Here is a 144,179-nt window from a genome sequence, read left to right on the forward strand (position 1 = left end):
CTGGGTACACATATTTTGTTCCTTCTGGCACAAATTCGCTGGCCTTCACAAAATCTCTTATTTCTTCATCAGTCAGGTCTCTGGGCTTCCATCCGGGTTTGACATCGATCATGATCTTTATCCCAATGGCTTTCTTCGCACTTTTCTGGCATTGTGTGATGTTTGTCTTGATAACACAAAACCCTAATAGTATCATCAATAGTAAGGCTCCCAGAAACTTAAATACATCTGTCATCCATTGTGGGACCAATGAGAATAGTGTTCCAAACCAGCTGTCATCATCTATCTCATCATTTTTATAGATCATCTGGTTCTGTAGGTTTATCAGCATACCTATGGCTTCTGTTAAGGTTCCATTTTCTTCATCATGCAAGGGTATAAATGTGCAACTTGATTCTTTGATTTTTGCACAAACACCTCCATCCATCGCTGTTATCATGTCAAGTACATATCTGTTCTGGAGAGTCATCAATCAAATTGCTCTTAGTTCCTCTTTAATCGCTTTGAATCATTGGTATTACTAAAATTGGTAGGTTAATGGTCTGCAATAAATCCCATCTGGTTATCTGCAAACATTTAGTGTTTGCTCCAACCTGGAATCTTGGCATGAGGATTGTTGCGAACACTGGTGAGGTAAGACTAAACAGCCTGTGTTTGTATGGGATTGTATGAAATGCTTCTTCTGATTTGGCAGAAAAGTAATTCTCTCTCTTTATTCAGGATACCAGTTCCACAGATCTCCTTTTCCTCAGGTGAGCATCTGCTTTCGGGAAACTGTCGATATTCAGGTCACTCTTCGGGATCACTAGTGGAGGAACGTGGACGTTCACTATTGTGCATATGCCACCCCATTTTTTCGGCAGTCTTATGTATGCTTTGGATCCACTCGCCCAGTAATGATCCATAATTACTGCAGTTCCGTGAGTCATTGCTGGAGCTTCAAAGATTTGTCCGCAGTTCTGATTCTCTCCCATCTTCCTCGTGCCATTGTTCCTGAAGCACAATTTCGGACTTTCCAGCGGCACTATCTGCAAGGGTCCTCCTCTGTCTGCGACCCATGTCAGTAATCTTCTGAGTTTTGGCCATAAAGATTTGCGCAAACTCTGTGAGTTCTCTATTGCTTCCTTATAGGCTCCATAGACCATCCATGCTCGGCCGATCACCACTCCTTCTTCCCATCCGTTTGGTGAAAACACTGTTCCCCAAATCTGCATTTGGCCTCTGTTCTTCCAATTGTTTGCCTCTTCTAGAGTGTTTCCTTGGACATTTGACTCTGGGTTCACTTCCCATCTGATTTCTGTTCCTTTAACTCCAGGCTTCTCGTACCTGATCACATGATTCCTTGTATGGGCTCTATTTCTCGTCTTAATGTCCTGTATATAATCATCTTCATCGGGGTAATTTGTCTCGGTTGCCCATATCAATGAGGCATCTCTTCCCATGAACTGTCCTCTGGTGTTGCACATTGCTACGTGTGAAAGACGGTGTGCTGTCGGGACGTCAATTTCTACAGCCACGAAGATCTTGGATTTCCCCATGCGGTACGGTAGAAGTGCACAAATGAAGCATTCTCCTTCTGATTTTCTTCTTCCAACTTCTTTCATGTGCTGGTACCAAATGTTGTTTCCTAGATGTGCTGTGCTGTCTAGGTAGTCATGATTTAGGTGAGAGATCCCTATTACACATTAGACAGTAGGTATGTTGCAGGATACCAGGTCCACTTGCATTTGTTTTAATCTAGATGTGCTGAGCTGTCTAGGTAGTCATGATTTAGGTGAGAGATCCCTATTACACATTAGACAGTAGGTATGTTGCAGGACACCAGGTCCACTTGCATTTTTTTTAATCTTCATGCAGGCTTCTCTTGATTCTTAGTGTCTTCCTGTAGTTCGCCATAACTACATCTCTAAACATGTCTGTGTGGCTTTTCCTTGCTGGGGGATTCTCGGGCATTCTGGTTGATGGAGCAGATTTCCTTCTCTGCATCAATGTGGTAGGTGGAGGTTTTGCAATTCTCTCCTTCTCTTCTTGCATCCTTTTCCTGCCCTCTATAAGTGTCTTTATTTGCCACCAACCTGTCACCGGCCCTGTGTATGGCTGCATCATGGGCCTGGTACTTGTTCCTTGTGTTGGAACTTGTGTGATTGTCAGTATAATCTCTGTGGGTTTATTTTTCAGTTCCACATGTAGTTTCTTCACTCTAGCTATGAACGGGAATAAATGATCTATCAACATTTGTGTCCTTGCAGTGAATCCCCTCGTAGCCGCTTCTGTCTTCTCGACGGCTTTTGCTATGTCTGCATTAGTCGGCCTTCCATTAGATTCCTTTCGGTCTCTCTACTTGTTTTCTGAGGCTGATTGTTCGGTAGGCAGTCTCCTGCTCTCTGCTGCCTTTGCTTGAGGTTCTGCAGCCACTGACACATGCTCTAGTTCATGTGCATTCGGTGTATGGGTGTGTGTAATAGTTAGTGCTATGTTTTCATTCATTCCGTGCTGACCCTGTCTCCCGCTTTTCTCTTCATTTGTTACCTCACGTGTGTGTGTATTACTGCTAATTACATTCAATTTTAGTTCATTTACCTTACCTTTAGATTTTCTTGGGACTGGAATGACTATATAGGGTCTGGGTGCCTTTGTGGGACTCATGCGTACATCATCAGGTGGATGCACTGCAATTGGACCATTTTGTGCACTAATAACGAATGCAGTTCTGATTGTTAATGACAGAAAGACAATGATAAATAATCGCGCAGTATGGAAGGTGGCAGCATTTCCTTCCAGTGAAGCGGGGGCACCCCTCTACTTGTGGGATGACCAGGTTACTGTTCTGGGCCCCCATTTCAATCATCACAAAATGTCAATGTTTATTCTTTTTTTTCCCCAATTCACTTGTTCTCAAACAGTTTGTATTGTAAAGTGTCTGGTGCTTCACAAGTGCCCCCCCTCTTGCGGGTGACGATTGTCTCTTGATACAGGATTCAGTATTCTTGCTAGATTATGGAAAATAGATTAGACTAACACTTAGATAAGTCACTTTTACTGTATATATTAAACATATGTTAGCTCCCATTCCACCCCCCGAATCTGCTTCAGTCCCGAGGACATGCCAGAACCTGTTCAATGTGAAAAAATAGAAAACATGGAGAAATCAAAAATTAAAGATTAAATATCAAAAATAATAAAAGGTGAAGTTCTAGTCTCTGCTGCCTAGATCTGTCCCTTGGCGGAAGGTTTCACTGGAATCTCCTCATGTAATCTCTCTGAAAGTTGGACAGCTTCACTTGAAGCATGATGTCGTGGAGGAGCGTTCCCATCTGTACGACGTTAGCTGGCTCTCTGATGAAAGTGAGGACGTCAACCTCGACAGGTCTCCCCACCCTTTCCAGAAAGTCAGATACTAGGCGGAAGAGGACGTTGTGAGCCAGTCGGTTGTCCTCAGGTGATAGGGACATTTGTCCTGCCTTGCTGCGTTCAGGATCATAGGCTCTTCCCTTGACGTGAACAGTCCTTGCACTTTCCTGCTGCGTGGATTGTGACCAAGTAGTTCAGCTTAGTCCACAGTTGACTCAAATGTTCGGAGTTTGCTGGATCTCTAATAAAAGTTAATGTGTCTGCGGTTCTTCCAACAATTGCTGTGCACTTTTCTATGATGCGAAAGAAGAGTGTATTGATGAGTTCATCTATAATTGCCTGTGGTGGAAGCATTTGTGTCCTTATAACTGTATTCAGGCAGTCCAATGAAGGCTTCCGCGATGACGGTAAGTAGTTGCCAGATTGCTTTCTTGTTGGCAGAATCTTGGATAAAGTCTGTGATACTGATGACTCTCCCTACAAGTGACGGATATGTCTCTAGTACTAATTGGAAACAGGACAGCACATCTCTTGTGATATTTCTGCTAGGTGACACTATAAATGCTGCAAAGCAATGTTTTGCTCTTTGATGAGTCAGGATGCTGTGTTTAGCTCTTTAGGCAAAGTCTTTGATCACAATCTATTTGAGTCTTGTTTTCACTGACGCTTCAGTGTGATTGATTTACAATTTTGTGTCAACAAACGTGTTGTGGCTTAGATGCGCAATTGTCTTCTTCACCCTACAACTGAGATGCATAGAGTGTCCGTTTTGTCCTTATCCCATTTTTTGCTTAGAGGAACTGTCCAGTTTAAGCCACAACTTGCAAAATGGTTCTTTGCCTTGGCTTTGCTGCTCATGCATCCTTCTTCCTATCATGGATCTCGTCTGTACGTGCTGAGGTTCTTCCCCGTTGTCTGTAGTTTCTTCGTGGTGGGGTGCAGCTAGAGGGTTTTCTCTGATGTAGGGCTTAATGTCATTGAGAAAAATCCATGCTCTCCTGTGCTGCAATTTTACTGCTGATGGAGTGCAGTCTTTTACGATGAAAGGACCATTGAATCTCGGCTCGTCCCACCTTTTCCTCGTGTGGTTCTTGATTAGGACTGCGTCTCCAGGGAAAACGAGTGGAATACAAAGACCTTGAGCTGGGTCTGTTGCAGAGTCTTCTGCAGTACTTTGTGCTGCACCCTTTTCGTCGCCCTTGCACCTGGTCTGAAATTACAGTAAGTCTGGATGTCATACAGTTCAGGTACTTTGACAATTCGGTTCCCAGGATTGGCTGGGCATCACATCTAGCTCTATCTCGTGGTGTAAGGGGGTATTCATTCTCCTTCCTGTGACTATCTCGTGCGGCGTAAGATGATGGTCGGTGCCTGGTTGGTTCCGAAGAGCATACAATGCCAATGGAAGGCAGTGCAACCATCCCCTCTTTAGAGTAAGCGTCAACTTGGCTATCCTTTCCTTTAACAAGCCGTTGAGCCTCTTGCAAATACCATTACCTTACGGGTGATACGCAGACAAGAACTTGTGCTTTATACCAAGCAACAAGCTGATCTACTCAAAGACTGAGTTAACAAAATGAGCCCCGTTGTCTGATCTCATCACCTCACACACCCCCCATCTAGAGAACACTTCCCTCACCAGGAATTTAGCCGCACAGGTTGAGTCTGGGTGTGTACAAGGACCTGCTTCTATCCATCTAGAGAATGGACACACCACTACAAGTAAGTACCTGTACCCGTTACACACTTGGATCATGTCGACATAGTCAACATGTAAGTGCTGAAAAGGCCCCTTTGGCCGGATGAAGACTCCTCTTACTACTTTTTAATGTGTGCCCAGTGGTGAATTGCTGGCGGATTATGCAGTTCACTATAAAAAATGCAACATGCTCAGCTAAATTCGGTATAAACCAGTCTTCCACGAGCGTTGCAGCTAAATTCTCTTTTGACTTATGTAATGGGTAATGCAATTGCTCCAATGCTACAGACATGACTGGTTTACCAGTGCTGTCTTGCTGCCACAATCCGTCAGAGGGGTTTAAAGAACACCCTCGACGTTTCCAAAGGTTCTTTTCATCATGCGGTGTCTCCCCTTGAAGTTCCATTAGTTGTGTCTGCCCCATATTGCCATAGGCTTCTTGTGTGGTTTGTGCTACCATCATTCTTTATGGGTGCATGCCACTTCCACTTCCAGGATTGTCTCACTCTTGGATGCCATATGCTTGGCTTCCGTGTCTGCTGCATGATTTCCGCACGACACAAAATCTGTCCCGTGAGTATGGGCGGCGCATTTTATGACCGCTATGCCCACTGGGAGCTGCAGTGCCTTAATCAGCCTGTCCAATAAGGCTGCTTGCTGCATTGGCATGCCGTCTACTCGGAGGTAGCCCCTCCTTTTCCAGCGCGCTAGGCCTGCGTGCACTGTGTACGTCACATAGGCGGAGTCACTGTACACCGTTACTTCCTGGTCTGCGTGATTCTCAATGGCGGGTATCAACGCCAATAACTCTGCAGCCTGTGCTGAATAATGAGATGGTATTCGCGCACTGACGAGTACTCGAAATTCTCCGTTTGCTATGTGTTTCATTACGGCTATGCCTGTGTATCTGTGTCCGTCTTCTTGGTCCATTCTCGAAGAACCATCAATGAAAACGATCTCTCCTTCTGCTCTTTTACCCTGGGGATTTCATCATAGAATTCTTCATAGTTTGCACAGTAATGTATTGGTTCTCCTTCAGTGGCTGGCTCGGCTATGAACGCAGCTGGGTTTACTGTTTTACATCGAACTATTTTATTAGATATAATGACCTCGTAGGCAGAAGCTCTATCAGATGTCAGCGTACCCTTTAGTTTCTCTAAAATGGCAAATAATGAGTGCTCGACGTATAACGTTGTGGAACATCCCATTACAATGGTTGTTGCATTCTCTATGGCGAATGCTGCGGCAGCTAAGCTTTGCTCGCATGGGAATTGGCCTCTCATTACTGGGTTCAGATTCCCACTGTAATAAGCCAGGGGCTTGTACCCCAAAGAGGTTCTTTGAGTGAGTACTGCCGTCATAACGCTGCCATCTGTGTGTGAGAACAGGTAGAATTCCTCTGCATAATTAGGAATTCCAAGACCTGGAGCCGTACAAATCGCTCTCTTGAGTTCTCTAAACCCCTTTTCCATTGTCTCAGTCCATTCAATCTTTTCCTTTGTCATCCGGGCCTTCTTTAGGGCCTGGAGCAAGGGCTTTGTGTATGAGCTTTAATCGAATACCCATGCTCTAACATAATTGCACAGGCCTAAAAAGCTCTGCATTTGCTTTACCGTGAGTGGCTTTGCCGTGTTCATGATAGCTTCATCCCTTTCTGGGGTTACCTTTTTCCCCCCATGCGGAATTAACTGGCCTATGTACAGCACCTCCTGTTGACAATATTGTAGTTTTTCCTTGTCAGCCTTATAGCCTTTCTCAGCCAGTATAGTCAGTAGCTGAACTGAATCGCGCCTGCATTGTTCTTCTGATGTGCTGCAGATTAGAATGTCATCCACATACTGCAAGACAACGCTTTCTACTGCAATATTGCTCAGGTCCATCTGGAGGACTCTGTTAAAGATCGATGGGACTCACAGTACCCCTGTGGCAACCTCGTACTTTTCAGATGCATTTGTCTGAATGTAAACAACGTCAGATTCTGTGAATCGCAGTACAACAGGATTGAGAAAAAGGCATTTTTCAAGTCAATCACCATGAAATACTTTGCCTCGACTGGTATATTACATAAAATTGTAGATGGATTAGGGACTAGAGGGAACTCGGCTTCAACAATATCTTTTAATGCTCTTAAATCTTGGATTAGACGCCAAGACCCTCCCTTTGATTTCTTGACAGGATAAATCACTGTATTACATGGTGACTCTGACGTCTGTTCCATCATGGCGGAAATAGTCTTCGCGATCCCTTCATCCGCCTATCTGGACATGGGATATTGTCGTGCTCTTATTAAAAATGCTCCTGGCTTCAATTTAATTTTCACTTCTCCCATCTCCTTCAGGAGGCCTACGTCATAAGGTCCTGTTGTCCATACTGAGACAGGCACATGGGCCATGTCATCATCAAAGTATTCAGGACGTACCGGTGCCAACATCATTCTCTGAGGCACTTCTCTTTTAATCATATTTATGCAAAATACAAGACTCACTTCCACCCTTTTCTCCTCTGAGTCTGGTTGTTCTTCAAACAGATCGTCATCGGTGATGTCAGTCACTCGATACCCTTCTTCAATGGCGATAATCGCACACCATTGTCTGCCTTCATCATCGTAGCCTTCAACTAATGCTATCCTGCCTCGCACTGCTGAAGCATGTATTGTCAAGGGAAATATTTGTCCCTCCTATTCATGCATTGGTATTCTTGGCCTGAATAGAAATTCGTCAGGGGTTCTCCTGACCTTGTCTGCAAGGCCTGGTAATCCTGCCATAAGTACACGTATGCCATATGCAAAAACCTCATGTTCCAGTGGTATAGCTCTCATGGCTCTGTGTCCTGAATAGGCTCTGATCATATTGCACATGTTCGGAAAATACATTCCCGGAGCAGAGCATACTATGCCCTCCTCTGTAAACGAGATGGTCATATTCAATTTTGTCATTAAATCTAGACCCAAAATGTTTACTGGGGTCTGACGCGAATACAACAAAGGTACATTCATTTTGCATTCCCCTATGGAGACTGGGAGTGCGTCTGTAAAGGGAACTCGACTGTGAGCTCCTGTAGAACTCTAAGACTCTATAGCCTTGCCAAACAAGGAAAACTTGCCTTCTCGTATGCAAGAATGTGTTGCCCCCGTGTCAACTAAGAACGAATATTCTTTACACCCTATGGCGACATTCACTCTAGGTTCCCTATTAGGGTCTGGTGTCACTGATAGGATAGAGCACTTCAGGGTTCTCAGTGAGCTGTCCTAGTTCATATATAAGTTCGGTCCACTTTACACTTGTGGATTCTCTCCATTTCCAGGGTTGCCTCCCCTTCTGGAGTTTGTGCCCTGAGACATTTGCAGTGGTGCCTGTTGGAATTGCCCTTGCGGAAAGTTCCCCATGCTCGGGGATTGAACCCCCCCTGCTGCAAACCCTGCTGCATGCCTGGTGCTTGCTGCTGCACTGAGTGATTCTGTGCACCGCACTGTTGGGAGATTGCAGGCGGATTCACTGTGCCTGCTCCCATTCCTTGGATATTTTGCCATGCGGCTAGGCTACTGCACGAGCCCGCCAGATGCCCCGTCATTCCACACAGCCAGCACACCAGCGGTAGTCGGGCTATTTGTCCATTCGCCATATCTGTGTTGCCCATTTGCACATTTTGAAAACCTCCTTGATTCTCTTGGAAACCTCCCTGATTACTCTGCCATACTCTTCCTCTAAATCCCCTTCCCCTTGGGTATTGTCCTATGATACCCTGGGTGTCCTGCTGTGGGATAGCCATCTGTTGTGCGTTCTGTTCATCTGGGCTAGTTAGCATGGCTCCTTCGAGAGCGTACTTGGATAATTTCTTGTGCACTAGCTTTGCTTCCTCAACTTTTCGAGTTGCCTCCTTTTTCTGATTCTTTTCTTGCAACAATCTACACTAATGTGCAATAGTCAACTGTATTTCAGCCCAAGGTTTGGCCTCAACTCCTACCAATTTCTTGAGTTGTTTCTGCACTGGTTCTGGCAACCCTTGGCATAAAATCTGGTAAAACACAGGTATGGATTTTGTCCAAGGTTCATGCTTTTCGAGCACCCACACATCTTGGAAATTCTGGATATAAATTAACGGATCTCCTGACTCTTTCATTTTGTGAGTCATTATAGCTCCCATATTGGAAGTGTCTGGGTAAAGCACTCGTAGCGCTTTCCATACTGCTGCTCTACAATTGTTGAATGCTGCTCCGTCGTGGGCAGTGTTAATTATGGTGACACCAGGGTACCCAGCCCGTGCCCATACATTGTCTGCTCTCTCACCGAGTATGGCAATCAGGAGACCTTTAATGTCCCCGATAGCTAACGTGACACCCCCTGTCATCTTTTCTAAGTCGTGTATCCACTTCCCAGCTCCCGATGTCAGCATTGGAAGTTTGTTTTTCAAGTTCTCTCGATCCATATGTGGCCATGGTATATATTGCGGTCCCCCTTTTTCTAACAGTGGAAATTGGAATGTGCAGCCTTCTTTCTCTTCCCCCATAGCTCTCCTGTCTATCGCTGGGGTAACATTCCTGCATCGCTGTCTGCCTGGTAATGTCCTCAACCTGTCCACATAGGCGGGCACTGACACCCCCCTCTGACCATGGGGTGTTCCTTTGTATCGGTCAGACTGTGATGTAGATTCTGATGACCTTGGTGCAGACTGGCTAATGTCTGACCATCTCACTCCCTTGTCCCTTGGGAGCTGCTTTTCACGCCATCTCCCTTCTTCATTTGTCTCGCACTGCATCTCCTCTCCTGAGTCGGACAATGATTGTTCCCAATTCACGCGACTCCTTGCGTCATCGTCGTTCTTACTGATTTCTAGCCTATCCAGGGACAGTCTCCTGCTCCCACTACTTCGGGTTACATCCTCAGTGTCATACAGCTGAGTGCTTTCCAAGCGCTCGTCTTCCCCTTGGGATATTGGTTATAACCCCATTTCATCATATATTCTATCGATCGTTTCCCCGATGCTTCTGGTGTCGAAGTCATCCTCAATATTCGTCCCACTATTGCCTGGTACTGAATCGTACGCAGGGAAAAATTATTCAACGTCTTCCCATTCTACAATAGGATTGGGTTTTTTAACTCCCCGCTCCAGATATTTGAGATCACGTGCCCTCTGTCTACACTTACGTTCAATATCATCATGAAATTCTTTAGGCTTCCTCGCTTCTTCTCTGACCTTATCTTCCCTTCTCCTTTCATTCCTACGTTCACTTGCCCTTCTTCCTCATCCTTTCGCCTCTTTATCCTTTTTTCACATGCTCTCTGCTCTTCTTCCATTTTTCCAGGTTCTGCCTGTACTGGACATAGGCTGCGCTCTGTTTGCGACTGAGCTTCTTTCTTTGCTCTTCGCAATATAGCTGTTCTCTCCGTAGCCTATCTTCCTTCTTATTCTTTCATCCCTTATTTCCCTTTCCTTCTCCTTCACCCTTCTCTGTGTCTCATCAGACTTTTCTCTCGGTCTCCCATCATCACTTCCTTTACCATCGAGTTTTAAGAATATCTGTCCTCCCATCCATTCGTCTTTCGCGAATGCTATCTCATCACTTCTGTCTTCATTTCCTTTCCATTTTGTTCACTCTCTCTCCTTATCGAGAGGTGCACTTGTCTATGCCTGATCCTTCCTCTCATCATTGCATCTATCCTTGTCCCTCGGGACTGCGGAGGTAATATTTTTATCCTGATCCTTCCCCTTAATTTCGTCACTACTGTGCGTAGGTGATTCATATGCAGGGTTGCTGTACCCCATAGCTGCCTTGAGCTCTCTTAATGGGTAGAGTCCCTCTGACTTACTTCCCTCGGTTTCTGTTTCAGGCAGGGCAGGTGGCACGGTAGACTTCTCACCCCCCTCCGTGCATACATTTAATATCCAGTCTGCAGGTGGCTCTTCATCCTTCCACTGTTCGAACATTTTCCAAAATTATAGAACGGCAAGGCGTTTTTCTAGTTTCTTGCCTGTATTTGTGGCATGCAAATAAGTCATCATATGTTGTAAAACGGCTTTAGATAAGGACCCGTTCTATGCCCACGGCATGAACATCTTTTGGACGGTACCCTTAACCCACTCAGTAGTGTATTTCTTAAGCTTGGGTGCATGTTTAGGCAATTGTTTACATAGGTGTGCTAGCAGAGTAATATCTTCCATGCTTAAATCTGTTCTAGCAATACTTTCATGCAACTTCACCACACCGAACAATATGAGCGAGCACCAAATATCACAAGCTCCAATCCAATCTTTTCCCGCAAAATGTTATATCACCAATGTTCTCAAGAACATCAATTCATGTGCGATTCTCTCTCAACTATAGAATCGCATAAAATCCCTTGATCAATTTCAAACAACAAGGAGACACATCAACAGAACATGTATGATAAACGTTAAACAGACTAGACAGACACCAGCTGGACACAGATATCTCTAATCAATACCCCGACATGGAGTTTAAACAAACTTCTTTTACAACGTCTTTAATCGTCGTATGTAAGCAATATTCAATCAGCACTACAGCTAAATCAATGCCTAGTCTGGGATGCTGAGGAAAACCCTTATTGATGTATTTTTACATCCAGTTCAGTACTCTGGATGACAACCCTTGTATAACACTCCCCTCTTAGAATCCCCCTGACCCCACTGAGCCAAGAAGTAGGTTTGTTTTGCAAATTAAAAGGTTTATTTGGACAATTCAACAATATATATCTATCACTCTTTATATATCAATTGATAACTGATATCACACGTCAGAATATGAGCAGTAGTCCGCAAGAGGTAACTTATGAATAGGAACAGAAGAATAAGGTGGGAAAGAATGCTTTATATGGTTCAAGGAAACGCAAGGTGGAATAAAATGCAGTACAGAAATAACTTGTTATGATTTTAGCAAAAGGTAATATGATCACTTTTTCTTTTGACAATTCACTCCCCCCTATGCAATACAAGAAATGGAAAGAGAGCACACAGTCTTCAAGAATCCCAACAAATCACACTTTATAATGCAACACACAGTTCCAGTTCTCCCAGCAAGCTTAGAGAAAACAGGGATGAGTTTTAAACACAGGCGAATTCCTTTAATGTGGTTTGCAAGGAAGTAAAAAAGGTGCTAAAATTGCTTTTAATTCCCTCTAGAGGTTCAGGATAGGTGATGGCTACTTTATATTAGTTCAGGCTCACTTTAACAATACTCTATGAATGATTAGCAGATTGCAAACGAATTTTAGCAAAGAGAAGCAAAAAGCTGCTGATTTCTACAGATGAAGAAATCGGGCCAAATCGCAAATCAGAGTAAATTTCGTGAGTGCGTGTCTCGCGATTACGGGAAAAGTATAGGGAGTAGGAAGTCGGTTCTAGGTTCGTTGGAAAGCCATAAATTTCGTTCCTAGCGGTTCCAGAGATACGGACGATTAAATAAAGGTAGTTTTTCGTATTTAAAGTAAACTCAAAATGACAGGTGACAGCTTGCAGCTGCAGAATTGACAGGTGACAGTTGTGCAGCTTTAAAAATGACAGATGACACGATTTCTAGGAGGCAGTTCTACTTAGGTTAAAATAGTTTGGATTAGATTATTTTAACTAAGAGATTGGTTCTGCACAGTTCAGCTAGGTACTCACAATATAAATATGAACTAGGCCTCGTCACGGATCTGTTCAACACGTCCGGCTGCGGTTCTGTCTGCTCGGTGGGTCAATCAGGCACCGGTTCTGCTCACAGCGATCTGGGTCAGCTCTGCTCTGCTGGTCTAGCCTCATTGGATTCTGGATGTAACACTGCTTTCTGGGTACTGCTACAGGTTCTTGCAAAAATTCTCGGCAAAACTTCAAACAGCTCGCCCGGCTGTTGAATAGTTTGGTTAGTTTTGAGGCCTGCTGAAGAGGATTCAGCTGGTGGATTCAGGCCTCTCTGCTACAAATTCTGGAGTTAGTTTCTGCTACAGGTTCTGGAGATTGATTGATTTGAAGTCTGGATCTCTGGATGTGAAGTCGTCGGTCAGCATGCTCCGCAGCAAATGGAATTGAATGTCTCTACCTGTCCCAGCAGTCTCTTTTTATGTGTTTTGAAAATGGGTGAAAATGGGTGTGTGCCTGGGCACACCCAGTTTCAATGGGTGTGTGCCTGGGCCTAGCTAAGCCTGCCCCTCTCTACTTGTAATTGGCCTAATTCTCCCATCTCCCATGATTGGGGAAAGAAATGGATTGTCATCATGATGAGGTCTGTTTATGGGTCAGAGGATCCTCCCCTGGTCAGTTTACACACAAATCTATATTTGATTGAAATACATATTGCCAGATACAAAAGTGGTTGACATTACATGTACACATTATATATTCCTTATGGTCCATGCTTGTCCGCCTCTGATCTTCCTGGGGGCTTGCATTCAAAAATGACAACATTTTGCGCTTTTTAACTGGTTTTGCAATATCGGACATTTACCCAAAATTACACACATGTGCGCAAGGAGTATGGACATTAATTGATGAAGTGTCAGATTTTTAACATGCAGACATTTGGAGTAAGACCCTATTTTCCGCTAGCAACCTCCCAAATACACCACAGGGTCCTAACGCCTCTTAAAATGTGCACCGAAAAATCACAAGAATAATGGTATTACTTATATAATTCTGACAAGTCCGTACTATGAATTATCCATCTTTTTCTAAATTATGCCCTGGTCAAAAAGGGGTGTGGCTTCCCACATCACATGGTGGAATAACTGGTTTACCCACTTCCCCCAAGCCAGCTTGTTCACAGAGGCACAGCTGCCCCCCAGTTTCTCCCAAGAGGAAGCTATTTTACGACGCCCCCAATATAACATTTGCCTGAGTCAAGGAAGTTGCATTGTTTGGTCCCTTCCAGTTCCCAGGTGCTCCACCCCTAATCTAATCAGAGAGGTGAACTCCTTTTGGCAAGGGGGAGCAGGATGAAGCTAGGCCTGGGAAGAGTGGCTGTTGATCCAGTTTCAACTCCTGTCGGGGGTAGTTGTCAGGCAGAATCCAGTTTCATTAAGCCAGGTTTCAGCTAAATGTCACTTTAGTTCCCAGTTTAAATCAAAACTTACAATTTTTACATGTACATTAAATAATTACTTCCTTCAAGTCATTTCAGAATATAGTTTTACATTGTATCCACCTCTTAGCAAGTTTTTCCTTGGCCTGGTTTTGGTTCCTCTGTTCAGTTTTACACAAAAGTCTGGTGGTTTTAAAATGCCGGCTTTCTGATAGTGGTGAGGACCGGTATTGCAACCATTTTTGGGATTAAGAAAATGAATTCACCACAGTTCTGGGTTGCTTTTGGCAACCAGCATTGCCATTCCCAATGGTGTCAGGCTACTGTGTGTGTAGCCCAATGGTGGTTTTAGGCAGTGCCCTCCTGTGCTCACAACATAGGCAAAAATGGGTGGCAGTCTATTCTTCATGTTTTCCCTGTGCACTCTCTGGGGAGTTCTGGCCATCATGATGTTTTCCATGCCAGTACTGCACAGTTTTATGGTAGGGCTTAGATGCATGGGTAAAAACATCCCACAAGCCCCCCCTCTTGCGATGGCCATTCTGTCCTTTCGCTGATGGAACTCGCAAGATCTGGGATGTACGCCTCCTCTTCTTCCAATTCCATGGATGGCACAGTTCAGCATCTTTTCCTCCCTCCAGTCGATCAATCAGTTCTCCTTGCTGGTCCTGATGGGAGGATTGGGCGGTACCCCAGCCCCCTCGGGTCTCTGTTCCCGTTCCCCGGTCATCCTCCTTGGTCAGTCTCCATGGTTTCATCTCTCCTAGGATGATAAAGCAAAGCAGCAATACCTATTCGTAGACATTTCTTCACCACTATTAATGGTGTGGCGAACATATACATTTTATGAATCAGAAGATATGAACATATAAATTTTCTTTTTTAAATTAGGAGACAAGAACATATATATATATATACAAGGATCACAGAATTTTATATGCTATATGTGGAATATTTTAGGGTTGGAACTGAATTACTCTGGAGCCACCCCTTCTGGGATTCCAGTGGATTCCTCCAGTTGTTGCAGAGTGTGCCTGGGATGGCAACACTTTAGCTGATTTATATGTACCCACTTGTCTTCCCCTTCCGCCAGACTGCCTTTGGGGATGCAGATCTTATAGGCAACAGGGGAGATCTTGTCTATAATTTCAAATGGTCCCTTCCATGTAGGCAAACATTTTCTCTGTTTGGCCTGGTTTCTTTGGAAATTGTAGAGATAGACCCGATCACCCACCTTATATTCCTTCCGGGTGGTCTTCAGGTCGTAGTGGGTCTTCATGCTCTCGGCTGATCTTTCTAGATTCCGCTGAGCATAGGCAAAAGCATGCTGAAGGTGTTTCCTTAAATTCTCCACATACTCATGAGTTGTGGAGGCATTCATCAGTGTCTGCTCTAGGGTCCTGTAGAGCAAATGCTGGGGAAGCACCATCTTGCGTCCCGTCATCAACTCAAATGGTGACATTTTGGTTGCAGATGAAGGGATAGATCTGATGGCCATTAGGACCAGAGGTAATTGGATATCCCAACTTGGCCCAGAATCTGCCACAAACTTTTTTAAGATGCTCACAATTGTCCGGTTGTAGCGTTCTACTGCTCCAGAAGAAGCAGGCCTGTAAGCGATGTGTAGCTTCCTTTTAACCCCCAGTATCTCCCACATCTTTGTCATTACTTCACTGGTGAAGTGGCTACCCCTGTCTGACTCAATCCTTTGAGCTAGACCAAAACGGGAAAAGATGTGGTTAATCATCAGGGCAGCTGCAGTTTCTGCCTTGCAATTTGGGGCTGGGAGACATTCCACCCACTTGGTAAACAAGCATGTGATGGTCAACATGTACTTATTTCCCCTAGCGGAGCGAATCACGGGGCCTACAAAGTCGATTTGTAAATCTAACCATGGGAGTGTCATTCGCCTCTTTTGGAGAGGCGCCTGGTGTGTGAGGGATGTTGGCTGAAATTGTGCACACACAAGACAACCCTTCAAATATTGGTTGAGGTCCTGGCCTATGTGTGGCCAGTATGCAACCTCTCTTAAGATTTCAAGTGTTATATGAAACCCCCTATGACCGGCGGTGGCCGCATCATGGGCGTGACTTAACATCAGGCTTCGGAATGAGGTAGGAACCACCCACTGATCATGGCCAGTTTGGGATTTCCTTACCAACAACCCGTCTTGGATCCGGAACATCTTTGGATATTTCATCAACATTCTAAGATCCTCTTTCCCAATGTAATCGGTATCCGTCAAGGGAAAGTTCTCAGGGTCCACAATGTGTTGGTAAAACTTACCAATTATTGGATCCCCCTTCTGAGCTGTAATTAAATCAGCATCAGGGGTCTCCTTACTCCATTGTGCATTTGAAAGATCATTGTGAGCATTTGTCTGGGACCTAGTGATAGCAGTGACCTGGATTTCCCCCAACAGGGACTCAATCTCAATTAGATCCCCTTGGATGGCCCCGGTTTTGGCCAGCTGATCAGCTAAGTCATTTCCAGTTTTGTCTGGTCCCTCAACTTTGGAATGACCCTTGATCTTTTTCCAATAGATGGTCATCCCATTCGAGGTGACCAGATCATCAATGTTTTGAATTAACTTCCCATGTTTCAAGGGTTTGTTATTAGCACATAACATGCCTCTGGTTTTCCAATTAACCAGGTGTTCCACGAACCCGTTCCGTACATAATCCGAATCTGTGATTATGACCAGTTTGTGGAGTTGGTGTTGGACAGCAGTGAGGATGGCTTGATGCACAGCCATCAATTCTGCCACCTGACTACTTCGGGGACCAATTTTGTATCCAGCGGAGGGTTCTGGGGACTCATTCACCCATGCATTCCCCACGCCGGCCACCAGTTCTTTCTCCCCGTTGTTGTCAACATGGTAAGAGCATCCGTCCACATAGACAGTGGGCATTCCCTCACACTTGTCTTCTTCAAATACTTTGTGTGGGGAATTAAGGTATGCCTCAGTGTTGTCCTTGATTTTTAGACTTTCGTCCTCGAGACAGTTTTCTCTGGCACAATCATTCAAGTCAGCCAGACCTTGCGCGAGGGGACTCTTCTTGTTTTGGGCATATCTGACCTCCACAGGAAAGCCTTGCATTGACAGAATCCAGGAAGTAATTCGGGAATTACTCACATTTCCGGCCCGGTTTCTGTCACTTTGGCGATATTGCAGAGGCTGGTGTGGAGTCTCCACTATGATGTGTTCCCCATGGATAAATGGGCGGTAATTCTTCAGTGCCCACACTGTTGCCAGGAGTGCCTTCTCACAATCGTTGAATTTTTCCTCCACAGAGGATAAAGTTTTGCTCGCATAGGAGATTACTTTATTGACCTTGTCATGCTTTTGATATAATACTGCCGTCAAGCACGTATTAGAGAACCCTGTCTCCAGGAAGAACTCCTTGTTTCTGACAGGGTAAGCTAGGCAGGGCGCTTGAGAGAGGCTTCTTTTGAGTTGTCTTACTGCCTCGGCCTGTTCTGGACCCCATTCCCACTTGACCCCCCCCTTCAGGAGATGAATCAGGGGTCTAGTGATCTCTGCGTAGCCCTCAATGAACTTTCTGCTGTAATTAGTCAGTCCAAGGAGGCTCCTTAGTTCCCGCAGAGTTGTGGGATCCTTCAGTTTCTGGAGTGCTTCCACTTTCTTTTCTTGGGGACAGAGACCCTGAGGAGTAATCTCATGCCCCAAGAAATTAACACGGGTTCTACACCACTGTGCTTTCTGGAAGGAAAGTTTTGCTCCGGCGGCCCTCAACTGCGTCAGAACGTAACGGATCTCCGCTATGTGTTCTTCCACAGATGAACTTTTGATGAGGACATCACCTACATAAGCCAGGTTACCCCTCGCACCCAGGTCGGGCATGGCCTTATGTAGGAAAATGTTGAATTCATTGCCGGAGTTGAGGTATCCGAAGGGAGTCCAGGTCCATGTGTATTGCTGGCCCCCAAAGGTAAAAGCCAGTTTGTACTGGTCCTCCCTACTGACAGGCACGGTCCAGTATCCATTGGTCAGGTCTATTGCTGTGAATACCTGTGACCCCTGAATCTGGGCCAGCCCTTGGTCAATGTAGGGCAGAGACCATCGGGAAGTATGGACCCGTTTGTTGAGCTCCCTAAGGTCGGCGCAGAGTCTCCACTGGCCGTTTGGCTTCAATATTCCCAGCACCGGATTATTGAAGGTGCTGCGTACTGGACGAACTATTCCCCGGGACTCAAGGGTCTTTATTATATCAGTAAGAGACTCCATGGATGCGAGAGGCAAGCGATATTGCTTCACAAACACTGGAGTCATTCCAGGGTCCGTGGGAATTGTTGTGGTGTGGATGTCGGTGCGACCACAGTCATATGAGTCTACCGCAAAGAGATCTTGGAAATCCAAGAAAACTTGTTTCAACTTTTGCTTCTGTTCCAGAGACACACAGGCATCAGCTAGGTTGACTCTCTCTTCCACCATCTGCCTGAAGCCTGGAAAGACTTCTGGTTTGGCTATCTCAGCGGCCTCCTCCAGCTGGGTGGAGAAGTCCCTGGTCAGAGTGCTTATTTGGACTGGAGGCTTCAGGTGGGAAAGGCAGCCCTCATGGACCTGGAAAATCACCTCATCCCTCCTGAAGTCACAAGTCACATCTTCCTTACCCTAAGGGCAAGAAGTGTACACCAGGAAGTTCCCCCCATGCCGGGTGAAAATCCTGTCTGGTGTTGTATTGTCCTCACTGTCACTGTCAAAACAGTCCTTGGGGATTGGTCCTATACAGTTCATTTCCAAAATCAATGGAGAAATGTCGGTCATCAATCGCCATTCCAATAATGGTGCCTGCGGCTAGAGTAATACTCTTTAAGTCGCTGTTATCCACCTCTATTGGAGTGGTGTCATGTTCTATGTTGACTAATGGTTTTGGGTTCACCCCTAACCCTTGCTGTTGGAGAGAAGCATTTAGATGGATATAAGCATCAGGGTTTTTCAATTTTTGTCCTCTTTTAACTTTCACTCCCAGGGAGAATTGTCGGGTCCTTTCTGGGATGGTGACTTCTTCTTTAATCTGAATTTCAACTGCATAAGGTAGCAATTGAGCTGACCTAAATGCTTTTTCTGAATCATCAAAGACCATGGGATTATCCGCTAATCGGGCACCAAGCTTTGAAGTTTATTAGTTCAAAACTAATGGCAAAGCGATTGAGAATGTCACTGCCTAAGTAAAAGGCGGCAGTGACGTCTCGCACGACCCAACAATTATGGACTATGCTCTTGTTGACAGTGGAGATTTTGAGCATACACCTGCTTGGCAGGAGATTTTTGGAATTAGGTGCTTCCAGGTCCATTTCCCATTTGTCTATCAGTTTGAATGTGGGAATGGCTGGATCTTTTGGGAGTTGGCGGAACATGGCTTCGCTGATGAAGCTCTTACCATTGATCAAACACACTCGAGCGATAACAGAGTCCTTCCCATCATTTAACTGAACAGGGATGAACAACTGATCTCCAATTTGCTGAATATCAGCCAGGCTCTGAGCTTATTTCACATCTTTCTGGACTATAGGAGTGGGAGTGTCTGATTGTGGATTGGTAAAGAATTTCAGAGTGTTTCCTTCCAGTGTGGAATACCACCTTAAACTGGAAGGAAGGTTGATTTTCAGAAATAGAGAGGACCCCCATCACCATTCTGTTGTCCTACTGCTATTACTGTCACGTCTGGAATCTGGTTGTTCTGGAAGTGAAATTCTACTTGGTCAGATTTTTGTTCAACCATGTGGCAGGTGCCGTTTAAACTAACATGGTTGACACTCTGTTTTAATTTTATTGGTCGGCTAGTCTGGGTCCAGAGGACCTTGTTTACGTAATCTATTAGGGGTGACAACCTTCTCAGGAGGTCATTCCCTAGTAAACAAGGAGTGCCCTCTGGAGTCACTACTATGACCGGTTGTTTCACCTTGTGTCACCCAATTTTGATGTCCAAATCTGCAGTCCCCTCGACAGGAATTTCCTTCCCGTCAAAGTTCTGCAGTTGTCCAGGAAAAGAGGTGAGAGGAATACGGTAATTCTCCCCCTTCATGCATTTAGTTCCTCAAAGGCCCTTTTGGACAGAAGGGTAGCTTGGGATCCAGTGTCCACCAGTGCCAAAATAGTACCCTGCCCCTGTACTTGTACCGGGGCATAGTATCTTCCCTCCTTCTCCTCAAGGGGGCACAGATAATGCACATTTTTGGACAACTGGTGGGCTAACCTTCTGGTTTTGGACATTGCTAGCGAAGAGATTTGGGCAGAATTCTGTGGAGAGCCTTGGGAATCTGAAAGAAAAAGTTGGCAACTGGAGATCAGAGCCATTGTGGGTTCCCCTGGTTCCGGTTCTGGGCCGCCCCGCCCTTTTTGGAGGCAGTCATCAGGATGGGTTTGACCCTTGGGATTTTGGTATTGTCGGTTCTGGGATGAGATGATGGGCGGCGGTAGCTCAGTCTCCACATCTCCCCAGTCTGGATTGGAATCCCTTGGGACCCAATTTTCCTTGGGAGGAGTTCCCTCATCTCTGAAGGAGAAGATCCTTTTCCCAGGATCTTCTGAGGATCCCTCTCCCTCAAATTGGAAGACCTGTACCTCCTCCACAAAGTGGGTCTGTTTGGGTCCTTTGTTTCTCCTACCCCCCCTCTGCTCCTTGGGAGGCAGGCTTTCAGGGGCAGGAGATTTTGTTTCCGGTTCCTGGTTTTCCAGGGGCTGTTTACAAGTTGGGAAGGAAGCTTCCTCCAAGGCTTTACACCCCCCTTCCACTTGTGCCTCCTCCCTGGGAACCGGTGGGTTATCGGGGTGCTGCACCCGTCATTGTTCTGGAGCACCAGGTACAAAGTTTGGGGCATTCTGCGGTGGCATGCTCATCTGAGGGTTCTGTTGAGCCCTCAGTATGTGACCCAGATCTCGTGCCATATTTTGGACCTGGCGCTCAAGTTGTGAAACCCGCTCAGGCTGATACGGGGCTCTATTTTCTCCCCTGGGCTGATCCCGGGAAGGGTAACTATCCCTTCTCTGGTAGTACCCCTGGTTGGGAAGATTTTGGTACCCCTCCACCCTTGGCCTCCCCTCTCCCGGATTAGGTTGTCTGGGCTCAGGGAATTGGGGAAAGAAGGATGGATGATTTTGGGGCTGGAAATTGGGTGGATACCTGGGGAAAAAGTTCTGCCCAGGATTTGGTGAATTTCTGCCCTCCTGGGGGAAGTTAGGAGGGAAGTTCCCCGGGTCAGGTGCTTGGCTGGATCCCCCCCCTTGGGCTGGAGGAGTCCACACATAACCCAGGATTGGTCGGTTTCCCTTGTAGCGGGGACTTACATAGTCAGGGGGGCGGGGGACCCCATTTGTGGGACTACCTCCTCGACTCCCTGTCTGTGACTGGCCCGAGGGCCTTCTGAGCTGTGAATTATTTGGTGCAGGCAGGTTTTTAGGCCCCCCATCTCCAAATCTAAAACGGGGACAACCTTTACCTCTGCCACCTTGGCAGCAGCAGGGGTGCTGTTGGTTTTGGGGTTTTTATTTTCGATAGGCTTCTGCACCTCATAGATCCGGGTAGCCTGTTCAATGACCCAGTCTAAAGATCTTTCCTCATGAAAATCTCTCACGAGCTGGGTCATTATGTATTTGGGTAAGGCATGGAAAAACGTATTGATAAATTCTCTGCTATCCATGCGCACCCTTTTGGTGGTCTGCGCAAAAGCACGCTTTAATTCTTGCACAAACTCTTGTGGGGCCTGATCCTCCCCACATTGCAAATTGTAGGCTGTCTTGCGAGCCTCTTGAGGATTTCTGTGCACAGAAAAATGTTTCAAGATGGCCGCCCTGTATGTGGACCACCTTGAATGGTTTTGATCCTCCAGCCCCGCAAAGAAACTGGAGTATTCTGGTGAGAAGGTCCACTTTACATATTGAATACAGCTTTGGCTGTCCTTCAAATGGAAAATCTCCATCATTTGTTCATAGAGCTCCAAGTGTTCCCAAACAGAATACTTGGCGTTCTTATGATAAGGCGTGATGACACTCCTTATTGCCTTTATTTGTTTCAATGGGTCCTTAAGCAAGGCCCTTTTTGCCTTATTGGCCTTTTTGGTTCGGGTAACCCTGGTCCATTCATCCTCCAACTCAGAAGCGCTGCTCCCAGAGGTGCCCGTCTGATCTTCCAGGTTTTCCCGGATTCTGCGAGCCTGGGAATGGCTGGCAGAATGTGGGGACCTGGTCTCCTGTGTCCTGTAATGCTCAGAGGAGTCTTCAGACCCCTCCTTGCTGCTAGGATTTGATGGGTACCCTCCCCACTGACCTAACTGGGCAGAGGTTTTCAGGATGCCCTTAATGGGCCTACTCTCCTGGGGTTCCCCACTAAATTGCACTGTGCTTGGGTGCCCATACCCGGATGCCCGCCCATCCATTCCTGGGAGGTACTGCCCTATGAGCCCCATATTTCTAGCTGGATAGTAATCTGCCATCTCCATGGCCCTGGGCTCATGTGCGTGAGGGGACATGGGGCTTGCAGAGTCCAGGGACTGGGAGAGATGAAGGCCTCTGGTACCAGGGCTCCTGAGGTTATGCTCAGGTGTTTCCCTTTCCCAGCGCACCTCGTCTCTATCAGCCCCTGCTCCCTGTTGCAATGCAAGAGCCTGCGCTTTCAGTTCCTCAGTTAAGGCCTTACTAGACTCTATCAGTCTCTCCTGCATCGCTACCTGTTGCTGGAGCCTATCATTGTGCTGACAGAGAGCCTCATTTTCTCTCTGTGCCTCCTGATCGGTCCTGGAGTACTGGGCCAGTCTCTGCTGCAGGAGGGTTACCTCCTGAGCTGTGTCCCTATTGGCCTGCTCCTTTCTTGCCAGAGCATCCTCCACCCTCCTGGTGTGCTCTAACAAGTTCTGGTGTTCTTTTTAGAGGTCACCCAGTCCCTGGAGGGCCAGGTGATTTTCTTCCATTTTCCTTTTTAAGTGGCAGACTTCCTGGCCTAAGGTATCCCTTTCCTGACTAAGAGCCTGCATCTGTGCCGCCAGGTCGTCCCTTTGCCTTTGCAAGGCACCAGCTTTCTGACGCTCCTGGTCAAACTCTGCCTAGGTATCCAGGTCTTTCAAAATCAGTTTATTGCTCTCTGCCTTCTCCCTATCTAGGTGGCTTTGCAGGGTGACTACCTGCTCAGCACATGCCCTATTGAAATCTAATTGTTGCTCCAGCTTTTTCTGGCTCTGCAGTAGGGAGTCCAAACCTTCTTGGTACTCCTTCTGCAAGGCCAGAAATCTGGTATCCTGGTCCGCCTTTTCCTGTTGCAGCACATCCATATCCTCCTTTATTTTAGTGATGTACTGTCTGCTGTCCTTTTCTGACTCCTGGCTCCTGAGCAGCCTCTGCTCAGAAGAGTCCAGATCAGATTGGGCCTTCTCTAACGCCATCTGTTGCCTATTTGCCAGATCTTGGCCTTCAGCACATTTGTCCTGCATGGCTCCCATATATAGATACAAATATGCCGCTATCCTGGCAATCTTATTATTTTCATCTTTGGCTTTAGGGGCCATATATAGTTCACTCAGGGCCACATGTAGGGGACCCTGATCTCCCCATATATCTGACCCTGTTTCAGTGACCTGTTGCGCGATTGCCTGCAACCAGACCGTTTGGTCCTGATGAGTCCACTCACCTCTCACAAATAGCTTATGTAAGAAGTGCTCTCTGGCTATTTTCATATCTACCAAGGTCGTCATTCTGGAATTTGAGTTCCTTCCTGACTTATAGAAGTTTGTATTTTATTTTGCAAAACAGACCGTTTCCTTAGAGCATTCCTTTGAGGGATGCTTTCACAGTAAAAACCAGCGTGGTGATCTAACCGGATATGTGTATCTGGTCAGTTGGCACACTGTATTAATCTGCACAAGTGGTAAATCTAACCCAGAATATCCCGGACGAGCCCCCACTTTTGTAAGCGATATTCAATCAACACTACAGCTAAGTCAATGCCTAGTCTGGGATGCTGAGGAAAACCCTTATTGATGTATTTTTATATCCAGTTCAGTACTCTGGATGACAACCCTTGTATAACACCCCCCTCTTAGAATCCCCCCGACCTCACTGAGCCAAGAAGTAGGCTTGTTTTGCAAATTAAAAGGTTTATTTGGACAATTCAACAATATATATCTATTACACTTTATAAATCAATTGATAACTGATATCACACTTCAGAATATGAGCAGTAGTCCGCAAGAGGTAACTTATGAATAGGAACAGAAGAATAAGGTGGGAAAGAATGCTTTATATGGTTCAAGGAAACGCAAGGTGGAATAAAATGCAGTACAGAAATAACTTGTTATGATTTTAGAAAAAGGTAATATGATCACTTTTTCTTTTGACAATTCACTCCCCCCCTATGCAATACAAGAAATGGAAAGAGAGCACACAGTCTTCAAGAATCCCAACAAATCACACTTTATAATGCAATACACAGTTCCAGTTCTCCCAGCAAGCTTAGAGAAAACAGGGATGAGTTTTAAACACAGGCGAATTCCTTTAATGTGGTTTGCAAGGAAGTGAAAAGGTGCTAAAATTGCTTTTAATTCCCTCTAGAGGTTCAGGATAGGTGATGGCTACTTTATATTAGTTCAGGCTCACTTTAACAATACTCTATGAATGATTAGCAGATTGCAAACGAATTTTAGCAAAGGGAAGCAAAAAGCTGCTGATTTCTACAGATAAAGAAATCGGGCCAAATCGCAAATCGCAGTAAATTTCGTGAGTGCGTGTCTTGCGATTACGGGAAAAGTATAGGGAGTAGGAAGTCGGTTCTAGGTTCATCGGAAAGCCTAGATTCTAAGCTTTCAGATGAAAGTTAAATTTCATTCCTAGCGGTTCCAGAGATACAGACGATTAAATAAAGGTAGTTTTTCGGATTTAAAGTAAACTCAAAATGACAGGTGACAGCTTGCAGCTGCAGAATTGACAGGTGACAGTTGTGCAGCTTTAAAAATGACAGATGACACCATTTCTAGGAGGCAGTTCTACTTAGGTTAAAATAGTTTGGATTAGATTATTTTAACTAAGAGATTGGTTCTGCACAGTTCTGCTAGGTACTCACAATATAAATTTGAACTAGGCCTCGTCACAGATCTGGTCAACACGTCCGGCTGCGGTTCTGTCTGCTCGGCGGGTCAATCAGGCACCGGTTCTGCTCACAGCGATCTGGGTCAGCTCTGCTCTGCTGGTCTAGCCTCTCTGGATTCTGGATGTAACACTGCTTTCTGGGTACTGCTACAGGTTCTTGCAAAAATTCTTGGCAAAACTTCAAACAGCTCGCCCGGCTGTTGAATAGTTTGGTTAGTTTTGAGGCCTGCTGAAGAGGATTCAGCTGGTGGATTCAGGCCTCTCTGCTACAAATTCTGGAGTTAATTTCTGCTACAGGTTCTGGAGATTGATGGATTTGAAGTCAGGATCTCTGGATGTGAAGTCGTCGGTCAGCATGCTCTGCAGCAAATGGAATTGAATGTCTCTACCTGTCCCAGCAGTCTCTCTTTATGTGTTTTGAAAATAAATGGGTGTGTGCCTGGGCCTAGCTAAGCCTGCCCCTCTCTACTTGTCATTGGCCCAATTCTCCCCTCTCCCATGATTGGGGGAAGGAAATAGATTGTCATCATGATGAGGTCTATTTATGGGTCAGAGGATCCTCCCCTGGTCAGTTTACACACAAATCTATATTTGATTCAAATACATATTCCCAGATACACAAGTGGTTGACATTACATGTACACATTATATATTCCTTATGGTCCATGCTTGTCCGCCTCTGATCTTCCTGGGGGCTTGCATTCAAAAATGACAACATTTTGCGCTTTTTAACTGGTTTTGCAATATCGGACATTTACCCAAAATTACACACATGTGCGCAAGGAGTATGGACATTAATTGATGAAGTGTCAGATTTTTAACATGCAGGCATTTGGAGTAAGACCCTATTTTCCGCTAGCAACCCCCAGAATACACCACAGGGTCCTAACGCCTCTTAAAATGTGCACCGAAAAATCACACGAATAATGGTATTACTTATATAATTCTGACAAGTCCGTACTATGAATTATCCATCTTTTTTTAAATTATGCCCTGGTCAAAAAGGGGTGTGGCTTCCCACATCACATGGTGGAATAACTGGTTTATCCACTTCCCCCAAGCCAGCTTGTTCACAGAGGCACAGCTGCCCCCCAGTTTCTCCCAAGAGGAAGCTATTTTACGACGCCCCCAATATAACATTTGCCTGAGTCAAGGAAGTTGCATTGTTCGGTCCCTTCCAGTTCCCAGGTGCTCCACCCCTAATCTAATCAGAGAGGTGAACTCCTTTTTGCAAGGGGCAGCAGGATGCAGCTAGGCCTGGGAAGAGTGGCTGTTGATCCAGTTTCAACTCCTGTCGGGGGTAGTTGTCAGGCAGAATCCAGTTTCATTAAGCCAGGTTTCAGCTAAATGTCACTTTAGTTCCCAGTTTAAATCAAAACTTACAATTTTTACATGTACATTAAATAATTACTTCCTTCAAGTCATTTCAGAATATAGTTTTACATTGTATCCACCTCTTAGTAAGTTTTTCCTTGGCCTGGTTTTGGTTCCTCTGTTCAGTTTTACACAAAAGTCTGGTGGTTTTAAAACGCCACTGTCTGATAGTGGTGAGTACCGGTATTGCAACCATTTTTGGGATTAAGAAAATGAATTCCCCACAGTTCTGGGTTGCTTTTGGCAATCAGCATTGCCATTCCCAATGGTTTCAGGCTACTGTGTGTGTGTAGCCCAATGGTGGTTTTAGGCAGTGCTCTCCTGTGCTCACAACATAGGCAAAAATGGGTGGCAGTCTATTCTTCATGTTTTCCCTGTGCACTCTCTGGGGAGTTCTGGCCATCATGATGTTTTCCACGCCAGTACTGCACAGTTTTATGGTAGGGCTTGGATGCATGGGTAAAACATCCCACAAGCCGTAGCCTAATCTTTCCCTATTATGTGGGTCTATGAGTTCACGTTTCTTCTGAACGCTATATTAAAGCGCAGGAACCAGGCCTATCCTTTACCTCGGGTGTCCTTCCCGGTATCCTCTCTCTTTATCTCAGGTGTCCTCCCCGGTATCCTCTCTCTTTATCTCGTGTGTCCTCCCCAGTATCCTCTCTCTTTATTCAGTTATTCTCGAGTCATTATACTCATATATATATATATATATATATATATATATATATATATATATATATATACAGTCTTCTCTATTTCTGACTATTTTGTTTTCCTCCACCTCCCTCTGTTACCTTTCCCCTTACTTGTTCTATTGCTTAAGGACATTTGCAAAAGCATCAATTTTAATTTCACTCACCGCTCGCATCGTTCCTCTCTGTGTCTTCGGGATCACCGCCTCCTTTACTGCCTTCTTTTGGTCTTTCGTCTGATTCACTGCCCGTAGGAATGGAAGGGTTTATGTTTTTAAAACGGGTGCCTTCAATGCACTGCAGTTTTTTTAACAGTATTACGCTATCATTGTCCACGGGAAGCTTCACAGTCTACTCGGCCAAAATGGCAAAGGACTTGTGATATTGCCGAAGACCTAGAGTTACTTCGTGTCGACGGTCAATAGGTGTCTTATCAATAATCAAAATTCAATTGTTGAGGGTCACAACCATCCTCACCGCTACCAATTGTACAGGAGGGCGAAGCAACCTCTGAACGGGCCCATGAGATTCAGAGCTCGCCCTCCGGCACCTTAAGTCGAGATAGCTGCGCCTTGAGGAGGATGGGTGCAGGATTCTCTTAATCCAACACTAATCAATAAGGACAAGTCAATGGTTTGGCAAAGGGAAGTCCGTTTAATGACAAGTACAAAAACGGGGAAACAAATGGAAATCATCAGAGCTGCGATCGCCTGTCTCACTTCAACTTCCAAATTCTTCATGCAAACAGTAACTTTTATAACAAATTCTCATCATCATTGACGTGTAAAACTCATAAGTTTGACATGCAATTCTATTGGTTGGAAAAGGTAACTTAAGTGTAGGTACCATATCTGTATATGGTAACAGAGTGTGGGTATTGGATAACTCTTATCGGGTGGGCGTCTATGCCCATCCCTCTACATCACTCGTGATAGACATTACTAAAAGTACGACGTCTTATTGGTTCTACTCGCTATAGGACCCTAGATTATTTGGTCCATTGTGATTGGTTCGGTTACATCCCTAGACATAAATCTCCACTTTAATTAGCAGCATGCAGAATGGTCACCCAGGTGCGGGATGGCCCAAGATTCACCCTGCCTCCCTTCCATCAATCACTACCCTCAGGCCCATGTGTCAATTAGTTGGCTGAGGATGGCCTTGAAACTTTAGCTTCTTATCGGGGAAAGTTATGGCATCCTCCGGTTTTGGGGGACATCAGACGTTGGTACCTCTTCGCGCTTGGCTGGTCACGTGTCAGTACACTGCGAAGCTGCTCATTTTCCATCTATTTGCGTATTTGATTCTTTGTTCAGCCTCGTCACCTGCCTGGGCCTCCTTATCTCAACCTTCACGGGGCAGACTTCTCTGCTCTTAGCTTTCAATTCTTCGGAGTTGCTGCTCTCCTCCCTTCCTTGGGTTGACCTTGAATTCCTAGCTATGAGCTACTTCTTGCTAAGTTTCGATTCCGCTCTTTCGTCCGACTTTTTGCTGGCACATGAATCCTGGCCTGTTAGGCCCCTACCATCCTGGGCTTAGTTCTGCTTTCGTAAAATGAAGTCACACTTCTATAATGTGCTTCTTGAGGTAGACATATAGTTGGCGCTTGCCGTTCTATCCTCCTACTAAGCATTGCAAGCAGTACCGTTTCCTTCACTTCTTGCGTTCCAAGCCTATTTACAAGAATTTGGCCTGGTACACATTTCCATCCTGCTCTCAATGGTTATGTTTCTTTAAAGTTCAGCATTGTTTCTTCTTCTATGTCCATTACATCATGGTTCGCAACATTTTGTCTTTGTTTGTCCGGGCCATTGTGTCATCACCATTCACCTCCAATTAGAACCCTTTGGGTATCTTCAGGGACAGTTTATAAGTGGTCTTCATTTCGGTCAGCTGCTGGTACGGTTGTCTTAATGGGTACTGTGCAGTCCATGGTTGTCTGGTTATCGGCGCTTTAATAGGTATACAAGTCCTTCTGATGGGTACTGTACAGAGCCCCACTGTGGCTCTCTGTTGGTTCATTTGCTCTTTATACGTCACATATCTTGGCGAGTATGCTTCTGGTATCTCAGAATGGGTGGCTGGAGTGCAGGCCATATTTTGGACCTCATCTACAGCAGGGGGTCTGAAATCCCAAATTCCTAAATCATCCCAATTTTTCTGTCCGTTTTTTCCAACGCAGAGCAAAGTAGGGGGGGTCTGAAACCTCACTGTTAAATCACCCTGTGTTTATTTTCTGCTACACTTTTAGGTTTGCTGGAAAACCAAAATTGCATAACATTGCAAATGTAAAGTGATGCTATTCAGGGACCAGTGTTGATGATCGTTTCTTTTGAAATTGTAAAAAATAAAATATTGCGATTTGAGTTTTCATTACCAAATTGTGTGAGTTATTTATGTAGAAAGAAGTGTATTGTGTTGTGCCATGGATAAAGTGATGTGTGACTGTCTATACAAAGGTGAGAAAAAGATTACCCCTCTCTACGCTGGTTAGGGTCAGGATTGGTGATGTTTTTATACTATTACCATATTAGCTCATATACCTTTTGATCAGCAATTAAGTTAAATCATTATACCACAAAGCTTAGACAACACTCTTATATCATTATACCACATATCTTATGACCACTCTTATTTTTGAGTGAAATACAATTTTATTTTAGTGTAAAAATACATATTTGAATAAAAACCTATACAAAATGTTACTAAACACATTTTTTTTAAAACACAAACATTGTTAGTGAAGGGGTCACTAGAACCCTGCAGAAAGGCAGCAGGTGGTTTGTTGAACTTTCTGAATGCTAGTTCATTGGGAGTAGGCAGGAGGCGAGGAGAGGGCTTGGAGGATTTAACCTGTTCCCAGTATGAGTGCATGGAGCTAGGTTTCACATTTCTCTTAGTGATCATTTGTTGTGGTGATTGTGGCTGGAGGTGGGGAGTGTAGCAGCAGGGCCGGTTTTACAACAGATTGCACCCCAGACGGGAAGCATCGTTGACGCCTCCCCCCCCCCCCACCTGTGATCTCATGCATGTGATGGCTGAGCAGCGGGAGTGGGGACTATGAGTTAACAAAATTGTCAATGCTGGCATCTGCTGAATTTCATGAACCTCAGAAAACAGCAATAAGTGGGTCAAACCCGAACAGGCCTGGTTATGTTAGTCTGCTTTTGCTCTTCATTTTTAGTAACAATGACCAGTTTGCTGCTGTGACTCAGGTCAGAGAATCAACAATTTCAGATCTACACTAATTTCATTCGTATGACCTCAAACATTTAGCTACTCTTAAAAGGTAATGCACTGGTCTTGAACAGTGTTAGTCAAACCTCCAAGAACAAGCACCAGCAACATACCCACCGATAGCTGTACAAGCCTGTCTATCTCAGCATTAAAATACATGCATTTATGCAATATGTATTGCATCAAATATTTCACGGGAAGTTAAATATATTTAGGAGGGCCACATATTAACAATATCACTACTCCATGTGAGTGGTAAAGTCTACTTTAAACATATGCAGAGAGTTAACATGCATGTACAATTCAACATAGCTCCCAATGTTAATGTTGGAGAGGTGGTGTTCGTGAATTATGACATGACAATGTGGACTTTACATTGGAACACACTGCAGTGCATTACTGCGGCAGGGAAATGGCAGTTCGAGTGTTGGGGATTGTTTCGCTCATACTTGTGAACTCTCAAAATTCTTAAATGTTTCCTTCATGATCACTCATTTTAGCTCCCGACAGCACCATGAAACTGTAAGATCGCAAAGAATCATGCTGTCTACCATCCCAACATAAAAACAAAAGCAATCAAATTCTTAAAGGGTGGAAGATGACCTTTTCTCGGGGATCGTTAAATTTACTTTTTGCAAATTACTAGTCGCGTGCTGCTTGAATAACAGCGGCCCATGCAAGTTGTGCAGTGTATAGACAAATTTCATTTCAAGGGACTTGGAGTACTGCGGCTATCAGGGAAAGCATCTCCAGTGTTCCCCAAGCGTAGTGCACTTTGCCCTCCACCCTCGCCCCCCAGCCTTGCAGCCCTGCCATTTTTCACATTCTCTAATATGGTAAAGAACATTGTCCCGAGCTTGGGAGAGAAATGGACTATGCAGAAGGAGCTGCCTCCCCAGGGTGTGTTTAGCTGCTGGTGTATCAAATGCAGAAATGGGTGGCATCAAGAACCCCCACGCTCTGAACCATCTTTTGCGCACTGGTTGGTCACACGACAGAAAGTGTGAGCAGGTGATTCCCCAACACTTGAACCATTCTTTAGAGACCTGGCTTTCATTAATGTGGCGTTAGCTAGTCATGGCCATTTCCCAGCGTTTGTGTTAAAGGAGATCGGAAGCTGCACTGTGCAGGGTATTTTAAAGGCCATGAATTGATGCTACAGCATGTCGCCCCAATGGAACAAAGAAAGTGAAGCATGCATCCTACAAGTCTGGGTATTTGCATTATATGGAAGACGGGCCAACCGTCCACAGACACGGTTTCTACTGTAGTTGCTAAGTCGCTTTCCCAAGCCAGCTGCTGTGCAGACTTCGCTCAGCTTTTGGTCCAGCGCCTGCATCCATCCTTCACACCATCATTCATAAGGCGTGTTCGTGTAGGTGTTTGTTTATCTCGTTAGACTAAGGTGATTGCTATTCCAAACAAAAGAAGCACAACGACAAAGAAGAGTATAAGACAAGTCTGAGCGAACAGTGAAATGTATGAAACTCTTGCACTAAAATAAAGTCAGCAGTGCATGCCCAGGAAAGAGGGAACGACGAACAATACGCTCGGGAGCGGGAACTAGGGGGGCGTAGTAACTCCCAAACCAACTCAAGCATGGTACCGGCCCCCAGGGCCTCGCCCTCGAAGTGATTTTGGCCCGGCTAACAGACCGACCAATCCAACCCTGCTGGAATGTGCAACTGTCTAAGATCTGCTGACGGTGACACTCTGCCCAGGTCTTCCAGAACCGGCCTTTTGATCTCCTGAGGAGAGTCCACCACCAGTGCTCGCTTCCTTTTTCATGACTACTTGCACCTTGACAAAAGTGTCTAGCTTTGTGGCCTCCCGAGACTGTTCTTGGATGGCCCAGTCATCTCCGCAATACCATTTTAAAATAAATAAAATGCCTATGCAGCAATAGTCCTCACCTGCGAGGACGGGAGCAGGAGGAAAGAAGTGTGCTTGCCTCGGCAGGCTGTAGTTACTGCCGGGTTTCCTGAAACAAGGCCCAATCAGCGAGGACAGGATGCAGCAACTGTTTGTATTTGCTGATGCTTGGCAGTGTGTGGTTGTGATGGGAACAGTGACCCACTCGCTCCTCTTTTCTGTAATGGCCGGGGCCGACAACACCAGCCAGCTCCAATCGATCCACACTTCAGTGTCAGTGCGCACCCATAGCCTGGAGGATGGCACACTGCACGTGCGCCCATGGGCCTGGCTGGCGCCAGCAGCGCCGGTACCACCCGGGGGAAGGTAATAAAGCAACAAATGTTGCTAATTTATTTGCCAATTGCCCTGCCCTGCCTGAGGGCCGAGGCCAGGCCCGTTTCTTGCCCCAGACGAGGCGGGCAACTGCCCAGGGCGCAATAGCCCTGGAGGACGCAATTGCCCCGGTCCCTAGAACTTCTGGAGGGGATGGAATTCCCCAGTTTGTGGGGCGGCACATTGACGTGGGGAATGTTCCGCAGGTCAGGTGCTGGCACTGCCCCTTCCGACTGTAATGTCACGTAGTATAAAAGTACTACGTGACATTACAGGAGTAAGAGGCTCCCTCTGACTACTTTTGTGCCACTTGGGGTGGGGGGCATAAGCACACCAATAAAAACACTTTAGGTCCCCCTGCAGCTAAGACCAGCCCCTTCCATCACAATGCCGGTAGGAAACTGCTAATTGTGGCCCATTAGTCACTAAATGGTTTTGTGCTGGCACTGAGATGGGAGGGGAGGTGCAGTGGGCTGTAGGGAGTGTGCATGCCTTGCAGGGATGCACCGTGGGCCCCGACACGTTTGGGCCCATGGTGCGTCCCTGCAAGCCCAGAAAATGGCCAAAATAATAGTTTAAAGCAGCGCTATTTCTTTCATGCCACTTCTTTTCCAAACTATATATCAATTACACTTTAAACCACTTCCATGGTAATGGTGATGAGTTACTTCACTATGCGGATAATAGTTTTGACCAGTGTTGCCGAGTAAATATTCTTTAAGCTACGAACCGGTTTATTTATTTATGCAATGTTTGTCGTGTACATGGAGACGGATAATTTATTTATTTATGCAATGTTTGTTGGATACCTGTATCTGACACACATTGCATAAATAAATAAATATGCAGGTACCCGACAAACATTGCATGAATAAATAAATAATCCTGTTCCATGTATCCTTACAACAGTCAAGACTTTATTGTATCAAAGCATAACCCTTGATTCCCATTCAAAGAATGTTAAAGTGATTGTTTATTGGGTTCAGGTGTCCCCTTGTCATTGCCCTTTTGGCTTAGGTTGCCTCCAAACCCCCTTCAGCATCTTGTGTTCTTTGTTGGTTGTATGTACTGTATCCTGTGCCATGTTCATGGTCTCTTGGTTGGTGTGCCCCTTACTCATTATCTGCAGCATAAGTGGGACTAGGGCATAAAATTGTCTTGGGCACCAGTAAAAAAAAAAGTGGCCCACCGTTGCAAATGGCAATTCATTCCTTGTGTGACGGACTGTTTGACTTTGGGTAGGAGTTCCTTAATGGTGTAGTTTAGGAATGGCGCGCAGGGTGCAGTGGGAGTGGTGCGTGGGGTGCGGTGGGAGTGCTGCGCGGGGTGCGGCGGGAGTGGCGCATGGGATGGGGGCATGGGGGCGCATTCCTAGTGTTTCGCCGTGGGCACCAAATGGACTAGAAACTGCCCTGGCCGAGGCCACAGCCTGCAGCAGTGCCAGTGGTAGAATACACGTGTAACACGTTAGTTTCCTAACATTATCAAAATGAAAAGGCACATTCACTGTTACACGTGTATTCTAGCACTGCCCTGCCTGAGGGCTGAGGCTGCAGCCTGCAGCAGTGCCAGTGGCAGAATACACGTGTAACACGTTAGTTTCCTAACATTATAAAAATGAACAGGCACATTCATTTTTATAATGTTAGGAAACAAACATGTTACACGTGTATTCTAGCACTGTGGACTGCTGGTGCAGCGCCCCCTAGAGGCTGACTGACGTCAGGCAGCCGCCTGGGCTGCCTGACGCAAAGACTGGTCCTGTGCAGCAGTATGGGGAAATGCACGAGTAAGTGGTCAGGGTGATAGGGTGAATAGAGAGGGCAGAGGGGCTGAGGAAGAAGGATAGCAAAATGAGGTCAAGGGAACTTTCTCGTAGTCGGTGGGAAGGTTATGTTGGGTAATGAGAGAGTGATCACAGAGAGAGGAGTCGAGTTGTAAATACTGATTTTTGTGATGGTGAGAGGTTAAGGTCTTATGTTAAAACCGGGAGGACATACGATGTGAAAAACTCAAGTAGTAGATCCAGATTAGCGAAAGAGAGGTTAAGGGATGCCAGGTGGATGATAAAAGAGGTGGCCGTGTAGAGGGGTCGGAGTAAGAAGTTGGACAGATATATGGTCAAATAGATTGGACAGAGGCATGGGGTGAGGTCAGTACAATGCAAAGTGGGTGGGCGTGTGGGTGTGGGTGGGGGAGAGGCTGAGTGATGGCAGCCAGTATAGATCAGGTTAGGATGGGTAGTGTCTGGTGTAGATGGGTGGCCATGGTGTCATCTGGCGGGTGAGTAGAAGGTATGAATGTGAGGTGGCTTTGAGGAACAAAGGAGCAGAGTAGGGTGGTATGCAGAAGCCGTATACAATGGGTAGAGAGAGAAGATTTGTGTAGTGAATACAGTCACAGTTCAGAGTGTGCAGGCCTGTAGGCAACTAAATGCAGGCATAGTTCAACCGGGGCACAGAGGGCCATAGGCAAGCAAAATGCATACACACATAAATCAGGATGTGCAGGGCCGATGCGACCACCATGCATACACCGCTCATTAGAGGGGACTCAGGAGGGCTTAGCAACAACAGGGGTGAGGCAGAGTGGCAGGCCCAGACCCTAAGAGGCCTGAACAGGGCAAAATAGATCTAGCCCAGGAGCCCTTAGCTTTGGGAGGCACGGTGTGGGACGCCTAGGGTGTGCAACTAAGAGATGGATAGAAGGGGGCCCACATGAGCGAGGGCACCAGCCACCAGCAGAGGCCAGACGGTTGGCTGAGGTAATGGTCACCTTGCTCCTGCAACGCCAACCAAGTGTAGTGGAGAGAGGGTGGAGGGATCCCATATTCGTCAAGTGGAATGGCACTTCAGCTATGCGATACTGCATAGGCCGTGTGTATTCATAGTTTGTTTAACACACCTAAATATATCACCATCCCCTCCAAGTGATGTTTCAAAGCGTAGGCAACGTTTCATTTAACACTGTTTCAAAGTGAAAGAAGTTAGGCTCTTAGTATATTATATCATTTTCCAAGTTCAACGGCTTATGTCTCAGTCTCAAGGTTAGGGAGGACATTGGGTAGGGCCTGCTCTTGAATGGCTGAGTGAGAGGCCCGTGCTCTTCGGTGCTAGGCCCCAGTGACAGATTTACTGCTTGCCCTGGAGTTGCTGCTGCATGATGGAAGAGGCAGGTGCTGCTCGCCACAAGGCGGATTCCTGCCTTCGCCAGTCGCCTTTGATTCTATGCACATGTATGAGTGAGAGCAGCTGGGCTGCCCTGTTTACACCGGCAGATGCAATAGGCCACGTCGTGCTCATTTCATAAAGCAAGCCGGGCCAGTGGTTTCCCATAACTGCGCAGTAGTCTTTCCTGACAGGCAGGGCCGGAGAAGCAAAACAATCAATTTATACAAAAACAGAGTAGGCCTCAAGAGGTGACAAAAGGCCTCGGTTCAGGTCCCACGTGCTGCACGTTTTGCTGTGCGTGGGCATCGGCGCCCAACGACTTTGCTGACATAGAAACAATGCCGCTTTCTCCATTTATTCTGGTTGACCAGGAAGCCTGTTGAGTTGTCACTTTTCTTTGGTTTGCCTATTTGTGTTATACACAAACCTCAATCCATTCGGTAATTAAAAAAAGTAAGACATATATTTCTGCCACTATCATATCCTAAATAATTCAGTATACATGTAATTAATTTAAATCGCATACCGACCAGTCCTTCCCAAGACATGAGGTTCTTCTTCTCTTTCACAAAGTTTACAATACGTCATTCAAATTCACCGAAGCATAACATAGTAAAAAGCCTCATCCAATTTCCAACGGCTTTATTTTATAATTCTCAAGAATTTCATACAGCTGGACAAAATATTATTAATTGAGGAAGTCGTCAGTTATTTGATAGCCTACTAAGCCTCATCAGCGCTGTGCTTGCAGTCAGCAGCATAGAGCAGTGTGTGAAGCACAGGTTTCAGGCAACTGAGGTCAATCTATAAGGCCACTTGCGAATATTGGTCCAACCGTCTAGTGCGGGGTGAGCATATTCGCCCAGTAGCCGAATTTCACAAGTTGTTCTGTCCAAGAAACTTTTCTGGAGGTTAGTCCTGGGAAGTTCAAGGTTCCAAGGTCAATGTCGCTTAGGGGTACGAATTAGGACCCTTCAAGGAAGGGCAGACTGCTACCCTTCCACAAAGGAACCTATAACATTCCCCACTACCCACTCTGCCCTATAAGCCACCTGCAGGGCATTGGGGTTTGTTAAACCATTGTTTAGTGGGTTTAATGGGTTCTTCCCCAGAACAACATTTTTTTAAATAGAGTGTCCAATTGTTGCATTTTGTAGCACACTGCATGTACAAAATTGGTTAAAAAGTCAAATGGTTTGTAATCTGTTGTGTAGGTTAATACACGAAACAATTCAATAGATGGAAGTCACCAACAATACAAAGGAGCATTTTCCAACTCATTTTCATGCCTACTTTGCCCACAATATATGCTAACATCAAAATGTTGTCATCCTGGCTGCGCCGATACATGGCCATGCAAGCGTCAAACGAATATACCAGTATGAACATATAAAAACATACTCCTCTTCACTTTGCCAATAAAAATGGTGACACCTCTATAAGACAATCTGTCCAGACTGGCTGGACCAATGTCGGCCAGTATGTCTGTGTAAAAAAATCATCATGTTGGCTTTACCCCTGATGCAACTACAAAATGCTATGGGCCTCATTCCGAGTTGGGCGGTAAGGGATTACTGGCACCGGTAAGGAGACCGGTGCCGGTAATCCCTTACCGCCCAATTCCGAGGTCCCTTACAGGTCCCGCTAAGGGACCAGGGCGCTAATAACAGGCTTGCTAGTCGCAAGCCCATTATTAGCGTCCTCCCCATTCCCATTGAGCCCTATGGGGGCTCAAATGGGAATGGGTGATGGTTTGTTCAATGGGGACTTACCGGTCCCTCCAGGGTTGGAATGGACCGGTAAGTCCCCATTGAATAAGACCGGACTCGGACACGTTATGGGAGGCAGACATGGTGCTTATAGCACCATGGCTACCACCCATCTCGTAATGACCCCCTATATTACAGTAATAAGAACTATCGAGACCTGCTGCACCAATGTAGGACAATCTAGCTACATAATAACATTTAGCATGCTTGACCCTTGATAAAAGAACAATATATAATGCCACATTAAGAAAATATGTCCATACTGCATGTCACTGGACAAATGTAATGCCCAATTCCTACCAAATCAGAGGCCTGCTCTATGGCACACATGCAAGTACATGTTTTCATACAGAATTCATAGACATAAACTAGTGCACCAATACAGCATTCATACATTCCCTTTCACCTGCAAAGCCAAACAGCATTCAAACTCTCTCTTTACCCCACACACTCATACGGCATACACCGTCTCATTCACCCATACAACATACACTCTTTCATTCATACATGCACTCACACAACATACATTCATTCACACATGACCACGCACGCATACACACATGGGCACATGCATATATTGTTTTCCTTACCTGCAACCCAGGTCCAGAAATTCTGTTCCACCTCAGGCTCCCACGATAGCCCTTCAGCTCTACGCAGGCCCTCTTAATGTGTTGGGTGCACATGAGTGCCCCTTATCCACATTCAGACCCACATTACCTCAGCTTGCATCCTCAATGGACCATGCAAGGCTGGGGAAGCAAAATGCCCCCCGCCTTGCATGACCCAGTAGGCGTGCATGCTGGGGAACTTAAAACTGTCAAAGGGAAACAATGTTCCTGGGCTAGCTTTAATTAATTGTCAAAGGGAAATGTTTCCCTTTGACAATTAATTAAAGCTAGCCCAGGAACGCTTGAAGCTGAGGGAGTGCTCATTGTGTTCACTGTGCTGGCTTGGCTTGTCCATAATTGGTTGCAGGCCAGCTCCACATTGACCCTTATGGATGACCCACCCCAGTTCCTGCGTGCAGGAGGGAGGGTTGAGAAAGGCCGTGCAGAGCAGTGTTTAGAGAAAGGGGATATAAGGTGCTTTCAGAAGGTGCACAAGGCCAGTTTGCAACCCCAAAAGTGCTGGATAAATTTAGGGACGTCATCCAGTCTTGGGGTGACTCAGCACTATAGGGTTCCAACGTCTTCTCGTTGACTACTGCTAACACTTCCGTGTGGGAGGATTCCGGAATGAGGTGCTGCATAACAAAGGAATGGCATAATAATACTGGGCCTGGCCCCCAGTATGCACCTCTTCCCACAGTGTGATTTCACTTGTGAGAATGAAATATAATAATGCGTCAGTACTGATGTTGCGCAATCTACGCAGTTTTGCGCCATTACTGATGTTGCGCAATCTACGCAGTTTTATTTCAGGAGGATTGTTTCCTGGCACATTTCAGGTCCACAGAAGGGAGTAAAAGTAAAAGATCATGAATGATCTCGTGTTTTGGAACTATGGTGATTCCATCCGAAGAAAGGCACACCCACCACGGGTACCGCTTTGTTGGAGGAGGTGGGACCACGTCGTGAGTTTCCCACCCACCCCTTTTAAAAGGAAGTAGGAGGAGAACAAGGAATGCAGGGTAGCAGGCTCGGTAGCCGGCAAATAAGTCGTAGGCAGCAGTGGCACGTGTCTAGGAGAGGATGCCAATTGGATCGAGATACTTGCCAGAGGAAGCGTGGCATCACTCACCTTGGACACGGTGTGCCCAAAAGCACACCTGTTTTTTATCATTTTGGTTTGTTTCAGCGCTGTATGTGTGTCCTTCACTGAATGGATTTAGGACATCCCCAGGCAGTGCGCTGTTTAAATAAGTAGTGATGGTCTTCTGCCTTGTTTTCGAGCAGGATTGACTTTCTTATGTCGCCTTTACATGTTTTAAGTTGCGTGCACGTGCACTACACTCCCTTTGGATCCCAACACCATGAGAGAAACTGGCTTCAATGTTTGCAAAGAAATTGAAACAAAACATCTGTGAGAATGTCCATTAATTTTCCTTAAAATTCGAGATAGGCCTGGCAATCCTTAGAGTGGCTGGAGTGTAGCATTAGATCTGTCCTTATGAAGGCCTTGGAATGGCCATTACAGGCCTAGCTCTGCCTGATCCCAATAAAGGCACATTAGTGCCGGCATGCGTCCCAAGCTGCCCTTTCTAGAGAGGCCCTTGACTTTTGGTAAATTAATCCCTTCACCAAACGTCGGCCCTACCTGAATCCTAGGCAGAACTCTCCCTACATTAGCACCTAGTAAAGGATAACTTGAAAGGCATCACAATATGTAGAGAAGTCCTGCAAGAGATGCCATGAGTTGCAACATCTTTCAAGCCATGAAAAAAATGAAGGGCCAAACCTACTAAAATGAATGTAATCATTATTAATGAAGAAAGTTAAATAAAGTAAAAATATTGAAATTCGACTTAAATTTACATTTTAAAAATACATTTGTGTATAAAGCATTATGTTTGATAACAAAAAAGTGAAACTATCGAATGGAAACATTCATGTTAAACCAGTGGAACCACCATGCCCACCGCGCTCTGAAGCTGTGCTGCAATGAACACAGTCAAACTATGTAGTGTGACTGTGAAAGGGAGCTCCTCTTATCCCTCAATGTCCTCCATGAGATCCACGTTGCAGAATTGCCCATTCCAATGTTTTCTCTCTTTTTTGAAATTATACCGAGTGCTCCTCTTTTAAACTGACCCCTTTATCTTGTCTCCGGATAAGTAAGCCCACGTCTTTGCCTTGTTGCCTGTTCGTGGTACATGTTCTCAGCACTTATTCACATGCCAAATTGAAAATGTTGTGATGTATGACCTCTAACATTATTTTTTTACTTCATTAAATCACATATAATCAATGCCAAAGCTGCAGTGTTCATTTTTATTTATTTTGTTATATTCAAATCTTTCGTTTACGTATTTGTAAAGGATTATTCCAAATGTAAATGTATAATAATATTTAATACCAGAGTGCGTTTAGACCATACCATTTCTGAAAATGAATACTCCTTCATGTTGGATACAGAAAATTCAACCAATTGAACCATTCTTTCATATTTATTCTTCTTAACAATTATATGAATTAGTTCAGACTGCTTGCATAGATTATTCTAATTCACAATACGGAAATCATTATCCAGATGGCGCTTCTGTATCAAACACGGTGATATACTTCTATGCCCCTGATAGGCTTTTATGGCTGAAACTACTGTCTTTTTTTAATAACATTTTTTGCTGGTCTAATACTTTTTCTTTGCTATTTATTTCTGTAATGTGTGCCATTTGGCATTGCAGACTCTTTGTCCTGTCCAAAAGCAAAATCGACCTCAAATGATTCCAACAGAAAGAACGTCTACCTACATAAGTGACACATTCCTGAGAACATAACAGGGTCTGAAAGACCACTGAGATAGTAAAAAACGACAATATAAAGCAACATTAAACTTTAATATGAGAAGCTGCTCAGTGATTACCTTGAACACTTCCCAGTAGCTTGCATCTAACTACAAGTGTGTCAATATATTGTACTTGCTGTGAGTCTAAAACCAAATTGAATCACATCACTTTGAGACCAAGATCAAATGTAATCAAATGTTCCTTAGACAGAAACATATGTCCGTATTGTTCAGTACCCTCAAGTGAGTGGCTCGAGGTTAAGAAGATTGCTTTACCTTGGTTATCCAATTCATAACCGACCCTTCCCAGGATGCAATGCTCCTAATGTGGGCGGGAATAGCATCACATCCTCGTCAAATATCTGGCTACCACACCTGCACCCTTCTGTGCAAGTAGGGCTCACTCGCCCTTATTTAATGACTGATGCAGCTTTTGAAGAGGTCAGAGGTAGGCTATGGCCATGCTCATCCTCTCTTATTTCCAGGACAGCTTTTACGGAAGTTACGGTTGCTTCGTGGCTTCCAAAGACATATGCGTCAGCGCCCTTTTTCATCTTTTTCATATTACAGTGCTAGCTGTCACAGCCTTCCCTGCATATCACTTAAATCCTTTTTTAATGTTTATTTTTCACTCAACATATTACAGTCAAGCAGATCATATAATATGACATAAAAGGACAAATGCACATGAGTACACTTAATAGAAATAGGGAGTGGAGAAAGAAACAACAAAAACAGGTTTTATTTTTTCCTTCCTTAACAAATAAGAAACCATGGTCTTAGCCATCAGTCTCCTTACTTCAGTTTACGTCACTGTGAGAAAATGACATTTTTGTATATACTTGTCTTCATAGACTTCCTTGATTAAAGATTTGTTTTACTGGTGAGATTTGTATTTCCCTTTGTTTAGACATCAATCTTCTTTGTGGAAGGATCCTTTCCTCAATCAAAACATCCAGCCATTTCATTGCCCCACTGATTGGCTGAAGGAGTGTTACTGTATTTGCCAGTATCCGCCAAGCAATGGATTTTGCTATTGATATAAAGTGCAAATATGGTCTCTGATATTCCAAGATCTTTGGACAGCTGGGCGAATAGCAAACATATGGGTCGGATCTGCCTCCTTCCTTTGACATTGATAGCAGTTTGATGGAGCCATTGGTTGCTTTGAACCATTTTAAGTGGAATGATTTAAGATTTCCTGGTTTTAGGTTATTATCATTTAGATTATAAAGTAATGTAAGTCAACTGTATTGGTTTCTTCTCGCAATCCTGTCCCGCTCTGGGAGGTCATATTGATATCCTGTGATAGAGTGTTCCTTAGACGTACATGGTACAGGGATGCAAGCATGATATTCAATAATATTTCAGCCATTGGATATGGTGTCACCTTAGCCCTGATTGAAATATATTGTGAAATTCTTTCTTGTACCTGTATACATTCAAGAAATTGATATCCTAAATTTAATGTGTACCTTCTAGAGCAGGTGTCTGAAATCCGGGTGTCTCTGAGTGTTTTGGATTGCGACTCTCATGATCCCCCGCCATTGCCTATGCTGGCCAGGGCTGATGGGAGTTGCAATCCCAAAAATGTGGGGAGGCAAAAGATGCAGACCCTTGTCTCAGAATGCCATGGTGTGCTCCCCAATAAAGAATTTGCTCATTGTTGTTAACTCTTTCTTATCCCGTTGCATTGTACTCTCAATTACTTTTAAAAATAATTGTCACTATCCCACATTGGAGTGTAAATGGGCATTTTGGTATCTTAAATTGTGTTGCTATTCCACTCCATAGGTGCATTTATTAAACATCATTGCATCAGTGTGGCTTGCATGACACATGGATTTTTGAAATGTGGATAAATGATTAAGGCCTGCGCAGTTGTCTCTTTTCTTGAATTTGATATCAGGAAATAGATAGTTAATAGAGACAAAATGTCTGTGACCCATGCTGCCCAGATGCATGTTCATATAGCCGGCAGTGCAACACCGAACTGAGACACTAGAACACAAAGATATTTGTTTTTATGCATCGCTTAACACTTTTCTTTATTGCATTGGCCACTGGGAAATGATGTATCATTTAAATGTCTTTATCTGAGGTGGCTCCTATATTTGTGTTCATACACATGTTTTTAATTTCTTCCTTTATCGGTCAGCACTGGCCCCCTCTCTACACCAAGATAGGGGTCTGCATTCTTTGACTCTCCAAATGTTTTGGACTACACCTCCCATCAGGCCTTGACAGCATAGTCAATGTTGAGGGATCCCGGGCGTTGAAGTCCAAAACATCTGGATAGCCACAGAATGAAAACTCCTGATTTAGATAAACAGAAAATATGGAAGCATAACATGTTTTGACCAATGATGATAACTATTTAAATCCTTTGTGGGTTGTGGAAATAAGTTGGTGTGGGTGGGAAATGCTCACTTATATTTTGTATTGTTTTTCCTTTCTTGTCAATAACAATATTTAAACATTTTAAAATAAAGGTTTTTGGTAAGATAGTGCATTTAGGCCCAGTGAGATCTGTGTTTAATTTTCAACTGACAGGTTCTGAAATGTCCACAGAGAACTCAGACCTTAATCATTGAGAGAGCAATACAACACCTGTTTTTTCTGTAGCTATATAATGAAAAAACGGTAGTTGCAAATGCTGTATAAACACGTGCTTATTATTAAATGTGTTAAAAAGGGACTGAAAGCAAACCTAATCCAATTTTTTTTGCAAAGATAATTTGGTAATATACACAATTGGGGAGCATGGCTTGCGACAGATTAACATATGAGAATAACTAGTCCCCCCACCCCCCCACCCCGCATTCCGTTGACTCCATCTATGTTGATTTATGCAGCGCATAAGAAGAACACACTAAACTGTGGGCTTTATCATGCTTTGTATCGAATATGCATGCTTGTTGTGGGTTTCAAGCTGGAATTCCTTTTCATGTTGTGCTTCATCGCTCTATCTGGCTGTGATATAAGGGATGCTCCCAGGCTCTGCTCGTTGCATTGCCAGTAGTTCAGTTGCAATACTGAACCTTGTGATAATGGTCATTAAATACAATAGTTATTGCCACAATGGGTAAGGGGATGTGGAAGGGGAGGAGCGAGCGGTATGGAGATCTTCCCCTTCCCGTGACATGTCCTAAGTAGACAGATGGGGGATCCGTTATATCATAAGTGTGTACGCTCTCTGCGTGCTCTGGCTTGTGGAAAAATAAGGCCTGATGATTGGGTTGGACTTGTCATCTGCAGCTTTTCACATCTGTGCGTCTTGGAGAAAACATGGTCCTATCACCACAAAATGGCTGATTGTGTACTGTGCTCCCTGGCCTGTCACTTTCCTTACTCCCATCATCGGGCAGGAATCTAAAGGTCTTCAAGATACATCTCCATTTCTTCCAAGTACATTGGTTCCCCCTTACCTTCTTTCTCCATAACTGGCTTTGAAGCACTTGCTCCTCCGGTATTCTATCCAGGCTCTGCAAGGGGGGGCGGCGGGGGAATCTAGATATTTTGGTGGGCATGTCGGTTTTAAGGAATGGGACAGAGAAAAGCAAGACTTAGAATAACAAAGCTCTGCTGTGATCTATTGCAGCATGGGCCCTGCAAGTCACTCCCTCCTCTTAGTCCTTGCTGCTGTAAATCAATACTGAAGCAGACCAATCGCGACCCACAGAAAAGACAAGTCAGCAAGTGCTGGATAATAATAACATGATATCATGATTTGAATATCACGCTTCATGCTCGCTTGCTCTGACGTCTAAGTGCTGTAATCTTTACCCAATGTAATGGTACTCGATGTGTGGACCTCAGAAAGATGAAGGGCTGAAAGTGCCTTGCCAGTATTTGAAATTGAAGTGCAAGCTGGTTCCATCTCAGAGACGAGTTCTTAACTCACAAGCTATCCTCCCAAACATCTCATGTATCAAAAACATGCTTTCGTGATGAAAAATCAATTAGTATAGGCACAGAGCAATAACGCACACCAAATGAAGGGACCATATCACCTCTCGACCATAATGTGCAATTGCATTTATTTTATTTATTTGGGGATTTCTAAGGCTCCCCATTTATACACAATACTCGATAGTGAGTGAGACTAACAGAAAGAAGAAGGACAGGTAAAAAGGAGAGCACGAGGAAGAGGTAGGGAATGAGCTCAAATGCTTTATAAAGCATGCCATCATTGTGACATTACAAGTGCTTCCTTAGTAGCCCACTACCATATAGGTGGCATGTCTTTGCTTCTCTGTGAGTGCAACAGGGGACTTTACAGCGCCCCCTTGCATTTCGGCAAAGAACCATTCAGCGTGGAGATGTGAGGGGAGGGTGTGACTGGTAACGTGGGGAGGTGGGTGGGAAGTGTGCATTAAGGGACGCAGGGTATGAAGGAATAGCATAGGAGCAGAAGCGGACACAAGGGACAAGATTGAGGTAAGTGCGTATGACAATTGCAGGGGGTGGGGGTGGCATAGTGAGAGCTTGTGATAGGGGGCGTGGGGTGAAATGGAGGATCCCCCTCTAAGGAAGTGGGTCGGGGTGGCACCGGGCAGGGAGGGAATGAGCTTCAATGAATTTGCTGTGCAGGAAAGAACCATGCAAGCTAGAAACATGGAAGGAATGAATGATTAATGGCAAGACAAAAGCTGAGAGGAAGAGGAGGGATTCCAGAGTCGTAAGCCTGTTTAATGACGTCCTTCATTAAGAGTAAAGTCTTAAGTACCTTCCTGAATTTAATACGGATATGTTCTTGTCGCAGGTGCAAGAGAAGGTGTAAAGACTGGAGGAGGTGTCTGTGGTACTACCTACTATATGGTTGGGATAGTGGCACTGAGGCACCCCAGCCAAGGCTCTCAAGGGGTAGCGATGGATGAGCAGCCAAGGCTGAGACTCAAGGCAGGTGATACAGGCTGGTTCTTGAGTAGGGTGAATCTCCAAGCCCCCAACAATGGATTGCCCACACACTATGTTATCTGCTAACACAGTTCTTTTATTAGATATAATTAGGTTTAGGTGTATATAGACACATAAATAAGACTCACTTTGTATTTAGGACACACTACACCAACAGTCAGCACAATATGTACAGTACTAAGTGGTACCACAGTTATTCTTAGCTTCAGCAGTAATGCATCAACTGGTAATTATAATAAAATACACCAAAATTACTAAGCATTGTTTAACTTCAATACCACAGTTGTAGAAATATAGGAAGATACTTTAGAACACTGGCAGAATACTTTTCAGAGTCAAAATGCAACTCTGTACTGAGATCCCCCACCTGGGCAGCCTTCAATAAAAGGCAAGTCAGACCTTCCAGGATTTTGCGCATGAAATGGCAAATTTTGCGGCATGAAATGGCAAATTTTGCGGCAAAAACCTTTATTTATTGTGCCATTTTTGCTGGACATTTTGTATTAACTGGAGGGTGTAAGATTGCCACATTGCAGGAAATAGGCAGAGTGCAAGGCTACAAGAGAGCCAGGGTATCATTTAATATTAATTTAAGGGTATTCATTTAATAGGAAGAGTCCCAGATCTGTCTGGCTTGGCAGAACAGTGTTTGATTTGGCTACATTTCTAGTTTAATGTTCATGCCTTTTTAATACTATTAACTAAATTGATCATTATCAGTTGTAATGCTGAAAATATTCCCCTTCTATGTTCTCCAATCCCCCACACACCCACACCTCTCTCACCAACACACATCTCACCAGCTCTCCATCACAACTTGCATTCCTTAACCTCTCACTCTGTCATACAAATACTCACGTGCCACGCTGTCAAGTCACAATTTGCACTGCCCAGCCCCTGCCACACTCCAAATCATACTCCCAACTCACACCTTACACTCTACAATTCCTCCCGCAATATACAGTCCTTCATTCTTTTTTGCTGCTTCTTCATCTTGCATCCTTACCCCCATTCTATCGCACTCTTCCCTCATCCTTTTTCCCAATCTGCAGCTCACTGCCTCTTTCTGGCCAACCGCTTCCTCTCTGCTTTCTGGCTCACTGACCACATGCTCCCTCTACTTTCTGTACCTCTGCTCGCGCTCAGATTTCTGGGCCGCCACATCACTGCTTCCTCTGCTCTCTTGTGCAGCGCTTCCTCCTCTGACCCACTGCTCTCCCTCTGCTTTCTTGCCTATCACTTCACATCTCACCCATCACTCTCCCTCTCTCTCATAGTGTAACCATTTTTTCATTTTTTTTAAATATAGATTTTGACCCAGTTCCTCAAAAAATGGGGCAGTTAAAAAAAGAATGGAAATGAGCATGTCACCTTATTCTCAAAGGTGACCGGCGCATTTCCACAGGCTTGAGCTGTAGCGCAAATTGTGCGCTGGCCAGCTGCCTTGAATGGTGTTCTGGGTTGTTTGGCCGAAGTGTAATTATTTGCAGAGGAATTGACCGTAGTCAATTTCGCTGCGAATTAATTTGCACTTCAGCCAAACAACCCAAAATGTACCTATCACCACCATCCCCTCCCCTACTTAACTGCTTGGTCGCTGCCGCTTCCCCTGCAACCCTGCGGTTCCAGATCCGTCCCTCTAACGCGAGTCAGATCCGACTCTGCAGGGTCGCTTTTTCGTTATTTTCTTTTTTTTCTGTCCCAGCCTCCAATTTTGAGAAAAAAGGGGAAACCATTTTTGCGACCACCCTAGACCAAAAATACTGAACATGGGGAGCAGGTGACACCCCCGCAACACATGTTCAGTATTTATAAAAATCAATCGAATAGTACTGGACAAAATAGGTCAAATTGTAACATTCGATTGATTTTTGTCATCAAAATGGGCAGTACTTTGAATAGAATCGCTCTCCCGAAAGTGTTCTGCAAGCTCCCAGCGCCTTTCACAGGGATAGGCCCTCCAGGTGCCTGCCTCTGTAAAATGCGACCCAAAAAATGCATTTTTATCCTGTTTGAGGAACAGAAATGCAAGCGACACAGCAGCGGTTCATACCTTAAAAGAAATGCATGACAGGGTCAGGAAAGACCCTGTCATGCAGTTGCAGCCCCACATCCTGTGGGCATAGGGTTGCCTACAATTTCTGCACATTTAAAAGTGCATCTTGCTTGGAAATGAGGGATGATTTTTAAATTGACAGAAACGCCACTTGATCAAGGAGGTGAAAAAGGCCATCTGAATGGGTGCTCATATAAAATGTGCCCATTCATGTGTCCCTTGTGGATTGGGCTGCACTTTTTTGGGGCGCAAGTGATGAGATGTGTTAGCGCATTTCATTTCTTGTGTAAAAAAAAAAGTTGAGAACCTGCACCCTGAGTATTATTTTTTTAAAAGATGCTATTTTTGCACAAAATGGCCGTTTTTGCCAATTCATTTCTTATGTAGTGCTACACACCCATAGGTATCAGAGTGCTGAAATAACAGAAGACAATATTATACCACAGAGTGGTACACAGTTTATCGGTTCCACGTGACGTTACCGAAATGTATTTCAACGAATGAAATATTACCAAAATGAAATATATATATGGAATTTTATATTTTGGGGTCTCCCTCCCCAAATCCCCTGTTTCCCCATGCTTGTAACCCCACACCTTGTAACCCTTTAACCCCACACCCTGTATATTTATTTTTCGGTATTTTTTCAGTAATATTTCATTTGTTATCTACATTTCAGTAACATCACTGGATACCAATTTATCAACCTCAAATGGATGAAACACAGATATCAGAGGTGAGTGCTTTGCTCACTGTGCTATCTGATCGGCTAAGAAGGCTGTGAACATTGTATGAGGCTTATTGTAAGTTGTCGTGAAGGAAACTGCTGGTTATGGAGTGAGTTCCTAATGTCCTTTACCTTTGATGTGAAAAAGGTAAACATGTTGCCCAATAGGTCTTGGGTGGGTTCAGGGGGAACAGATATTTGGGGAAGACTGAACAGTTCTTTATAAATGAAAATACATTTTCTTTAATTTGTCTGGTAAATTCAGGTTGCATGTTTTGGAATGCTGCCTGGATGGAGTGTCCGTAATTTTCTAGTGTGCTGGAGATGTTTCTTTGCATCTCTGCAGTTATAATACTCACTGCCCATGCTCTGTTCAAAGTTTGTTTCGTCAGCCAGCCAATCAGGGATGGTCAGCCAAACTACACTTTTGCGGGCACACACACAGGGATGTGGATTGAGGATTGAGGTGTCCATGAATGACCCGCATACAGCCTATGCTGGATTCAGTTCATCCAGAGGAACCTGCAAATAAAGGCAGCAGAGGATGGTGGAGTAAAACCAGCTAGACATGCTATGTGCACAGAGCCACTAGAGGTGGAAAGAATATGAGATCAGGTGTGGAGTGCAGACACGCAACCCAGAGGTTGCATGAAAAATCTCCTCGGACCATAGGAGCAAAGACCGGCCGATGAAGTACAGCAGGGGCAAAACGGGAAAATCATTGTATAGTTTGCACCAACATCGCCAGTAAGGAGTAGCAAAATAACTCTGCAGGTGGAACAGAAGCACAGCCAATAATTACCGGAGTAAGAGAAGCAGAAGAGACCAAGATATGGCCCATGCTACCAACTGTGAGTCTGCAGTGGCCCTTTAGAAAAGGCAGGAGACAAACGTTGATACATGTGGACAATACAGAGAGGCAATAGTCGTTCAGGAGATAAAGGGGAGAAACAGTGGTCCAGGAGCTGAAACTGTTTCAAGTTGAATTGCATTGTTTGACAAGGCAAAGGGTAAGTTAAACCTGTTTGGAAAGGAACCAGAGGGGCCTGGATGGAGAGATAGAACTTTTGCAAGAGGAAGTGCAATAGGAGAGCAAGGAGACAAGCAACGATTAGAAGGAATAACCGTTGCAAGATAACATAGCATAGTAACGAATGAGAAGATGGAGGGACCCGTCTGGGAGGAAAGCAAAACTCTGTGACCCTTAAATAGGTTGTGAGTAAATTATAAAGTGCACAAGGAGGGTATTATAATTATTTATCAACTTTTCTTATGTTTTACAAAAGGAACAGAAGAACACAACATTTAAACACAAAGATATAAAACCCCAGGGGAGATCAGAATTTAAAAAAAAGGTATCGACAATAGCTTCCCATAAAGGCAATAGGAACACGTTAATCAACATAGTACAGTTTACTGAAAAGAAATCGTAACCTTATTACTTTTGTAGATATTCATATAACAACGCTTAGAGCTTATTCACAGCGTCATCAAGACAGAGGGGTAGTTAACAGTGGATAAAGGCCGTCTCGTACACTCACTCTAGATCTAGTCATGTCAGCTACAGCCGGCGACCACCTGATGACACCCTGTAACCACAGTGCAAAAGGCGGAGCATGAGGGCCCTGGCAGTGCAGGGCCAGCCTCTTCTTCACCAGCACAAGGCCCAACCCAGGAAATGGAAATGTAGGTCTGGTCTGTTGTCTCATGTGTGTGCTACACAGTAAGAAACCCAAGGAAGAAAGCTGGTCAACCCAACCAGTAATACCAGATCACATAGCAAAAAAAGGTTATGGGAGAGCGACATCTAGGATAATCCCTGTCAACATCGTGTGCGTAAAGCAGCGGAGTATGATATGATAGGTTATGTATAATGTGCAGAGGCTTCTAAGCAGGTATCCGGGGATCAAACCTGTGTTGCTCCGTGTAGTTTTGCTTCCAAGGCGAGCACGTTGCCCCTGAGCTATCCTCCCGAGACTTCCCTCCATGAGCTATCCTCCCATGAAATATATTTTACGCAGGAACCTATAATGTATTAGTTGAAGCCTCGCCAGCTTTGATACATTTATATTATGCAAGTCGACAGCTTTCCAGAAAGAAGCATCAAGAGCAAAGCTAAAATCCTTCCAATTTGTGTTTCCCCCCTCAAATTAAGTCAACGTCAACACTTGTGATTTATAAATGGTGTTAATCTTTTTCCCACCATGATATCACATTTTAAAGCTTCCGCTACAGGGTTCACTGCAGGAACCTGACCATGCCCCACGCATGACCGTCAATGTAGCATCAAATGTACTGTGTTAGATGCAAGATAACCCATTATCAGACACAGTGAGTATCGCCTTTGCTAACGTCAGGGGAAAGCACATATATACCCAATGACACTTAGTCGTACCCTAATGGGGACACTTGATATGAGAGTACAAAAACACTCTATTACAAATTGATTAAAAACTGTTTGACATAAACATGGAATGTGACTGACAAGGTATATGCACTAAAACATGACAGGCAATAAAGAAAAATACAAACATGATATGCAATAAAGTGCGAACAATCTGTGCAAAGTCAAACAAGTGAGGTGCAAAGCTATAATGATCTCATAAAGTACCCTTCAATGCAATAAATACGTGTGCATAATGTTGAACCATGTTTACAACTTTCTTTAGGTCCTGTGAATACTTGTGCATTCCAATAGTCTCAATTGTGGACCCACCGTGCACACCCCAGGTCCTACCTGTTTCAATCCCTTATATGATGTGTTGGGATTTTGTCCAGGGGCTGAGGATCTTGTTCATGGTGCAGGGTACCTGGAAACATAGCAACTAAACTAGGAAGGAAGGGGACCAACGACTGTGTGATATTTCTATATATCTGTGCACAGCTAAGACCGAAATGCCAACTCTTACCCACAACCGGCACTTGGCAGCCTTCAGGTACTAAGGGATAGCACCAGCTAATTTGTGAATGATTTCATCATTGGGTGGGTGCCGCTGGACACATTGATGAGAAGGTCCTGTCCTAAAATCAAACATACATAAATGTATGTCAATCTGCTCATGGCAAAGGAGTGTTGAACATGAATAATATAGCCACGTTGTTGTCGAATTTAATGAACTGACTCATGACAATGCTCCACCACTCGCAGGAAGCAACGAAGGCGAGTGAGGTTGTGATAACTATATAAGAGAACTGCTCCTGAAGCATGCTGGAACTTGTAGTAAATCCATACACCCATTGTAATGGAGAAAAGTGACTATTGCCATGCGGGCCATTGCAGTCAGCCAAACTATCAGCTAACCAAGAGACAGGGCATAGAATACTGCACACTGGATATTGTAATGAACATTAGCACCCTGCCGGGGGGTCGAGGGGGTGGGTGCCAGCCAGTCAGGTGGCTAGGATCGTAGGCTTGCACCACATGTGCAAGCCTGCGTTCCATCCCACCTGACGGCCGGCTCCCCCTGCCGCCATGTTTTCCCACTCCCTCCATTTCCCACCCTCACTTACCTGTTTTGTTGCGGCAGTGCAGGCCGCCGCCGCAGCAACTTCCCCACTTCTTTGGCCACCATGGAAAGGGAAAAGGGGCTCCAAAGAGCATCCCATTCAATGAATTCAATCGCTCTGCTCAGGCTTTTAACTTGGGCCGCCGGGCCGTTAACACCCGTTCCAGCCCCTGGAACTGGTGCTTAACACCACAATACTGCTAGCTGACTGAGAGACAGAGATAAATGCATGCTGGTCATTCTAGAGAACAACACTACCAATGGTCTGAGAGGTAGAGTCTTTGGAATGGCATACAGTGTAGTGAACATAATTGCATCACAGTAACAAGCAGCGAGAAACCTACAATAAGGAGCAATAGAACATAAAACTAGTGCTCAATTTTAATTTTGAGGTTGCAACACTAAACTACTAATTCAATCTCCTTGCCAAAGTTGCACAGAGCAAAGAAGCCAAACATATTGGCTCTGCCAATACATGTTTGACTAGTGCATCCAGCTATTGGCTAGGATTTGAGATGTTTCACAATTGTGAATTGTGATTTGTTTGCTGTCTGCATTCAGGATGTTTCCACCAATGGGGACCTTCGTAATTGGTGGCTGCATACTCTTTGCACATGGCGCTTACGTGTATCCATTAAAGTGGCAATTTGATCATGCCATGAAAAGTAAATGCAGTAAGCATTGGACACCAAACGCCTAACCCTTTTCTGTAATTAATATTCTACACTATGTGAGAGCAGCTCAGAAAGATTTAGCATCGAGGCACTCTCGCCAAGTTTCTGAGTAACGTCAGGGTTGTCCCACAGCACAGCAAAATGGCTGACTTGAGTGGCAAGCTACACAAAGGAAAGCCCTACAATCCATCACGTCGTTGTGTTGACAATGTGTTTCGAGGGAAGTGCTCATTAATGGATTTGCCCGGATAATACGTCAAGCTGAGGATTCGTTCCATCGTGGCAATCTATAACAAGCATTGCACCTGCTTTATGGGGAACAGCCACTGGTTGATATTTTAATTCCCTTAATATATTGCTGGAATTATTTTTTTCGTAGTGAAACCCAGAATGTGCATAAGTTGATGTCTTTGAAATTCAAGCACCAATGGATCTGCAGGGATTTCCCTGAGTAAACCCTATTCATTACAAATTAAGGGCTTGTATGCAGAGGCGTTGCTGGGGGGCGGGAGGCGGCTGAGCGGTTATAGCCCCGGGTTTTTTGGTTGTAGCCCCGGATAAAAGCTCAGGGGCTACAACCAAAATGCTAAATAGCCCCGAGTCCCGACAGTCCCGACATTAGCGTAGCCCCAGATCTAGCAACACCTCTGTTTGTATGTATTTTGGTGGATTTACATAAATCTGCCTTGATGTTTCAGAGGATCTACATTTATTTAGGAATAGTTGAGTTTTTCCTAACCTGATGTGTCTAGGAAGTGTGATTTTTGTCTCTTTTATGCATTCATGTCTGCTTTTTGGGCAAGTTTGAGTTTCGTTCCGTGAAAACGTATATAGAGCATCCTTGACGGAGGATTATTTTGCATTGAATGAAATTAATCTCCACGTGGCATCTGTATGATGGAAAGCACAAAGCCAAAAAGTGTTCATCATTTATTTTAATTTGCATACCCACAATATATTGCTGCCAGGCTCTGACTTGGTGGTGAACTTCTGGTGGTAGCTAGAAGGTGGCGCTGTGACATGTATGGCATGTAGACTGAACTGGTCTATTCTGCTCAAACTTTGCAAAGTCATTCTAAATCACTGTGAAGAGGGAGACCCAAGTGTGGCCCTCGTGACCCCCACCTGACTCACAGCCCGAACGCAGAGAGATGAGAGATGCGCATCACTCTTGGGCCCTTCCTGGCCATTGTTGATGTATCTCAGATGTGAGAAATGCTATTCGCTCAGACAGCCATTCAAACCATACCCGACTGACAATATGGGGGAGATAGAGTTTCCTCGATCTAACAAGTTGACTATAACCGCGAAGAAGCTGATGACGTCACCTCTGACATCATGACATAGATGCGTTGGACATGAAGCATATAGGCATCCATTCACGAAGCTACAAAGACATTTTAGTTTATTGCAGATAGACGCAATACAAATGCTTATGACTCACATAGAGGACTGACACACAAGTATATCCTTTACAAAGTGGAACCAGCAAAATGCCATCAATAAGTCCAATTAGCTTGCACATGCTAAATTGCGACTTATATGGACGGCCATGAAGCAAAGATGGAAGCCATAGATGGACTGAAGTGAATGAGGAAGGAAAGACAAACTTCAGAATAAAAGGAGAGGCTGATAGCCTAATGCAGCTGAAGGCAGCCAGACACAGCTTCCAGTGAAGACACAGTGCACATCCTCGTCAAGGACTTGCACAGACGGAAAGTTTCCAGTTCACCAAGGTGATAAGACACCGGCAAGCAATATAGCTTGAAATACTCATAATTACAAGCAGGAGAGCTTCATTTCGCGGTCCCTACACACGTGACCTGAAATCACAGGACAGACCCTATTCATTTGAGGTGGATAGGGAAAGCTGTTTCCATCAAACTAGAGGTGGAAAAGATACAACTATTATACAGGTTCAAAGCTGAATGTTCTGTCGCAGGGCTTAGGCAATCAGAGATGGCAACTTGCTGGGAACACGCAGCACCTTCGAGATTGTTCCCAACCTTGTAGAGTTTCACTTTGCCTGGTAGCTGTCCAAGGTCCCAAGGCTAAGTAGACCTGTTCTGCCCAATCCCTGATTGCCTTTCACATTAAGCACACTATGTTGCATGAGCCATTTACCTTCAGGGTAACCTGCAACTTTGTATCGCTGACAATTAGAGGTGGTCCTAGGACGAGCCACCAGATATGGCGATCCAATAACCAGACTAACTTCTGTGGATTATATATAATCGGTTTCCTTGACTAACCAATTCCCTTCCCCGATAGGTTTTTTGGGATGCAACTTGTTTTTGTGAAGTTACTAGCAGTTAAAATGGAGTGACACACATTTCAAGGATGAAAATATGTGGAACGATGTGCTGCTCTAGTGTGATCCCTGTCATTTTCATTGATATTAAAGACAGTAAACCTTGTGTGATGAATCAACTTCTGGGGCACCAGACCAGTGGTCCAGGGATGAATATCAGTTTGTAAACCATTAATCAACCCCACATCTCTATTACACCAGAAGGCATCTGAACAGATTGGAATACAAGAGAATTAGAAGACATCCTTGTCCAATTTTGGCAACATGGACAGAACGGGAGGCTTATCTCTGCAAGGTCGTGGATCTTTGTTTAGTTGCAACACAGCAAACATACAATTATTACCCAATGATAAAAGGGATTGTCCAGTCACGGTTGCATAAAAATATCTACTTCATTATTACTACAACAGACAGTTCTAGCACACTACAAATACGGCCCACCCTGCAAAGGAACACAGAGGACAGAAAGTTTCACGAAGGAAAGGGATGCACTATGGATACTGACAGGAGGGTAGTTGGTAAAGTAATTAGTCTTACAGTTCAAGGTTATTCAGTTCCAGCACTGAGGGGGCAAAGGGTCATACCTTCTCTAGGGACCTTCGGAGAAGGATCAGGGGGGCAGAACCACAATGTACCAGGTGCTGAAGAAGTTCTTGCTGCTCGAAAGCGTTGAGGAGGTTCCAGGATGCTTTGCAGTCCTTGAGACAGAATTAGTGGTGGGAGACAGCTGCGGGTGCCAGGCAGCAGGCTGTTCGGCAAGCGAGGCTGGACGGATGTCCTCAGGTTGTCTGATATGGCTGCTCAGGGCCAAGAATTGTCTCTGTGCTGTTTGGCCGATCTGGAATGCTGGTCCAGGAGGCTCCGACTGCTCTAGTGACTGCGGTGTGACAACAATCAGCGGTGCAGCCAGATGCAGTTTGAGGGCTCGATTGTCTTGAAAATGTCCTTAAAAGATGGACGACAGATGATGCTTGTGTAGCACTCATCCTAGCTTCTTCGCAGGGCTTATGTCCTTTCAAGGCAGATGGCCCAAAGCTAAGTAGAGTGATTTGCAGGCAACAGTCTTGACCTTTGTCCCGAGACTCTCTGGCACTTCGCAACTAGGAATCTTACTGGCAGAACCTACCAGGGCACGCTGTGTGCTGGCTGGGTACCAGTTCTGGAGCAGCTGGATGTGTCCTCTGAGTCTGGTATATCTCTCTGTTCCCTGGGAGATGCTTAGAGGAGGGATCTTGCTTCTCTCTTGGAACTTCTGGCCTTCTTTCACTGGCAGAAGATGTAAGGTAAACTGTACATTCAGCTCAGGTCCAAATGAGTCATTCTTCCTACTCCTTTCAAAGTCTTCAGATGATCTGCTAAGTGAGGGGCTCAGCCCTCTTTTAAAGCCAACCGGGCCCCATTGATTGGTGCAGGCTAAGCTTACCTTAATGAACAAATCTCCACCAACAATCTTCTGTTACGCATGAGGTCAGGCCCAGAGTGCTTTGAAACAGGACAGACAAGGGGGTGACAACACATAAGTTCCACCCATCTCCCTGTCTGTTGTAGATAAGGTGTCTCTCTGGTTAATCGAGCCCTCTGTGACTCTGAATTAAAGCACAGGGTTCCCTTGAAGTGTATGCTGGGAGCAGACATCTTGTCTTCCCCAAAGCACATACTTCTCCCCTCTGAAAGGGGCCAGCTCTGCAGGGGTTTGCCTACGGTACATAGTGCACCCAGGCATGCATTTCACTGCCTTTCATACAGAGGGGTGGGAACTAGCTTCAAGTTGAGACATTGCATACCAAAGGGTTGTTGGCCCCACCTTTCCTCTTGTCTTTCCAGCATCCAGGCTCCTCCAGGCTTGCTTCAATTATCTCTGATTAATATGCACTGCCACCAGCTGGAGGACAAAAGGAAAGCAGATCCATGGGGCCTTTGATATTTAAATTAGGCTGCCCATGATGGAGGAAGGTGTGCCTTCCGTCTCCTTGAGATGCTTTGATGTACCTTGGGCTGTCACATTCCAGCTGAATATGACAGGGGAAGACGGCGCCTGTAGGCTCTGTCTTCCCAGAGTACATGTGACTATGTGTTTTGTGCAAGAAGCAGATGGACTGTGTGCAGAATGGCCTCACATAGTCCTCGGAGGTTGATCTACCATCATTCATTTTCATTTATCAAAAAATCAAAAAGCCCAGGCGAGCGCACTCTCCGCGTGCGGATGTTTGCATTTCTCACACATGTTTGCGTCTTCTTTTCTTGCGGCAGGGATTTTGATGGGTCCCAACGACCCTCTAGCTGGTAATCGGGGTAGCTACTAAGAGTGTCTCTGCCATTCCTTTCCAATTGGGCCAGGAAATATACATAAAATAGATCCAAGAAAGACCAGGGAAGTTCAGCACTCATTGCGTTATAGGAATTTCACAATCAATTCTACAGGATTCCAGACACCTTGGTGAATGCTGCAACTGGAGAAAGACATGTTTTGCTTCATTAAAGTCAGGCCTCACACCGCTATCTAAAGTGCCTCAAACATACAGAACATAATTATGCCCCAATATAATCACTGATCCAGCTCTGCAGACGTAACACCACATGCATTTCACCACCTGACCTTCAGAACTGTGGAAATTGCAACGTGCGTGCGTGTGGATTGAATTGAGCACTCACCTTCGTCTGCATTCATTAAAAAGAAAAAGGGCAATTCATTAACTGTTCATCTATTACATAGACTACAAGCCCAATTCATAGAATTTTTTGCACGTTCAAAGTGACTCTGCACTGTTGAAAAGTGACTTAGCACTGCCGACACATACCCTGATTCATGGAACTGTGCAAAGTGTATTGGTGCAGTGGAAAGTGTGTGCAAAGTCATTAACACTTAAGGGGTTAAGGGATGCCAAGAGATATATGGTGAAATGGCTCCACATCTTGACGTAGTGTACGCCCTACCAGAGTTTTTGAGGCAGGAATTGACAAGAAGGATTCCCCGCCCCAAAAGTCACATGTTGGTGGAGATTAAGGAACAGGGTATCTGGCACTGGTGCGCCTATGAACCTGTGTCGCACGGTCACTTAAGTGGGTGGTGTAAACTTACGGGAACCTATTTGTCTAAACCACGCTCAGCATTACAATATAAGAAGGATGAGATACAGGGCCTGATTCACAGAATGTTTTCCAATGGGGTTGTGCCATTATAAAACAAATTAGAGCAAGTAAACATACAGGAGTAGAGTAGAGTAAGAAAGCACAATTCCGGGTACGCACAATCCTTATTCAGCACCTTGAGGCATAGGCAGGGTTGTGTGTTCTAAGTGTGCATCGCTCTATATTCCAATGTGCCCCCATGCACTCGAGTGTCACATAGGCCAGTTGTATTCACGTTTTTTTATGCAGAGCCCTCCTTGAGTAAAAATGTTTTTGCTGAGCCCCCCTTGAGTAACACTATTGCTGCTGAGCCCCCCGAGATGTAATTTCTGCCTTTTTTTTCTTTCAAATCAGTCACTGTTAGGGTGACCAGACATCCCGGTTTTCCCGGGACAGTCCGGGGAAATCACCTGACGTCCCGGGGTCCCGGGAGATTTTTAATTTTACAAACCACGTCGAGGTTTTGACTACAGTCCCTTTTTTGCAGGGACCCGATTTCGAAATCGCAAAATTGGGTCCTGGCGCAACTCTTCCTGTGCGAATGGGGGCGTGACACTGCCAATTCCTACCATTTCCCCTCCCCAGCGCTCTCCTCCAATGAGAGGAGTGTGCCTGTTAGCACACCCCCTTCACGCTCCCCCACAACCGGCCAGCGACATAGAAGTAGGACTAACGTTTTACTTTAGTCCTACTTCTATTTCCATGGCCCATCCCGGGTTTTAGTTTTTAAAATTCGGTCACCCTAGTCATCGTACTCCGATTTAGAAGGGTCTCATGCCCCCCCAACCCTGGACACCTTTCGCCACCCCCAGGGGGGGCATCCCATAGTTTGAAGGACACTGACATGGACCCACAGGATTTGGTGACAGGAAGATGCCAATTCAAATTAAAAAATCTTGTGATCGGGATGCTAGTACCTTTGGTTCATAAGCTACTATGCAATATACCTTTTGAGTTGTACTGCATCGTGGACTGACATGACAATCCCCGGTGACGGTAACACGCGATGATAAAGGTTTGTAATAATGACATACGAGAGTGACATTTTTCGACTACAGGACATACCCATACTGCAGTGTTACATGGATCTGATCTGGAGGTGAACTTCCAGTGACGACTACTAGGTGGCGCTGTGCATGTGTTGCTTTTCAGCTGATGCAGCCTACTCTGCTGTAACCTGGGACTTGTCAGTGCTTTGTTGGCAGCCACCAGGCCCTTCGAGGCTGCCCATTAAGAAAAGGTCTCAAGATGAACAGCCATGGTTCATCTTAGAATCCCTGGTGATGCAACCCCTCCACTACCCCCGCCCCACCCCAGAGTGCACCATGAGTCTTGTGTTAGAGCACAAGCCCCCCCCCCCCTCCGGCATAATTGCAATATCTTATCGATGCCCAGAAGTTTTACCGCCAACCTCACTGCTGCTTCCTCCCTTCATAACTCAGACCACGAGACACAAATGAACAGACTGCGTACGCAGCTGCCTGGGACCATGTGATGTAAGTGTTCTGTGTCGCACTTGTTAATTTAACTTCAGAACAACTGCAAGTGCCAGTTGTTTTCTTTCCTTTGTGATTTCCTTCCATAATTTGTACATTTGACGGGTTTAAGGTTTCCTCGTATTTGGCTGCCGGGTTTCTGGTGGGGGTTTTTTCAGGCACTCCGGCGGCTGACTCCATAAAACAGATGTTTGTGTAAAAGAGAGCAGCCGTATTATAAATTATTATAGATTAAAATGCTCGCATAAGGGTCTGACAAAGTACCATTTGGAGCGCGGCCTGGTATGCGCAAAAAGTACGGAGGAGGCCGAATGAGCGAAGGGGGGCCGAGGGTCAAAATACGTCCCTTCGCTGCACTTAAGAAAATGACTCTGTCATCTGAAAGTTATGTTTGCTGTAAAAAAAAATATGGCTAAACCAGCTGCGCCCCATGAGCCGCGGAGGCTCTTGTCTCTTATTTCTCCGATTCAATTATTGAGCCTATAAATTGCAACGGGCCACCTGTGCAAAGCGCCGGTCCAGAATAGCCCCAGAGGAGGCATTAACATATCAGGGCCCATAAAACCTAAACCCTTAAAGTTAAAACTTGCCACTTTCATCTTTTTTGGACGGTCCCTCTGCAGGGGTTTTTAGAGGGGAGAGTGGAGAAGTGGCGCAGCTCTATATGGCCGCTCGGTGGAGAATGTCCAAGGCGACCCCCTTGTCCGGCAACACATGCAAGATCCAGCGGCATTCTTTAGCTGTGAGGCGGCGCCGTGGAAATGTGGATTTGAAACGGCAGTAATCAGAGACGCGGCTTTAGCCTAATGCGCCCGGAGCTTAGCGCCCAGGGTTAGAGATATTTCTTATTACAATTCAAGAGCCTCAGAATCAGAGTGTAATGCCCTCTCAGCTCCCGCTAAGTGTGTGAGCAGAATAGGCCACCCATGTCACAGCGCCACCTAGTAGCCATCCCTAGAAGTTAACTTCAAGATCAGAGCCACAGAGCAAGGCACTACGGGTATGCAAATCAGCTGAAAAGTGTGCAGGTTAGTTCCATGTGAGACCTGTGTCGTTCAATTATAGCTTTGCAATGTTTTATATATAGTTGGAGTGAAAACATGAAGATGGAAGTGTTGAGTCTTGTAGACTATGCCTTGCGGTTGCTGACCGGGTAATGTACACTTGCTATCCGTTTCCCTGGGGCAAGCATGAAGAATATACCATATATATTTTTTTAAAGTACACATTGCGACACGTTCCGTCAAAGCATTGCTTCGGTTTCAGATGTGCATGTCCAAATATATACAGTTATAAAATGTAGATCGACATCCGCAAACGATGGGAACAACATCACCCAACTAAAAACTTGACAACAGAGCCAAGTTTTTAATAATGTATCACATGACAATAGTTCGGCATCTTGCCGAACAGTAGTGGAAGGACTGTATCAGCAAATGACTGGGCTCCCTGAAAGCGAGGACGGTTTCCTGTGCTTGGGAGGCTCTCAAGTTGGAATTGTTCCTGATTTGTCAGTTCCCGAAGGTTACAGGGATAAGCTCTGTTGGATTGTCATGGCTTCTACAAAGAAGATGTCTTCCTATAAGAGGCCTAGAATTGCTACAAACGTTGCACTCACCGGCAACACTCTTTTGCATCTTAGCCACACGCTTCTTCTGGAAAATTGCTTGTGGTGTGTGGTATTTTTCCATTGTAGCAGTTTCAATACTCTACTCTACACTCCACACAAATGATGGACTCCTTAAAATAAGAGTAGAGCACTTCACAAGAATAAAAAAGACATTCAAAACAAACCTTTACAAGCAATTGAGACACGCCTTCGCTGTAATGAGACACTAATATAAGTGCACAGAGGCAATGCATAGAATATATGTTTGAGAGAGTGATGGTTAGTTTCTCCCATCTCAAGCACCCGAGATGCTCAAACACTGAATTGTACAGGTGCAGAAGAATGTGTGTTACTAATCATTTGCTAAAAAGTTTGTATTGCATCAATCTCCCTTTTTTTGACAGATTTCCTCGCTTCAAAATGCAAGTATACATTGTTTTGAGTTTATAAGTAGCTGTTTCTCTACTAGAATAATTTTTTTGGATACATGCTGTGTTATGTTATGAAGCTTTTATACTTTGTCATTCACTGCTATAGTGGTTTTATGGCACTGGTACCTTGTGTGAGAAAATGGCATGAAAAGGCAAAAGGGCCAAAATGTGGGGGAAGGTGAGAAGCAGGACTAGGAATGGGACAGACAGAACTAACACATTGGGAAGATACAATAGTATTGTGTTAGAGGTACTACGTTTGTATAAAGGTGTGTGTATGTCTGTGTGTGTGTGTCATGGTAGGCAGTGGATCAGAAGGTAGTAGTGGTGTCTGGTATCATGGAAGAAGAACCACTAGAAATAATGGAAGCATGGATGTGTGATGGTGCCGTGATGTGCTTGGCAAGCCTTTGAAGTGTGAAGGCCATCATTTTCAGATACTGTGCTGCAAATCCCGGGGATGCGATCCAGGAATGTCAAGCCACCTGTCAGAGGTGACAGAGCCACAGAGAGGCTGTGTAAACAGGTGAATGCAGGGGACCCTAATGGAGAAAGAGAAAAGGGAAGAAGGAAGTAGGACACGCCCTACAAGAGTCTTGCGTGCATAGCCCCTCTAATGGTGAATTTATCGATGCAAGCTGTGGAAGATGTGGAGTTGATGAAATGGCATCATTTAACTGCTGTGCAAAGTCAACACCACTACCACAGGCTGACTGCCTGGTGTAAGTGAATGTAACGCTCACCTGATTCCCACGGAGGCGCAGGTCTGGCTTCGAGTGCTGATACTTCTTCAATGGTGAAGTGCAGGACTCTGAAGATGGACAGGAAGGGCCCCTCTACTCTGGCTTCTCCAGCTTGCAGGAATATTCCCCTGTGCGTGAAAAGGGAGTATTACCTACTGACTGAGTTATGCTCAAGCCTCCCACTCTCTTCCAACCCTCCACGATATCCTTCCACGATTCCCCGTGAAGTCTCACCTTAAGGTCAGGAAGGATGAGCTCTCCATCCTGCTTCTGATGCAGGGGCGCGTTGAAACCCAGTTACTTCACTGGATTGAGGATTGATGGGAGTTCAGGTAAGCTTGACTATTCAGGTAAGGCTCTGTAAAAGTTCTGTTGCAAGTTCAAAAGTCAAAGCTTAATAATAATGTTCATTGTTTTTTTCCCCTTAGGGGCCGGGGTTCAGAATGCCGAAGATATGGCGCCGACCCGAAGTGAAACGTGCAGTTCCAGTAAATGACAGGTAAGTTCTGGATGAGCGCTCGGGTAATGTCTTTGCATTCACTCATTCAATGTCTTTGTCTTTTTTCCCCATAGGGGCCGGGGTCCGGATGCCTGGAAGCGGCAAGACCGGAAATGAAATGGGAATGACCCAACAGGTAAGACTTAGAAGGAAACTGAGCTTTTCCAATTCCCTTCCTTCTCTCACCTTATTCTTGTCTTTTTCTCTCTAGGCTCTGGGAAGTGGCTGTGGATCCGGATGATCGATGCTGAAGATGGTGGCGTCCAGGAAAGGTGAGTGAAATGCAGCGCTGCAGCGATCGTAGCGAAATGCTTTTAAAATGATGTCTTCCTTTTCAGGATCGTCGGTGTGATGTCTCTGTGGTGCTGATTTAGCAGGTAAGGTCTTTTGTCTCCCTTTGCAGGTGACCCAGGATACTGACAGGCGTGGCTGAGGTCCAGATGCAGGAGCTGACACGGTGAGCGTCCAGCTGCGAGGAGCAGAACAACGCGAAGCGTGAGTTGCTGATCGGATGTGGTTTAAATAGCTTTGGAAGAAGTTCCAAGTGTGTATCCTTCCTCCTGATCAGGTATGTATCCTTCCCCGACCACACCCAGGTGGAAAGTAGTCCCACAGGTAAAGTAGTTCCATTCAGGCCTCAAGAGGGCCTGGATGTGGCAGCATGGTCTGCATCAGGTAAGTGCAAATTAAAACACTTGAACACATGTCTAGCTTTATGAGCCTGGCGCCTAAGGCGCCAGGACAGAGGTCCAACATGAGCCTGGCGCCTAAGGCGCCAGGACTGCATCCAAAGGGCCCGAGCTTGGGCCCGCTGGCACTCCCCTGGGGGAAATGATGCCTGCCTCTGGGGTTGCTGGGTCGGACCTGGCTCCTTGGAGGTAGGCATCATGACAGTGAACACACCAAGTATAAAGTATGTTATACTAAGACACAACCCAGGGGTACGACGAGCAATGGAGCTCGGGGCATAAATGAAGTCAGGAAACATATGAAAAGTATAAAAGTGTTTGAGCAATATAAAGACAACAACCAGGGCCAATGCTTACATATAAGAGCTGGCGTGAGACGCATTGATTCCTCGAAACCTAGACTGTAGCAATTCATTCAACAGTTATCTCCTAAAATAAGATGCATTATGACATATAACAATGTGCAATAGTGCAAATAAAGAGTCCCCCCGAGAGGCTGCATTTATTACCTTGGTAAATGATAAGTAAATCTATGGGATTTTATGTATTTACATCTCCCGTCACATTTGCAGTCGGTAGGTTTTGATTTTTGCCGGACGCACCATCAAAATCCTTGTAAGATTATAATTTGTTTGTCCCATTTAGCAAAATTTGACATATTTTTTAAATAGCGCCTCCTCCTCTTCAATTATGCACACTTCCCCAAATCACACTTTTAAGGTTCCCTTCATCGCCGGTTTACATTATGTGTTTGCTGTTAAATAGATGGGTGTTCAGAATTGTATATGTTCCCTGTCCAAAAACCTTTTATCCATGTGTAACCCAGTTAATATATTTGTACTTTATGAATGTTATATCATTAGTTCACATATTGTATTATTTATTTTTTGCACTCAATTATCTTTCACGATTAAAATTGATTATCTAATAATCTATCTAGGTGACCACAAAGGTGAACATCAATTTTTTTAAGCTCTATTTAAACGGATCCTTCTTCATAAAATGTTAAAAATGATCTAAGTCAGATATGTTATGTTATGTTACTTTGCATTTATATAGCGCCTTATGTACCATTGGTATGATCTCAAGGTGCTGGTAGGTTGAACGCCCTCGGGAACCGTAGTTCAAGTCAGTGGAGGGAGAGAGAGTCATAAGGTGCGTGTGTGCACTGGATATGTGTGCACCAGGTGTGGCACTCATATGATAGCTGCTTCTTAGCGGTAGGTGTGGTGGTTGGGAGATCAGGAGTATGTGCTCCTTCTGGCAGGGTGACACCAGACTGATTCTGGCTGTGTTAGGTTTGAGGAGAACGCCTAGGCTGACGGGTGTGCAGCCAGCTGTGTTTAGTTAGGATGATGGGGAGTATGTTACAGGTGTTGGTATGAGAACAGCTATCCCGAATGTGTCATAGTATCTCTGTGTTCTAGTTGAGTGGTGGTGTATATAAGAGAGTAAGCGTGGTGGTGTGATATTGTAGTTTTCAGTAGGTGTTTGAGATCGAGCGCCTTCATGTTCCATGCATTGCATACACTGTAACCGTTCCATGCACTCCAACTGTTCCATGCGTTCCAACCGTTCCATGCACTCCAACCGTTCCATGCACTCCAACTGTTCCATGCTCTCCAACAGTTCCATGCACTCCAGCTGTTCTATGCACTTCAGCCGTTCCATGCACTCCAGCCGTTCCATGCACTCCAACCATTCCATGCACCCCTATCCATACTTGCACAATGTCCATTCCATGTCCTCTATCTGTTCCATACATTCCATCCGTCGCATGTACTCCCTCAGTTCAATGCACTCCATCTGTTCAATCAGTTCTATGCATTCGTTCTGATCCATGCGCTTCGTCTGATCCATGTATTCCATCTGTTCCACTTACTTCATCTGTTACATCCTCTTTGGCCACTCCGCACACTTCATCCATTCCACACACGTCGTCCGCTTCCTTTGCCTGCTCCGCACTCTTTGCCAGCTACACACTCTTCATCCGCTCCACACTCTTCATCCGTTCCACCCGCTACATCCCTTCCACCCACTTCATCCGTTCCACCAACTTCATCCGTTCCACCCACGTCATCCGTTCCACCCACGTCATCCGTCGCAGGCACTCCATCCGTTCCTCCCACTTCATCCGTTCCACCCACTACATCCGTTCCACCCACGTCATCCATTCCACCCACGTCATCCGTCACATGCAATCCATCCGTCACACGCAATCCATCCGTTGCACGCATTCCATCCATCGCGCGTACTCCATCCATTCCATGCAATCCATCCGTCCCATGCACTCCATCCGTCCCATGCACTCCATCCGTTCCATGCACTCCATCCATCCCATGCCCTCCATCCGTCCCATGCACTCCATCCGTCCCATGCACTCCATCCATGTCATGCACACCATCCATGTCATGCATTTGATTAATCTATTCCATTGTTCCGTTCGTTCCATGTACTCTGTCATTCCATGCTATCAAACCGTTCCATGCACTCTATCTATTCCGTGCACTCCATCCGTATCGTGTACTCATCCTTTCCATCCTCTCATCCACTTTATTTCCCTCGTCAACTTCGTTCCTTTCTTCCATTTCATTGATTTCATCTATTTCCTTGATTTTATCCAATTCACTGCTTTCATCCAGTTTCTTCCTTTCTCTCAGATTCAGTCTGATCCTTGTTATCTCCACCAACCCCCTCCTCACCTGAAGTCTTTATGACTGAGGTACCGTCTGAATCAGAGTCCCAGGATTCATCCGTTGGTATCTCCTTTCTTTTCTGTCTCCAAGAGTCGCTGGGCTTCTTGGGCGTCCTTACTCCTGGTTTGGTGCGATGGGTATGGGCTCCACTAGAGGCCACTTTGCCTGAGATGCAATTTTCCTGGCAGTGGGGACCCCAGGGAGCCCACCCCAGACCAGGGAAAAAGCCTTGCCGAAAAAACCCTGGTAGGTTGTGATATCTTGCTGGGACTACTGGTCCCAGAATGCACTGAGATACTGAAGGAGTAGGCAAAGTACACAATGGCTCCAAATAAACACCCAAGAGAGCAGCAGCAGGATACTAGGAGTCCGGAGGGCTAGGTTGCAGAAGAGTAGCAGGTACCTCGCAAGAACTGCGAGTAAGGAAAGAGGGAGTTCCAAGAAGGTAAGCAGTAGACAGCATACAGCGGAACAGCCGTCCGAGAACGGCAGAAACGGAAAGGGGAAGCCGTTCGGAAAGCGGCCAGGAGGAAAAAAGGAAAATAACACACGAGCGCTGGGAAACACTTTCCAAAGTACTGGAAGTTGCAACGCAAGTGCGTTAGCAACTTCCGGGAATATAAAGTCAAAAGACTAGAATGCGCATAGCGAGTCCAGGGAAGGAGTCCGTCTTCTACCTTCTTTTCAGTCTCCATCTTGGGTATAGTCTCCACGGCGGGCGAGTTGTGACAGTATGACCCCTTTTCAGGCCTCCACCCCCTGGTTTTCCGGGATGAAGGTGATGGAATCTCCGTAGTAGACGAGGAGCAGAAATGTTCTTAACTGGTTCCCATGTGCATTCTGACCTTGGGTATCCCTTCCAAAAAAACAGGTATTGCAGTACACCTCTTTTGTATCTGGAATCCATGATGTCGGAAACTTCATATTCCTCAGTGGTCTTTGGAGACTTTTGAGGGGAGCTTTTTGTCTTTCGTGAATGAGGGTCCTCAATATATGGTTTAAGGAGTGAGGTATGAAAGACAGGATGAACTCTTTTGAGAATCGGGGGAAGGTCCAGTCTAAAAGCCACAGGATTGATCTTGGCTGAGATACGAAAGGGCCCAAGATACCTGGGTGCAAACTTTCCTGGATGAACCCATCTGGGTAAATACTTGGTGGATAGCCACACCTGCCTTCCTACTTCCCACTGAGGATTTGGGCTTCTTTTTTGATCTGCCCATCTTTTACAGTCTTGTCGAGCTTTTGCGAGATTGGATTCTGATACTCGATGCATCCTCTGTATGGTATCCAGTAGATGATCCACTGAAGGTGTGTTTGTAGGAGGGATACCAGAGAGAGGTATAAGCTTTGGGTCATAACCATAGGTGCACTTGAAAGGACTCATGCCTAGGGAGGTATGTCTAGTGTTGTTATAAGAGAACTCGGCCATGGGCAGAAGATGGAACCAGTCGTCTTGTTCTTGGTTACAAAAACACTGTATGTACTGTTCGAGAGTGGCGTTCAAACGTTCAGTTTGCCCATTGATTTCCGGGTGGAACCCTGAGGAAAGAGATCTCCTGATTCCTAATGTTCTGCACAGAACTGTCCAGAATTTGGACGTGAATTGAGCGCCTCTATCTGAGACTATATTGGTGGGAATCCCATGAAGCCTGACTATGTCCTTCAGAAAGACTTCTGCAGTCGTGCTGGCAGTAGGGAGTCCTTCAAGAGGAGAAAAGTGAGCCAGCTTGCTAAAGGAATCGATTGTGACCATTATGGCGGTGTGTCCACAGGATTCTGGCAGCTCCACTATGAAATCCGTGGATATCTGTTGCCAAGGTCCTTCGGGCTGTTTTTCTTGTTGTAGACGTCCTAGGGGTTTGTGGTAATCGTACTTGTTTTGAGCACACACAGGGCAGGTCTTTACATACTCCTTCACATCCTTAGCCAGGGAAGGCCACCAAAATTGACGAGATGTTAACTCTAGTGTGGCTCTTTGGCCCTTGTGTCCAGCAGAGGGAATATCGTGACACCAGGACGTTGCTTGTACTTGGAGTTCTCGGGTTGGTATATACAAAGCTTCCTTTTTAAAGAGAAAGTTGCCCTTCCCTTTCAAATCCATTTCTGAGCTCCTATTGTTCTGTTGTTCCGCTTTTACCCGTCACAAAAATGTGTTTATGTTGACGATGAATGTCTTCCCTGCTAACATGAGTTCCTGTTCTGGTAGATCTCCCGAATCTTCACCCATACTCCGAGAAAGGGCATCTGCCAGAGTGTTGTCCTTTCCTGGGAGATAGGTGATCTCAAAGTCAAATTGTGAGAAGAAATACGCCCACCTAGCATGTCGTGAGTTGCAGCATTCCATCTTTTGAAGGACTTTAAGGTTTTTATGATCTGTACGGACCAAAAACGGGACTACAGAGCCTTGTAGCAGATGTCTCCATTCCTCACACGCTTGTCGGATGGCCAGGAGTTCTTTTTCTAACACGGAATAGTTGCGTTCACTAGTGGTCAACGTGCGTGAAAAATAAGAGACAGGATGTTCTAAGCCGTCTTCCTCCTTCTGTAGTAATGCTGCCCCGATAGCACCGAGGGAAGCATCAGTTTCCACTATGAACGGGTGTGTTTGATCTGGTTCTCTGAGGATCGGAGCTGTTACAAAAGATCTTTTCAAAGTTTGGAAGGCTTGTTCAGTGCCGGAATCCCATTGGAATTTCACCCCCTTTTTAAGAAGATTGGTGATAGGTAGAATAATCTCAGAGAAATTGGGGATAAACTTTCTATAGAAGTTCGCTAGTCCTAAGAATCGTTGGATTCCTTTGACATTAGAGGGTACAGGCCAATTTGTAATGGCATCCGTCTTGGCTGGATCCATCTGTATGTTATCTGCAGATAATATAAAACCCAAATATGGTACTGTGGATGCCTCAAATATGCATTTTTCGGGTTTAGCTAGTAGACTGTTTCTCCTTAAACGTTGTAAGACTTCTGTTACCAAGACACGATGTTCAGCCAGGGTGGCAGAAAAGACAAGAATGTTGTCTAGGTAAACGACCACTGAGGAGTAGAGCATATTTGAAAACACATTGTCCATGAATCGTTGGAATTGTGCCGGTGCATTGACTAGTCCAAAAGGCATTACTCTATATTCGTAATGTCCTAGAGGTGTCCGGAAAGCAGTCTTCCACTCAACCCCTTCGCGGAGTCTTAAAAGGTGATAAGCTCCTCTCAAATCCAGCTTGGTGAAAACCCGGGCCCCCTGGACGGCTTCAAAGATGTCCTTCATTAATGGCATAGGGTATCTATCTCGCACCGTAAGACTATTCAGACCTCTGTAATCTATACAGGGACGTAGTTCTGTTGTTCCTTTCTTTGGAATAAAAAAGAGAGAAGCCCCTGCTGAGGAAGATGACTCTCTAATAAGGCCGTTCTCTAGGTTGGTGGCAAGGTATTCTTTCAGAGCTTGCTTTTCCGGTAGTGACAACGGAAACATTCTCCCGAAAGGCACAACTGCTTCCGGTGTCAGATCAATCTTGCAATCTTCTCTGCGATGTGGTGGTAGAAGGCGGGGTTGTGTGTCTGTGAATACATCTATGAATTCCTGATAGGGAGCTGGTATCATGTTGACACTGAAGGAAGGATGCAGTGTTGCTTGAATGACTGGGGTGATTTCTGTAGTTAAGCAATATTGACTGCAGTACTGTGATTTGAAGTCTACTGTATTCAAACTCCAATCAATGTGAGGATTGTGCTTTCTTAACCAGGGAATTCCCAGTATTACCGGAAAATGTGCCGCCCTGATCAGATCGAATGAGAGGTATTCCTGATGATTAGCCATCTTTATCTTCAACTCCTGTGTTTCGTGACTAATTGGGCCTGATGTTAGTGGGGTACCATCGACTCCTTCCACCGGTATAGATCTGATCTTCAGTCGTCTGGGTAAGAGATGTTCCTTGGCCCACTTGTCGTCCACAAAGTTGCCAGCCGCTCCACAGTCTAACATGGCTATGCACTCCACGGACCCTGTCGGCTCCCATTCTATTAGTATCTTGATCACCATAAGACTGCAACAGTCCAAAGCCGAAGGCTGCGCTAAGTGACAGGGATTTATGGTGTTCACCCCTTCCCTTTCCCTGTTTAAGGTTGGGGTCCTTCGTTTCCCTGTCTTTTGGGGGGTACTGCAGGGCAATCTCTTAATAGATGGCTGTTTGACCCACAATACATACACAAGCCGAAGTCCCTTCTTCTTTTGCATTCGCTAGTAGATAGAGGTCCTCGTGTGGTTCCAATTTGCATAGGTTCTTCCGTGGATCTCTTTTCAGGTATCGAAGAGGGGTTTGGTCCTGATACAAAATTGCGTGGTCTTCTTCTTTCTGCCTTCCTTTCTGTCATACGGAACTCTACTTGTAAGACTAAGGAGACCAGGTCTTGGAAAGAATTAGGTCTGGCAACTCTCGCCAGTTCGTCCTTAATGTCTTCGTGGAGTCCTCTTCGGAATATAGTCTGTTGGGCAGTTTCGGGCCATCCTGCTTCTGCAGCTATCCTTTGAAATCTCACAAGGTACGTTTGAACATCCGATGATCCTTGTCGTATGTCGAGTAGATTTTCAAAGGCGGAATACAAGACCTCCGGTCTCTCGAACCTTTCTTTTAGTCGTTGTGTGAATAGGCCGTAATCAATGAGAACCGGATCTGAAGTAGTAACAAAAGGCGTAGCCCATGCCAGAGCGTTGCCTGTCAGATTGGATATCAAGAACCCAACCTTAGTTCTGTCTAATTCGTAGGTCCTGGGGCGAAAGGCGAATTGGATTGTGCAGGCATCCAAGAATTCTTTTAATTTCTTTGGGTCCCCATCATATTTCCCACACGACAAGGGAAGAGGGAGTAGTTTTCCTCTGTTATCATCCTGTTGAGGTGCCCGTTGTCCCAACTGTTGAACCTGGTGCTGTAATGCTGTATTGTCAGCTCTTAGGGACTGTACTTCAGCCGTCAGGGCCTGGATGGCGTTTACCATTTCTTGGTATTGTTCTAGGGAGGCCATAATCTCTGGGCGTTGCAATCTCTCAGATTCAGTCTGATCCTTGTTATCTCCACCAACCCCCTCCTCACCTGAAGTCTTTATGACTGAGGTACCGTCTGAATCAGAGTCCCAGGATTCATCCGTTCGTATCTCCTTTCTACTCTGTCTCCAAGAGTCGCTGGGCTTCTTGGGTGTCCTTACTCCTGGTTTGGTGCGATGGGTATGGGCTCCACTAGAGACCACTTTGCCTGAGATGCAATTTGCCTGGCAGTGGGGACCCCAGGGAGCCCACCCCAGACCAGGGAAAAAGCCTTGCCGAAAAAACCCTGGTAGGTTGTGATATCTTGCTGGGACTACTGGTCCCAGAATGCACTGAGATACTGAAGGAGTAGGCAAAGTACACAATGGCTCCAAATAAACACCCAAGAGAGCAGCAGCAGGATACTAGGAGTCCAGAGGGCTAGGTTGCAGAAGAGTAGCAGGTTCCTCGCAAGAACTGCGAGTAAGGAAAGAGGGAGTTCCAAGAAGGTAAGCAGTAGACAGCATACAGTGGAACAGCCGTCCGAGAACGGCAGAAACGGAAAGGGGAAGCCGTTCGGAAAGCGGCCAGGAGGAAAAAAGGAAAATAACACACGAGCGCTGGGAAACACTTTCCAAAGTACCGGAAGTTGCAACGCAAGTGCGTTAGCAACTTCCGGGAATATAAAGTCAAAAGACTAGAATGCGCATAGCGAGTCCAGGGAAGGAGTCCGTCTTCTACCTTCTTTTCAGTCTCCATCTTGGGTATAGTCTCCACGGCGGGCGAGTTGTGACACTTTCATCCACTTCACTACTTTCATCCACTTCATTCGTTCTATTCAGTTTATCTGTTTTAATTTACATTGGCGGTTATTAGTTTTGATTTCTCGCTCTTATCATGATGCTGGATTGTTATTTATGATAAAGCAGCTTTGGGCTAAGGTCATTGATTGCTGTTATCCAGTTTGATTTAAGAGTCGATTCTAGGGGAAGAGCCATGTTTTCAGCATTTTGCAGAAAAACATGAGGTCTTCCGTGAGTCGGATGTGGTATGGAAGTGCGTTCCACAGAGTGGGGGCCAGGAGTTGGTTTTTGGTATGACTAGGAGGCCGGCAGAGCTTGATCTTAGAGTGCGTGGGGGATGGTAGGGTTTTAGTTTGTCTTGAAGATATTGAATTCCGGTTTTATGCATTGCTCAGTGAGAGATACATAAGGTTTTGAAGGTCACCCTTCCGCCAGTGCAGAGTTTTGAGGGCTGGGGAGATGTGATCTCTTGGGCCAAGTGCTAGTAGCAGTTTGGCTGCAGCGTTTTGTGCTCTTTGTAGTTTAGTCAGTTGGTACGCATGGACTCCGAGGTAGAGGGGGTTAGCATAGTCCATTTTTGACATAACAATTGATTGGACCATGAATAGTCTGTTGGGAAAGGAAAGGTATGGAAAAATGCACCTAAGAGTTTTAAGGTGGTAGTAGCAGGACTTAGAGACATTGTTGACTTGGAGTGAGAGGGTGAAGTCTGAGTCTAGGGTGCATCCAAGGTTTTTTACTGAATTTGAGGATGCCGGGGAATTGCCCATGGCAGATGGCCAGGGTAGTGGGTGCAGAAGGAGTTCGGTGTTGCCACATACCATGATTTCAGTTTTGGATGGGTTTAGCAAGAGGTGGTTTGTGTTCATCCAGTGATCTATGTTGAGGAGGCAGGAACCGAGGTCGGGTTGGGAGTTGGGCTTTGAATTCAGGAGTTTTAGGATTAGTTGTGTGTCATCAGCGTAGTTATAGCACAGGATATTGTGCGAGCAGATTATTTGTGGGAGGGTGGACATATAGAGGTTAAACAGGAGGGCTGATAGGCATGCTCCTTGTGGAACTCCAGTGTTGACTGGTCGGGCGTGGGAAGCATACATGGAGAGTAGGGTTATTTGGTTCCTAATGTCGAGGAAGGATGCTATCCATTTGAGAGCGTTGCCACGGATTCCCAGGGAGTGGAGGCGGTCAAGGAGGATTGAGTGGTTGATTGTGTCGAAGGCTGCGGATAGGTCAAGAAGGATTAGTGCGGCGCATCCTGCAGAATCAGCAGTGTTTTTAAGGTTATCCCAGATTGAGGTTAGGGTGGTTTCGGTTCTGTGTCGGGCTCTGAAGCCTGATTGAGCGGTGTCTAGGAGATTGTTGGCTTCAACAAAGGCATTTAGTTGGGAGTAGGCGGTTCGGTCAATGAGTTTGGCAAGGAACCTGGTGTTTGAGATGGGGTGGTGGTTTTTTGGCTCGAGAGGGTCGAGGGAAGGTTATTTTTAGAAGAGGCTTGACATGAGCAGTTTTGAACGCGTTGGGAAAAATTCCTGAGGGGAGGGAGTAATTTATGATGGTTCTTGCGTGTTCTCCTGCGCAGGTAGATGCTCACATTTCTTTGAGGGTTGTGGCTGGGCAGGGGTCGAGCGGGGAGCCAGATGGTTTGCGGGCAGAGAGAAGTTTGAGAAATTGGTCAGTTGATATTGGAGAGAAGGAGTCGAAAGTTGGTTGGGTGGGGGTCGCAGGCGGTGGGATGTAGATAATTTTTATGTGGAAAAATCAGCACATGTGTTTGAAACAGTACTAATCATTTTCTGTAAAAATAGTGGGGTAGCCATCATTGGAAAATGTGTTAGATACAGGCCGCAGTATATTCCCTGTATCGCGTACCAACTCATGAAAATGTAGAATTTGTGTGCACTGCCAGTGCTTGCATATGAGTTGTGCTTCCTGCCAAAAAATGTAAAAATGTGGATGGTTTGTCGAGTCTGTTCATTATAGAGATCTCACTGAAGTTGCACCTGTGAAGAAAAATAATCTGTTTGCCGCTATAGTGACCACCATTCTTGACTTTCCCTTGCACCAGATCACCTGAGTCTTTCATAGAATATAAATAGCTGACACGTTTATTAGTAGATTATTATTTTTGATTCATCTGACAGTTGATCTGGATGGACTACTGAACGTTCAAATGAAATTGTCACCTATATATGACAGCATCAGATCCCATCTCCTTCATGCATAGGCTCTATTTTGTTGGGCATTTCCAGAGCTGTTGAAAGCCAATCCACCTTTACCTGTATAAGAGCACCATTGAAGTTCATTCCCAGGCCACCTTGCTTCTGTCAGCGGCCGTTTGGGTTAGATACATCTGCTACACACAGCTGTCCATGTTAGCTGAAAGTTTTCTTTTAAGATCAACCTGTAAATCTACCACCAAACTGTGGTGGCTTAATACCGCCAGCAAGGGAGCCACCTTTTGACCTTGATGCCATAGTATAGCTGAGTGATCCATTCCGACTTTCAAAAGGTGTGAGGAGTCAGAAACGTGAGGTGGGCAACATTGTGAAGGTTTTTCATAAGGTCTGATTTTATTAAATCAAAAAGGTTTGGGAAACCCCTCACTAGCCCAACCCTAAAGAGGATTTCCTTGACTATCACAATAAACAAAAGGAAACACTCTAAGAAAAATAATCAGTCCCTCACACTTATACATACAATAACATATGAAGGGAATATATCCAAAATACACTTAATAACTGTTTCTCCTTGTAACCTGGATAATGTTCTCTTCACCAGATTCAAAGCAGGAATTTGTATCAATAGTAAAACATTTAGGAAAGTTCCATTCTATAACACAGTTCTGGTGATAAGCTTCTTCTTGCTCCAAAAGTCTCTCACTTGGACTTTCCAACAGTTCAAAGGAAATGACTTTCCAACAGTTCAAAAGAAAAGACAACTCGTTGTTTCTCCCCTTGTACCAAATAGCTCAACACAACTTCTTCCCAAGAAACAACAACACTTCCATAGCATTAGCAATGTTTTGTCAGGGTCATTTCACCAGATAATATGGTGGTCTTCTTCTTCTTCTTCTTCTTCTTCTTCTTCTTCTTCTTCTTCTTCTTCTTCTTCTTCTTCTTCTTCTTCTTCTTCTTCTTCTGCTTCTTCTTCTTCTTCTTCTTCTTCTTCTTCTTCTTCTTCTTCTTCTTCTTCTTCTTCCACAATACAGTACTTCAACAACTTCTACCTGGTCCACTCACCTGCCAGGTCTACCACTACAGGTTTTCCCAATCTTGCATCAACCAACTGCTGAAAATGGCTATTTATCACCCATGTTTACCCTTGTTCTTCTTTGGTTTAGACAACGCTTGTTTGGATCTTTATCAAATAGTGCCTCTTCTTCTATTAAGCAATAGGGGTTTCAATTGCCTTGCTTCTGAATTGCTTTCCTTTTGTTTTGGCAATATTGATTCTCGTAGTGTTTATGGATTTCTTTCAATATTGCCATCTTTTGGCAAAGGCAATTACTTCTATATTTGTAATTACGATTGTAGCCTTTCTGTCTGTTCGCAAAGTTCTTATTTTGCCACTCTTATTGTTTTGTATCAGTTTAACATGTAAAATTGTTCGTAGTTTGCAACTTTCTCTTCTTTACATCAATTCAGAATTCAAAATGTACACTAGTGGCCAGCGGGCAGTTACGGAGCGTTCTGGGGCAACATACTATTAGTGAACTCACTGGGTGCCGCATACGGATCTGCTCACTCCACTGCCACTCTGCCTTCTGCTTCTTCTTCTCTCCACTGCACTGTAAGCTCCAGTCCTCTTCTTCCTGTGGCCTGCGCAGGTCGGGAGAGGAGTGTTCCTCGCTCCAAGTGTGCTTAGGGGCTTGCCTGCCACTGGAACACAAGTTATTTTCGTGAAAGCCTTTCGAATTTACGATTCTCGCCGTGCCATATCTACATACAGAGGCATCACGATTAGACTCACTCGAAATCAGCATCCGTTTCACAGCTAGTGGTGGTCGTCCCTGCTTCCCTTCAACCTCTGCTGCCACTGCAACATGGAGTCTCGACCAGAACTCCACCTTCTGCTTCTCCTTCTCCTAATGGCATGCACCTGATGGGTTCCTTTATACCACCAGATCCTCTCAGGTGTGGGCCATTTAAATCATAAGACTCCATGTAGCAGTCCAATGCCTTCAAATCCCTCTTGCTCGTCCCAGTACTTTTGCCATTGTGGCACCTGGGGTCCCTAATGTTCAAATCACCTTTTTCTTCCTGAACATTCTTTTTACATAAACTTGTTTCACATCTATTATTCACTGCATTTTAAGGAGGACATTTAAAAGGAGTCAATTATTGTTTTGAAGTCAAAGGAGAGTTAGCTTTATCAGAACTTAAGATGGTAGTGTTCTGATGTCCACATTTAATATTCTCTTTTTGGCTGCAATAGTGTTTACCATTATACATGTGGGTCACTTTACGATGGGGAGCCTCACATCTAGTAAATGCGTGATTAGGATAGTTTTTGTAACCCCCAGAATGAATATCTTTGGTACAAGAAATCTCACTCTGACAATAAGCCATTACATATTCTGGCATCACAGACATCTCTTCCTCTGAGGAGGATAGATTCCACGTCTCACCCAACAGAGCCCTACTATTCCCGTGGGGCCCTTCTCCTCCCAGGTGATCCTCCTGGCTAATACCTCCTCCAGGGTTAGGGTCAGGTAGCGGCTGCCTTCCCATGGCCACCTGGGAGGGGACTTTAGGTAGGGTTTTTGTGAGGACTCTGCCGGATTCATTTCAGATGCGAAAGACTCATGATTTCCTCCAGTTTATTGGGCTACGACTAGTGAAGATTGGGCGATCTGCTCCCATTTCAAACTAGCACACCCATAGTGTCTGGCACAATTATGCAAATAATGTCACTCGCTTGCTAACTTGCTGGCGTTTCTTGCCTTCTGTCACTCCTATGAGTCCTTTGCATTGCACTTTCACCCCTTGCTATGCCCTTTATTGGACAAAAACTAACTTGGAGTGTAGGCTAGCACCGATCTGAGATTTCTGGAGGTCTGTGGTCACACATTGTACAACAAATGGCATTTCATAAATCAATTGTAGATTGGTATGTGCCTGAGCAATTACGAGCTTGCCTTCAACTTAACATTGCATAATCAATTTCAAAACAAATCAGTATCATGGAGGACTATCCCTGGACTGGGCTGTGTCGGCATAGTGCAGCTGCAGGATCCACTGTGCACAGTTGCAGAACCGTGTGTGAGTAAGCTATATCATTTGCTAGTTCTCAATGTGTGTGACATGGGAAGTTGCATGATGCAATGGGAGGCTACGTGTTGCCGCTGCTTAAGTGATTACGATTATTTTGGCTCGCATTAGGGAGGTCCACTAACAGCTGAATCCTCTGTGGACCAAGTCGTTTCAAGCAGCAACTTAGGTATAGCATTTCCGCTTATGGCACATAATGCTAGCATGCCAGGCAGCGTTTACTCACTTTGCACGGCGGAGTGTAAAAGTGCAGGTCAAAAGGTGGCGTACACACGTGCACACCACCTTTTGCACTGCAATCTTGCACTCCACCCTGCAAGTGGTGAAAATTTGGCAGCAGGGAGCCGCCTATTTGTTTCTCAACACGTAATGGCTCCCTGTCGTCAAATTAAGAAATTGAGCTCCGCTGTGTTTTAATTAAGTTGAAAATTGGCTTCAATACACTCGGATTTCAACTCATGTTTTGACTTGCATCATTCATTCAGGACTGGGAAGTGATTTGGGCCACAGTGTTTGCTAAATAAATTATGCATGCATCCATCCATCATCCACCCATCCATCGATCATCCACCAATCCATCCATCCATCCATCCATCCATCCATCCACCCACCCACCCTAAACCTATCCATCCATCCATTCATTATTTTACAGTACTTATTAGGAGTGTACAAAATTTGATTTGTCTTTTCTAATCCTACTGCTGATCCTACATCCCAGCCCCTCCATAAAGACAGTTGTAGCCACTCCAATCTAAAATCGGGAGAAGGAAAGCCTTTACTATGCAGTCAAACCCATCTCAAAGAAAGGCCTGGCACAGATTTGAATCGTAATAGAATCCGAAATCAGGGTTCCCTTCCCTTGTAGGACAGTGGTGCCATGCTTCCAGTTTTTTTATTCGCCGGCTGGTAAATCCGTGTGCTTTCAGTGATTCATTGGTGGTTGCTTTAACTGTTGCAACAGCTTCAGGATTACATTGCTATGCCACCAGTCATGGTCTGAGCAACAACCTCAGTTAAACCAATGCACCCGGACTTCCAAACTCTGATGGCAGAGAACAAAGGTCTAGTCTGCAAAGTCTCTCATGCAAGGGCAACTTTTTTCATGTATCCTCGCAATGCCGTTGACCTCCCCAATTGCCACCAAGAACTATCAGATGAAAACTCTCAACTGCAAAGCAACCTCGCATCCAAGTAAGTGGTTTACTGTCTGGTTTCCAAAATTAAGGGGTGAAAGCAAAACCACCACTGCAACATGTCAAAGACATGGTTATACAAATGGATGCCTGCTGCATGTTCTGCATTCCCTATCTACCTGTGTATAACTTTAGAGGGAATACATCTAAACCACTAGTATTGCTCTGGGCAGCCCTCCAAACCATAGGCTTTCAGCCTACCATGCAATTGAACAAGAGGAAAACCATAGCAAATCAGACTGGGCCCCATCCCAAAATGTGCAGTCCATACCATGATGCTGCATCACGTACCTTCTGCACGAGACCACAAGTAACCCCACAACGCATTTTGGTGCCATCAGGCATCATCAGTGAGGTGTGGCTTGGGACTGTAGGCACAGCAAGTTCAGGACCCATATCAGGGACTCACCATCACACCAAACTAAAGAGCGTGGATGCAAGATTTTAAATTAATCATAGCCACTGGCATTGTTCTGGGAAACACCCCAATCCCTTCAGAGATTGATGTGTCTAGAGTTCCAACCTACATACCACTAATGACCACGAATAGGGCTGAAATATGTATGGGGTTACTTGTGGTCTCAAGTTTGTCAATAAAACAATGTGATAAAACGCAGCTTTACTGCACTGCCTCATGCTAAACACTTGACAAATAGTGTGGTGATGGTCTCACTCCTGAATGGAATTCGGTAATTCCCCAACATTGAGGACACAAGATCAGTGGTGCACACTGTGGACACAACTTGTTTCCTACGAGCTGGGGCTTGAGTTGCTGTTACACAGATCTTGATACTAGTATGGCTTTCTGCTGCCTGTTTATGGCTAAGTGGATCCTTCATCAAGACACACATTACATCGCAGATTTAGTTAAAAAGCATCAATGTTTTTACATCGCTGTTTTATTATTGTTTTTGGAGGGGCCTGAAGGTCTGAGTTATTTTTATTTCACTAACTGCCCATTTAAAGGAGGGGTGCGACCCACACACATCAAATTAAATAATTCTCATGTTTATCTGTATGATGTAAATACAGTAACCGTATAGATATCAATGAATACATCACAAATACCCGGGGTAGGGTCGCTTGCACAATCCCTTCCTTTGCCCCTGCTTTATTTAAGCAGTGCTTGTATTATATATACAACCCGTGACCTCCAGATGTTTTGACCTACGACTCCCATGGTCCCTCACCATTTCCTGTGCTGACTAGGGTTTATGGAAGTTGTAGGCCAACACATCTGGAGGGTCATAGGATGCCCACCACTGTATATATTCCTGGCATTTCTTTTTTATTTGCTTTTATACCACAACTGTCCCCTGCCGTAGGTCAGCAGAAATACCTTGTTTGTTATGCTTTGAATTTCAACTTGTAGGTGTTTTTGAGCCAACATTAAAACATGTGATTTGAAATCAGTCTGCATTACTCCTACAATGGCCCTCATTACGACCCTGGCGGAGGACCATGGTGCAATTTGCACCATGGTCCATGGCGCAGAGCTGCCAACTCCGCCATGGGGGTTGGCGGACTTACCGCCCCATTCCGACCTTGGCGGGGCGGTAAGTCCCCAATCCCCATTTACCCTTCCCCATTCCCATTTTTGCCCCATAGGGTATAATGGGAGTGGGGAAGGCGTTAATTACGCCACCGTAAATTACGGTGGCGTAATTAACAACAGGTCCCGTAGCGCCATGGATTTTTCCGCCCGGAAAAACCAGGCGAAAAAACCACCATGGCGCTACGGGAACTCGTAGTAAGGCGGAAAGGTACGCCATGCATTACGCTGGCGTAAAACCCTTTCCGCCAGGGTCGTAATGAGGGCCAATGTGTTTTAAAGCGAAGGTGTCCAGGAGGAATAAACAAGTCGCAGATGTCAACAGCACTCTTTTCCTGGAACTTAGGGAAATATTAGCCCATGTTGAAGCGGCAGGGTGCTTGCCTTGAAGAGCTTGACATTTGGCAAAGAAGAGCACAGAAGCACAATCGTCCAAGTTACTTGCATGCAAAGGCGGCTCAAAATCCTCTGTTAATTAGGCCCCCTAATCTACAAAGGTCTAGAAATAAAACTATGCGCTTTAAACTGTTTCCGTTGATACTAAACATGGCTGATGTTAAACCCTAGAAGGCCAAGAGGCAATGTAGTCCTTCCTCTGTTTTCACTACTGCCGAGCGATGACATAACTAGTGCCTGTGGCACGGATGATGATGAGCTCCATATGTACCAAGCTCCCATCCATCATTGGACTGTCATTTTACAGATGTGCGACCTGCGTCTCCTGGTTAAGGATAGGTGATTGGGAGGATAGAAAATATGATCATGTGCAGGATCCAGATGAGAAACCTCTGGCTGCTGAGCTACAAATCATGTCCACAAACCCCAAAAAGGCTGACTAACCTTACATCCCCTCCCGAAAAGCTACTATAGGTCTGGGATAGACAAGAGCCAGAGATGATTAGGAAAACAGGGAGAGTTAATGGGAAACAGAGATGTGGCGCCAAGCAATCCACTGCATGCCACGGGGATACGGAGGCATGCAAACAGGGAGCAGGTACAAGCACAAGGTCTGTGGTGAAAGAGAAGTGGCGGCGAAGCATGCAAGCCGGGGAAAGTACATTTATGACAAATTACGTTTTTATTGTCTTAAAGACTCTGATTTTCAACCTGAGATATATCAATTCGGGGATGACAGCTTAAAACATTTTTTAACGTTTTTCCTCTTGCAGTTGTACGCGCTGGCTGTTTCCCATGGAGACCAAGTTGGATCCGCGCTGCCTTGGGACAGATATTCCAGATTTCCACTCAGAGAAGGCCTCAGCCATCTCTCTGGGTCATACCAAATGGATCTCCCTCCCTCCGGATTTGCTCCTTACTTAGTCACCCCTCACCCCCTTTCACTCGCAGCAAAACAAGAGGACACAACTCACTGTTTAGCAACATATGACTTCGAACTGAAGCATAATGAGCAATACTGATTGTTGGAAAATACTTTGATGATACATTTTATTTAATTTGGTTTTTCATAACGTGCTTAATACCTGAGTGTGGTTTGGAAGCGCGGATTCAAACCTCTGATGCTCTGCATGGTCTTGCTTCCATGATCAGCATGCTGCCCCTGTGTTATCCTCTGTTCCTGCAATAAGAAAGTGAACATATTTGCAGTGGCAGACCTGCAATACTGTCTCCCGCTTACCCACCTTCCTCTCTGGGAGCTTTCGTGGTGCTATGTTCCCTCCCATAGAAAGGCATTTACGTTCTGCTGATTTTGTTGTTCTTATTTATTAAAGGGTGAGAATCTCTCGTGGTGGTTGTGTTTAACCAAGAATGACCACAGCGATACGTATGCTATGTGGGCATTTTAACTTCCACCCCTTGATAACCCCTTGATCACAGTCATGCGTCGGCTACATGTGCATTGTATCTCCCACCCTTTGATCATAGTGATACGTAAGCTACGTGTGCGAACGCAAAATCCCTCCTCTTGATCACAGCGATACATAGACTATGTGTGCATTCTAACTACCCTTCCTGCTCTCCCCGACATACACAGTCATCTTCCATTTCATTACCGATCACCCAAACCCAATACCACCTTCATCAGAGACTTCACCGACTTGGTCACCACCATGTCCTTCACACACGCAAACAACAACCTCCTCGGCGATTACAACCTCACAGGCAACAACGACACCAAACCGATGAAGGAAGCTCTCCTCAGCTTTCTCGTCACCCTCAGCCTCACACAGCACACGAAAGACCCAGCACAGAAGAAAGGTAGCATCCTTGACCTAATCATCACCGCACTGTCTTCCCTCCACTACAGCTCTCCTCTCCGGCTTGACTGGTCTGACCACTTAGCCATGCCTTTCAAAATCCCATACACCATCCCAGTCAAATACTCCCAGCAGAAATCCAGCAGACAAACCTTCAGGTCCTTCAAAAACCTCCCAGTGGAAGCACTCACAGAAGACCTTGCCAACCTACACCTTACATGGAAAATTAGCACCCCCAACTGAACTGCGACTCTTTACTGGAAGCACTCAATGCTACCCTCTCACCCTTTAGACAAAATGCATATGCAATTGTTTCATCGAAGTAAATTTTCTTGTGATCATTTGCTTTGCAAAAATTACATTGTGGCGATAAATATAAATGTTTTTCTTATGGGGTAATTGCTAAAAGGAAAGGGTGAAGGGTAGGGGTGGGTATGTGTGGAGGGTGTGTCAGGTGGAATTGGAAGGACTGCCCATTATAAAAAAATACAAAAAATACCACAATGTAATTTCAGAGAAGTACATTACCAGGAGATAATTTGCTTCTATGAAACAATGTAGAACCATCATATTAAGACCCTACCCAGATATCGCACTGGTTCCAAGTAGATGTTAAATAATATGTCTGACAGAATTCAACCCTGGTGTTGTCCATACTCCAAGTTCATAGGTCAAATCCTGAGGCGCACAGCAAGACACAAATGTACTCCTTAGAAAAGAAAGAGGAAAAACACTCCGGACATGCCTTGCAAACCCCATATGAGCACATACTATGCTAAGCAGGATACTTGGTCAATGGTTTCAAAGGTATCCAAGAGATTAGACAGCATAAGCGAACAGGTACCAGCACCATCAAACAGGGATGCATGATCCACCACCTGTTTGGACGCCTTATTAATGCCCGACCGGAAATCTGATTGATGAGGACCAAACCTAGTGAAATGGAAGGTGTTGCTGAAGCAGTTCAGCTTTTCGTATTTTAAGGCTCTTTCCTGGAAATGGCTAAATCAAGCTAGGATTGACATTAGCCAAGTCTAAGGACTCCATAAAGACAGATTTGTCTGGTCCAACTTTGAACAAAGAAGGACAAGTTCCCTGGTATAGAGAAGAGTTTGGTAGTGGATGCCTTAGGGAAATAACTGCAGTAGCAATAGGCTTGATTATAGCATCCTAGGTAGGATACGAGGGGGGAGGCATCCTACAGCATAGTAGCAATGAATATTCATCCCGTGAAATGAAGAACATTCATCCCAGATAGAACTTGAATCTTGAGGGTATAGATAGGTAGGTGATTACGCAATCAGGAAATTTACATATTTTGACATTGTCCTTGTGTTTAATGTCCCCATCTCTGCACACAAGCACCCAGAATAGTACTGTGAGGGTCACTTTATCATGTTTACAAGACCATACAGAGGCAACTTTCTCTTTGGTATTGGAGGTGTTTTGTTTAGAATTGTCCAGTTAATAACTTGAACAGGATATTGGTAAAAACCCGAGTACTCTCAGCAAATACTAGATCTAGGAAGTTGTCACATGAATGGTAGAGTTATAAGACCAAGTTAGCTGATACGTAAAAGCTCCAACAATTATTTGCTAGCTGCTGTCAAAAGCAATACAGAGTTATCATCCCCCCAGTATATAGTGCCTGCATGTGTGATAACATTTCAGGTTGGAGTAACCAAAACAAGTCCATTTGAAAGCAAGAAAGTGGTGAAGCAACAACATTTACCTCAGGACCTTTCCAGGCTTGTCTAGAAAACACGTAAAGATCCCTACCATTTTCCCCAGTATGATCTTTTCAAAGTATCGAGTAGCTTGTGAGCATGAGCTAATCCAGTAAAGGGGTACACGACTCGTTCACCCTAGGTTAGGTAATCAACAATGCATCGATTAAATTATATAAATTTGCATCAAATTGAGATGTTAGATTGGCCATGTAACCAACATGTAGCTAAACTCAGATTTAGGTGGAACACTCATTGCTGGAGGACTACTTGGTATAGCCAGTACTTAATGTGTTAAATAAATATGTGCCAGGGCCCAAATATTTTCTAGCACACTTGGGACTGACCAGGACCGGCAACTCGCGGCCCACTGGTGCCACCATCCACGGCAGTGCCCCAAAGTGCCAGCATATTTAGGATATAACCTGCAACTCCTACCTGCTATTGCGGGTGATGTATGTACTACATATGGCAGATATGCAATTTGTATATGCCAATCAACATTAAATAACATAACATACTAGTTTAGGCAAATGTTTGTGGGATTCTTTAAACACATCATCATTGTTAATATTTTGCTCGGATTCAATAGGCGGCAAGGGGAACATGTTGACCATCTGTCCACAGAAAACAAAGTAAACATACCTTTCCTGTATGTTAAATTGACAAATGCAGTAAAAATCATTCCTGAATTGAGGAACTTGCCTATCAAAAACTGCAGCAAAATTACTGTGTACAGTTTGGTGGTCACGGCTTTGCCCATGTGTTGGTGCTGCTTGTGGGTGACTGTCCTCTTATTGTCAACCCACACTGCAGCAGCAGAGCTGCACCGTCGTCATGGAGCGCCCAGCATGGCTACCTTCCAACTCATTTTTATCTATGAAAACTAGCACTGTCTTGCCCATCTGGATCAATAGGTTCAGGAAGAACAATGCACCGGCCCACCATGGAGAGACTGCGCCCAGTACACACTGGTGTTCCTTGCTGTAAGACAACTACTTAATCACCATTAAAATAATAAAGTTTCTGAGAAACCTCATCATAATCAGACTGAGGCTGAGAAAATAGGCGCTAGGGCTCAAAAATAAGTTCCAGGGCTGAGCCCTGGCAAACACCCCCACAAATTAAGCAGCATCGCCATTGCTTTGGGATGTTGGAATAGCCATAGATGTATATCCATTTGTCCAACAGTGTATGAGCAGTGGAATGGAACAGTAAAGCATGTCAACTTATAGGCAGACATATTGCAGTACAATTTAAAAAATGCCTCACCCTGCCAAATACATGCCTCTATCAAGCCATACAATCAAGCCCATCATTCTTGAATCCTGTTTGGCTTGAAGACCAGAGATTTGATGTCAAAGAGATCTCTTTAAAAAAATGAATTGGCCGTACAATTTAATTGATCATCTGCTGTCACCTAAGCCAATTACAACACATAAGGTTCACAGAAAGCAGCAGAATAATCAGGTCCAGAGTAAGGCAAATGAAGATTAGCAACATGCAGCCACACACTGGGCCAGGTGAGCTGGACATAGCCGTCTCCTGGGAAAAAAAGTGGGCAAGGTCATAGCGGAGCCCTACTTGGCCTCAGACTTTAAAGCTCCAGTCCCACGCATGGATTGTTACACTGACTCATCTCCAGCAGTCATCATACTCAAGATGATGCATGTGAAAGGAAGTCTGGACATTCTGGTATAGTAGCAAAGAAAACCAAGGTGAGCAACAAACACCCGCAGCCAGGGATAAGGCCACTTGGAAATACACTATTCCCTAGGTGCAAATGCAGGTAATGTCACATTAGTGTCTTACTTGTCTTCCTATTCTAAAGAGCCAGTCCAGATGATGCAATGTCCACTTGACCAGTGCTTCAGATAAGATTTTAAAGTGGGAGTATTTTACAACATATTTTTAAAGTTGGGAGTAAAATTATTTTTTAGAAAGTAAAAATATAAATTCAATTCCAAACGGGAGTATTTTATAAGTGAGTAAAAATGTTTTCACTGGAGACTGGAAATGTATTTGTAATAATTATTCCTTTGCACCTAGTTATTCATACACATTAAAAGGTACATGTTTACTTGTTCCAATCAGACATTAATAATAGTAGTTTCTTTCTGTGGTACTATGTGCACTACTGGTCCAAACATATCCATGGAGCTGTGAGGGTGAAAGCAGGAGCACAAGGTCCGATGTGTCTGTTTCCTATTTTCTTTTGGGGGTGTTTTTACTCCCTATTTCTTCCTTTTCATATAAAGGGGCGAGGGAAGCATAGACAATCATCCTCCAGCAATGGTGTCCGGATGAGCGGGCACAAACAGACTAAGATAGCTGAAAGACTGAATTAACAGGCCTTTAAAATGCCGCTGAAGAAGAAGTCAGTTAAATATAGTGGTTGGCAGTAAAGGATACATGCACCAGCTGAATCCATCAAGTGGGAAGCTTTTTCATGTATCAAAGTCAGCCAGTATGTTTCAGCGACAACCAGGCGTCAAAGAGTTCCTAATAAATGCCATCCAACCTTTATGCCCACAAAAGTTCTCCTTCCATCTGCTGGCTTCATGATGACCATTGTGTTTTCCTGCGGAATGGTGTGAAGGGGATTCAGGTTATACAATGTAATGTACAGGCAGCTCCAACAAACCTCCCTTCCCTTACAATATAATTCAATGAGTAAACAAAAACAGAATGGAGAACTATGCACTGACTGTGGGTAATGATGCCCTACCTCATTGTCAGTTGAGTACTGAAATGCACCCTTTTTCACACTCTCCCATCTAATACCAATTCAGCATTTCTAATTTCCCTTTTAACCTTGATTGGATCTGAGAGTTTGGTGGCTTCCTTGGTTACGTTCCCTGGAAGCTTAATTTTGGTTATGCATCCAGGCCATAAGACTAGTGTTTTGAAAGTGCAAGCAAGCCAAACCACACTTTCCATTTCTCACCCCTGTCAATCATGCATTTCTTCACAGTGCTATCATCTACAATCAACATATCTGACCACCCCAACCACACTCGGCAAAGCTTCATATTTGGCTTCCTTCATCATTGTGGGGCCAGCCCACACTGCAAACCTGAGTCCTACCTCTCCTTACCATGATTCACATGACCCCTATTAATGTGCTGTTAAACCACTCCAATCAACCATTGGAGTTTGGGTAGCCTAGGTCTGTGAATTAATTGCCCAATTTTCCTTCTTTAAAAATTCTTCCATTACCATATAGGTGGGTTGGACCTAATTTTTTACAGTTTAGTTTTGAATCATTCTTTGCAGGACACACTTTGTTGAAACTTTATCACCACTCTGGTGCTGATTTTATTGTTGAACAGACAATGGCAACCACAAAGAGACACTGGCAGCAGTAACATCACAGACAAACAACTAGAGAGGAGGCAAGATGGGCCAACAAACAACAATCAAAAACATGCGTAGATACCATCAAGTGACAACCAAAGAGTCACACCAGAGCCTCCAACAAACCGACCAACTTACTAACCTACCTCCTATTCCTGCTCCTCCACAATAACCAACTCCACTACACCAGACCTTGGGTTATCCACATTACACATAAACACGCCAAGAATCATGTCTATGTTCACACCCACCATCTCTGAGATGCTGGAAGCACACCTAGAGTGAACTACCCCACTTAGTCCATAAAATTGTCAAGAACGTAAGTACACACCAAGGCACCTGATAGTCTTACAGCTACAGCCACACGTGACTCTGGATCCCTTATGGATACTAACCAGTGCGCACAACCACAACCCACCCCAACATCACACAATACGCTAACACCAACACAAACACTAGCACAGACCCGAGGCACTGAGTCTTACCCATATGGTTACAATGCACAGGGCCTCCTGCATCAACAACCACATGCAAAACAACACTCACAGATGCCAGTTCCTCCTGGTTCTGAACCTATCCTCTCATCCTATCCTTACTAATCTCCTCATACCTCTCTCTTGCAGAGCCACGTGAGCACCTGGAGACTGCCCTTGGGTGTAGAGGTGTACGGTATAAATCAGCATAACAAAACATGAACACAGTCATTTTGTTAATTCAAATAAAGGTAAATCAAACCACAGTGTATGTGCCTTTCGTGTCCCTCAGATTGAGTGGAACTAGCAAACCTTGTGCCCTTCCTCCTATGGAAACCTAAGTGATTTAAATACTACCCTTGGTTTACAGTAGGTAAGATCATTTAAACATGCTCTGTACACTCAGAACATCCCTTTGTGCCTTTCCATATTTGGCTCTCCATGTTGGACCAGCAGACGTTCTCTCAGATGAATCCTGCTTTTGAGGTGCCTAAATGGCCTGCTTTCGTATGCAAGAGCTTGAGTGGTGCATCCCTTCAGGAGATACTATGGGATTACCTCTTATCAGTTTTTCCCCATTCCATGAGAATTCATTTTTTTTACCATCCTATAAGTTTTGGTTTCATCATTACAATAGTTGGACCATCCACTCACTACATGATCCTTTATTTTCGTGTTCAGGTCATCATCTACACAACATTGTTTTCACACACACTCCTTGACACAAACCAATAATGTGAATACTTCTTCTCTTTCTTCTACTTCCTGACCTGTCTCTGCCCTGATTGGCATTCTGGGTAAATTGTCAGCTATGACAATTTGCCATTACGTATATACATAACAAATGTTTTTACCCCTGGAGACTAATCAGGCACCTTGTTGTTCTGCATTAGACTGCACTACTTTGCATAAAAGAAATGCTTATGATTGGTTCTAATTTCCAAGCTAAATCCCCACAGATATATGTTGAAAAGCTTCATGGCCTGCTTTATCTGTTAATCATTATCTTGTTTAGGACCCCCTCAGTACTCTTGAAGCAAATGCTGCTCTCCTGTCTGACCAATCCTGCTTTTGAATCAATGCTGCCCTCAGACAAGCGTCACTATCATCAGTGTATACACGTGTTTCACATGCCTCTTCAATGCTGTTAAATGCTGAATGTGTAGCTTTCGCTTCTTCTATCCTAAGGAATTCTCTAGTGCCAAGCTTTTGCCACTCATATGTCACCTCCTTTCTGGTTAATTTGAAAAAGGCATCAAACCTGTCTGCAAACCTCACTATGCACTTTGATCAAAACTCAACCAGAACAAGAAAGAGAACTTATTGTCAATTTTCCTGGTTGTGGCATCCTTATTGTAAATTCTTCTGTGCCATTCTTGAGCAGAGCAGTACCCCATCACCTGATAGTTCAGGCCCACGTAATTTACTGTAAGTTGTCTAAAGCTGCACTTTTCTAAGATAACTGTGAGGCCAGCATTGTTAGTAGCATGTAACAGATTTTAAAATCTTAGGCCATGATCTTCCACATTGCCCCAAATGTCTTATTGGTAATTTTTTAACCCTGTGCATCTTCCGAATTAGCCCAAACATATTTTTTGGAAGAGAATACGCTTGCCACCAGTTCAAATCTAAACAGCACTCAGGTGCATCTAAAGAGTGCAAACAGTGTGATGAACGTTGTAAGGTCCATAGATTCTGGGTCATGGGTGGAGTTTAATTTTATGGTAAGTGAACTGCAACTTCCCCATGCCATTCACTGACCCAGCTATATTAAGATTAGGGAAGATTTTAGCCACTAAAATCCTGTTGGGCCTCCTGAGGTCTATGCACAACCTCACTAACCCATTCGATTTGTGGACAACTAAGGGGATCCTCCATTCTTAGGCATTGGTCACTTGTACACTTCCTTCCATTTTTAAAATGGACAAATCTATGTTAACCTTTACTCTTAGCACTAGGGGAACTTCACTTACTCTTGCTACCAGTGGGTCTGCCCCTACCTTGAGTATGCTATTATGAAAAATCCTCTATAGGCACCCTATTAATTATCTGTAGACCTCTGGATAGACATGCCTACCTCATTGCATGCCCATTTTGCCACATTGTATGCAGTGATTTTTCATGGTAGGGCAAGCTTGGCATAGTCCCTCCCACAGACACCACCCCTACCTAACCCCCTCACTAACAGAAACATAATTATTTATTATTCCTTTAACCCACCCCTATAAACAAAACACCACATAAAATGTGGTACAATAGCCTTTTCACTGAATTCAATTAGACTGCCACTGCGAGATGGGTAAGTACCCTCTGGACACCGTTCTTCCATGGTCACTAGCTTAAATTGTGATGGTCTGTCAGACTCTTTGACTACAAAATCCTGCAGTTCATTTCTGGGATCTAAAGCCATACACAATTTGCGTTTTTCTTCAACCCTAGTAGGATACCAATGTTTCTGCAACACGTATATAATCTTGGGCTACTCTAGGGAAGTTGTGTGGCAAAACATTCCACGTATACTAATAGTGCAGCACGTGTTATGTACTCTGCATTGTAATACATGGGTCGCTATCAAGTTGGGTGATTGTGGCATTAGGAACTGAGATGGGGGTGATTTTGAAAGGAACAGTTGATGTAGGTGTTAGATTTGTCGTCTGCAGCGTACATTGCGGCAGGTGCATGAAAAAATATGGTGACTGTGATTGCCAGTTCAGGGAATAAAACAAAGAGTGAACACTGCATGTGAAGGTGAGTTTCAGAGTCTGCGAGAAAAAGGGGCCTTGAAGATATATGCCCATTGTTTTGAGCAGAAAAAAGGAAGGAATGAATATGCTACATTATATGCCGAAAACTGGCCAACGATCACTTGGATAATTACACGAGATTGGTGCAGGAAGGGCTGGTAGATTCTTGAAGGCTCTGTCACGTTTTGAAGTTCGGATTGACAAAAAAAGGGGCTGGAGTTTGAAGGAGGTAGCAGTTGACATCATTAAATAGGTGGGTAAAATGTTGAGAATCCATATGGAGAAAGGGATGGTTTTGGAGACAGATTTATAATGGGCTGTCATCTGGAAGCAGGGTTCTTTTACCTTGGTTTTTGCTGCATGGCTTGAGTGCCTGGTTTTGATTTTTGGGCTATTCATGCTTTGGGCTGTTATGGAGTCAGTGGCTGGTCTTTGGCTTGCTAAAACTTAAAAACTGGGCTAAGTGCCAACAAACTATGATTTCTAGCGGGCCTGGTGTGTTGGTTTATGAATTTTGAGAGATATGGGGCTTAACAGAAAGCATTTGCACATTTCTGTTTGCATCAAAATGAGTAAGCTGGGCCAGCTCGTTTTTCTCTGAGCAAAATCAAAGGTCTTGAAAGCTCCTGTGAGCTGGGAGGGAGAGAGCACGATACTGTGTGTGCGGTTCTCCAAAGACAGTTCCCCAAAGAGTCCACTTACTGGAAGGTGGGGGCTGCTGCCGAGTGGAGCTGAGACTGCAGATCGGCCAGAAGGGCAGGGTTCACCAAAGCCTGAAGTGAAGTGGTGTGAGTATTAATTGGGACAATATTAGAAAGGGCTCTCTTGCAGGGGTGACTTGGCCAGGTTAAACTGACCCAGAAGGCATAACTCCCCTTAATCCTAAAGTTCCCACGGATCATGGTTATTGCCTGAATCAAAATTGGTTATGGGAATAGTTCTGCTATGCAGGAGATTCCATTATTTCTAATCTTATACTAACCTGACTGTAGCTGAGGACAAGGGGTAAATGAGGGTTGACGCTGTATGTATAGTGCATTTGCCTTCATAGTCAAAGTGCCAGAAAGGACATATCCTAATTTATTCCCTCACTTAAAAATAAGTGGTGGTGGGCACAACTGAGATGCGTATTATACTCATTATTAGTGAATGTCATCCAGGGTTCCTCAGAACATACAGGAGTTCCATGTGTTTTGAAATGTACCTCTTTTCCTGCCATTCACCAATGTGAATTTGTGACATATATTGTTTTCTCGCCTATAACCAATGCCTATGAAAGTGTTAGTGATTTTGCTAACAGATCTAAATACTTTCAGATAAAACATTAAAACTATGAGCATGTATGGTTGTTTGTTATATTGTGGCCTGTTCAAATTATGATATAGAGTGTTACAAAATCTGGTGTACCGGGTGCAGTACTAAGTCTATGATGTCTAGCCTAGCCCAGAAAATGAAAATGCAAGCGGGTGATTTTTCTAACAGATATAAAAGTTTTCAGATAAAAGAGTAACATTTTGAGCATGTGCAGTTTGCTATTGTGTAGCCCGTTCAATTCATGATATACAGAGATACAAAATCTGGTGTGCCCGGTGCAGTACAAGGCTATGGTGTCTACTCTAGTCCTGAAAATAAAAAGGAAAGTGTAAGGGAACATATTCTACACTACTCACTCTTTAAATTCAAATTCAACTTCAAATTCACCCAAAATATTGATGGGTTCCCTCAAATTCATTGGCTTCTATTTCCATTTCCTTAATGGCGCATTGTTTGAAAGTCACCACTCCACCACTCTTTATTCATAAGGGGCTCAAATGCTCCTCCATGTGCCGTGTAGGTATCCACCCTATTAACCTTGCCAATTGCATAATGCTTGCATTACTGACTGGTGCAAAACCCCACACGGAAGGAAAGTAGGACTTCATTTTCATTTTTCTGATACCCAAATTTCCTTACTTCATGTGGTTTTTTCTCTTTGCTAGAGTTGTGGCATCCACTGGATAGTTGCTCGTTCTTGTCACATTCTTTGCATATCATTTTGCATGCATTGCTATCTTTGTCATTGTCGAGTTAGTTTTGACTGCTGCACCTAAAGCACCTTCTGTCTCCTCTATGCTCATCTCTGTTATACCTCTCTCTGTTGAATCCTGCTTTTGCTTCTAATTCTGTGTTTTATATGCTAACTTTACTTATGCCATTGGCATCATACCGTGTTTCCAGAGAACACTCAATTATAAGCCCCTTGATCCACTTCTCTGTGTGGTCCACCTTTACAATGGGACTATGTATGGAGGGCATTATCCTTTGCCCACATTTCTTCTATAACTTTGCTGTGGCTGCATTTGATGATTAGCTGGTACTGAATGTGTTCCTCTTGGGAGGGTCTACACTTTTGTTTGGCTTATACCCTCTCAATGCTGTCCCAAACTCCTTTATAGACTCTGTACTTCTTTGTTCTCTAATTATGAAAGAGTACCGTTCCAGGATTGTGTTCACTTTGGATGGATAGTCTTTGGCTGTTTTGTATTTTAATTTCAAAAGTATCACTATTTCCCCCCACTTCATTGTTCACTATGTCAGGGAGATATTTGAAAAACCTTTGCTCTTTGTGCCCCAACCAATGCAACAATAACTCTTCGTTCTTCTAAATACTGTGATTTGGACCATAAACTTCCTGGACATTTAATAAATACCTCATTCTATTCCTTCCATCTAATGTTGGGCTCTCCAGGATTGGGCAAGAATAGGGCAAGCTCATGCACAATAGGTATCGCTAGTTTGCCTGTGTCTAGTCAAACTGAGCCTAAGCTTTGGTTGCAGTCCTCTAACCATTCTGACTGGTGTCACAACAAATCATTTTATCATACTTAGGCCAGGCTGTGTGTGCTTGTGTGTTATGCCATTATAGTGCCACGATACAAATTAATTTGTTACAAATTGAGGCTGAGCCGGCTATGACTGTGCATCCATCTGTCTGTATGACAATAATCATTTGTGCTTCCATGGTGCCACTTCCTGAATTGTCACCTCAGAACACAGGCTTTTCTTTTGAATGGGGGCCTTCTTGTTGGAAAACTGCCACATCTCTCCGGTATTCGGTGGATATTTCAGAGATGCAGAATGTGGGACCTCTTCCAGTATGTCCACCTTGCCAATGCTTTGCTTTAAACATGGTAAGCTGCTTGTTCAGACATAGGCATCTCTGACTTGTGGGTTCCATCCAGCTGCAGCTTGTGTTCTTGTGCGGTCTGCAGAGGATGCAGCTCATGTCCCTACTGCTACTATGAGATGTGGGTGGAATCTGGCAAGAGGCACTATATAAACAATGATATTGCTACTTTGTTGGGGGAAACAGTGGTACCAAGCAGTGATCCCTCTTGCAGAAATAAAAGAACTCAGACAGATGTTGTCCTTGACAATGCCCTTTTATTGTAAGGTTGGTGTTAACAAAGTAAAGTTCTCCAGCCTATCAGGAACAACAGTTCCTAACAACATCTAAGCTCCAACTACCCTCTTATTAACCTTGCCAATGCCACCACCATCTAGAATCTCCTAAATGCACAGGTTCCAAGGTTGTGGAAAGGTGTCACCATATAAGCCTAGGAAGAAAGAGGCCTGAAAACAGACAAGAAATAACACACTTTTATTATTAAAGACAGACGTTTTAAGAACAAAAAGAACAATTCTTACAAAGAAGCAACAGAAGATCGATGGTAATATTTTAAATTGGAAATCAGGCAAAAGTAAATGGATGAATTGTATGGAACAACATATATTTTTTTAGTGCAGAAACTCCAATTAGAATAAGATTAAATAACCAAGGCCTTTTAACAGCCTTAATAGAAACAGAACAGGGTTTAAAACAAGGATGCGTACTAGCCCCTATACTTTTTAACTTATTTATTTCAGACATAGGGGAAGGTACGATCATTCTGGCCTCAACTTTGCCATATCAAAGTCAGTTGCCTTCTGTATGACAATGATCTGGACCAAACTCTGATCAGCTTACAGAGACAACTCACATCACTTGAACAATACACCAAAAATAACTATCAATATAGAGAAAAGAAAAATTCACTTACTGGGTGTAAAGACTGGACGGGGTGTCTGTAATCCTGCTCCCTATGTGGCAGAGGAGAGGCACAGAGGACCACAGCCAAGATTCTCTATTTGGTAAATGTGGGCGAGCAATCAAGGGCTAGCTCTCAGGAGGTGATGCAGGCTGGTTCCTAAGTACAGTGCAGTCCCCAAGCACCCACAAAGGAATGTCCACACACTATTAGCGAAAACACAGTCTTTATACAATTAAGGTTCAAAGTTATATACACAATCACAATAACTCACTTTGTGCTCAGTTAATCTACAATGGCAAATATATACATAGTTCTTCGTGGTACCACAATTACTATCAAATTTCATTAAAGTGCATCAACTGTACTTTGGTCAAATGTCACACGAATTAATTAATAAAGGCAACCAACAATAGACATAGGAGGAAAGCAGTTGGTCAGAACAATAGGCATAATAATGGCCCCCTACCACCAGGCACAGTTCTGTATGAGGATCCCCCCACCTGGGCAACCTGTAAATAAAGATATAATACAAGCCCGGTCCATATATTGTTTCTATGAGTCTTATTTCTTTCTAAAATAGATAGTTCTACCACACCAATATACCTGGAATCCTTCTTGAGTGGCTCAATTTACGGCAGGAGCCATGGATCATTTGGATCCCTCGAAAAATTGGTGAACAACGGCTTTGAGGCAGTAGCTTCGGTCCTGAAGGTGCTTGTCGAAGATCAGTCATAGACGTCCTGCAAAGATGAGGTGTGCGGGGCCCCTTGGCGTTGATAGTTCATTACCGCGAAGAGTCTATGAAGAACTTTGGCACAGCAAGGGAGTCAAGTTGTCCGGCATCTCTGCGGTCTTCAGGTGGATGCTCCTCGGCGCGTTGGCGGCCTCGATTTTCTCCGGTGGGACAAATGCGATCGATGGTGCAGGCGAGAGCATCCTTGGATTCAAAGTGTGTTAATCAGGTGGATCGTTTCGACTCCGGTCATCGGCGGGACGGTGTCAAGTGATCCTCACTTCTGGGCATCACTTCTCCAACAGGCCTCCAGCGGCTATAGACTTCAGCTTCTGAATGATTTCTAGCAGTGAGAGGCCCCCAGATATACTGTTTGGTCCCTCATTCACTTGATGGGGTCACACTCAGGCAACCAATCACTCAGAAGGCCATTCAGCAGTAAGGCAGCCAATCAGGCTTACAGTGCATTCAGGCCATTCTCCTCCCTCTCAGACACTCACAACAAGGAATGTGTATTGGGACAAGTACCCAGCCATTCAGCACTACACACTGCATTCATACCAGTTTCCGGCAGGGTTGTCTCAGTCTTTGTGTCACATACCAACATACCAGAAACTAGACACTCATAACAAGTGCATATTGGTCATCCACTCCATTCACCCAGGTCCCACCCACAGGGTGTACCCACAACATTCAGTCACTGGGAAGGCTCCAGTCAGTCTGGTCTGTACTTCCCCACAATATCATATATGGAATTTCAACCCAACAACAGTCAGGGGGAAGGGACAGAGGCAGGGCTTCCCAGGACTTTGGGAAAAACAAGGTAACAGGCAATAGAAAGCAAGAGGCCACAGGGGCCATCCTGTTTCCTATCAGGAATCAACTGATTCCAATGGCAGGGCCTGGATAGCCCCACAATGGAGGATACTCAGAGCAACTGTCAAATTCAGCATGCAGCTGCCACTAGTCCATACCCTGCTCTGTGGGCCAGACACAGGTGCCCAAAACATACACTAGGGGCACATGATTGTACTCCCACCCATGGGTGTCATGAGGATATCCCAAGGGTCTGTACACCAAACCAAAAATGGGAAGAGCTGCACTACCAGAAGTCCCGCATGGACTCCTGGGCAGAAAGCAATACAGAACACATATGAAAAAGGTCTACAGGACAAGGACAGGGAGTGTCTGTCCCTCCAATGCATTTCCATCATCACAGTCCCACCCCACGTCCCAGACTGAGGTTAGGGCATCTAATCTCCCACGAGATTGACACCCTCATCCAGACAGTCAACATACCTTCTGGAAAGGCCATCTCCATTATCATGACTCTTCCCTGGTCTATGCTGTATGGTGAAGTCTAGCCCTTGCAGGCTAATGGACCACCTGAGCAGTTTCAAGTTTTCATCCTTCTGGATAAACCACTTCAGAGGTGTATGGTCTGTTTGGACCTTGAAGGTAAACTCTGTAAGGTAGGGCCTAAAACACCTAAGGCTCCAAACTCTACTGAAACATTCCTTTTCAACAGTAGCCAACCTAAGTTCTCTACCCTTGAGTTGTCCACTGATGAGTATGATCGGATGTTTCCTCCCTTTATCATCTAACTGGGACAAGACAGCTCCAATTCCAGTGTTGCAGGCATCTGTCTGGACGATAAAGGGTTTGCTGGAATCAGGCGCACACAACACAGGAGCCCTACGCAGACTTCAAGCCAAGAAAGGCCCTCTGACAGTCTACTGTCCAATTAACCTTCCTTGGTTGTTTGGGCGAAGTCAGAACTCTCAGAGGGGGAGCTTGCCATGACGTTGCAATAATATCCAGTGAGACCCAAAAAGGCTCTCACCTGGGTTTGAGTAGTGAGAGTCTCCCAGTCATGTACATCCTGTACCTTACTGGGGAGAGTTTGGATTGGACCCCATCCTACCTCATGACCAAGATACGTCACCTTCCCCTGGGCTATCTGGTACTTGGTGGCCTTCAGAGTGAGGTTAACCCTTTTCACGGCCTGCAAAACTTTATCCAGGTGAGTCAAATGCTCTCCGCAGGTGGAACTGTAGACAGCAATGTCATCTAGGTAGCCACACAAAAGACCTCCAGCCCACTGAGCGCATGATTGACCAAACTCTGGAAGGTTGCAGGTGCATTTTTCAACCCGAAAGGCATGACTCGAAACTGGTAGAGTCCCTCAGGTGTTGAGAATGCAGTCTTTTCCTTGGCATGGTCCGTCAGACCTTACCTCAGCTAATAGCCTGACGTAAGGTCAAAGGTGCTCACATATTTGGCAGCACCTATGATGTCCACAAGCTCATCAGCCCTGGGTGATAGCTGCGCATCAGTTTTGGTGATGGCATTGTCTCCTCTGTAGTTCACACAGAAACGCCAATCCTTGGTACCTGCTTGGGAACTTGCCTTGGTTACAAAGAACACTGGGCTGGACCAGGGGCTTGTTGAGGGTTCAATAACACCCAGATCCAACATCTTGGCGACCTCAGCCTAGATGCGGTTCTTAACAGTGTTTGACATCCTGTAGCATCTGCTTTTGACAGGTACGCTGTCACTATTGTCAATTTTGTGCCTGCACCATGGGGTGAGGCCTGGTTTCAGAGAGAACAGAGGCATGTACAGCTAGAGCAAAGCCTTGCAGACCCTCTGCTGCTCTGGAGTCAGATCTGGCGAGAGTTGCACTCCCTCCCCTGAGCCATTCTGAGGGTTGCTATGCAGCAAATCAGGAAGGGACTCACTCTCATCCTCTTCTGGCTCTGAAGCCAGCAAGAGACATGAAACTTCTGCCCACCTATGAAAAGGCTTGAACCGGTTAACATGGAATACCTGAGGGGCTACCCCAGGTACTCCCATGTCAACCAGATAGTTCACTTCGCCCATCTTGGAGATTATCTTGAAGGGTCCAGTCCACTTATCTGCCCAAGCTTGTGGCTCCATCACAAGGATCTCCTGTCCCAGAGTCCATTCCACTTGCAAGGCTCTAAGGTCATTCCGGTACTTGTTCAATTATTGGCTGGCCTTCAGATTCACTGTTGCATGACCCATCATCTGTGTCATCCTCCATCTGAGGCCTAACACATAGTCCCCCACTTGCTTGGCAGGACCTGGAGGGGTGGCTTCCAAACCTTCTCTGATCAAGGCAAGGGGCCCCCTCACTGGATGGCCAAAGAGTAACTCAAAGGAGCTGAAACCAACACCCTCTCTGTTAGGGAACAGCAGGCATGGCAGGAGGAGATCCCCTTTCCTCCTTAGGGCTCTTTCAAAGCACCTAGCATGCCCTTGTGAGTTGTGTTAAATATGTCAACCAGACCATTGTTCTGTGGGTGGTAAGAGGTGGAGAACTTGTAGGTTACCCTGCACTCTTTCCACATGGTTTTCATGTAACTGGACATGAAGTTGCATCCTCTGTCAGAGACAATCTCTTTAAGGAATCCAATATGGGTGAAAATGCCCAGAAGAGCCCTGGCAACCACCTTGGCAGTAATAGTCCGAAGGGGTATAGTTTCAGGGTACCTGGTGGCATGATCAACCAAGACCAGGATGAACCGGTGTCCACATGAAGTGGCAGGCTCAAGGGGACCGACAATGTCGATGCCAACCCTCTCAAATGGTGTGTCAACCACTGGCAACGGCTGCAGTGGGTCAATGACACTGCCTCCAGTCTTTCCAGATAACTGAAAATTTGGGCAAGTCCTGCAGTGGGACTCCACTTCTACTCCCATCCAGGGCCAGTAGAAATGGGCACTTCTCCCTGTGCCTGGGACAGGGCCTGTTTTCTCAGACCCTCCAGAGAGTGGCACTCTCTCTGTCCCCTACAGAAGTCTGCCCGGGAGGGTCCCCCTTCAGCCAATAGGCACTGAAGTTTGTGGTGGTCCCCCGGGTTGAGCACCTCTCACGCAGGAGGGTCTACTGTCTCTTCTCCCTCAGCAGGGGTTTACCACTGGATCCAGCCCGTCCGGAGCATGAATCCCAAAGGGTGCTGCAGGAGCAGCAGGAGGAGAAGGAGCCCCCTTCACAGAGGCGGCCTTCTTGTTCCCCCTTCTTGCCTTAGGCCTCGCTTTTGGCTTGGGTACCTGACTCTCAGTCAGACCCGGTGTCACCTGTGACCCAGTGACTGCAGCAGAAGTCATGGGGAGACCATGAGAGATCACCCCAAATCTACTAGATTATTGCCTAACAAAATGTTAGCAGGGACATTGTCCTGAAGCAGGACAGGAAGCTTTGCTGTCTTGTCTCCAATCATGAGTGTGACTAAGGCTACAGGCGATAATTTGGGAGGCCCACCAGCTAACCTGGTGGTTCTCAGAGGAGCACCTACATAGTCCTCTGGCTTGCGCAGGGTCTGATCCACCATTGTCATGCTTGCCCCAGTGTCTCTCAAACCAGTGGAAGGCTGGCCATTCAAGAGGACACTTCTCAAAAACCTATGGGTGTTCTGTGGGATTGTTGACAGTACTTCTGCGAACTCGTCCTAGGGCCAAAGGGGCACTAGGGAAATCTCTACAGTGGCACAGAATGTTATCCCTGTAGAGGAGGGGAGGACAGTGGTCCCCACCTCAGGCATGGGGTAAGAGTAGGTCAAGCTGACAGCCTGGACTCCAAGTGCCTTACCTTTACACTTGGGGTCACCTTTCTGGTGATCCAGCGCCCCACAGTCCCAACAGGTTTCAGGAATGCAGGGTGTTAAGACGGATTTCTGAACTCTGTCCTGGAGGGGCAGAGGTTCAGAAGGCCAGCCTAGTTTCTTGGAATAGGGTAACCTCTGGACAAGCCAGACCAATCAGGTTAGCGATCGCGGCTGTCAAGACTAGGTCTCAAGAGGGGTGATGGTGACTGGAAGCCTGCAATGAGCACACAAAGCAAGGACACTTACAAATTACTCCAAACAGGTGTTATATTAAAAATATATACACATTTATTACAAGGCCTTTGTAACATTGACCGTAGCGAGAAATCACAATAAAACTCCAGTAAACCAACACATACCAAACCAATACAATATATATACAAATACAAACTAGTCTACCGAGGTAGACACACGAAATGTGTAGACCACCTAGATGGGGAGGAAAACAGGCAGTGCGAATAATAATTAGACCCAGTCCGCCTTCAGAGGCACCTAACTAAAAGGAAGTCCAAGCCCTACGAAGAGTGGAGCCTTGTGCTCAAAAGTACCTGCACATGCTGGTGCTAATGGGCAAAAAGGGGAGTCTCCTGCAGGAGGGCGACCAGTTCCTAGCAATGCTACTCACCGGTTCCCGATGCAAGCAGACCCAGGCTTCTCCGCGTCAGTTTCAGTACTGGCAGGTTCAGATAGGAGCAGGGGACGTCTCGTCGTCGTGTAGATTCCGCAGCAGCAGAAGTTGAGTTGAGGGCGTCCCAAACGCAGTGAACCCGCACAGTTTGTTACCACAGCAGGACAACGGAGCGGCCGTGTGTATTTCAGCCAAATGTACACTACTCACTTCAGACCTGGGAATGCCAAGTGTACGAATCGTGTGAGAGTGACAAGGACTCGTAATACAACACAACCTGACGGCGGTTACAGAGCAGGCTCCTGGGTAGGCTGGTCAGTCTGCTGGATGGCCCAGAGACACTTCCGAAGGCTTACGTGCAGGAGATGGTGAAGATGCCGAGAATAGTTGTTCCCACTATTCCAAGGGTCGAAGTACCAGTACAGGCCTTCTCGTTCGATCCGAGGTAGAAAGGGTTTCACAAAGCGACAGCAGTGCAGAGGAGCAGTCCTTCAGCGGGTCACCAGCGATTCCTCAGTTCAGCCTCGTGGTTGCAGGATACTTGGCTCCTGTATTCCTTTGTTCGTGAGAACTCAGGAGATCGACATGGTAGTGGCGTTTCCAGCCCCCTCTTATCCACGGTTCCCTTCGCGCCAAAACGGAGGGGACCCAATGGGAGATCCGCTCATCGACACTCACACCATTCGTGGACCAATCACGGACCACGGTGGTCCCAGGCATTCACACCACCCTAGACTCTCTGGCACCCAGGATGTGTATTGGGACCAGACATCCCAGCCCACATCCTGGAGGCACACACAAGACGTGCAGAAGCCTGCGAAAGCATCCGTGTTTCGCGGGAAAGTACATGCCCAAATAAGGAAGGCCCCGGGTCGGCTCGACCTGGGGAAGGTGAAGGGAGCAAGACGGTCAGCGGACAGGACAAAGGAGCCTCGTGGTCTGGCCATTTTGGGAGCCAGGCCACCATTTTGGGTTAAGCGCGAGAAATGCGCTTAGAACGCCAAAAGGAGCTCAAAACACAAGAAACGATCGCTGCCACCATTCCCGTCCCTGAATCACTTGCACCGATCAGATACAATCCTAAACGAGTATCTAGGGCCTGTAGAAGGCTAGAGACCCAAGAGAGCTGTAACTTAGCTTACAGTGCCCTCTTGTGTCATGTTGCACGAAAGCCGCAACATGATAAAAGAAACTACGGGAAACAGCGTTCCCCGGTACTGACTGTCTTAAGGGCATGTCAGTTTCCCCGTAAGAAAGGAGCGAAAGCCCAGAGGAGTGCGGCAGAAGGCTGCACTTCTCTGGCAAAGTCAAGAACAAGGTGAAAAACAACAGCAAAAGGTTTAGGGGTTGCCACATGGAAGGAAAATTACCTACAATTACGAAATCTTTCCTAACACTCACCCCTCCCAGACTATGGACAGGGGGAACTAATCCACCCCTCGATGAGTCTCTTGTTCAGGTCGGTTAAACATTCTGGACAACCCATCAGCATTGCTATGTTGGACACCTGGCCTATGCTCAATAGTGAAGTCGAAGCCTTGTAGACTTATGGACCACCTAAGCAACTTTGGATTCTCCCCCTTCATGTTCATTAGCCACTTTAAGGGCTTATGGTCAGTTTGCACAGTGAAGTGGGTCCCATAGAGGTAGGGCCTCAGCTTCCTTAGGGCCCACACAACAGAGAAACATTCTTTCTCTACCGTGGACCATCTGAGCTCTCTGTCCTTAAGCTGGTGGCTAATAAAACCAATAGGGTGTTCCTTACCCTTCTCATCTACTTGTGATAGTACAGCTCCTATCCCAGTGTCAGAGGCGTCCGACTGCACGATAAAAGGTCTTTGATAATCAGGGGCCCTGAGGACAGGGGCCTGGCACAAGGAGTCTTTTAAGCCATTGAAGGCCTTCTCACACTCGTCGGTCCAAGTTACCTTCTTGGGTTTCTTCGGAGTTGTGAGGGCAGTCAGAGGGGCAGCTATGGTGCCATAGTCTGCCACAAAATTGCGGTAATACCCCGTGAGTCCTAAGAAGGCTCTCACTTGGGTTTGTGTAGTGGGGGTAGGCCAGTCTTGTACTGCTTGTACTTTACTGGGAAGAGGCTGTATCCTCCCTCCACCTACTTCATGTCCAAGGTAAATCACTGAGCCTTGTCCAATCTGGCATTTACTAGCCTTTATGGTCAGGTGTGCTTTCTGAAGAGCCTGGAGCACAATCCTGAGGTGTTTCACATGGTCTTCCCAGGTGGCACTGAAAACTGCTATATCGTCCAGATATGCAAGACAGAATTCGTCCAACCCATTCAACACATGATTCACAAGCCTCTGGAAAGTGGCAGGTGCATTCTTCAACCCGAACGGCATTACCCGGAATTGGTAAAGGCCGTCTGGAGTAGAAAATGCTGTCTTCTCCTTGGCATGCTCTGCTAAAGCTATTTGCCAATAGCCAGCAGTGAGGTCAAACGTGCTGAGGTACTTGGAGGCACCCAAAGTATCCACCAGCTCATCTGTTCGAGGCAAGGGGTGTGCATCTGTCTTGGTGACAGCATTCAGAGCCCTGTAATCCACGCAGAACCTCAATTCAGAAGTGCCTGCCTTTGGAACCAAAACCACAGGGCTGGACCAAGGACTACTAGAGGGTTCAATCACCCCAAGGTCTAACATCTTGTTGACCTCGGTCTTAATATAAGACCGTACTTTGTCTGACATCCTGTATCCCCTACTTTTGGTAGGTACACTGTCTCCTGTGTCTATGTTATGTTTGCACCAAGGTGTCAAACCAGGCGACTGTGAAAACAGGGGGGAAAACTGCCTAAGCAAACTTTTCACCTCAGCCTGCTGATCAGAAGTCAGGTGAGGGGCCACTCGGACACCCTCAAAGGAGCTATCTGAAGGACCGCTTTGGAACAGGTCGGGGAGAGGTTCAGACTCCTCTTCCTCAACATCTGAAGCCAGTAGCAGTGCTGCAATTTCGACTCTTGGGACGAAAGCCTTCAGCCTATTCATGTGAAACACTTTTGGAGCCTGTCCAGGCCTTCCAAGGTCCACTAAATAGTTAACCTCACCCCTGGGCTCCACCACTGTGTAAGGGCCTGACCATTTGTCCTGTAAAGCTCGAGGCCTTATGGGATTCATGATCAGGACTTGCTGACCAGGTGTAAAGTTGATGAGGGAAGCTTTCTGGTCGTACCAATGTTTCACCAGCGCTTGTCCTGCCTTCAATTTATCACTAGCCAAGCCCATCAGAAGTACCATCCGTTTTCTGAGCCCTAGCACATAATCAACTACGTTGTTAGTAACAGGGGGAGTGGGCATCTCCCATCCCTCTTTGACGATGGCTAAGGGTCCCCGTACGGGATGACCGAACAGAAGTTCGAAGGGGCTGAAGCCAACACCCTCCTGTGGTACCTCTCGGTAGGCAAACAGTAAGCATGGTAAAAGAAGATCCCATTTTCTTCTCTGAGGTTCCTCCAGAGCCCCAATCATGCTTTTTAACGTTCTGTTGAAACGTTCCACCAGACCATTGGTCTGGGGGTGGTATGCAGAAGAGAACTTGTAGGTGACCCCACATTCTTTCCACATAGCCTGCATATACTTTGACATAAAGTTGCTGCCTCTGTCAGACACAACTTCTTTAGGGAAGCCAACCCTAGTAAATATGCCAAGTAAAGCTTTTGCAACTGACTTGGCAGTTACAGTTTTCAATGGGATGGCCTCAGGATATCTGGTTGCATGGTCGACCAGCACCAGGATAAACCTATTGCCCGAGGATGTTTGCGGGGCAAGGGGACCAACGATGTCGATCCCTACCCTTTCAAATGGTACCCCCACAACTGGGAGCGTTACCAACGGAGCTTGGATTGTCGCGCCAACCTTACCAGACAACTGGCAGGAGGCACAACTCCTGCAGTGACTTTCTACTTGCACCCCCATCTTGGGCCAGTAGAAGTGCATGGATAACCTTTGCTTGGTCCTCTTCATACCAAGGTGACCAGCAAGGGGAACTTCATGCGCCCACTGCAGGAGGAAGGGCCTAACAGCAAGGGGAACCACCAACCTCCTATGGTCTCCTTCTGTAGACTCTGTGAGCTCACTATACAGGAGTCCACCTTCCCAATAAATCCTATGCGTCCCAGGAGGTTCACCCTCAAGCTGGGAGCAGGCCTGTCTCCTTAGGCCTTCCAGAGATGGGCACTCACGTTGGCCTTTACTGAATTCTTCCTTGTCAGACCACCTTCTACTAACAAATCTTTTAGTTCCAGATGGTCGTTGGGGTCAAATACTTCAGGCATCGCCACCTCCTCGTCAGGCCCGGGCGATTGACCAACTTCCTCCACCGCAGTGGCCGGCGAGCTCGGGGAAATATTCTCTTTCCCTCGTCTTGACTTGTCGACTCCTTTCACCTTGGGTTTCCCCTTCGGCTGGGGCGGCGTATTGGTCTTGGCCAATGCTGCCCGTGCTTGAGACCGTGTGTAGGGTCTTTCGGCAGTGTCTCCTACGAGCCCTAAAGCTCTGAGATCATTACCTAACAAGACCTTTCCCGGGACGTTTCTCTGAATGCTCACTGGAATCCTGACTGCTGTACCATTTAAAGTAAGATTTACAGGTATTACTGGGAACATACGGAGTGGGCCGTCAGCCAACTTAGTGGGCATCAGAGTAGCTCTGGCAACTTCCTCTGAGTCTACCAAGGTAGAATCCACTACAGTGCGACTGCACCCACTATCCCTAAGAGCTGGAGTATCTACTCCATTGATCAGCACACTGTCTTTAAAGTAGTGCTTGGTATTATCCGGAATCCTAGCATAAGCCTCTGCGACTTTAGGCTCCCAGGAACCCAGGGAAACTAAAACTACCTCAGCCTCTATCCCGCTGGGAAATGAGTCTGAGGAGAAGGATGCTCCTGTAATCTCTTCTTCCTCGTAGGAGGAGAAGGCCAGATTAGCGGAGTGGACCCCCAAAGGTCTAACCTTACACCGGGGATCCCCCTTCACGTGGTCAGTTGCTCCACAAGCAAAACAAGATCCATTGGGTCTGTTTACATAGGGAGGCTTATTGTAACCAGAGTTCTGTTTCGGAGGCTGACCTCCACTACCCTGTGAGTTCTCTTGTGTCTTACCCTTATTTTTCTTTTTGTGGCCCTTATGAGAAGAAAATTTATCAGATACTCCACCCTCCATATCTTTGGACTTTTTCCCTTCCTCCTGCTTACCAGGATGAGTTTTGTCCTTATGGGACACTCGATGTGACACCCATAAGTCGGCTGCAATGGCCAGCTTCTTAGGATCTATCTCCTTCGAATCGGCCAAATGCTGCTTATGCTCCGGGGAAGAAGATGCAAAAATGTGTCCCAGCATGACAAGATTTATCATGCCTTCGAAGGTAGAAACCTTATAACCTTCGACCCAGCCAGTTAAGTTTTTCAAGGATTCAGTGACATAAGATACCCAAGTACCACCTTCCTTTTTCTTATACTCTCTGAAAAGTTTCAAATATTGGGCCGGAGTCTTCCCAAACTTTAAAATGAGAGTTTGCTTTAACATTGCGAAATCAGCTCGCTCAGCCTTCGACATTTCCATAATGGCACTACAGCGTGAATGGGGCAGTCTGCTGAGTAACCAGGCAATCTTATCAGCATTGTCAACTTGTTGAACTTCGCATGCATACTCAAACGCATTCAGCCAGTCCATAATGTCATTCCTTTCCTCATATACACTGAGCAGATCTTTCGGAAACCGTGGATGAGAGGAAGCCCCAGACCCATGTCCAGGACCCTTGGACCCATTTGCAAACTGAAGCTTGGCCAGTTCCAACTGGTGATCCCTGTCTTTTTGTTTTTCTGCTGGTTCGATTTTTAGTTTGGCTATGCTGAATTCAAGCTCCTGCTGCCTAAACCGCAGCTCTTGCTTCTTGAATTCAAGCATAGCCTCCCCATCAGCACTGGCAGAGGAAACATTAGACATCTCGTCCTCCCTGTCCTCGTGGTTGCGATGGATCAGTGCAGCGGCAGAACCGTCGGTTCTACCAGTGAGAGCAGCCCCACCTCCTTCCGCACTGTCCTCAGAAGTTATAGCGTCAAGCTGCGCTTCTTGCCACGCCACGATTCTTTGGATCATTTCCAATTTCGTGCCTTGAGAGGAAACACCTCTCTCCGCACACATCTTTTTCAATGTTTCTGATTTGGAAGCATTCAAAGTTAACAAGGTATTTGTTTCCATACTGTTAGATAGGACTATGGCCTTTTTAAAGTTATACTACAACAATTCACTACGTGTCCTGGTTGGAATAACCTGAAATGCCTTAGTTCGTGCGCAACACTGGATACCTTCAGTCGTATCCCACCGCTGTACACTAATTTGTTAAGCCGGATTTCTGAACTCTGTCCTGGTGGCGCAGAAGTTCAGAAGGCCAACCTAATTACTTGGAACAGGGTAACCTCTGGACGAGCCAGACCAATCAAGGTAGCGATCGCGGCGGTCAAGACTAGGTCTCAAGAGGGGTGAGGGTGACTGAAAGCCCGCAATGAGCACACAAAGCAAGATCACTTACAAACTACTCCAAACAGTTGTTATATTAAAAATATATACACATTTATTTCAAGGCCTTTAAAACAATGACCGTAGCGAGAAATTCACAATATAACGATAGTAAACCAACACATACCATATCAACACAATATATATACAAATACGACGGTCTCAAGCGTTAGATGCACGAAATGGGTAGTCCACCTAAAAGGGAAGGAAGACAGGCAGTGCGAAATAATGCTTAGACCCAGTTCACCTTCAGAGGCACCCAACTAGATGGAAGTCCGAGCCCTGCGAAGAGTGGAGCCTTGTGCTCAAAAGTACCTGCACGCGCTGGTGCCAACGGGCAAAAGGAGAAGCTCTTCGAGGGAAATCAGGCAGTTCAGTTTAGTGCACAAAAGAAGAAGAACAAGTTCCGCGACTCAAGCGCAGCCTCCACAGTGGGCAGAAGCAGAGCGCGAGTACGGAAAAGGGTGCTGTTTGACACAGCGGGGAAAAGCAATGGGCTCCTGCAGGAGGGCGACCAGATCCTAGCTATGCTACTCACCGGTCCCCGATGCAAGCAGACCCAGGCTTCTCCGCGTCCGTTTCAGTGGCTGGCAGGTTCAGAAGAGCAGGGAACGCCTCGTCGTCGTGTTGAGTAAAAAGACGTCCCAATCGAAGAAACCCGCACAGTTTGTTACCACAGCAGGGCAACGGAGCGGCCGTGTGTATCTGAGCCAAATGTACACTACTCACTTCAGACCTGGGAACGCCAAGTGTACGAAGCGTGTGAGAGTGACAAGGACTCGAAATACTACACAACCTGGCGGCGGTTACAGAGCAAGACTCCCGTGTAAGCTGGTCAGTCAGCTGGATGGCCCAGAGACGCTTCCGAAGGCTTACTGGCAGGAGATGGTGAAGATGCCGAGAATAGCTGTTCCCGCTATTCCAAAGGTCGAAGTACCAGTACAGGCCTTCTGGTTCGATCAAAGGTGAAAAGGGTTTCACAAGGCGACAGCAGTGCAGAGGAGAAGTCCTTCAGCGGGTCACCAGCGATTCCTCGGTCCAGCCTCTTGGTTGCAGGATACTTGGCTCCTGTATTCCTTTGTTCGTGAGAACTCAGGAGATCGACATGGTAGTGGTGTTTCCATCCCCCTCTTATCCACGGTTCCCTTCACGCCAAAACGTAGGGGACCCAATGGGAGATCCGCTCATCGACACCCACACCATTCGTGGACCAATCACGGACCACGGTGGTCCCAGGCATTCACACCACCCTAGACTCTCTGGCACCCAGGATGTGGTACCAATGGAGCTTGGATTGTTGAGCCACTCTTACCAGATAACTGGCAGGAGGCACAACTCCTGCAGTGAATTTCTACTTGCACCCCCATCTTGGGCCAGTAGAAGTGCATGGATAACCTTTGCTTGGTCCTCTTAATACCAAGGTGACCAGCAAGGGGTACTTCATGCGCCAACTGCAGGAGGAAGGGTCTTACAGCAAGGGGAACCACCAACCTCCTATGGTCTCCTTCCTTAGACTCTGTGGGTTCACTATACAGGAGTCCACCTTCCCAATAAATCCGATGCGTACCAGGAGGTTCTACCTCAAGCTGGGAGCAGGCCTGTCTCCTTAGGCCTTCCAGAGATGGGCACTCACGTTGGCCTTTACTGAATTCTTCCTTGTCAGACCACCTTCTACTAACAAATCTTTTAGTTCCAGATGGTCGTTGGGGTCAAATACTTCAGGCATCGCCACCTCCTCGTCAGGCCCGGCGATTGACCAACTTCCTCCACCGCAGTGGTAGGCGAGTTCGGGGGAAGGTTCTCTTTCCCTCGTCTTGACTTGCTTACTCCTTTCGCCTTGGGTTTCCCGTTGGGCTGGGGCGGCGTATTGGTCTTGGCCAATGCTGCCCGTGTTTGAGACCGTGTGCAGGGTCAATCGGCAGTGTCTCCTATGAGCCCTAAAGCTCTTTGATCATTGCCTAACAAGACCTTTCTTGGGACGTTTCTCTGAATGCTCACTGGAATCCTGACTGCTGTACCATTTAAAGTAAGATTTACAGGTATTACTGGGAACATGCGAGGTGGCCGTCAGCCAACTTGGTGGGCATCAGAGTAGCTCTGGCAACTTCCTCTGAGTCTACCAAGGTAGAATCCACTACAGTTCGACTGCACCCACTATCCCTAAGAGCTGGAGTATCCACTCCATTGATCAGCACACTGGCCCTCATTACGACCCTGGCGGAAATCGAAAAACGATGGCGGAAATGTAATACCGCCATCGAATACCGCTCGGTGCGATTATGACCCGTCACCGCAAAGTACGATGCCATTAGCGACACCGTAGTGAACGCCAACGCTAACTGCACCAAGTATGCGCACGCGCGCCATGCAAAACCGTAATTACCACCATGGCGCAACGGTACGCGAATTCTGACCCTAGCGGACATTTACTTAACGCCATCAAGCATGGCGGAAAGTACCATTCCGCCATGGTGAGAATTACGGCATCGTGAACCAACCGTAAATGGCCCTACTGAGTGCCTGTACACCACTCCCTGCCCACATTGCACAACTCCTCGTAGGTGCAATGAAGTCACACAATGCAACCAGTGAAATGTACAAGTCACCCATGCATGCCAACGAACAAATGAATGTAGGGGCTCCAAGTGCCTTGTGAGTGGCCATCCATATTTGGCATGTCACCATTGCCGTACCGATGCAGCACAGGCATGTGAAGGTTCAAGTACAGCAATATGAACTGAAATATGAGACAAAACAACAACAGGCCCCCATCGCTTGACACCAGTGTAAGGCAACATTCAAAGCAGTATCCTGAGGGAGACTGCACCAGCCCTGTACTCTTGCCAGTAAACAAACCAACCATCAGCATAAGCATGTACCACACAAGTTGGCAGAGTGACTGAGCAGCCAGGCTCATCCCAAGAGGGGCCAATGGGAGCTGCAGGGCACAGATGGCACGAATACAGAAGCTATTCCAATGGACATGACCTCAGTCTCCCTCCAAGAAACGCACGCAGACACAGGCACCTGTGACCAGCCATTTTCTGATAATCACATCAATCCACCAATCCACCTGGCTGACCGGCATCTGTTACACAAAAGCTAATCCCCCGCCCCTGAGCATGACATCATTAAAACAGTCAAAATGGCTGCCCCTGACCTTACTGGGCTTCGTAGGCAAACGCGGCCAGTACAGTACCACGCAACTATACTCAGAAGCCGGAACCCAATGCAGATCTTCTCACAATACATCGCTCCACAAATAGGAATATGCTACATTACTTGCAAAGAATAACGCTGCACGGTTAATATCTGAATAAAATATTAATGCACATCAAATTCACCAAGCCCATACAGCTATTAGGTCATAAACTCCAAAATATTTTTCATTACTGTGGGCTGCATCCGCAATAAATGACCAGCTTCTTCTTGTGTGACGCCCTGTTCCTTCATGGTACACAGGGGCTACATCCACGTACAAAAAGGCAACATGGAAGCGCCTAGAACCGCACGGCCGTCCCATTAGGTAGGCACTAGTCCAGCTGAAAGGTTGATATGTTGCTCCTAGCCACTAGTACTGCGTAAGGGCATGTGGCCCATTGGCGATCGTCCCATAAGATCGTAATGGTGCTCCACTGATTAACTCGAAGCAGCAGGTGTCGGGAGTAAAAGCCATCTGCAGGAGTGGCATACAGATGGCAGCGGCAAAAGGGGAGGAGATACCTGTCACCCAAATGAAATGAAAAAGAATAGTATGGGCATCAGAACTTCATTTGTATTACTCACTTCAATGATCACACTAAATCTACAGGCATATGCATGCTAGCCCACTCAAAAGGATTATTTCCACCCAAAAATCACTTGCGAATCATAACCATATAAATCGAGGTGAAAACACTATTACAAACGAGTGTTTGTGTGCATGCGTCTGTTAAAACAGAATCCATTAGATGGGATTAGTAACGTGCATAGACACAAGTGTTTGAAGGCGCGTCGAGACAGGGAGGGTTCAACAAGGGCAGATAGACGATGGTCCCACTATGGCAGCTCTGCATCACATAGCGCAGGGGAAGGGGATAGATTCCAAAAAGCCATGTACATGGCAAACTCTCAATTAAATCATCTGTCCATGCATCCATACATCATTCCCTCATCCCGGTATAAAAACGCCTGATTATTCACTCACATAACATTTGAAATTTCCATTGAGTCTGTGCGTAATGCAGTCTGCAAAATCCACTGTGCTCCAGCCCGGAATTCTAGTGATGTGAAGTAACATGTATTTGGGAACGTCCTGCCTTATCGTCCACTACGCTATTGCGCATCCCATACTATTCATATCAATCATTGCATTCTCGCCATGGCCCCTGTCCCAAGGACATTAAACAATAGAACGTTATATTTGCAGTCAGACCTGTGGGCGTCTCCTCGCCGCTAGCTGAAAACCGAAAGCGCTGTCCTTCGAATTCCTCATTTGCAACATCACGTCGAAAAGGCATCTGTGACCGCTCGAAATCACAAATTCATCCATGTAGTGCGGCTGTGCGTGAAAATGGCAACTGGCTTCACTCACAAATGGGACGCCCCGCCTGTCGGTGAACCTCGGTACAGTGCTGCATGAGGGTCCACCGTTAATCGAGTACTACATTCCACTGACCCTTCACAAGTTTGTTCGCGACTGCAAAGATTGTATGTGAAACAATGGGACCATAGCAGAATGAACATATAAACCAATATTACACTGCCATCGGGATTAAATACATGATTGTAATAGCAAGATGCCATGCGTCACATTGCAGCGTTGTGTGCGGGACGTGCTCGCCCAAAGGGGATTGCAGCTGGCACAGGTGGAATGAATCACCACAGGTGGAGGCTATACAGCCTGAAAACACATAAATTGCACACCCAACCCCCTCCCACAACCACACCCACTCCAAAATGCTACCGGCAGGACTAGCGATGTTGGCCCTGGGGGACCTGATAGCACTGCAAGTACTCCAACTTCAAGAAGAAGACGAACACCAACTACTACAACAACCGGCCGCACAGAGGAGACGCAGGAGGAGGAGGAGGGCAAGGCAGGGCCAGCAAGGCCCACCAGCACAGCCACTACCACCACGCAGGCAGCCCGCAATCCCACGCCTCCGAGCTCATCCGTTCAACCTCACTGCTGAGCAGATCCACACCCTCTACCGTTTGGACCGGGACACCATAATCGCCATTGTGAACATGACACACGCTGACCTTGTCAGCATGATAGATAGCCCAACCGCCATCCCACCCCTACTGAAGGTGGTGTCTGTACTCCACTTCCTGGCCACAGGCACCTACCAGCACACAGTCGGACAGTTGCATGGCATTTCACAGCCACTGTTGTCACGGACACTATTGCAAGTGCTCGATGCCCTCCTGAAGCACGCAGACGACTACATCTCTTTACCACGCTCGGAGCAGGAGATTACAAACACAAAAGTGGGATTCCATGCACTTGCCGGCATACCGGGTTGCATTGGTGCCATCGACTGCACCCATGTGGAATTGGTTGTCCCACATGCCATGGAGGTCCAGTACCGCAACCGGAAACAATATCATTCTCTTAATGTACAAATGGTGTGTGACTCCAACATGATCTTTACACATTGCTGTGCCCGATTTCCTGGATCAACCCATGATTCTATGGTCTTGAGGAACTCTACAATACCACGCTACATGGAGCGACACGCTGGGAACAGATCCTGGCTACTCGGTGAGTCTCATTTCATGCATGATAATGTGGGGTATGTGATGCAGCAATGACCTGGCAGGAAGGGGGGGGGGTGCGTACGTAGCAATGTCATTCCACAAACATCCTTTATTGTCCACATACAGGTGATGCCGGGTATCCACTGAAGAGATGGCTCCTTACACCACTCCGGGACCCACAGAACCAGCATGAGGAGGACTACAACCATGCCCACTCACGTACCCGTGTAGTCATAAGACAGGCATTCGGCCTACTGAAGGCTCGTTTCCGCTGCCTCAGCAGGTCTGGCGGGGCACTCCTGTACCGCCATGAGAAGGTTGCAAAGATGGTCATGGCATGTGTCATGCTACACAACATGTGCGTACGTAGAAATGTGCCCATGCCCCCTGACGCAGAACTGCAAGCACCTGAAGATGGTCATGATGAGGGTGGGGATGTGGCAGCACCTCAAGGAGTCCGCGAGGCACAGGAGGCCCGTGAAATTCGTCAGAATATCATAGATTCATGCTTCTAGCACTCACGCCTGGTGGCTGATACATGGACACGGGACTTGTGGCACTGTGTGTGTCTGGAACATGCACAATGTGGACTGTACGCCTATAAAGGCCTCGTACACAAAGATCAATGTCCACACATCTCATTGGATGATTATGAAATGTTCATTGCATATGTGAAATTATATTACACACCCCATCGACCCGCCACCCAAGAAAGCCCAACACCCCCCCTCCACCCTCCTACCTCCCCCCCGAACACCAGTGTCAAAGATGCTCATTGTCAGTGGGCAGACGCTATTGCAAGCCCCCTCTCCGGGTATCAGGGGCACCCCTGCCTGTGGAGCGCAGGTTCCTCCCAGATCTACGTTGGGGGCTGCCCTGGACGGAACTTGCAACGGATGATGTCTCTGCCTGCTCACGTCCATGCATGTCCCTAAGGGTTTGTGAGAGCTCAGTGAGCACACGGCGCACAGCGGCAAGTTCACCACATACGTCTTTGGACGTCGCATGCAGTTCCCCCCTCAGGCTCTCGGTGCTTCTCTCCATTTGTACCCTTAGTGTCTCTGTACTTCGCTCCATTTGTACCCTTAGTGTCTCTGTACTTCTCTCCATTTGTACCCTTAGTGTCTCTGTACTTCGCTCCATTTGTGCCCTAAGTGTCTCAGTAGATGTTTCTATGGCTGCCTTAGAACCCCCACATTCATCAGCATGCTCCTTGAGGAGCGTGGCCAGTTGCTGCTGTTGCACGATCACCTGGTCGAGGGACTGTTGCCTCTGCTGGGCCATGCCCATTTGCGGTGGTGTCACAGAGGGGCTGATCACCTCATGTTGCCTTGCCACAGGGCTTGTGGGGGATGGCCAGTCGTCGTCTTGTGGGTGCCCCTGCGTGGTACCTCATGGTGTACGGGATGAAACAAACAGGGGGATTGAGACAGGTCATGGATGGGTCCTACATCGACAGCACCGTTTTCTGTGTCGGAGCATGCTGCCATTAATGCAGTGTCACCTATGGTGCTGCTGCCACCAGAAGCAGTGCCTTCTGTGGCATCCATTGGGGGGACTTGTGGTGCTGCTGTTGTGGGCATGCTGGCTGCTGGGGTGCCTGTTGAAGTCCCCTCCTGTGTGCTGCCACTTGATTTGTGCTGCTGCCGTATCTTGGTCCGTGCAGCTGAGGTGGAGGGTCTTTGGCCGTTGGTCTTGGCCCTCTTTGCAGGTGTGCTGGTAGGGGTGTCCTGACGCTCGTCGTTTGAATCGGACCCTGTGGTGGAGTAAAGGAGGGCGAGCGTTATTCATGGGTCTGTGGAAATTGGAATGGCAATGTATCACATGCATTGGGGTGGTACCTGAGGGTGATTTGGGTCAGGGCCTTGGAGGTGTTTTCATTTTTGTGTGGATTGAGGATGCAGTTGTTTTGCAGCCTGCAGTTAGGGTGTGCATGCTACACGTGTAGAGGGTGTTTTTGGGATTTTTAATTATTTATGTATTTTATGTGACTTTTAGAGTGCGCTATCAGGCCAATGTATGTGGACGTTCTCCTGGACATGTGTTTCTGTTGCACTATGTGGACACATGGTGCTTCACATGATTGGACATTGTGGATTTAGCATTGTTTTATTTGGCCCACCTACCTGATTCTTCGGTTGTCTGCACTCCTTTCTCCATCCCTCCGACTCCCTCTATACTCTCCATTCCAATGGTGGAGGCACAGATTTCTTCCCAGGGGGTCAACTTGATGGGTGATTCCGATCCTCCCCCGGTTGCTGTGGCAATGTTACGGTTGGCTGATAGTATGCTCCGTACGCGTATCCGCAAGTCGTCCCATCGCTTTCTGCATTGCTGTGGGTTGCGGGGTGCGGTCCCCACCGCACTTACCCGCTGTGCCACCAGGGCCCATATGGCCTTCTTGTTCGCAAGTGCCGTCCTGGTCATTTGCGTCGAGAAGACGGCGGCAGCATTCTCCTGGAGGGTCTCTGTGAGCACGGTGAGTTCCTCATGGGAGAAGTGGACCTGCCGCTTGCGGTCGCACGCTTTTTTAGCAACTTTTCCCATTTTGATTGTTTTAACTAGGGTGGCTAACGGGTTGGGATGTGTCTCAGGGTCGGATTTTTGATGGTTCTGTTGGGATTCTGATTTTATAGGTGTACGGCGTGCTGTTTCCCGTTCCGGCCCCATGTTTTTACTTCCGTTTCCGTATATTTACGGTCACCGTATTTTGCGATTACCGCTCATTACGGTGACCGCTATGATGGGTGGCGGAATTGCACCTAGGGCGCCGTACGACGGCGGTGAGGGGCGTTTTGGGGACATTTCCGCCATCGCGGACTTTGCACTTCCGCCATGGCGTAATGCTCGTGCCCGATGGGTCAGAATTAGCCGCACTTTACTCCATCGTGCAATGGCGGAAACGCTATTTACGCTATGGCGGTCAGGTCAGTTACTTTCCCCCAGGGTCGTAATGAGGGCCACTGTCTTTAAAGTAGTGCTTGGTATTATCTGGAATCCTAGCATAAGCCTCTGCGACTTTAGGCTCCCAGGAACCCAGGGAAACTAAAACTACCTCAGCTTCTATCCCGCTGGGGAAGGAGTCTGATTAGAAGGATGCTCCTGTAATCTCTTCTTCCTCTTAGGAGGAGAAGGCCAGATTAGCGGAGTGGACCTCCAAAGGTTTAACCTTACACCGGGGATCCCCCTTCACGTGGTCAGTTGCTCCACAAGCAAAACAAGATCCATTGGGTCTGTTTACATAGGGAGGCTTACTGTAACCAGAGTTCTTTTTCGGAGGCTGACCTCCACTACCCTGTGAGTTCTCTTGTGTCTTACCCTTATTTTTCTTTTTGTGGCCCTTTTGAGAAGAAGATTTATCAGATTCTCCACTCTCCTTATCTTTGGACTTTTTCCCTTCCTCCTGCTTACCAGGATGAATTTTGTCCTCATGGGACACTCTATGTGACACCCATAAATCTGCGGCAATGGCCAGCTTCTTAGGATCTATCTCCTTTGAATCGGCCAAATGCTGCTTAAGCTCCGGGGAAGAAGATGCAAAAATATGTTCCAGCATGACAAGACTTATCATGCCTTCAAAGGTAGAAACCTTATAACCTTCGACCCAGCCAGTCAAGTTTTTTAAGGATTCGGTTACATAAGATACCCAAGTACCACCTTCTTTTTTCTTATACTCTCGGAATCGTTTTAAATATTGGGCAGGAGTCTTTCCAAACTGTAAAATGAGAGTTTGCTTTAACATTGCGAAATCCGCTCGCTCACTACAGCCAGAATGGGGCAGTCTGCTGAGTAACCAGGCAATCTTATCAGCATTGTGAACTTGTTGAACTTCACATGCATACTCAAACGTATTCAGCCAGTCCATAATGTCATTCTTTTCCTCATACACACTGAGCAGATCTTTTGGAAACCGTGGATGAGAGGAGGCCCCAGACCCATGTCCAGGACCCTTGGATCCATTTGCATCCTGAAGCTTGGCCAGTTCCAACTGGTGATCCCTGTCTTTCTGTTTTTCGGCCTGTTCGATTTTTAGTTTGGTTATGTTGAACTCAAGCTCCTTCTGCCTAAATCGCAGCTCTTGCTTCTTGAATTCAAGCATGGCCTCCCCATCGACACTGGCAGAGGAAACATTAGACATCTCATCCTCCCTTTCCTCGTGGTCGTGGTGGATCAGTGCAGCGGCAGAACCGTCGGTTCTACCAGTGGAGCAGCCCCACCTCCTTCCGCACTGTCCTCAGAAGTTATAGCGTCAAGCTGCGCTTCTTGCCACGCCACGATTCTTTGGATCATATCCAATTAGGTACCTTGAGAGGAGACACCTCTCTCCGCACACATCTTTTTCAATGTTTCAGATTTAGAAGCATTTAAAGTTAACAAGGTTTTTGTTTCCATGCTGTTAGATAGGACTATGGCCTTTTAAAAGTTATACTACGACAATTCACTATGTGCCCTGGTAGGAATAACTTGAAATGCCTTCGCTCGTGCGCAACACTGGATACCTTCAGCTGTACACCAATTTGTTAAGATGGATTTCTGAACTCTGTCCTGGAGGGGCAGAGGTTCAGAAGGCCAGCCTAGTTTCTTGGAACAGGGTAACCTCTGGACAAGCCAGACCAATCATGGTAGCGATCGCGGCGGTCAAGACTAGGTCTCAAGAGGGGTGAGGGTGACTGAAAGCCCGCAATGAGCACACAAAGCAAGGACACTTACAAATTACTCCAAACAGGTGTTATATTAAAAATATATACACATTTATTACAAGGCCTTTGTAACATTGACCGTAGCGAGAAATCACAATAAAACTCCAGTAAACCAACACGTACCAAACCAATACAATATATATACAAATATAAACGAGTATAACGAGTTAGACACACGAAATGTGTAGACCACCTAGATGGGGAGGAAAACAGGCAGTGCGAATAATAATTAGACCCAGTCCGCCGTTAGAGGCACCTAACTAAAAGGAAGTCCAAGCCCTACGAAGAGTGGAGCCTTGTGCTCAAAAGTACCTGCACACGCTGGTGCCAACGGGCAAAAAGGGGAGTCTCTTCGAGGGAATCAGGCAGTTTAGTTCGGTGAACAAAGGAAGATGAACAGAGCTCTGTGACTCAAGCGCAGCCTCCACTGTGGGCAGAAGCAGAGCGCGAGTACGGAAAGGCGTGCTGTTAGACACAGTGGGGAAAAGCTATGGGCTCCTGTAGGAGGGCGACCAGTTCCTAGCGATGCTACTCACCGGTCCCCGATTCAAGCAGACCCAGGCTTCTCCGCGTCAGTTTCAGTGCTGGCAGGTTCAGATAGGAGCAGGGGACCTCTCGTCGTCATGTAGATTCCACAGCAGCAGAAGTTGAGTTGAGGGCGTCCCAAACGCAGTGAACCCGCACAGTTTGTTACCACAGCAGGGCAACAGAGCGGCCGTGTGTATTTCAGCCAAATGTACACTACTCACTTCAGACCTGGGAATGCCAAGTGTACGAATCGTGTGAGAGTGACAAGGGCTCGTAATACAACACAACCTGACGGCAGTTACAGAGCAAGGCTCCTGGGTAGGCTGGTCAGCCTACTGGATGGCCCAGAGACACTTCCGAAGGCTTACCTGCAGGAGATGGTGAAGATGCCGAGAATAGTTGTTCCCACTATTCCAAGGGTCGAAGTACCAGTACAGGCCTTCTCGTTCGATCCGAGGTAGAAAGGGTTTCACAAAGCGACAGCAGTGCAGAGGAGCAGTCCTTCAGCGGGTCACCAGCGATTCCTCCGTTCAGCCTCGTGGTTGCAGGATACTTGGCTCCTGTATTCCTTTGTTCGTAGGAACTCAGGAGATCGACATGGTAGTGGCGTTTCCAGCCCCCTCTTATCCACGGTTCCCTTCGCGCCAAAACGGAGGGGACGCAATGGGAGATCCGCTCATAAAACACTCACACCATCTGTGGACCTTATCACGGACCACGGGGGTCCCAGGCATTCACACCACCCTAGACTCTCTGGCGCCCAGGATGTGTATTGGGACCAGACATCCCAGACCCCATCCTGGAGGCACACACAAGGCCTGTAGAAGCCCACAAAAGCATCTGTGTTTCGCGGGAAAGTACATGCCCAAATAAGGAAGGCCCCGGGTCAGCTCGAACTGGGGGTGGTGAAGGGGGCAAGACGATCAGCAAACAGGACAAAAAGCATCGTGGTCTGGCGAATTTTGGAAGCCAGGCCACCAATTTGTGCTAAGCGCGTGAAACGCGCTTAAAACTCCAAAAAAGGGGCTCAAAAACACAAGAAACAATCGCTCCCACCAATCCGTCCGTGATTCACTTGCACCGTTCATTTACAATCCAAAGATAGTATCTAGGGCCTGTAGAAGACTAGAGACCCACGAGAGCAGTAACTTAGCTTACAGTGCCCTCTTGTGCCATGTTGCGCGAAAGCTGCAACATGATAAAGAAACTACGGAAAACAACGTTTCCCGCTATTGACTGTCTTAATGGCATGTCAGTTTCCCCGTAAGAATGGAGCGAAAGCCCAGAGGAGTGCGGCAGAAGGCTGCACTTCTCTGGCAAAGTCTAGATCCTGGTGAAAACAACAGCAAAAAGTTTAGGGGTTGCCACATGGAAGGAAAATTACCCACAATTAAGAAACCTTTCCTAACACGGGGTACGATACTAGAGCCACTGGGAGACTGTTTCGCAGAAGGTGGACCACTACTCTTACTCCCACCCACATAAGAATTATCACCACTAGATTTCTGGGTCTTAGGAGAGGAAGGTTTTGGTTTAGCCGAATGGACTGCTTTTGGGACTCCTCTGCTTTCTGAGAGGTCCCCTTTTCTTTGTCTTCGTCCTTCCCACTGGAGTCCTTAGGGGACACCCGGTGGAAGACCCACTTGTCAGCCAGCCTGGCCAGCTTAAAGGAATCTAAAATGTTCTGGTCAGCAACATAGTGACGCAGCTCAAATAAACAGGCTTCAGAAAAATGCTCAAAAAACAAAAGGTTGGACAATTCAACGAAAGTTGTCACCTTGTATCCATCAATCCATCCGATCATGTTCATATGTGCAGCACTCAACCAGTCAATCCGAGACACATTCTCTCTTTTCTTAAATTCCCTGAACCTTTTAAGGTATTGGGTAGGTGTCTTGCCAAACTTGGCAATCAAATCATACTTCACATACTCATACTGACCCCTTTCTTCCACACTCAGTTTCAGAATATAGTCATACCCAGTCTGAGGCACTCTGCTTAACAAACACTTAGCTCAATCTCTCTTATCAACATCATGGATTCCACACGCCATCTCAAATGCTTCAATCCTTTGGAGGATATCAGAACCCGCCACATACACACCAACCAAATCTTTCATAAACTTGGTGGCTGGGGACCTGACACTCTCAACTGGCTTTACTGAAGTCTGCACTCTAGCTCTCTCCAGCTGAATTTTCTGGTGCTCAGTGTCCCTATCTTTGAGTATCACTTGTTGTGCCAACTCCTCTTTCTTTAATTCAGCTTCTGTTTGCAGCCTTTTGTATTGAAAAGCTAACTGTTCCTGTTTTTGGCTCCAATTTTAAAGGTTCATTCTTCAGGGCCTCCCCCCGAAGAGCAGTGTTGGGGTTTGGAACAGAGGCAGCAGGAATGGTGGCATTCCCAGAATCAGTTTCAACAACACTCCCAGGGGTTGGGCCCTCATTGGTTACATCCCACCCGTCAAGAGCTTCACAATCAGTCTGGTAGTCCATCAGGGCAGCTATCAGCTCAGCTCTAGACTTATCCTCAACGTCTAACTCCCTGGCTTCACAAGCTCTCTGGAGAGCCAATAAGCTCGTTCCTAGTCAATTTAACATTTGGAATAGATTCCATTGCTTGTAATGTATTTATCTTGTACACAGCTAAACCTCAATTTAACATAGTGTAGATATTTTGTAAGTGGCAAGGTTACACACTGATTCTTAAAACCATAAGCATCCCACCGCTGCCACCAGTGTAAAGACTGGAGGACGGTGTCTGTACTCCTGCTCTCTATGTGGCAGAGAAGAGGCACAGAGGACCCCAGCCAAGATTCTCTATTTGGTAAATGTGGGCAAGCAATCAAGTGTCACGCTCACCTGATTCCCACGGAGGCGCAGGTCTGGCTTCGAGTGCTGATGCTTCTTCAATGGTGAAGCGCAGGACTCTGATGATGGACAGGAAGGGCCCCTCTACTCTGTCTTTTCTGGCTCGCAGGAATATTCCCCTGTGTGTGAAAAGGGAGTATTACCTACTGACGGAATAATGCTCAAGCCTCCCACTCCCTTCCAACCCTCCTCGATACCCTTCCACGATTCCCTGTGAAGTCTCACCTTAGGGTCTGGAAGGATGAGTTCTCCATCCTGCTTCTGATGCAGGGGCGCGTTGAAACCCAGTTACTTCACTGGATTGAGGTTTGATGGGAGTTCAAAATAAGCTTGACTATTCAGGTGAGGCGCTTTAAGAGTTCTGTTGGAAGTTCAAAAGTTCAAGCTTAATAATAATGTTCATTGTCTTATTGCAGCAAGCGCTAATGCTTATGTCTTTTTCCCCTTAGGGGCCGGGGTTCGGAATGACGGAGATATGGCGCCGATCCGAAGTGTAAGTTCTGGATGAGCGTTCAGGTAATGTCTTTGCATTCGCTCATTCAATGTCTTTGTCTTTTTTCCCCATTGGGGCCGGGGTCCGGAATGCCAGGAAGCGGCAGGACACGAAATGAAATGGGAATTACCCAACAGGTAAGTCTTAGAAGGAAACTGAGCTTTTCCTATTTCCCTTCCTTCTCTCACCTTGTTTTCTTGTCTTTTCTCTCTAGGCTCTGGGAAGTGGGTGCGGATCCGGATGATCGCTGCTGAAGATGGAGGCGCCCAGGAAAGGTTAGTGAAATGCAGCGCTGCAGCGATCGAAGCGAAATGCTTTTAAAATGATGTCTTCCCTTTCAGGATCGTCGGTGTGATGTCCCCGTGGTGCAGCTTTAGCAGGTAAGGTCTTCTTTCTCTCCAATTCTCTCTTATCTCCCTTTGCAGGCAACCCAGGATGCTGACAGGCGTGGCTGAAGTCCAGATGCAGGAGCTGACACGGTGAGTGTCCAGCTGCGAGGAGCAGAACAACGCGAAGTGTGAGTTGCTGATCGGGCGTGGTTTAAATAGCTTTGGAAGAAGTTCCAGGCATGTATCCTTCCACCGATCAGGTATGTATCCTTCCCCGACCACACCCAGGTGGAAAGTAGTCCCACAGGTAAAGTAGTTCCATTCAGGCCTCAAGAGGGCCTGGATGTAGCAGCATGGTCTGCATCAGGAAAGTGCACATTAAAACACTTGAACACATGTCTAGCTTTATGAGCCTGGCGCCTAAGGTGCCAGGACAGGGGTCCAACATGGGCCTGGCGCCTAAGGCGCCAGGACTGTGTTCAAAGGGCCCCAGCTTGGGCCCGCTGGCACTTCCCTGGGGGAAATGATGCCTGCCTCTGGGGTTGCTGGGTCGGACCTGGCTCCTTGGAGGTAGGCATCATGACAGTACCCCCCCTCAAGGCCCCTCCCAAGGTTGTTCCCTCCGGGGGTTTTGTCTTGTTCGGAAATCTCCGGTGGAACCTTTGTATTAATCGAGGTGCGTGAACATGGTTACTAGGCTCCCACGATCTCTCCTGAGGTCCATATCCCTTCCAGTCAAAAAGATAGAAGAGTTTTGACTTTAACACCTTGGAGTCTAAAATGTCTTTAACTTCGAATTCCAATTCCCCTTCAATTTGAACTGGGTCTGGTGGCTTGGACAGTCGGGTCCCTGGTTGTACTGGCTTCAAAAGTGATGCATGAAAAACTGGATGCATACGCATGTTAGACGGTAAATCCAGTTTAAAGGCCACGGGATTGATTATAGCCTTGATGGGATAAGGTCCTATGAATCTGGGATTGAAGGTTCGCGGGCCCTTGAGGGGTAAATGTTTTGTTGCTAGCCATACCTGGTCTCCTACTTGGTAATGAGGAGTTTTACTTCGGTGCAAATCAGCATTTTCTTTATACTTTTTCTTGGCTTGCTGTAAATGAGTTGCAGCTTCTTTGAAGGCTCGGGTTATTGTGGAATGCAGATGATTTACTGCGGGCATTTCCAGGGTCAGAGGTGGATCTAGGGCAGAGGTCCGAGGATGGTGACCATACAAAGTATAAAAAGGAGTTTGTCCGGTTCCAGAATGCACTGAATTGTTGTATGCATATTCTGCGATCCAAAGGATGTCTTTCCAATTTAACTTGGATTGGTGTAACATGCACCGAAGATATTGCTCGAGAGTCTGATTGGTTCTCTCGGTTTGTCCGTCGGTCTGGGGGTGGTGGCTGGTGGATAACCGCACATCTATTTGTGCTAGTTGGCAACATTTCTTCCAAAAATGGGACATAAATTGACTTCCACGATCCGAGACTAATATGGAAGGAAAACCATGTATGCAAACTATATTCTCCAGAAATTCCTTGGCCAAGGTGGAAGCTGAAGGCAAACCTTTTAAAGGGATAAAGTGGGCCATTTTGGAGAATAGATCCACAATTACAAGGATAGTGTTGTAACCAGCACAAGGAGGCAGGTCAGTTATAAAGTCCATTGACAAGGTGTGCCATGGTGCCGGTGGAATATCCAAGGGTTGAAGTAGGCCGGCTGGCCTTTTCTTTTGACCCTTGTTTTGGGCACAAATTCCACAAGACAATACAAAAGACTTTATGTCTTTTCTCCAAGAAGGCCACCAGAAGTGGCGTTTGATTTTTTCCTCCATTTTAGCGATACAAGGGTGTCCTTCCATTAATGATTCATGATGATGGGCAATAACAAGTTCTTGCAATTCTTTACTTGGCAGAAACAACCGCTCCTGGAAGTAGGGTAAATCATCCTTAACGGTGTAATGAGGACCCTTTTGACTCCATTCCAGTAAGGCTGAAGAGTCTAGAAGTTGTTTTACTTGCGTTTGGATGTCCTCAATAGTTTGCAATGAAGTTAGGCCTAAGATTCTTTTTTCAGGTATGATTGGCACAGGTTCTAAACTCGAATTGGGTTCTTCCATGCCAATCCGGGATAAGGCGTCCGCTTTACCATTCTTGCAGCCAGGGCGATAGGTAATTACGAAATCAAATTCCGCAAAGAATAGAGCCCATCGGAGTTGTCGTGAAGATTGAGCTTTGGCCGTCTTTAAATATTGTAAATTTCTGTGGTCCGTAATTACGGTGATGGTGTGTCTTGCCCCGAGAAGGTAGTGACGCCAAGCCTTGAAAGCAGATTTAATAGCCAGTAACTCCTTGTCGGTAATTGCGTAGTTGATTTCAGGAGGAGAACATTTCCTGGACCAAAAGGCCTATAGGGTGTAGTTGGTTAGTTTCTGGGTCTCTTTGCGACAGGACAGCTCCCATGGCCGAACTGGATGCGTCGGTTTCCACAATGTAAGGGAGATCTGGGTGCGGGTGCTTCAATACAGGTGCAGAGGTGAATTTGGTTTTCAGGTCCTGAAAGGCTTGTTCGGCCTCAAGAGTCCATTCAAAGCGTTTGTTTTTCTTTAGGAGCGCTGTGATGGGTTGGACTGTTCGGGAAAATTCCGGAATGAATCTTCGATAGAAATTGGCGAAGCCGAGCATGCTCTGAACTCCCTTCACCGAGCTAGGAGATGGCCATTTGGGGATGGCGTCCACCTTTCGCAAGTCCATTCGGACTCCTTGAGGTGTCAGGATGAATCCGAGAAACTCAACTTCTGTGGTATGAAAAACACATTTTTCGAGCTTTGCAAATAGTCTGTGCTGGCGCAATTTCTCAAGAACTGCCCTAACATGTTTTCTGTGATCGGATTCTGAAGAAGAGTACACCAGGATGTCGTCAATATAAACAATGACACAGACATCGATAAGTTCCCGAAGAACATCATTCATAAAGTACTGAAAGGCGGCAGGTGCATTGCACAAACCGAAGGGCGTCACCTGATATTCGAAGAGCCCAAATTTGGTGCGGAATGCAGTCTTCCATTCGTCGCCTTCTTTTATACGCACCAGGTGATAAGCTCCTCTGAGATCTAACTTGGTGTACACACAAGCGTCTTTCACCTGGTCGATAAGCTCAGGGATCAGGGGCAGAGGATAACGATTCTTAATCGTTATTTGATTTAGGGCGCGATAGTCTATACATGTTCTAAGGTCGCCCTCTTTTTTCGGCACGAAGAACAGAGCTGAGGAGATAGGAGACTTGGACGGGCGAATAAAACCATTGGCTAGGTACTGATCTAAATACTGACGCAAATGCAGGTTCTCAGGTTTCGTAAGAGCATAAATCCTACTACAAGGTAGTTGAGCATTGGGTACCAGATCGATTTGGCAATCATAAGACCGATGGGGAGGTAACGTGTTAGCCTGATCTTTCTGAAAAACGTCTTGGAATTCTTGGTATTCTGACGGTAGCTGTACAGGGGAGGAAGTTGCTGAGGCTAGACCAATAACTCGATTTCTTGGATAACAAGTTGGTTCACAATCAGGAAAACTTATCTTCTTTGCTCGCCAGTCGATTCTGGGATTATGTGTTTCTAACCAAGGAATTCCAAGAATTACTTGAAATTGTGGGGCCTTGATCACATCAAACACGATTGCTTCCCGATGTCCATCCTGACCCACCAGTGTCATTTCAACAGTGGAATGCGTTACAGGCCCTGAGGCTATTTCGGTTCCATCTACTGTAGTAATGACATCTTGGGTTACTTTCGGGCGGAGAGGGAGCTTAATCCTGGAAGCCAATTCACGGTCTATGTAGTTTCCAATAGCTCCACTGTCGATGTATGCTTTTACAGCATGCAACTGCTGAGGCTGTTTTGGGTCCACGAGCACCATTGGCATGACAAAATGCGAGGTCAAAGAGTTTGTTTTCAAGCTTGGCAAGCGGACCCCTACGCTTGTCGGGCTAGGTCGTTTCCCGAATCAGGTGTCAATAAATCGTTATCAGTGGCTCCAACCACCTTCTTAGGTGGTTTAACCGGACAATTTCAAAGAAAGTGACCGGAAGTCCCGCAATACAGACAAAGTTGCATTTGCCGCCTTCTCTCTCGTTCCTTCTGCGTTAATGGTCCTTTAACACCGCCGATTTGCATAGGTTCGGATACGTCGGTACTCTTGGAGTTAGCGTGGGTTTTGATCGGTACTCAGGTTTCGTACTTGAACCGATCTGCTTTTCTATTTTGAAGTCTGTGATCAAGTTGAACCACCAAGTCTATGTAGTCTGCGCAGACCTGGGGTGGATCTACTATCTGAGCTAGAACATCCTTAAGCTCTCCGCGCAGGCCTCAATGAAACAATGTGATCCCTTTGTTTTCTGGCCATCCAGTTTCCACAACCAGTCTATTAAAGGTGGCAACGTAGGACAGGAGATCCTGATTACCTTGTCGTAAGGATAGCAGTTCGTTATCAAGGGCCTGTCCTTGAGAGTGTCGAGCAAACAATCTTTCCATGCTGGCCTGAAAGCCCTGAAAATCCTGGAGAATGGGATCATCCTGATTTACCAATGGAATAGACCAATCGGCAGCACTGCCACTGAGGTAAGATAGTATAAAGGCTACCTTGGTCTGGTCGTTAGGGAAGGCCCCGGGTCTGCATAGAAAGTGTAAACGACATTGGTTCATAAAGACGGCATATTTCTTGGGATCCCCCGCAAAACGTTCAGGCGGGGCCAAAGGCATGTGTCCAGGTAGATTGATTTGTACCGGTTTATTAAAACCCATTGATGTGGAAGTACCTCCGGAATTAGGTAAAGGAGTGTGCCTTGCCTGGGCCTGCAATAACCTTTTGGCCAGGTCATCAGTTCTTTCCTTGGATAGGATCAGTTCCCTTTTGAGAGCGTTGGTCTCCTGGCAGGCTGAGTGCACTTCTGCCCGTAATTCCCCCAAAAGCTGGGCCAGCTGATCTGTCTCGGAAGTCTCCATAGCGCCCGGGTGGGAAATTGTGGGTAGGCTTCGCGTTCTGTCACGCTCACCTGATTCCCACGGAGGCGCAGGTCTGGCTTCGAGTGCTGATGCTTCTTCAATGGTGAAGCGCAGGACTCTGATGATGGACAGGAAGGGCCCCTCTACTCTGGCTTTTCTGGCTCGCAGGAATATTCCCCTGTGTGTGAAAAGGGAGTATTACCTACTGACGGAATAATGCTCAAGCCTCCCACTCCCTTCCAACCCTCCTCGATACCCTTCCACGATTCCCCGTGAAGTCTCACCTTAGGGTCTGGAAGGATGAGTTCTCCATCCTGCTTCTGATGCAGGGGCGCGTTGAAACCCAGTTACTTCACTGGATTGAGGTTTGATGGGAGTTCAAAATAAGCTTGACTATTCAGGTGAGGCGCTTTAAGAGTTCTGTTGCAAGTTCAAAAGTTCAAGCTTAATAATAATGTTCATTGTCTTATTGCAGCAAGCGCTAATGCTTATGTCTTTTTCCCCTTAGGGGCCGGGGTTCGGAATGCCGGAGATATGGCGCCGACCCGAAGTGTAAGTTCTGGATGAGCGTTCAGGTAATGTCTTTGCATTCGCTCATTCAATGTCTTTGTCTTTTTTCCCCATTGGGGCCGGGGTCCGGAATGCCAGGAAGCAGCAGGACCCGAAATGAAATGGGAATGACCCAACAGGTAAGTCTTAGAAGGAAACTGAGCTTTTCCTATTTCCCTTCCTTCTCTCACCTTGTTTTCTTGTCTTTTCTCTCTAGGCTCTGAGAAGTGGGTGCAGATCCGGATGATTGCTGCTGAAGATGGAGGCGCCCAGGAAAGGTGAGTGAAATGCAGCGCTGCAGCGATCGAAGCAAAATGCTTTTAAAATGATGTCTTCCCTTTCAGGATCGTCGGTGTGATGTCCCCGTGGTGCAGCTTTAGCAGGTAAGGTCTTCTTTCTCTACCCAATTCTCTCTTATCTCCCTTTGCAGGCAACCCAGGATGCTGACAGGCGTGGCTGAAGTCCAGATGCAGGAGCTGACACGGTGAGTGTCCAGCTGCGAGGAGCAGAACAACGCGAAGCGTGAGTTGCTGATCGGGCGTGGTTTAAATAGCTTTGGAAGAAGTTCCAGGCATCTATCCTTCCACCGATCTGGTATGTATCCTTCCCCGACCACACCCAGGTGGAAAGTAGTCCCACAGGTAAAGTAGTTCCATTCAGGCCTCAAGAGGGCCTGGATGTAGCAGCATGGTCTGCATCAGGAAAGTGCACATTAAAACACTTGAACACATGTCTAGCTTTATGAGCCTGGCGCCTAAGGCACCAGGACAGGGGTCCAACATGAGCCTGGCGCCTAAGGCGCCAGGACTGTGTCCAAAGGGCCCCAGCTTGGGCCCGCTGGCACTTCCCTGGGGGAAATGATGCCTGCCTCTGGGGTTGCTGGATCGGACCTGGCTCCTTGGAGGTAGGCATCATGACATCAAGGCATAGTTCTCAGGAGGTGATGCAGGCTGGTTCCTAAGTACAGTGTAGTCCCCAAGCACCCACAAAGGAATGTCCACACACTGTATTAGTGAAAACACAGTCTTTATATAATTAAGTTTCAAGGTTATATAAACAATCACAATAACACACTTTGTGCTCAGTTAATCTACAATGGAAAATATATACACAGCTCTATGTGGTACCACAATTACTATCAGATTTCATTAAAGTGCATCAACTGTATTTTGTTCAAATGTCACACAAATCAATTAATAAAGGGAACCAACAATAGACATAGGAGGAAAGCAGTTGATTAGAACAATAGGCAGAATACTGGGCCCCTACCACCAGGCACAGCTCTATATGAGGATCCCCACACCTGGGCAACCTGTAAATAAAGATATAATAAAAGCCCAGTTCATATATTGTTTCTATGAGTCTTATTTCCTTCTAAAATAGTTTTACCACACCAATGTACCTGGAATAGCAGATCTTCGATGTCAGGTCGTCAATGGTTCCTTCTTGAGTGGCTGCCTTTAAGGCAAGAGCCACGGATCATCGAGATCCCTCAAAGAATTTGTGAACAACGGCGTTCAGGCAGCAGCTTTGGTCCTGGCTGTGCTCGTCGAAAATTGGTCGTTGACCTCCTGCGAAGATGAGGCGTGCGGGGCCCCTTCGTGTCGATAGTTCATTACCGCAAAGAGTCTATGAAGAACTTTGGCACAGCTAGGGTGTCGAGTTGTCCGGCGTCCCTGTGTTCTTCGGGTGGCGGGAAACCCACCGGTGGATGCTCTTCGGCGCGTCGGCTGCCTCAACTTTTTCAGGCGGGACAAAAGCAGTAGACAGTGCAGGCGAGAGGGTCCTTGGATTCAAAGTGTCTTAATCAGGTGGAGCATTGCGGCTCGGGTCATTGGCGCCACAGCATTAAGTGGTCCCTGCTTCTGGGGAACACAGCTTTGAAGGGCCTCCAGTGGTTATAGCAAACCTGCGAACCCTGGTCGTCAACGGTGGATGGAATGTCCGGTGCTTCTCTTCATTCTCCTTGGCGGTCCCCGTCTACGGTCAGCAGCCTGTCAAGGGTCTGACTTCCAGAGAGCTTCGGCGAAGGTTAGTGGTGCACAATGGTTCCTCGTAGCTCGAGAAGAGGTCTCCTAGCCAAGTCCTCTCTCGGATCAGTCTCAACGTCATGGCGGCTTTCAGATTGCGCTGAAGGTAACAGCAGTCAACCTTCTTCTTCGGACTCGGCAGTCGAGATCAAGCATCAGTCTCGACTTCAGCTTTTGAAAGATTTCTAGCAGTCAGAGGCCCCCAGAAATACTCTTTGGTCTCTCATTCACTCGGCTGGGTCGCACTCAGACAACCAATCACTCAGAAGGGCATTCAGAAGTCAGTCAGCCAATCAGGTTTACGGTGATTTCAGGCCATTCTCCTCCCTCTCAGACACACACAACAAGGTATGTGTATTGGGACAAGTACCCAGCCATTCAGCACTACACACCGCATTCATACCAGTTTCGGGCAGGGCTGTCTCAGTCTTTGTGTCAAATACCAGAAGCTAGACACCCATAACAAGAAGTGCATATTGGTCATCCACTCCATTCACCCAGATCCCACCCACAGGGTGTACCCACAACATACAGTCACTGGGAAGGCTCCAGCCAGTCTGGCCTGGACTTCCCCACAATACCATATATGGAACTTCCACCCAACACCAGTCAGGGGGAAGGGATAGAGGCAGGGCTTCCCAGGACTTTGGGAAAAAAGGTAACAGGCAATAGAAAGCAAGAGGCCACAGGGGCCATCTTGTTTCATATTAGGAATCAGCTGATTCCAATGGCAGGGCCTGGGTATCCCCAAAATGGAGGATACTCAGCACACCTGTTATATTCAGCATGGTGCTGCACTAGCCCATACCCTGCTCTGTGGGCCACACACAGGTGCCCAAAAACATACACTAGGGGCACAGGGTTGTACCCCACCCATGGGTGCCATAAGGGTATCCAAAGGGTCTGTGCATCAAACCAAAAATAGGAAGAGCTGCACTGCCAGGAGTCCCACATGGACTCCTGGGCAGAAAACAATACATAACACATATGAAAAAGGACTACAGGATAAGGACAGGGAGGCCCTGTCCCTCCAATGCATTTCCAGCATCACACTGGGATCCTTAAGAAAAAAAATAATATGCTAATTTTAAATGGCAACTGAATCAATCTGAGTTAGAACTGGTGCTCTCCTTTACATGTTTAGGCTTTACCTTGAGAGTGGGGGGTGGGGGGTTAAAACACTAAAACACTAAAACAAAAGAAGCTAGGATTAGTTTCCCAAGCCAGTTTAATTAGTGTTCATTTTGGTTGCTTTTCCATTCTCCCAATGTTAAAATTCTATAAAACAAAGCTGGTCCAATTCCCTCCTATGGTGCTGTCGGAGCGAACCTCAGATCTCTCTACCAGAAATAAGCCCATCTCTCATGAAGTTAGTACACGTTTGTCAATAAAGCAGGTTTATTTTATACAAACGGCTGAGAGGGGTAGACAGCTCCTTAGAGACTGAACTAACCCGAATCTCCTCGAACCAAAACAATGGCCCTCATTACAACCCCGGCGTTAACCAATGGCGCTATTAGCGCCATGGTTAACACCAGTAACTTAACGATTCCGCCATGGTGAAATGGGGAATTACCACCCCATTCCAAGGTTGGTGGGGCGGTAATTCCCCATTTACCATTGGCCCTTCCCTATTCCCATTTTTGCCCCATAGGGCTCAATGGGAAAGGGGAAGGCAGTAATTACGGTACCGCAAATTGCGGTACCGTAATTACCTTCAAGGTCCCTTTGCGGGTCCCTACCTTAACGGCTGGTCCAGACCAGCCGTTAAGGTCAGAAGCCGCAAAGGGACCTTATAGTAAGGCATTTAGGAGTTAACGGTGCCGCAACCTTTTACGGCGCCGTTAACCCCTTAACGCCTGGGTCGTAATGACCCCCAATGTTACACTTTATATACCTTGTTGCAACTTTTAATACACTCCCCCATATCATGTTACAAAATCATCCCCCAAATAAGATTGGCTACCCTATACAAGGAAATCTAATCCCCCTAAATTCCCATGATCTTATTGGAGACATTCACCTAAACACCATCTCCTTCAACATGCATTCCCATTTACAAGCACAACCCCATTTGGGCTTTTTCAAATCGGTTGCAATATCATCACATGATTACTTATTCACCTACAAAAATCCTAATGTACTACAAGTTCCATCTGATCTGGGACCTCTAACTCTGGGTGTGAGGCACATGGCTTTTACAAAACACTTCAACAATGTGAGGAAGGAGAGAAATAAACAAGTTTACTTACCGGTAATAAAGATCTTATCTACCCAAACTAGAGTCTCTGGTATTTCTGGTTTCATGCTAATCTATTGCAACTGCCATTTCAGCCCACATGATATATAGCTCATCTTCCCAAGAACCTAGTTGAAACCCAAAAACTATAGCCACTTCTGCCCTCTCTGAGTGTCTGCAGCCACTCTGGTGTTAGGCCTTCTATGCGCTGGCTACAGCAGTGAGCTTGCACCCTGACTGCTCGTCCTCGTGGGACATCTGCTCCCTGTGAACAATGCTTTAGACATTGACTAGCCCAAGGTGGGATTATGTGACTTTATTTTTAAGATAATCTCTATTCACTATCTAGAGAACAGGTTTTGCGGGTGGTGGCTTGTTTTTGTCTTGCACGTTTTTCATTGTGTTGATTGCCTTTCCCCACTGACTGTTTTCATGGACCATCAATTATAATTATTTGCTTGTTGGTTTTGTTTTGTTCTCCTTTAGCCCTGTTTCTTTGCTCTTCTTCTGCTGTTGGTTGTCATCAATACGCTTCATGTACATAATCATTAATTATTTAAAGGGCCATGGTGTAAGGCACTATATAAGTTAATAAACTTTATACTAGGAATACAGCATCAGAGCTGACATTTCTGTTCTTTACCCCCCTTTAATATAGACTTGTTTTCCTATCTTCTATTCTCTACTTCAGGTTCTGAAATGCAGCCCGTGGGCTCAGATTTTACTGACCCCTCATCCTCCCATGCCATCTTGTCTTCACTCTCCCCTCTCCACCATCTGTGCCCTTCCAGTCAATATCAGGATCAGAGCCTATCGGCTTTGCTGTGACTGGCTCCTGCCCCCACCAGCCCCTCTCTGTGTTTTTTTACCCTTCTCTTCTCTGATTCAGGATCTCAAATTCAGCCTTTAGATTAAACTCTGAATATCCCCTGCCACCCACCACCCTCCTCTGTGTTCCATTCCACTTCTCCACTTTCAGTCAGGATATCGAATGCAGCCTTTCCGCTTAGCTGCAAATGAACCATATCCCCATAGCTCAGTGATTTTAAGGGATGTTTATGTCAATGCAGCTTACAGGGCCTCCGTATCCTTGTCCTTTACTTCTTTTTATCATGTGTTCTGTCGTGTTTTCCACACAGGAGTTCATGTAGGACTCCTGGTGGTGCAGCTCTCTCCTTTGGTTTGGTGTACAGACCCATGGGATACCCTTATGGCACCCATGGGTGGGGGTACAACCCTGTACCCATAGTGTATGTTTTTGGGCACCGGTGTGTGGCCCACAGAGCAGGGTATGGACTGGTGGCAGCTCCATGCTGAAATTGACAGGTGCTCTAAGTATCCTCCATTTTGGGATAGCCAGGCCCTGGCATTGGAATCAGTTGATTCCTGATAGGAAACAAGATGGCCCCTGTGGCCTCTTGCTTTCTATTGCCTGTACCTCGTTTTCCCAAAGTCCTGGGAATCCCTGACTCTGTCCCTTCCCCCTTACTGGCTGTTGGGTGGAAGTTCCATATATGGTGTTGTTGTGCAGTCCAGGCCACATTGGCAGGAGCCTTCCTAGTCACTGTATGTTGTGGGTACACCCTGTGGGTGGGACCTGGGTGAATGGAGTGTGTGACCAATATGCACTTCTTGTTGTGGATGTTTGGTTTCTGGTGTTTGACACAATGACTGAGACAGCCCTGCCCAAAACTGGTATGAATGCAGTGTGGAGTGTTGAATGGCTGGGTACTTGTCCCAATACACATAACTTGTTGTGAGTGTCTTGCGAGAAGTGAATGCCCTGAATGCACTATGCACCTGATTGGCTGCCTGCCTGCATGAATGCCCTTCTGACCGATTGGTGGCCTGAGTGTGACCCAGCAGAATGAATGGGAGATCAACTAGTATATCTGGGGGCCTCTAACTGCTAGAATTCGTGTTCAGAAGCTGAAGAGAAACTGTAGTTGAAACTGAAGCTTAACCTTGAAGCCCTGCTGGAAGAGAAGTCGTGATGCTGCTCTACTTCATCAATCTGAAAGTTGCTATGTCTCCAAGGACTGACCCAGTGAGGACCTGGTAAGGTGCCCTCTTCCTGAGCTACGAGGGACCATCATGCACCAGCTGATTTTTGCCAAAGCTCCCTGCTAGACAGATCTACGACAGGTTGCCGACCGGAGACGGGGACCGCCGCGGAATCACAAGGAGAAGCGCCCGGACACTGTTATCCATCATCGTTGACGACCACTGTTGCCGACCGTAGCCGCTGTGCTCCCTTTGCCTAAGTAACATTTGATCCAAGGACGCTCTCGCCTGCACCGACGACCGCTTTGTCCATCCGGAGAAAGTCGAGGCCGCTGACGTGCTGATGAGCATCCGCTGGTGGGCTTCCCACCACCTGACGACCATAGAGATGTCGGATGACTTGACGCCCTTGCTGGGCCACAGTTCTTCACAATCTCTTTGCGTTCCTGAACTATCGTCGTCCAGGTGCCCCTCATGCCTCATCCTTGCAGGACGCCAACGTTCCGTCATCACCGAGCACCGCTAGGAATGAAGCTGCTGCCTCGCCATCATCGTTCACCCCTTTTTCCTCGTGGGATCTCGACGATCCGTGGCTCCTGCCTTAAAGGGAGCCGCTGAAGAAGGATCCATCGACGACCCGACGACGAACTCTGCTATTCCAGGTACATTGGGGTTGTAGAACTATTTTAGAAGGAAATAAGACTTCTAGAACAATATATGGACTGGGCTTGTGATATATCTTTAATTTACAGGTTGCCCATGTGGGGGGATCTCCACACAGAATTGTGCCTAGTTGGTAGGGGTCAATATTCGGCCCATTGTTCTAACCAACTGCGTTCCTCCTCTATCTATTGTTGGTTACTTTTATTCCTTGATCTTTGTGACATTTTACCACTGTATAGTTGATGCACTTTAAATAGATCTGATAATAATTGTGGTACCACTTTAGAACTGTATATATTTGCCATTGTGGATTTTCTGAGCACAAAGTGAGTTATTGTGATAGTGTACATAACCTTGAATATTAATTATATAAAGACTGTGTTTTAACTAATAGTGTGTGGACATGCCTGTGTGGGGGCTTGGGGACTACACTGTACTTAAGAACCAGCCTGCATCACCTCCTGAGAAGCGAGGCCTTGATTGCTCGACCAGCGCTACCCTATAGAGAATCTTGGCTGGGGTCCTCTGTGCCCCTCCTCTGCCATAGAGAGAGCAGGAGTACAGACACCCCCCTCCAGTCTTTACAAACACACCATTAAATACATAGACCTTCTTTATTAACAGGAACAGATTATAGTGCCTGATTTAGAAACGTGTTTATCAATGGGAAATTCCTCTTCAAAAAGAGTCTCCGAATGAAACCCTATTTTCCATCCATGTACACGGCTACACAAATGGATGGAACCTGGTATGTCCCCACATTGTAATACACATACAGTATTAATAAATGTGATGCACATTACAATATATTGTTTTTGCCTGCATTCCCTGTTTGGAACAGAGACATGGGAGTAGGCAATGAAAGAAGGGCCATTTCTGTTCCTTCCCTGCATTTAACAGGCCTGCTCAGTCAGTCAGGGGGAGCCAACAGTTCATTTGAGTTTAGAGTCTATAATAGATCAGTGTAGAATTAATGCACCCAACATTTATGCGTTCAAGTGGGCGCCCAATGCATCATTGTGCTTTTGTGATTAAGGTGGCCTGTGCGTGTGTATTAGAAGAGGGTAGTTCCAAAAGTGCATTGATTGTACTTTTTTAATGTCAGTTTGTTTGTACCTCTTCCTGAAACTGCCCGGAAGGAATGGCTCAATGATAGCGTGAGGGAATTGTTGCGTGCTATCATTTTAAGAGAAAAGACAATTCTGCTGCCGCTGGAACACCAATTGATGGTACCACGACGGAAGCTGATAAAGGCAGTGAGTGATATAAATATTGTCAATTTAATATAGTCCCCCTCATGATAAGATGTAATCAATTGAAAGCTTCCCATCGAGCGAGAAGTGCGCCATCAAATAGGCGGTTGCTGAGCAGTCTGAACGAGCCAAATCAATTCTTCTTGTAAAGCAGACGCCTCATAAGCAAGAGCGCCTTAGCTGCCCTGCGCGAGACTGTTAACTCTTGCGGGGCTGCATCCAAGATTACACGCGACGCCATTTGCCTCCAGGGATAGCAGACACAAGGCCCAGTCTTTGAGTGCCACGGTTAGGACGTGCTCGATAGCTCCGTGATTAGATGTCATTCTCTATGGTTTAGATAAACTTTCAAATCAATGGCGAGCCAGAACAATTGTGATAAGCATGTTTGCTCCAGGCGTTGTAAGTAGCCATCGAAACAAACACATGGGGTTCTAATCACCTAATGTTCTTTCAGTCCAGTTTGCACAGGCTTCCTGATTAAGAGTTTCGAAAAATATCACAATTGTGATCAGGCCATACTATTAATGTAATCATTTACTGGGCGATCAGAGGTTACAGAGTGCTGATATGGCTTGACAAACAAAGTAACCGTACAATTTGGCAGATCGAAATGCACACGTTTTAGGACTTGTAGGCATGTCTGTCAGACGGAAAGGTAGATTTATTTTCTAAACCATATAACAAATAAAGTGAAATTAAGCAGTGTCTTCTTAATTTCGTTCCATGTTCCTTTCTTCGAGGCAGCAGAAGTGGGTCAAAGGTGAGAGCCAGAAATTAGTGGTAAAGCCTGGGACCAGCATGTCCAGAGGAAGGAGAGACACGCACCGAGGCGTAGGAATTTGGGCATAGCCACGGGCAAATGGAGCTGCGCATACAGTGCGGGTCCAGGGGAGGCTTGGTGACTTAACAATAGACTTCAAGCGGTATCAGGCAGTATAGATCAAAGTTTAGCCAATTGGGGAATTGTAAATCACTCTAGGGAGTTCTAATACGCCTTTAAACCACAAGGTCTTGCATTGTCAGATGCGATTCAAGTCCAAACTATTGAGATTTAGAGATGAGAGTTAAAGAGAGGATTAGCGACATATCATTGAGATGGAAGAGTCACCTGAGTGCAGAAAAAGGAATTCCATTTTAGAGGAGTTGAGCTTCAGGATCTTGTGGTGAGTTAAAACACCCACCCCATCCTGATATGCGAAGGGGTGAGTTTCTAGGGATTGGGCACTGTCCAATCTTCCTCCCAAATGCTGGAAAGAGTATGATCCCACTGCCTCGCCAACACCACCAACACAGCCTTCTCCAAAGCCACTAAGCAAGATAATACCAGATAGTTCACAGAAACTCCTGTACAAAAGTCTCATGCATGCATCTGTGTGGGACAATGTACACACCAGGCCTTTCAGGACAGGAGAGTCTTTAGAAAGCAGAGCATGAACCAGGTGCTCCCATGAATGGGAAATCCCTGAAGGAGCTGCAAACACGAAACATATGGTTGGATGGAGAAATCACAGGAGACAGAAGGATGTTTTCCTAAGGGTGTTGGACACCACAAACACTCAAATGCTCACAGAAAGAATATCAAGATGGCAGCAATGTTGTGAGCCACATACGAAGGTACAGACCGAGCAGATGAGGGAAAATGCATCATTAGTCAATGTGGAGAGACACAATCAGATGCATTTGAAGTATGTTGAGGAAAACAGGGGTGTTGCGTGAATCCACACCCCTGCTGCAAATCACTGCAAGGGTCCAGCCAATCCCATGTGACAAGATTAATGAAGGGAAACCTAAAGTAGAATATATTAGAGAAGGTTGACCTAGGACAAGGGGAAGATTGATGGGAAACCCGTGAGCTTCACTGACATCCAAGGATATAGAAGTGAACCACTACCTGGGAGAAGGTAGAGCTTGTTTTGGAGACTTTGGAACAGCTACTCTGGAGGAAGATTACCCTGAGGACTGACCACAAGAAGGGAGACTGTTTGCGAGGACAGACATAGAAAAGGGTCCCCAAGCAAACCAGTGATACCTGAAGGAAACCTGAGGGTGAAAGACTTCCTAAAGCTATATCATAGGATAAACTAACATGGTCTGCCTGAAAAAGGATCCTAATGGGGGAGAAACTCATTGATACTGAATGTATTGCTGCAACTACCAAGGTCTGGGAGAGATCTGAATTGAATGCAATAGAAACCTGAAGGGGCCTGAGCCCTGGTAGAGATCTGAAGAGACAGCGTGAAAGCAGGAAGCCTTCCCAGGAGAACCTTTATTTTTTGATGTGGTACCCTACAGTTGGGCATTTAGGAGTATGATTTGGAAATCCTATGTGGGACATTCTATGGAACATTTGTACTATAGCTTAAGTTAGCAAGAAGGATAAAGTCCTGCTAAGAATAGGATTTGTAACTTACTTCTTGGCACTTTGTTGGGCATTACTGTGACAAACTGGATTCTGCCCTGCAGAAGTACAAGGATGAGTAGGTGATGAAATGCCCACTCGGCCCTCACACTGCTACAAACCAAAAGGCAGCATAATCATGAAGGTAAAACAGGCACAATTAAGGGATATACCTCCTTCGCCTTTTGTGGTAATGTGGAAAGAGGGAAGGACACTCTCAAGAGGGGTGCACATGTGATTCAGTAGCAACCAAAACAGCAAACCATACCAGTGCAAAATAAAGGGAATGTCCAATCAAGGGTCTATGAAAAATAGATATACTTTAATCAAACACACCATCTGCAAAATAAATAAATAAACACTAAACAAAGCCTACCCCTGAGAAAAGAACATAGAATAAGCTAGTATAGCACAATGCAGCAATCTGAGCAATGAATCAGCGGTTTAGGGTAAGTGAAAACCACAGAGACCCTTTCTTTTAAAGTAAATGTCTGCAGGTGATTGGACTAAAGGGAGCCTGTCTTGGTAGTCCAATCCCGTTCTTGAAAGAAGTGGACTTTGCCCTTCTTGCATCAACCCCAGGAAGGAGAGAGAGAGTCAGAGAGAAACAAGATTGCAGAAGTGTTCCTCTACAGTACAGAGCCCTCCTGACTACTCAAATCCCGCCCCCTCCCTTCTAACTAGTATGAAAGGCTTTTAGAAATGGAGAAACCTGTTGAGAGGGTACTGTCTTTTAATGGGTGTGTTTGTTTGTACCCTGGGCCCAGTAAAGCTTCCTGTGGTTCAGCTGTCTCTGGGGGAGGGCGTTGCCTACTCTCACAAAGAGATCAAAGAAGAGGCATTGCTATTCAGGTTCTTGATCCGGTCATCTGGCAGGCTCTGTCCAGAATACATATTTCCTTCCACAGCTGAACTGGCTCACATGGCTGACACATGTGTTATATCAAATTGAATGTGCTGCAAAGATCATGAATAGTGACATGCACCATGCTTTAACCTAGGCATGGCTCATTTTTAGAGTTTACCCTGCCACCAGCCTGCGCTACTTATGATCATCATAGTTTTGGTACAGGAGTGCATATTTTAAATGAAGCCCCTGTGTTTCAGAGAATTAACTGTCACTGCAGCTTCAAATTGGCACCTGTGCCCTTGAACCAGCTCTGTGCCACAGGTAGAGCAGGCTCTACAGATCAAGATACTGATGCAGCAAGGCACAGATACACACTATGGTTTGGTGTTGAGCTTATGAAAGGGGAATCTTCTCCACAGATTATCCTTTCAGAGATTGAATTACCCGCATCATTTTATTAATTAACAACAATCAAAAAAGCCAGGGCTTGCATACCCTTGCCAAATGGCAATCCGTCAAAATTACTTTGTAACATTTAAGATACAAAATCATATTCTTGTGAAATAAATGTGGATTGTAAATCTTATTAAATAACTGTAAGGTTAATAAATTGAGGATGCTGCTGTGTATCTACCTTCATTAGTAGGACTTTATAATTTATTTTTGGACTCAGGCAAATGATTCACAAACCCTGGCAAAGTTTCTTCAGAACAATCATATCTGATTTTTTGCTGCTTTGCCATCTTCTCCCATGATACAGAGTGTAGACATATTAAACTGTGGGACAAGAAAATATCTCTCATTGTAACGCTCACCTGACTCCCACGGAGGCGCTGGCCTGGTTCGCGCTGCTGTGACCTCTTCTAAGTTGATGCGCAGGGTTCGGAAGACGGACTGGACCGGGCCCCCAAATCTGTCTTGTCTGGCTCGCAGAAGTATCCTTCTGTAGGCGAAAATAGGGGATTAACTGTCTGCGGGGTAATGCAATCGGCCTCCCACTTTCCCCTCACGCCCTCCTCGAAACCCTTCTGTGATTCCTCGTAGCGTCTCACCTTATGGTCTGGAAGGACGAGCTCTCCATCCTGCCTCTGATGCAGGGGCACATTGGTATCCAGTTACTTCACTGGATTTTTCGGATTGGTGACAACCAAACTTGCTTGGCTTCCAGTTAAGTTTTTTGATAAGAGGTTCCCCTTGTGTCCATGCATTAATGTACTAATGCTAGTGTCTTTTTCCCCATAGTGGCCGGGGTACGGAATGCCGGGGAACAGGCACCGACCCGAGATGAGAGGGGAAATCCTTGTAGAAATCAGGTAAGTCTTTAATGAGCGTTTTTTGGTAATGGCTTTTCATTCGCTCATTAACGCTGATGTCTCTTTTTCCCCTTAGGGGCCGGGGTCCGGAAATGCCAGGATGCGGCACGGACCCGAAATGAAGAGGGAATGTATCAACAGGTAAGTCTTAACATGGAGATTTAGCTTTCCTTAATCTCTTCTCTCTCTCACCTTTTGTTCTGGTCTTTTTCTCCCTAGGCGCTGGGGCGTGACTGCGAATCCAGATGATCGCTGCTGAACATGGAGTCGCCCTGTAAAGGTGAGTTTAATGCGGCGCTGCAGCGATCGACGCGATGAGCTTTTAAATAAAAGTCTTCCTTTTCAGGATTGTCGGCGAGATGTCTCCGGGTGCGGATTTAGCAGGTAAGGACTTTTCCTTCTTCTGTTCTCTTCTTCTCTTCCTTTGCAGGTGATCCAGGATGCTGGCAGGCGTGGCAGAAGTCAGGATGCAGGAGCAGACACAGTGAGCGTCCAGCTGCTAGATGCAGAACAACGCGAAGCACGTGTGGCTTTTCGGGTGGGGTTTAAATAGCCTTGGAAGAAGTTCCAGGTATGTATCCTTCCTCCAATCAGGTATGTATCCTTCCCCGACCACGCCCGGATGCTAAATTAGTCCCACAGGTAAAGTAGTTCCTTTCAGGCCTCAAGGAGGCCGGGATCCTGCAGCATGGTCTGCATCAGGTAAGTGCACCCAAGCACTCCCATAATGAGCCTGGCGCCTATGGCGCCAGGACTGATGTCTTTTATGAGCCTGGCGCCATAGGCGCCAGGACACTGTCCAAAGGGCCCCTATATGGGGTTGCTGGGTCCTTCCTTGGGGACTGGATGTCTGCTTTCGGGGACGCAGGGCTTGAACCGGCTCCCCGGGAGCCGGCATCATGACACTCATCTGCTCTGTTCACCTCCACCATGTTAATGATGTTAATGTTTATGTAGTTTTAGCAGGCCAAATAACTGTGTGGCAGGAGATGGCAGAGTATACTTTTTGCATTCCCCGACAAATTTGACCTATGATGGAAGAAATGCGAGAGGCTAAGCAGGAGTTGCTTGCCCTGATCAGTCTGGTGCACCACTATAACTAGGGCAGTGAGGGTAGTGAACCTGATTATGAGCACATCCAGGTCTGCTTCGCTCAGGTTCTCCAACCTGTTTGGCTTCACCTAGGCATGGGTGCTTGACTTTTTCTTTTAGAAGGAGCTGTTTATGGTTTCAAATGATGAACAACTGGACCAAATACCAGGAGATAGTTGGACTGATATGCCTCGGGTGTCTACAACTAAGCAAGGAGTTGCCTTCAAACGGATGGTCATGTCCCAAGAATGAACCTGCCTCTAAAGAGGCAACGTCCTTGTTGTCATCAAACCTGAGCATGTTTACATTACATTCAAGTCGGGCCTCCTTAGATTAATTTCCTGCAGTTGATGGTCACTGACAATTTCTTGCCATTGAATGCGCTCCAGTTTGCCCTGTAACTAGGCCCCATTTTCTTCACCAAAGTGATATCAGCCATGCCATTATACCGACATCTGCAGCATTTTCCTATCTGCTTGGATGACTGGCTGTTGAGATCTGTGTCTACTCATGTGGAGTAGGAGTCTTCTTCACAGCTGATGTCAAGATTGTGCGCTCTATTACTATCCATAAACGTTCACAAGTCCATCAAAGTTCCATCACAGAGGATCTCTTTCATTTTTTAATTTTTCATTCTTTGTGGATTTTGGGGCTAATATGTATGTGTTTTCTAGTGTGCGCCATTCTCTCCTTGCGCAGCCTATGACCACAATGATGACATCACAGATCACATCACTGATGCCATTACTAGTGACAACACTAATTACATTGAATATAACTGATTACATAAATAATGGAATTAGAGATAACATCATTTGAGTTAGCTCATGAAAGGTTTGATTACCTTAATAACAATTTAGGCCGTGGACTTTGCCATGACAAAGGCTGGGGTCACTGGCCAGTACCAAAGGCCATAGCTAGTGATCAGTGACTGTTCAAAAATACCAATGTGCATGGTTAAAAGCCATGCCTAGTAGCCCATCACTGTTTTCCAATATACAGTGGGCAACATTGAAAGCTGTAGTCAGTGGCCATGGCTGCTTAGTGTATCTAATATACAGTCGGCATGGCTGAAGGCATAGCGAGTGGCTGGTTAGTATTGTATAATACACAGTGGGCGTGGCCGAAGGCCATCGCTTATTGCATTTTATTATTGTAAGGTATATAGTGGACATGGGCAAAAGATGTACAAACTGCTCAAAGTCAAAGCTCACGGCTAGTGATGCCCATTTATATCTTAGAATATATAGTAGGCAAAGCCAAATGTGGTCACATGCCATTACTAGTGCCTGATCAGTATATATAATATACAGTGCACATGGTTGAAAGTTGTATCCACTGGTGAAGGCCAAAATCTATGGTTGGTGGCCTATTAGTTTTTTAAAATATACAGTGCGCATGGATGGAGACTGTGGCCAGTGTCCATGACTGAAGGCCATAACTAGTACCCATTAATGTGTTAAAATTTGGCCATGCACGCTGACTATGGCTGAAGGCCACACTTAACACTGGTTACTGTTCTAATGTAATTAGGGATGTCATCAGTGATGTGATCTGTGATGTCATCATTGTGGTCATAGGTTGTGCAACAGGGATACATGCGTGGCTATGCACAGCAACGACTGGGGGGTGAGAGAGGAACCCACGTGTGTGAAATGAGCCATAGAACGTACACATCCTTCAACGCGGTTACGCATCTTTGCACCTTATGCACCAAACAATGGCGTCACGTGCTGCGGTTCTGCGCCTACACGTTATACGTGCCAACAAACGAACCAATAACATATTGTGAAGTATGGATGTGAGTACACCCATGCCGTTTGACGTAACCCGTGCGTACAAATAAGCCAATGGGACGTAGAACTCCTGCAAGCATTTCTGGCACTTTACCTATTAATCTCTTCATCCTTTTTACCCAGTTTCCCCAAAATCTAATTTCCCTTTGTCTTGTGATTTGTTTAGTTTGTCTGTTTTTTGTATTACGTTTTTTTACTTTTTGTACTTTTTAATTTTTTGCAGCATTGTCTTTTCCGTGTTGTCATTTTTATTCTTTTATATTTTCCTCCCCCGTTGGACATTCCAACATGTCCGAACTTGACAGTAGGAACAGTGAGGATGACGTCATCATTTGGTTCAACAATCCTTCACCACCAAGGAAGAATCAACAAGAATGAAAAAAACTTCAGACAGTTGGCGCTTCTTTAAAATGAAGGAACATCACTCTCAGAAAGAGATGGAGGAGGTACTGTGGATCATCTGCAATAAGACGCTACACCGTGGGCCTTCCAATATTCCGTCTCAAAGTCTAGGAACATCGATAATGATCAACCATCTGGTGAGAGTCCACTGGGACGATGTTGATGATGAATATCATAAAGCCCATGAACATCACAAAAGAAAAATACAGTGGACACGTTCCTTGCATAGACAAAGATCAGCACCACCTGCAGAACCTCCATCCACCAGTACATCAACAAAGCCAAGTGGAAATGAAGCCTCTACATCAGCAGTGGACTCCACTACACTGGCTTCTCTGTTACCAACACACAATCTTACCATGATGAAAGTCATGTGCACAAAATGCTGTGACTGGGTAGTTAAAGG

This window comes from Ambystoma mexicanum, chromosome 6q (genome assembly GCF_040938575.1).
Source record: "Ambystoma mexicanum isolate Mex_15411 chromosome 6q, UKY_AmexF1_1, whole genome shotgun sequence".
NCBI lineage: Eukaryota > Metazoa > Chordata > Amphibia > Caudata > Ambystomatidae > Ambystoma > Ambystoma mexicanum.